This window comes from Oncorhynchus mykiss, chromosome 18, assembly GCF_057628025.1.
Source record: "Oncorhynchus mykiss isolate SJ-2025 chromosome 18, ASM5762802v1, whole genome shotgun sequence".
Lineage (NCBI taxonomy): Eukaryota > Metazoa > Chordata > Actinopteri > Salmoniformes > Salmonidae > Oncorhynchus > Oncorhynchus mykiss.
Genome location: NC_143039.1, coordinates 26,685,118 through 26,824,151, shown reverse-complemented (window position 1 = coordinate 26,824,151; position 139,034 = coordinate 26,685,118). Strand labels below are relative to the sequence as shown.

Here is a 139,034-nt window from a genome sequence, read left to right as displayed (position 1 = left end):
TCCCTCAGGCTATATTTTTGTCGGACAAGTTTTGACTTATCAGATGTTAGATTGAGAAGAAGACATGTTTCAAGCTCTAGATGTGGAGATAAATGTTTGTGTTACAGCTGAGCTGACACTAGTTTTCTGTAGGCCAATATTTCCCTTTAGGCAAGTAACCTAAAGTGAGACAGGTTAAATGCAGGTGCAGACTTTGCAGTGTAGTTGTTGTGATTAGACACAAATAGACTCTACACTTTCCATGGTGTTTTTCTGTCTGTGTGGTTGGAGGTTAGAAACAATTAACCTAACCTTGATTAAGCTGAATTAATGTCTGGCTTTAAAGGCACAATTGTATGATTTTGATTGTCATTGTAATGTGCTGATTCTTTCTTTATTTCTGTCTCGTAAATCCTTTCTTTTTACAAGATCACAGCACAGCACAACTAGATGTGGGCTACACACTACACAGGCATACAGTGCATTCGGAAAGTATTTAGATCCCTTGACTTTTTTCACATTTGATACATTACAGCCTTGTGACATTTAAAAAAACAATGTCTTATCAATCTACATACAATACCCTATAATGACAAAGCAAAAAGTGTTTTTTAGAAATTTTAGCAAACGTCTTTAAAAAAAAAGAGGATATATTACATTTACTTAAGTGGAAATCTGTCCTTTGGTCTGATGAGTCCAAATTTTGGATTTTTGGTTCCGACCGCTGTGTCTTTGTGAGACGCAGAGTAGCTGAACGGATGATCTCCGCATGTGTGGTTCCCTCCGTGAAGCGTGGAGGAGGAGGTGTGATGGTGTGGGGGTGCTTTGCTGGTGATTTTTTTAGAATTCAAGGCACACTTAACCAGTATGGCTACCACAGCATTTTGCAGCGATACACCATCCCATCTGGTTTGTGCTTAGTGGGACTATCATTTGTTTTTCAACAAGACAATGACCCAAAACACACCTCCAGGCTGTGAAAGGGCTATTTGACCAAGAAGGACAGCCAACAAGTGCTCAGCATATGTTGGAACTCCTTCAGAACTTTTGGAAAAGCATTCCAGGTGAAGCAGGTTGAGAGAATGCCAATAGTGTGCAAAGCTGTAATCAAGGCAAAGAGTGGCTACTTTGAAGAATCTCAAATATAAAATAATATAACATTTTGATTTGTTTAACACTTTTTTGGTTACTTCATGATTCCATATGTTATTTCATAGTTGTGATGTCTTCACTATTATACGACAGTGTAGAAAATAGTAAAAATAAATGAATACCCTTGAATGAGTAGATGTGTCCAAACTTTTGACCGGTACTGTATGTAAATAAGGTATTTCTGTTTTTTATATGTAATACGTTTACAAAAATGTCCAAAAAACTGTTTTTGCTTTGTCATTATGGGCTATTGTGTTTAGATTGATGAGGACATATTTTTATTTAATCCATTTTAGAATAAGGCTGCAAGGTAACAAAATGTGGATAAAGTCAAGGGGTCTGAATACTTTCTGAATGCACTGTATGCTAACAATGTGTGAGTGTGTGTTGAATTATTCAAAGTGCGTATTTAAATGTGTTCTTTATTTTCCAGTGGAACAGCCCCCCTCTGTCATAGTGATGTTATTGTATTTCATCTCCTCTCAGCATTACTGTACTGTCATTATGAACAGAGTCACTTATGGATGCCATGCTGTGTTGTGCCCCCTGGCTTAGTAATACAGCCATGACAGTCTCTTTATCACCACAACGACTTTATTGTGTGTGTGTGTGTGTGTGTGTGTAGGCCTATGCATAACCAGTAATAACATTATATACAGATCATGTGACCCATAACAATATAACAATAAAAAAATGTGCTTACACATACATTTCCTTCGTCAACACTAACCATGGGAAACCTGGTCTGTATAATGGTTGTAGACTCATATGGGAAACCTGGTCTGTATAATGGTTGTAGACTCATATGGGAAACCTGGTCTGTATAATGGTAGGAGACTTATATGGGAAACCTGGTCTGTTTAATGGTAGGAGACTCATATGGGAAACCCGGTCTGTTTAATGGTAGGAGACTTATATGGGAAACCTGGTCTGTTTAATGGTAGGAGAGTCATATGGGAAACCTGGTCTGTTTAATGGTAGGAGACTTATATGGGAAACCTGGTCTGTTTAATGGTAGGAGACTCATATGGGAAACCCGGTCTGTTTAATGGTAGGAGACTTATATGGGAAACCTGGTCTGTTTAATGGTAGGAGAGTCATATGGGAAACCTGGTCTGTTTAATGGTAGGAGACTCATATGGGAAACCTGGTCTGTTTAATGGTAGGAGACTCATATGGGAAACCTGGTCTGTATAATGGTAGGAGACTCATATGGGAAACCCGGTCTGTATAATGGTAGGAGACTCTTATGACCACAGCTCTTTGTTTGAGTGGGGCGACATCTGATACCATTGCTGCCCTGTTTTAAATGGAGAGAGAGAGAACGTACACACAGAAAGGCTAATGGCACTCACTCACGTTTCCTTCCATTCTCTCTTTGTAACCCCACACCCCATCTGATACACACAGGGGATTCAAATCGGAGTTCAACATTCAACCCATGTGCAATCGCTCTCTCTCTCCCTCTCACCCAGCTCTCCCTCTCCCTCTTAATGTCAGTGAGGTGACTCTGCACGCTTCTCTCTGCACTTCCCTTGTTTTCTTCCTCTCCCCTCTCTCTCACTCTCTTCCCTTGCTCCTCTCTCCTTTACGTGACCTTCTCTCCCTCTCCTGGTGGGGGGTTGATGCAACCTCTCCTTCCATCATCATCATCACCTCCATCCCTCTCTCCATGCATGTCTCTCCCTTCCTCTATTTCTCCATGGGGCATGTGGCTGTATAATGTGTTCACTCTGACTTCACTGTAAATAAGATTTCATTCAGTTTTATGTTGACGACAGAGAGAAGGAGAGCTGGGCAAGGAGAGAAATTGGGATAGAGAAAGCGGGAGCCAGTGTTTGGTAACAGTAAAGCCCTGTCTGTATAGAAACATTACTATAAAAGATCTTATGCTGGGCCTTGTGACTATGGAACAGCACTGCAAACACACACACACACACACACACACACACACACACACACACACACACACACACACACACACACACACACACACACACACACACACACACACACACACACACACACACACACACACACACACACACACACACACACACACACACACACAACCCCCCACAGGTACATCTGCCATATTTGTATAAATATGACATTATCCAGCCGGCAGGATACACAGAGGACAGATAACAGAAAATAAAAAGGAAGGTTGTTTAGGAGCGAACTAGTCAAGATAAATCAAATCTTTTATGGAGAAAAGAATGTGTATGAAAGTGAAACTTTTTATCAAGTGCCTTTTCTTTCTATCACTCCTTCTTTCACTCGTTATATTGCTCTCTCTCTTTTTCTATCTCTCTCTCTCTCTCTCTTTCTCTCTCGTTCTTTAACCTTCTCTCCCCGTGGGATCAGCGTTTTCATTCCGTCACCACCTTTTTTTTAAAATGATCCCCGTTTCCATCTTTCAATAAATAATTACAGTTAAGGTGATCAATCAAAATGGAGATATTGATAACAGAGAGAAAATACCAATAGTTCCCTGGCACACTGCTCTAATGTCCTAAATACAAGTAGTGGGAGTGTGTGTGCGTATTCGTCTGTGTGTGTGTGAGTTGTAAATATGGGCTGTTTTTGGTGTGACAGCAGTTTTCAGTGATTGTGAAAGGCATCTGAAAGGAACCAGAAAACTGTTGCGTGACATATTTTGAAGTTGCTGACGTTGAGTATTATATTACCGTCAATATATGGTCTGTTGGGGGCAAAGTGGCCCATATTACACTGATGTTTTTAAGCATTTTACACTCTATGTATACCTTTAGTAAGTATTCATACCCTTGGACTTATTCCACATTTTGTTGTGTTACAGCCTGGATTTAAAGTTGATTAAATCAATCTACACACAACACCACAATGACAAAGTAAAAACATGTTTTTAGACATTTTTGCTAATTTCTTGAAAATCAAATACAGAAATATCAAATTTACATAAGTATTCACACCCATTAGTAAATACATTGTAGAATCAAATTAGGCAGCGATTACAGCGAAGTCTTTCTGGGTTAAAAGGTCTCTAAAAACTTTCCACACCTGGATTGTGCAACATTTGCCCATTATTCTTGTCAAAATCTGTGAAATTGGTTGTTGATCACTGCTAGACAATCATTTTCAGGTCTTGCTGTAGATTTTCAAGTAGATTTAAGTCAAAACTGTACCTCGGCCTCTCAGGAACATTCACTGTCTTATTGGTAAGCTACTCCAGTGTAGATTTGGCCTTGTGTTTTATAGGTTATTGTCCTGCTGAAAGATGAATTCATATCTCAGTGACTGGTGGAAAGCAGACTGAACCAGGTTTTACTCTAGGGTTTTGACTGTGCTTACCTCCATTCCATGTATTTTTTTATGCTGAAAAACTCTCCAATCCTTAACGATTACAAGCATTCCCATAACATGATGCCCATCCACTATGCTTGAAAATATGAAGAGTGGTATTCAGTGATGTGTGGTCTTGGATTACATATATATGTTTTTAAACTAGGCAAGCCAGTTAAGAACAAATTCTTATTTAGAATCACGGGTCTACTCCAGCCAAACCCAGACGACGCTGGGCCAATTGTGCGCCGCCCTATGGGGCTCCCAATCACGGCCGGATGTGATACAGCCTGGATTTGAACCAGTTACTGTAGTGACACCTCTTGCACTGAGATGCAGTGCCTTAGATTGCCGCTCCACACGGGAACCACTCGGGATTTGCCCCAAACATAACACTTTGTATTCAGGACAAAAAGTGAATTACTTTGCAGCATTACTTTACTGCCGTGATGCAAACAGGATGCATGTTTTGGAATATTTGTATTCTGTACAGGCTTCCTTCTTTTCCCTCTGTCATTTAGGTTAGTATGGTGGAGTAACTACAATGTTGTTGATCCATCCTCAGTTTTCTCCTATCACTGCCATTAAACTCTGTAACTGTTTTAAAGTCACCATTGGCCTCATTGTGAAATCCCTTCGAGGTTTCCATTCAAAGTGTAATTAACACACTCCCACTATCCTCAAAGGCATATTCAATGTCTGTTTAGTTTTTTTTTACCCATCTACTAATAGGTGCCCTTCTTTTCGAGGCATTGGAACACTTCCCTGGTCTTTGTGGTTGAATTTGTGTTTAGAATTCACTGCTCGACTGAGGGACCTTACAGATAATTGTATGTGTGGCGTGCAGAGATGAGGTAGTCATTCCAAAATCACGATAAACACTATATTTGCATGGAGAGTGAGTCCATGCAACTTATTATGCAACTTGTTAAGCACATTTCTACTCCGGAACTTATTTAGGCCTGGCATAACAAAAGGTTTAAACACTTATTGACTCAAGACATTTTGGCTTTTCATTTCTAATTAATTTGGGGGTATGAATACTTTCTGAAGGCACTGTATGTGTGTGTGTATGACAGTACATATTAGTATACTGTATATAATGAATATTCTCATGTCTTTATTTAAAGCATTATCTGTCCCCTGCACTGTGTTGGATGTTTTTTACTTCAGAACTTTCAGTTGTGAACCAAAACATTGCAAGTCATAAGCAACATTCTGAATCTGAGGAATGACGTCGAGGTTGTTGGTCTTACAATCAATATTGCTGCAGCAAAGCAATATCAGTTCATTTAGATAATCCCAGCCCCACACACACACACACACACACACACACACACACACACACACACCTGGTTATGTTGATTTGCTAGTACCTATCTGCATTGGGAGCCCCTGGGCAGCTCTTTTGGTGTGAGTGATTGGTTCCTATCTGCCGTGCCTGGAGGTATAGTGTGGTGCCCAGGCCTCCTGCCAGGCCAAGTCCAGAGAAGAGAGATGATAAGCGGGGAGAAATGGAAGCTCTACCCCCCCCCCTAGGCTGGATGAATGAGAGCCTTAGGCTTTCACTGATGTACCAGCCAAAATTAGTTTCTGTTGCTTGGATCCTACGAGATTTAACACCTTCACACACATCCACACTTGCACAAAGACAAGACAGAAATGTGTGTGTGTGTCTGTGCGTCACTAAGCAGAACCTCATCTAAGCAGTGTGGCTTCCTCAATTAACAAGGTTGCTGATCATCATTAATGACACATGGACACATGCACAAACACACCACACTCATCAACATTCAGTGCTGATCCAATCTATTTCAGTGCTTTTCCAGAAAACCTGAAAGATGAGCTTCCCTCCCTCCTCCTGTGATCCAGGCTGTATCACATCCAGCCGTGACTGGGAGTCCCATAGGGCGGTGCACAATTGGCCCAGCGCTGTCCAGGTTTGGCCAGGATAGGCCATGATTCTTAAGAAGAATTTGTTCTTAACTGACTTGCCTAGTTAAATAAAGGTTACATACTTTTTAAAATCCTGTCTACATATTGATGTGTTTGTCCTCTACTTATGTTTCTGATTACAGTTTTTTTCGATTGCTAAACGACAGTGGGCACAACTGGAGTCACATGTGCAAAACTCTAACTACAGTCTGCACTACCAACAGTCACCTGAGCTAAACAGTTCACATCACCTGCAAAACTCATTCCAAGCAACACAAATCTTAACACATGGCTCAAAACACGCTCAGTGCAGCCAAACACTATGCACAACCCTCACTGAGATAACACACACTGTCACTCAGAACACACTGAGAGTAAAAACACCAGCATCAAACACCAATACAGAAAATACAAACTTTTCATCTTTACAGTTTGAACAATTTCAGTGACTTCATACAAAGTAATATTTTCTTCAAAGAAAAGAGTGACATTCTTTCACATGATTTATTAAAATTTTTAGAACATAACAATTCTTTAAGGTAAATGAAAATTAGCAGTTTGCTTCAATAGTCTGTAGTAATTTATGGAATTACAGTAATGAGAAAAAAAGGTAGAAACTAAAAGTACATACTGTAATTCGAACAAATAATTGAGGGGCTAATTCTGCCTCTCTCTAGCATCAGGCCACAGGTTTTCTTCAACATCACATCTAATGTTTTCTCTTGCCATGCACCTGGGGAAGAACCTTCTGGAGTGCCTTATCCATCCCTGGCAGTCCTACAGGACTCGTGTCCTCACATCCGGCACGCATGGCTTCCAAAAGAGACATTTGGTCATGTGGGTGGTGACCAAACACTTTCCACCTCCAGGCAGATAAAAACTCCTCTATTGGGTTGAGGAAGGGTGAATATGCAGGCAGGTACAAAACCATAAATCTGTGATGTGCTGCAAACCAATCTGTGACAGCTGCAGAGTGGTGAAAAGCAACGTTATCGCAAACTATGACAAAAACTTGGGGGTTTCTTACTGGCTCCCCCTGTTCTGCTGGCACTAGCTGAGCATAGAGCTGTTCTAGGAAAGCTATAAGCCTTTCTGTGTTGTATGGGCCAATGAGTGGTGTGTTGAGAAGCAAACCATCATTGGCCATTGCAGCACACATGGTGATATTTCCCCCCCTTTGGCCTGGAACCTCCACAGTGGCCCTTTGACCTATAACATTCCTTCCTCTGTGCCGTGTTTTGGCAAGGTTAAATCCAGCTTCATCGATAAATACAAATGAATGTGGTCTTTCCAGTGCTTCCACCTCCATTACTCTCTGAAAAACAGTAAGTGCACAGTTTTACTGTAGAAATGCTAGTGTTTTTTTTACTGTAAATATTTTGTATAGCTGTGTACGTAACCTCAGACGTCTTACCTGGACATATTGGTATCTTTGCTCTTTTACCCGTTCACTGTTTCTCTCGAACGGTACAGTGTATAACTGTTTCATTGTAACTTGGTGTTTCTTTAGGACTTGAGCAATAGTTGTTGTGCTGACAGAATTAACATTTTCAAATATATCATTATCAGCCAGCACTCTATCTTGAATCTCCCGCAGTTGTTTTGCATTGTTGACAACAACCATGTCAACAATAGCATTTTCCTGCGCATCTGAAAATATTTTTCCTCTTCCCCCTGTTGGGGGCAGCCTTTGGGTCCTGTTGTAAAAATATATTTTACAGTCAAACTTACTGTAATATATATCTGTGTAAATATTCTATAATTGCAATGCAAAATAGATTCCTGTAATGTTTTCATTTACTGTAAGGATGTAACTCTCACCTGTTTGCATGATGGAAAATTCGCATTACAGATGCCACTGTGGATCTTTGCAGATTGGGTCGCACCCTCAACCCTGCCTCTCTCAATGAGAGACCATGGTTCACGACATGGTCTATAAGTGTAGCCCTTATTTCATCTGAAATAACAGCTCTTTGTCTTCTTTGTCTTCCTCCACACATCTGCCCTCTCCCTGCCACCCTTCTCCCTCCATGAACCCATCTTCCTTGTTCCATTTCCAAAATGAGTCTTTCTGAGCTCTACCTATATATACTGTAATATGTGTGTGTGTTCACTAACAAGTCTAAAACAAGACACCTGCTTAGCCTTTCAGCTGAAATTGCAATCAGCAGTGTTTGAAAGGCACAAGGCTGAAATCTATTCCGTTTTGAATGTGTGGTTCACAGTTTTGACAGCAGTGTGTTAGCATTTGAACAAAGTGCTGTAAATCCACAGTGTTGTGCAGGTTGTGGTTAAAGTCATGGGATAAGTGTGTAGAGTTTTGAAAACTGTGTTCAAGCAATGAAAAACGAACTAGAGTTTGGTCCACATGAACTGCTGCTGTGCAGACTGTAGTTAGAGTTTTGCACATGTGACTCCAGTTGTGTCCACTGTCGTTTAGCAATCGAAAAAAACTGTAATGTGTCTGTGTGTCTGTCTGTGTGTGTCTGTCTGTTTGTGTGTATGCCTGTGTGTGTCTGTCTGTCTGTCTGTCTGTCTGTCTGTCTGTGTGTATGTCTGTTTGTGTGTATGCCTGTGTGTGTCTGTCTGTCTGTGTGTGTGTGTGTGTGTGTGTGTGTCTGTCTGTGTGTGTGTGTGTATCTGTGTGTGTGTGTCTGAAGAGTTGCAAATGAACATTGCCATAAATGTCAATGTCATTGTGTTGCCATGTCTCTCTTTCTCTCTTTCTTCCTTTCTTTCTTACTGTGCGTACGTATGTAACACCATGTGATCTTTCAATGTAAACCATTATTTTTACACATACCCACCCACCCACACACAGCATTGTAATGTGCTGGGTGGAAAAATGTCTCTGTCTGAGAAAACATTCCTACTGATTAGTGGAGAGTGTGACTGCTGTGTGTGTGTGTGTGTGTGTGTGTGTGTGTGTGTGTGTGTGTGTGTGTGTGTGTGTGTGTGTGTGTGTGTGTGTGTGTGTGTGTGTGTGTGTGTGTGTGTTAGAAATGTGTATGTGTGTGGGTGCAATGTATGTGACAGCCAGTGAAATTAGCATGCCCCTTTCTCACATAGATAACACAACGATGTTGCTTTGCATGCAAGAGGGGAGGCTGTGTTGTGGTTCCTGGGTATACTACCAGCGCAGTCTTAAATACAAAGATATGCTAGTTGGCGGACATCAAACACAGATCTGTGCCCTGTGAATCTCCATCTCTTTTTTTCTCCCTCTCACTCTTTTTCTTTTTCCCTCTCACTTCCACTACCTCTTCTCTCCATCTTCACCACCAATCAAAGGAAAATGATACTGATTTGACCAAACATGAAACTAACAGGTGCTCAATCTCTCTCTGCTGTCTAAAGTGCAGAGGTGAGGGGGCGAGAGAGTGAGATAAAAAGGGGGAGAGAGAGGGGAGGGAGAGCGAGCGAGGGGGAGGGAGAGCGAGCGAGGGGGAGGGAGAGAGAGAGGGGCAGGGAGGGAGAGAGAGAAGGGGAGGGAGAAAGAGAGCAAGAGAAAGAGGGGGGTGAGAGGAAGGGGGTTTGAGGGAGAGTGAGGGGGGAGAGAGGGAGAGTGAGATAGGGGGGGAGGGAAGGAGAGAGAGATCGGGAGAGAGAAATAGGGAGCTAACAGGCTCTCTCTCCATGTCATATTACCCAGTGAGTAAATGAGATGTTAGATAAGGCAACAGAGAGGAGTTTTGAAGTTGATAAAACAGACTTTACACTTTGAAGAGGAACAGATCAGAAAACAACATTAGAGAAGGAGAGAGCGAGGAGGCTTTGTGGAACAAAGGGGGGCCTTTCACTTTCACTCCCACTCATCCCTTCATCTCTATCCCTCCCTCATCCATCATCCCTTGTTCCTGCCCTCTTCCTATCAAACCGGTCTGTCATTCTGTCACTCTGTCTAATATCATACAGTCTCGGAGCAGAGTATGACTTACCTTCCACAGGAGGGCAATCAGTATGTGTGTGTGTGTGCGTGCAAGCGTACAAGCCTGTGTGTGTGTGTGTGTGTGTGTGATAAATATACCACTGTTCTTTGACTGGCTTTTGTCTCTTTTTATCTCTCCAGTCTCTTGTTAGATCTCTCATTTTGCCCTCCTGTTTACCCACGTACCCCCATGATGAGGTAGTTGTTCTGCTAAAGGACTCGATTCAGGGTAACTCTATGGAAATAATACACTCCTCCAAAAATACCACTCACACACACCTGCACGGAAAAATACACACTTATAAAACTACCACACAAAACACACACCTGTATGGAACAATAATACACACCTTGATTAGTTGAAACGCAGAAATACACACCATGGAACAATGAACAAAACACACAATGGTGCAGATAGGGATCTGCAACACACAGAAATACACAACATGGAGACCAGTATGTGTGTGTTTATATTGGTAAGTAAGGGTGTGTGATCCTAAAGACCAAGCACAATGGCAGAATCAGTGTTTATCAACATAAGAGCAGAGCCTCTGAGAATGGTAATTTCACCCTTGAGCTAGTTGACTCGTGTTTGTGTGTGTGAGAAAGAGTAAAAGCGTTGACTCAAGACCCACGTTTCTTTGAACAAGAAGTCTTCATAAAGGATCGCCTGGAGCGATGGTTAACACACACACACACACACACACACACACACACACACACACACACACACACACACACACACACACACACACACACACACACACACACACACACACACACACACACACACACACACACACACACACACACACACACACACACACACACACATCAACTATCCTCTTACTTTCTTTCACTCTGTTCCTTTCTGTGCCTTCTATTTTGTTCTCTGCCTTTCTCTGTCAGTGTCCTCACCAGGTTGTAACTTACTAGTTACCATGGTTAAGCTTTCCCATCTATTTGTATATATACATAGAGCGCCCTCTCTCTTTCTTTTTCTCTCTATCTCTCTCTCAGGGGAATACATTCTCACTCGCTGTGAAGATATTAGCAATGATCTGCTTGTGAGGAGCAGGCTGGAGATAAAACCATCTACTCTGTGTATGATTACATTATAGTTCTGCTCCTCAAATAAGGCTATAGCCCTGTGTGTGTGTGTGTGTGTGTGTGTGTGTGTGTGTGTGTGTGTGTGTGTGTGTGTGTGTTAACCATCGCTGTGTTTAAGCCTTGCGGGGAAACTAACCCTTCAGTTAATGTATTTTGGCACTAGTGGAAATATTACACTTCTGTAATATTGTTAGATAATTTATGCGTAGAGTATTGTTTTTATGAGAATGTGATGGAGCTCTTATATCTGGTAATAACTGAGACCAGTGTGTGTGCGTGTGCGTGTGTGTGTATGTGTGTGTGCGTATACGCATGTGTGTGTGTATACGTGTGTGTACATGTGTGTGTGTGTGCGGTATCTCCAAAACTCTCCTCTCTCGTTCCATAGAAAATCAGTAACAAACAAATAAACTCAGAGCGAGATGGAGTGAGGGAGAGAGATGGAGTGAGGGAGAGAGTTGGAGTGAGGGAGAGAGATGGAGTGAGGGAGAGAGAGATGGAGTGAGGGAGAGAGAGATGGAGTGTGGGAGAGAGAGATGGAGTGTGGGAGAGAGAGATGGAGTTAGGGAGAGAGATGGAGTGAGGGGGAGAGAGATGGAGTGAAGGAGAGAGAGATGGAGTGAGGGAGAGAGATGGAGTGAAGGAGAGAGAGTTGGAGTGAGGGAGAGAGAGATGGAGTGAGGGAGAGAGAGATGGAGTGAGGGAGAGAGATGGAGTGAGGGAGAGAGAGATGGAGTGAGGGAGAGAGATGGAGTGAGGGAGAGCGATGGAGTGAAGGAGAGAGAGATAGAGTGAGGGAGAGAGAGATTGAGTGAGGGAGAGAGAGATTGAGTGAGGGAGAGAGATGGAGTGAGGGAGAGAGAGATGGAGTGAGGGAGAGAGATGGAGTGAAGGAGAGAGAGTTGGAGTGAGGGAGAGAGAGTTGGAGTGAGGGAAAGAGAGATGGAGTGTGAGAGAGAGATGGAGGGGGAGAGAGATGGAGTGAGGGAGAGAGAGATGGAGTGAGGGAGAGAGAGATGGAGTGAAGGAGAGAGAGATGGAGTGAGGGAGAGAGATGGAGTGAGGGAGAGAGAGATGGAGTGAGGGAGAGAGATGGAGTGAGGGAGAGCGATGGAGTGAAGGAGAGAGAGATGGAGTGAGGGAGAGAGAGATTGAGTGAGGGAGAGAGAGATTGAGTGAGGGAGAGAGATGGAGTGAGGGAGAGAGAGATGGAGTGAGGGAGAGAGATGGAGTGAAGGAGATAGAGTTGGAGTGAGGGAGAGAGAGTTGGAGTGAGGGAGAGAGAGATGGAGTGAGGGAGAGAGAGATGGAGTGAGGGAAAGAGAGATGGAGTGTGAGAGAGAGATGGAGGGGGAGAGAGATGGAGTGAGGGAGAGAGAGATGGACCATCTCAGGAGGTTCCGGACCGTGGGCCGTCTCAGGAGGTTCCGGACCGTGAACCGTCTCAGGAGGTTCCGGACCGTGAACCGTCTCAGGAGGTTCTGGACCGTAGACCATCTCAGGAGGTTCCGGACCGTGGAACGTCGTTGGATGTTTCAGACTGTGGACCGTTGTTGGAGGTTCCAGACTGTGGACCGTCGTTGAGAGTTCTGGACTGTGAAACGTTGCCGGAAGCTCTGAACTGGGAACTGTCGCCGGAAGCTCTAGACTGGGAACCATCGCCTGAAGCTCTGGACTGGGAACCATCACCTGAAGCTCTGGACTGGGAACCATCTCCTGAAGCTCTGGACTGGGAACCATCTCCTGAAGCTCTGGACTGTGAAGGTGCCTTGGGGACATAGTGCGTAGAGCCGGCGCAGGATATCCTGGACTGACGAGGCGCACTGGAGACCAGGCATGCTGACCCGTCCTGGACGGATGCCCACTTTCGCACGGCAAGTGCGGGGAGCTGGCACAGGACGTACTGGGCTGTGGATGCGCACTGGAGACACAGTGCAAAACATGGTGTCTGACCGGTCACACGCTCCCCACGTTGAGTACGGGGAGTTGGCACAGGACGTACTGGGCTGGGAAGGCGTACTGGAGACCGGGTGCGTATAGCCGGCATCACTTGTACCGGAACTTTAACACACTTCTCAGGATGAGTACGGAGATCTGACTCAGGTGGCTTTAAATCGATAACACGCTCCTTAGGACAAATGTTGTGCATCCTCTACCAATTCAATAACTCTCTCATTTTTCTCTCCTCCACATTCTCCCTCAACTCACTGACAGTCTCTGGTTCATTCCCCTCAACTTTCGCCGCCCACTCCTCGCTCAATCTGTCCCAATATTCCTCCTCGGTCTCTGACTCACCCCTTAGCGTCGCCGACCACTCCGTGTGCCCCCTCCAATTTTTTTTTGAGGCTGCTTCTTGGGCTTGCGTCGTGGCCACGAACCCTGGCGTCGGCGCTGTTCTCCATTATCTCCTTCCGTCTGCTGTGACTCCTGCCAAGGAAGGATCTCCTGTCCTTCCATTATTTCCTCCCAGGTCCAACTTATTTTCCCCATTGTAGCACGCTGCTTGGTCCTGGTGTGATGGGATATTCTGTCACGATGTTGGTAATAATGATGGTCGGACCAAGGCGCAGCGTGCTTTGAGTTCCACATACTTTTAATGAATGAAGTGAAACTTAAGCAAATACAAAACAAATAAAGAATAAACAAACCGAGACGACACTGCAGTGCGAACAAGCAACTAAACAAAAACAATATCCCGTAACCCACAGGTGGAAAAAAAATGCTACTTAAGTATGATCCCCAATTAGAGACAACGATTACCAGCTGCCTCTAATTGGGAATCATACACAATCACAAACATAGAAAATCAAACCTAGAACTCTGTCACGTTCGTTATAATAAGTGGACCAAAGCGCAGCGTGATCTTGGTTCCACATCTTTTTATTTCTAAGTGAAACTCGCAGCAAATCCAAAAACAATACATCTCAAAACGAAACATGAAGCTAACAATAGTGCTAACAGGCAACCATCCATAGACAAGATCCCACAAAGCACAAAGGGGAAATGGCTGCCTAAATGTTATCCCCAATCAGAGACAACGATAAACAGCTGCCTCTGATTGGGAACCATACCAGGCCAACATAGATGTATAAATCACCTAGATAACCCGCCCTAGTCACACCCCGGCCTAAACAACATAGAGAATAAAAAGCTCTCTATGGTCAGGGCGTGACAAACCCCACATAGAAATAATAAACTAGACTAAACCCTAGTCACGCCCTGACCTACTCTACCATAGAAAATAAAGGATTTCTATGGTCAGGGCATGACAGAGAACAAGTGAGAGGAGCAGAAATGGTAACTAATTGTAACACTAATTTGGGGTTAAAACTACTCTGGTCATGGTGTTATTTTTGGAATTAAAATGACACTAAATGGAGTAAATATCCTCTCAGAGTTTAACTTCAATTGTCATTGTTGTTGTTGTTTTTAATCAACGTGCTTGCCATTTTACACCTTTCTGTGTTGTTTTGAATTACATTTCTCTTTCCGTTTACTTCCTTTGTATTTTAAGGGTGTAAAGCATTACTTGAATATTTCTTAACGTGTCACATTATGGTAATTTGCAATGTGATATCCAATCTCTGTTGGAAGCCAGCATGCAGGAGGATATCCTGCGCTTTTACATCACTCACAACTTGCATTTAAAATACCTGTCAGAATACCATGTAAACTGGAACAACTATCTCACTAACTGTTGCTATAAATCCAACCACATACAGATTGGATATGTTCATAAAAATGTTCCTTATCTTTGTTTAGCATAAGATCAAAAACAATCAATGTACAAGCAAAAACACTGAAAAATCTACCTGTTGCAGAGCATCCTGGAAAATATGAGAATGAGGCCCATCCCACATCTGTGCATAACTACACACAGTAGATTTAACTCCCTGTCGCTGGTTACTCTTAATGGAGTTAAAAGTACTCCGTCCTAATGAACTCCAGTTAGCAACACTAACTCCAGGGAGCGTATCACTTTCCTGAGGGTTAACTCCCAGTAGAGTCAATGTAACCCTCATTTTTTGACACTGTGATTTCAACTACCCTTAATTAACTGTGCAGTTTGGAAATGGACTTGTTATACTTCACACGTTGTCTACTTCTCCAGTGGACTGGAGAGAGAGAAGGAAAATGGGGAAAGAGAGAAAGCAAGGGAGAGAGGAGGAGAGCTGGTAAGAGATACATCATCTGGTTGTTTTTATATCTGTAACTTCCCCTGTCTACACCTATTAGCCCTACGCTTGTACACACACACACACACACACACACACACACACACACACACACACACACACACACACACACACACACACACACACACACACACACACACACATCCAATCATTTCCACCCTATGCTTGTCTGGTTCCACACAGCTATTGTCTATTCCACAAACACACTGTCCTTATCTTGCCGTTCTCATGCACTCAGCACATTGTTGACCCGCACACCCCCACCCAGCCAATAGTCCTGTTTACACAACGGATCACACACACAAACACACATACACACATTGCTAACAAAGCAGATTTTCCAAACCAACATACCCTCCAGTCTGTGCAGACCCAGGGTTTGTTATCATTAGTGTTGGAGGGAATAACAGAGGGCAGGAGAGAGAGGCGTATCCAATCCCAAACCAACCCCTTGTCCCTAACCCCTAGCCCCTACTACTCCCTCTGATATGATTAGATAGGTGTAAGCAAAGATTCCCCTTAGAGCAGGGCTCTCCAACCCTGTTCCTGTAGAGCAACCATCCTGTAGGTTTTCACTCCAACCCTAATCTAGCACACCTGATTCGAATAATTAGCTGGTTGATAAGCTGAATCAGGTTAGTTACAACTGGGGTTGGAGCGAAAACCCACAAGGGTAGTTCTCCAGGAACATGGTTGGAGAACCTTGTCTTAGAGGACAAGGTGGAACCTTATCTAGGTGAGACACTAAAACAGCATCTCCTGCTGGCCAGGAGGGGTAGGTCTACTGAATGCTGTCCAGGAGGGGTAGGCCTACTGAATGCTGGTGAGGAGGGGTAGGACTACTGAATGCTGTCCAGGAGGGGTAGGCCTACTGAATGCTGTCCAGGAGGGGTAGGCCTACTGAATGCTGTCCAGGAGGGGTAGGACTACTGAATGCTGGTGAGGAGGGGTAGGCCTACTGAATGCTGGTGAGGAGGGGTAGGCCTACTGAATGCTGGTGAGGAGGGGTAGGCCTACTGAATGCTGGTGAGGAGGGGTAGGCCTACTGAATGCTGTCCAGGAGGGGTAGGCCTACTGAATGCTGGTGAGGAGGGGTAGGCCTACTGAATGCTGTCCAGGAGGGGTAGGACTACTGAATGCTGTCCAGGAGGGGTAGGACTACTGAATGCTGGTGAGGAGGGGTAGGCCTACTGAATGCTGTCCAGGAGGGGTAGGACTACTGAATGCTGTCCAGGAGGGGTAGGACTACTGAATGCTGTCCAGGAGGGGTAGGACTACTGAATGCTGGCCGGGAGGGGTAGGACTACTGAATGCTGTCCAGGAGGGGTAGGACTACTGAATGCTGTCCAGGAGGGGTAGGACTCCTGAATGCTGTCCAGGAGGGGTAGGCCTACTGAATGCTGTCCAGGAGGGGTAGGACTACTAAATGTTGGCCAGGAGAGGTAGGCCTACTGAATGCTGTCCAGGAGGGGTAGGACTACTGAATGCTGTCCAGGAGAGGTAGGACTACTGAATGCTGGCCCATGGACTAACTCAGTGTTTTCCAACTCCAGTCCTTCAGAACCCCCAACAGTACACATTTTTGTTGTAGCGCTGGACAAACACCCCTCATTCAACCCATCGAGGTCTTGATGATTAGTTGACAAGTTGAATCAGGTGTGCTCATCTAGGGTTACAAAACAAATGTATACTGTTGGGGGTACTAGAGGACTATTGTTGGAAAACACTGGACTAACTAAGAGGCCAACATCACATGGTCATAGAGTTGGAGTCACTAGGTCCTAGGAATGTCCAGTGGTCCCTGACTTTACACATGGTGGCCCTCAAATATTTATCCTCTGCTTAACAATACAATATCCAATCATTGTTTCACAGCATGCTCCTTACTCAGTTAGTCATGAACACCAGGGGAAATATCTACTTGGAAATGCTTTAAGGCAAAAATTGGCCTTAATTGCATATTAAGTGGCGTTGTTCAATTAAATATGATTAAGGTACAATGTGTTGATTTAAGCACCAATTACTGACCTCGATTATGAGCTGTGGGTATATGCTAATTATATGCTAATTGTATTAATAATAGATTATACCTTGTAATTTATGCGCAGTTTGAGTAGCCAGCGTCACACCGTGCAGGTCAAGAGCAATACGCTTAGTATTTTTACGGAAGAGATGGTGGGAACGGAGAGATTGAAGGAAAGAGAGTGTAAGTTGTATAATTGAATAAGTTGAAGGTTATCCGTAAGGTAAATAACTGACATTTTATATGGTCAAAATAACCAGAGATATGACTACTCTTCATCACTCATCAAAGACTAATCTATGTGCCTAGTAGGGCAGAAAACAAGAGACAGGAGAGCAAGGAGAGCAAGAAGAGAGGGAGGGAGGGAGGGAGGTTTATTTCATCCTTGTAGAAAGACAAAGGAGTCAATGTAAGGACGTTTTAGAGGCCGTCTTTCACCGTCTCTTTGCGAAGGAGTAGTGTGTGTGTGTGTGTGTGTGTGTGTGTATGGGGGGGGGGGGGGGTGTAATGTTTCACGTCTGAAAGCTTTAGTGGGACTAGATTGCCTCTTCCTCGTCCCCTGCCTCACAAGGGTGAAGTCAAACATCTAATTCCTCATCAGATTACACACACGCGCGCACACACACACACGCTGGCCCTAGTATTGTCTCTGCTCATCTCCCGTAATTAATCCTTCAGCATTGATCCGGGGGATGGTTTGTAAGGTAACCTGATTCCCCGCCACAGTGGTTTAACGTTTTTAACCGTGTGTGTGTGTATGTGTGTGATGAACATCTACTGAGCTCTTCAGCAGATACCACTGCTGTGGTTGAGCCCAGAGGTGAGTGTGGTTTGACCATGAAAACCAAGGCTGCTCAGCTCTGGTCTGAGTCTCTGTGTACGCCGTTGTGTGTATGCACGTGTGTTTGTGTGTGCGTGCATATGTGTGTGAGTTACCGTTAAGGTATCTGATATAGAAACATTTCCACAGCATATGGGAAGTAGAGTAAGAACAGTCTAGATTTCAGTCCCTTTTTACTTCAGACACTATCCAGTCTATATAACATGGTGTAATGGAACCTAACAGATAAACTATTATCAGTCTCCTCTCGCTCTCTCTGTCTCTGCCTCTCTCTCTTTCTGTCTCTCTCTCTCTCTCTCTCTCTCTGTGTTTTGTGCATTATTAGATGTGTTATAAATGTTCATAGCAGTTTATAGCTCCTTATGCATTGCATGCAACCATTCATAGTGCATTCTGCACACTGACTGGAAAGTCATAGAAAGTTCAACCGCCATACCATAATAAAGTCTGTGTCAAAGTTTGACTGGGGAAACGAAGCACACTTGAGAGACTTTTTAATGAAGGCTATTTCTTCTTCCCAATGTGTCTGAAGTCCTGAGAGCTCTGGAGAGTTTTAGAATAATTAGACTTTCTGTGACTTTTTCTGCTCAGGCAAATCTTAAGACCCCTCAAATGGACCCCTCAAATGGACCTCTCATCACACAATCGACCAATCGGCTTAATTTCACCCTTATCTTCATACAGCCACGTATTCCCCACTCATCTCGTTGAAGATCACTATGTCTGAGGGATGGTGCCCCTCCCCCTTCCTTTGTTTCTCTCTCTTTCTGATGTCACTTGATAATAATGTTGTTTGATACAGTTTCTCTTTGATGTGTGTGTGTGTGTGAGTGAGTGAGTTTGTTTCTCTTTGATGACAGGCCCAAAAGTTCCATAAAGAGGTCCGTTGTGGGGTTGGTTCTTTGACGTCGCTGCAATGAGGTCTGGACCTCGGAGCCTGGAGGTCTACGGGTCAAGTGGCAGTTTTTTGCCCCCAGGGCAGTGAGCCCAGCCGGGCATGGAAGGCCTGGGAACCCCCCCCCCCTCTCTATGGAGGAGAACAGGCTAGTGCTTTAAGGGCTGAGAGACTGCATGGAGACCACAGAGAAGTGATAAGACTGGGTTATAAGAGAAATATGTAGGACTGAGTGTGGGAATGAAAGATTGAAAGGAAGAAGGATTAAGAAACCCTGGTCTGTGAGGCAGAGAAATGAGGTATTCAGAGGTTTCATTAAAATACATTCTAATCAGATGATTGGGACAAACACTGCGTGTACAAAATATTGAGAACACCTGCTCTTTCCATGACCTAGACTGACCAGGTGAAAGCTATGATCCCTTATTGATGTCACGTGTTAAATCCACTGCAATCAGTGTAGAGGAAGGGGAGGAGACAGGTTAAAGATGGATTGAGACATGGATTGTGTATGTGTGCCATTCAGAGGGTGAATGGGCTAAACAAAAGATTTAAGTGCCTTTGAACGGGGTACGGTAGTAGGTGCCAGGCGCAGCGGTTTGTGTCAAGAACTGCAGCGCTGCAGAACTTCATCTGGAGCACTGGGGTGTTTGAAGATGAGAAGAGAGCAGTTTGGTTATTAACTTGTCACTCTTGTCTGGTTTTGCTGTTGCTATCCTGCTATCTGTTGTACTTCTCGCCACCATTCTAGTCTATACAGAAATCTTCAGTCAATTCCTCTCTTTCTGTCTTTCTTTCCCTCTCTCTTCAGTCTCATGCGTTCATCCCGTAATCTGTGCTGTCATGTGCTGGTCTTGTCAAAAGGAAGTCATTGTGTGCTGATTTCTGAAGCTGTTTTCTGTTTCAAACGTGGTATTTGGAGTCTGTGACAAAGGGGGGAAAAAAATCTGTTTTGGAGCAGTTCCCAAAACACTGGTTTTAATGATGAAAATGGACCAAAAGAGCCTTGCATCTCTTTAACCCTGGCTGAACGACTGTAGATATGATTTAGAAAGAGTTGGCTGTTCGTTGCAGAAGGGAATGAAACATTAAACAAAACAATAAATAAAGTTGAATTGACAGAATACAATTGTAAATATAAAGGAGGACAGTTTGATGTTTCGGTTTTTATCTAAAGCATTCTTGCATGCATGCGTCACCACAAACTATTTCTCCTCTATTTCCCCTCTTTCCTCGACCTCTCTCTCTCCTTCATCTTCCTCGACCTCTCTCTCTCCTTCATCTTCCTCCAACATATATCTCTCCTTCCTATCCTCTGTCTCTCTTTCTCTTTCTCGCCTCCCCATTAATCTTCTTATCCTCTCCTGTTTTCTGCTCACGTCCTTTCTTCTCTACCTCTCCTCTACCTTTTCTCCTCTCTTTCTCCTCTCTCTCTCTCAGTCAACTCTCCTCCCCACGCGGGCAGCAGAAACACTGCAAATCACCAAGATCTCTTCCTAATCCCTCTCCTTTTGTCCTCCCTCCTCCATCACCACTCCCCCTTCTCCACCTCTCTCCATCCCCCCCCTCCCTCTTTCGCTCTCACCCCATCCATCTCTCTCCCTTCCCATCACTTTCTCTCCCCAATCCCTCTCTCGTGCTCCATTTCTCCATGCATTCTCTGTGTCTGATCATGTTTGTGTGTGTGTGTACTGAACCTGCGCTCTACAGTGGCCATAAGATGCAGTATGTGAGGATCTTCCACAGAACAGTGGAATGGCCATACTATCAGAGTAGGTTTGCCATGGCAACAGCGGAATTCCAGGACAGCCTGCATGACAGAAGGCACAAACAGAAGCTAAGCCCTGCAAAGTGACAGAGTGTGTGTGTGTGTGTGTGTGTGTGTGTGTGTGTGTGTGTGTGTGTGTGTGTGTGTGTGTGTGTGTGTGTGTGTGTGTGTGTGTGTGTGTGTGTGTGTGTGTGTGTGTGTGTGTGAAAAACAGAAGTGCAGCCCTGCGAAGTGACAACATCACAGAGGATGATGACGCCTACATGAATCCAGCCAAACTGCTCCCATCTCACCACCAGGGGCTCAGGGGCTCAGTCTGATTGAAAAGAACAAGTGAGGTGGTGTAATGGTTGAACATTTTATCATGTATGAAAACAGTTGTGATAAAGGCCTGAAATGCAAGCGACAGGCACACACACTCCCTCCAAGTAGGATCACACATAGACCCTTGTTTTAATCAGCACACACACTCCCTCCATGTAGGATCACACATAGACCCTTGTTTTAATCAGCACACACACTCCCTCCATGTAGGGTCACACATATACCCTTGTTTTAATCAGCACACACACTCCCTCCATGTAGGGTCACACATAGACACTTGTTTTAATCAGCACACACACTCCCTCCATGTAGGGTCACACATAGACCCTTGTTTTAATCAGCACACACACTCCCTCCATGTAGGGTCACACATAGACCCTTGTTTTAATCAGCACACACACTCCCTCCATGTAGGGTCACACATAGACCCTTGTTTTAATCAGCACACACACTCCCTCCATGTAGGATCACACATAGACCCTTGTTTTAATCAGCACACAGTTTGGTCCCATGCATCTTTAGTATGGTCTTATTATTAACCACCCACTTCATATATATGTGTGTGTGTGTGTGTGTGTGTGTGTGTGTGTGTGTGTGTGTGTGTGTGTGTGTGTGTGTGTGTGTGTGTGTGTGTGTGTGTGTGTGTGTGTGTGTGTGTCTGTGTGTGTGTGTGTGTGTGTGTGTGTGTGTGTGTGTGTGTGTGTGTGTGTGTGTGTGTGTGTGTGTGTGTGTGTGTGTGTGAGCCACGTGTAGGCCAGACTACCTCCCATGCATCTTTCTTTTTCTTTATTATAATGACCGATTTGTATAGGACCCCTGTCTCCGTGACAAATGAACACCTTGTTCTCTGTGACCCAAACTGTGATCCGCTGTTTGTTGTAACGCACCAGAGCAGTGCTTGAAAAATAGCCCCCTCTGAAATAGGTCTTCTACCTGACCTGGGAGAGTTACTGTATTCACACAGGACTACTCTTATTGTAATCTATTCCTATGGGGTTGAGTAGGAATACGTTGGTTTATTACAGATTTTATTTGACCTTTTTTTAACTAGGCAAATCAGTTATGAACAAATTCTTATTTACAGTGACAGCCTACACCGGCCAAACCCGGACGACGCTGGGTCAGTTGTGTGCCTCCCTATGGGACTCCCAATCACGGCCAGTTGTGATACAGCCTGGATTCGAACCAGGGTGTATGTAGTGACGCCTCTAGCACTGAGAAGCAGTGAATGATGCGTTGTCCAAATTAACAATTGGATTGAATCCCCATAGCTTCAGTCACCAGAAAAATAGATAATTGTGTAACGTTGGTTTCCTGATCTATAACCTTCATGTTCTACATAAAAAGACATTCTGGTTCCTGTCCATGTAAATGAAAGGTAGTCTTTATAAATAATAACTCAATCATTTCTACTTTATAGTGTGGACCTACTGTGGTCATTGTGGAGAGGGAGGAAGAAAGAAGAGAGAGAGACAAAGAGAGAGAGACAGAAAGAGAGACAGAGAGATAGAGATATACAGTTGAAGTCGGAAGTTTACATACACCTTAGCCAAATACATTTAAACTCAATTTTTCACAATTCCTGACGTTTAATCAAAGTCAAAATTTGGTGTCTTATGTCAGTTAGGATCACCACTTTATTTTAAGAATGTGAAATGTCAGAATAATAGTAGAGAGAATGATTTATTTCAGCTTTTATTTCTTTCATCACATTCCCAGTGGGTCAGAAGTTTACATACACTCAATTAGTATTTGGTAGCATTGCCTTTAAATTGTTTAACTTGGGTCAAACGTTTCAGGTAGCCTTCCACAAGCTTCCCACAATAAGTTGGGTGAATTTTGGCCCATTCCTCCTGACAGAGCTGGTGTAACTGAGTCAGGTTTGTAGACCTCCTTACTCACACATGCTTTTTTAGTTCTGCCCACAAATGTTCTATGGGATTGAGGTCAGGGCTTTGTGATGGCCACTCCAATACTTTGACTTTGTTGTCTTTGAGCCATTTTGCCACAACTTTGGAAGTATGCTTGGGGTCATTGTCCATTTGGAAGACCCATTTGCGACCAAGCTTTAACTTCCTGACTGATGTCTTGAGATGTTGCTTCAATATATCCACATAATTTCCCTACCTCATGATGCCATCTATTTTGTGAAGTGCACAGTCCCTCCTGCAGCAAAGGACCCACAACATGATGCTGCCACCCCCGTGCTTCACGGTTGGGATGGTGTTCTTCGGCTTGCAAGCCTCCCCCTTTCTCCTCCAAACATAACGATGGTCATTGTGGCCAAACAGTTCTATTTTTTTTTCATCAGAAAATAGGACATTTCTCCAAAAAGTACGATATTTGTCCCCATGTGCAGTTGCAAACCGTAGTCAGGCTTTTTTATGGCGGTTTTGGAGCAGTGGCTTCTTCCTTGCTGAGCCATTCAGGTTATGTCAAAATAGGACTCGTTTGACTGTGGATATAGATACTTTTGTACCTGTTTCCTCCAGCACCTTCACAAGATCCTTTGCTGTTGTTCTGGGATTGATTTGCACTTTTCACACCAAAGCACGTTCATCTCTAGGAGACAGAATGCGTCTCCTTTCTCAGCGGTATGATGGCTGCGTGGTCACATGGTGTTTATACTTGCGTACTATTGTTTGTACAGATGAACGCGGTACCTTCAGGCATTTGGAAATTGCTCCCAAGGATGAACCAGACTTGTGGAGGTCTATAATTTTTTTTCTGAGGTCTTGGCTGATTTCTTTGATTTTCCCATGTCAAGCAAAGAAGCACTGAGTTTGAAGGTAGGCCTTGAAATACATCCAGAGGTACACCTCCAATTGACTCAAATTATTTAAATTAGCCTATCAGAAGCTTCTAAAGCCAGTACGTTATTTTCTGGAATTTTCTAAGCTGTTTAAAGGCACAGTCAACTTAGTGCATATAAACTTCTGACCCACTGGAATTGTGATACAGTGAATTACAAGTAAAATAATCTGTCTGTAAACAATTGTTGGAAAAATGACTTGTGTCATGCACTAAGTAGATGTCCTAACCGACTTGCCAAAACTATAGTTTGTTAACAAGAAATTTGTGGAATGGTTGAAAAACTAGTTTTAATGACTCCAACCTAAATGTATGTAAATTTCCGACTTCAGCTGTATATAGAGAGAGACAGAAACAGAGAGAGAGAGAGACATTACAGTAGTATTTCCATTCCCCATTTAAATACAATATGGTGTACAATTATGGTCTAGATCAGTGGTTCCCAAACTTTTAGTCTCGTACCCCTTCAAACATTCAAGCTCCAGCTGCGTACCCCCTCTAGCACCAGGGTCAGCCCACTCTCAAATGTTATTTTTTGCCATCATTGTAAGCCTGCCACACACACACTATACGATACATTTATTAAACACAACCCTATCCAGAAATCTGCCAGTGACTTCTGATTAAATTCAATTTTCACTGAACCACTTTTTGCAATTTCGATGAGGCTCTCTTATTGAGATATCAGTAAGTGGACTGGAGGCAGGGCACAAAAGGGATAACGAATCCAGTTGTTTGTGTCGTCCGTTTCGGAAAAGTACCTGCGTAATTGTGCACCCAGCTCACTCAGGGGCTTCGCTATATCACATTTGACATTGTCCGTAAGCTTGAGTTCCTTTGCACACAAAAAAATCGTACAATGATGGAAATACCTGTTTGTTGTCCTTGTTAATGCAGACAGAAAAGAGCTCCATCTTCTTAATCATAGCCTAAATTTTGTCCCGCACATTGAATATACAGTGCCTTGCGAAAGTATTCGGCCCCCTTGAACTTGGCGACCTTTTGCCACATTTCAGGCTTCAAACATAAAGATATAAAACTGTATTTTTTTGTGAAGAATCAACAACAAGTGGGACACAATCATGAAGTGGAACGACATTTATTGGATATTTCAAACTTTTTAACAAATCAAAAACTGAAAAATTGGGCGTGCAAAATTATTCAGCCCCCTTAAGTTAATACTTTGTAGCGCCACCTTTTGCTGTGATTACAGCTGTAAGTCGCTTGGGGTATGTCTCTATCAGTTTTGCACATCGAGAGACTGACATTTTTTCCCATCCCTCCTTGCAAAACAGCTCGAGCTTGAAGCCTGAAATGTGGCAAAAGGTCGCAAAGTTCAAGGGGGCCGAATACTTTCGCAAGGCACTGTAGTCCCTGTAATCCTAGATTCAGATCATTCAAGCGAGAAAAAAACATCACCCAGATAGGCCAATAGTGTGAGTATCATCATGCAGGTGGTCAGACAAGTGGTTTATTTTTCCAATGGTCATGTTTCATTTCTAAATGTCTGCGCAAGAGTGAAGGTTTCCCGTGAGAGAGTAGCGCTTAATGTGATTGGATGTCAATTATTTGAATAGGTTACCTGTATTTGACATTGTGTTGTTATTTCGCTGAACACTAGATGGTTTAACTTTATTTTTGGCAGTGAGACGAGGCTACTCAGGTGAGAAAAATCCTCACCCAAATGTATAGCCCAGTTGGAAAATATAAATGTACTGTTTGAAAATGTGAATCACATTTTAATTTGGCGTACCCCCGAAGGCATTGCACCCTGAGGGTACCTGGTCTAGATGGTTTCTGCTAAGGATACTTGTATTGTCATTAATTTCAGAAACATTTATTCTAAGACTTGAATATAGAAATTATATGTAATTTCTCCTGTGTGCAGTTCCACTACCAGCGAATCGGATGGTAGCATTATAATGTATATATTCTATATAGAACCAGTGGCCATTTTAGCATCTAAATCTTGGTGGGGCAAAACAAATAATTGTGGGATGCATGCCAGCAAAGCCACTACACAACACAACACTAAACAATACTTTAATTGCACTATAACGGTGAAAAATAGTGCCCACAAACTGTTAGGGCCTACATACAGTGCCTTGCGAAAGTATTCGGCCCCCTTGAACTTTGCGACCTTTTGCCACATTTCAGGCTTCAAACATAAAGATATAAAACTGTATTATTTTGTGAAGAATCAACAACAAGTGGGACACAATCATGAAGTGGAACGACATTTATTGGATATTTCAAACTTTTTTAACAAATCAAAAACTGAAAAATTGGGCGTGCAAAATTATTCAGCCCCTTTACTTTCAGTGCAGCAAACTCTCTCCAGAAGTTCAGTGAGGATCTCTGAATGATCCAATGTTGACCTAAATGACTAATGATGATAAATACAATCCACCTGTGTGTAATCAAGCCTCTGTATAAATGCACCTGCACTGTGATAGTCTCAGAGGTCCGTTAAAAGCGCAGAGAGCATCATGAAGAACAAGGAACACACCAGGCAGGTCCGAGATACTGTTGTGAAGAAGTTTAAAGCCGGATTTGGATACAAAAAGATTTCCCAAGCTTTAAACATCCCAAGGAGCACTGTACAAGCGATAACATTGAAATGGAAGGAGTATCAGACCACTGCAAATCTACCAAGACCTGGCCGTCCCTCTAAACTTTCAGCTCATACAAGGAGAAGACTGATCAGAGATGCAGCCAAGAGGCCCATGATCACTCTGGATGAACTGCAGAGATCTACAGCTGAGGTGGGAGACTGTCCATAGGACAACAATCAGTCGTATATTGCACAAATCTGGCCTTTATGGAAGAGTGGCAAGAATAAAGCCATTTCTTAGAGATATCCATAAAAAGTGTCGTTTAAAGTTTGCCACAAGCCACCTGGGAGACACACCAAACATGTGGAAGAAGGTGCTCTGGTCAGATGAAACCAAAATTGAACTTTTTGGCAACAAAGTCCAGACCTGAATCCAATCGAGAATCTGTGGAAAGAACTGAAAACTGCTGTTCACAAATGCTCTCCATCCAACCTCACTGAGCTCGAGCTGTTTTGCAAGGAGGAATGGGAAAAAAAATCAGTCTCTCGATGTGCAAAACTGATAGAGACATACCCCAAGTGACTTACAGCTGTAATCGCAGCAAAAGGTGGCGCTACAAAGTATTAACTTAAGGGGGCTGAATAATTTTGCACGCCCAATTTTTCAGTTTTTGATTTGTTAAAAAAGTTTGAAATATCCAATAAATGTCGTTCCACTTCATGATTGTGTCCCACTTGTTGTTGATTCTTCACAAAAAAATACAGTTTTATATCTTTATGAAGCCTGAAATGTGGCAAAAGGTCGCAAAGTTCAAGGGGGCCGAATACTTTCGCAAGGCACTGTAAATCTGTCCCAACAGCAGAGTCCTAACAGTAGAGTCCAACACCTTACCATTGCTAAATCTGGCAATCAGCGGAGCCTTGTCTGGCAGCCAAACAGTTAATTCAGCCTCATTTACTGCCTTTAAAAAAACATAGCTGATACTTGTTGTTTCTGTTGACAATTGAGATGTACAAATTATGGCATAAGGTGACAACAAGCGGCTAAGAGGCAATCCGTAATTTCGATTAAGACATTAATGAGCGAGCTAGGATGGATGTAGTCAATATAACTATTTGTTCAGCACTTTTGAAATGTACAGCAACGGAATTCAGGACATGGACCTTTCTTACAGTGTTCTCCCTGTACACCAAGTCAGAACCGTAGGATAAATAAATGGGGCTATATAAACAGACAATGAAAGCTCTTAGAATATTCAATGATTACATTTCTCTTAAACAGGTTATAGGCTATTTTTGCACCACTAAGTTCGAACAGTAGGCGAAATTAGGAGGTGAAAATAGACCAAATTATTAGGGTGAGACACATTGAACGCCGTTTGGGTCTTTGCGTGTCAAAAAGATACACGTCATAAAACACTATTTGACTCGTTAAATAAGCGTTTAATGTGACATGTCAAATAACACAATTCTATTATAGAATGTTGAGTCTGCTGAATTTACACGTGCAAGCCAAGCACCACAACTACTAACGTTTGTCACGTTCGTTGTATGGATGAGACCAAGGCGCAGCGTGATGTGAATACATTCTTCTATTAACGAAGAAATACTAAACAAACTATACAAAACAACTAAACGAACGTGACGCTATATATAAACAAGTGCAGACACAGGCAACTAACCACAGACAATAACCCACGAAATACCCAAGGAATATGGCTGCCTAAATATGGTTCCCAATCAGAGACAACGATAAACAGCTGCCTCTAATTGAGAACCAATCTAGGCAACCATAGACATACATTACACCTAGACTAGTAAACACCCATAGACATACAAAACCCCTAGACAGGGGGACTCTGGCGGATCCGGACTGGAGGGAGACTCTGGCGGATCTGGACTGGAGGGAGACTCTTGTGGATCCGGACGAGCTAAGCGTCAGTATAGAGACAAAGTAGAGTTGCAATTCAACGGCTCAGACACAAGAGGTATGTGCAGGGTCTACACTCAATGACCGATTACAAAAAGAAAACCAGCCCCGTCCAGGCCCGTCTGAAGTTTGCTAGAGAGCATTTGGATGATCCAGAAGAAGATTGGTAGAATGTCATATGGTCAGATGAAACCAAAATATAACTTTTTGGTAAAAACTCAACTCGTCGTGTTTGGAGGACAAAGAATGCTGAGTTGCATGGAAAGAACACCATACCTACTGTGAAGCATGGGGGTGGAAACATCATGCTTTGGGGCTGTTTTTCTGCAAAGGGACCAGGACGACTGATCCGTGTAAAGGAAAGAATGAATGGGGCCATGTATCGTGAGATTTTGAGTGAAAACCTCCTTCCATCAGCAAGGGCATTGAAGATGAAACGTGGCTGGGTCTTTCAGCATGACAATGATCCCAAACACACTGCCCGGGCAACGAAGGAGTGGCTTCGTAAGAAGCATTTCAAGGTCCTGGAGTGGCCTAGCCAGTCTCCAGATCTCAACCCCATAGAAAATCTTTGGAGGGAGTTGAAAGTCCGTGTTGCCCAGCAACAGCCCCAAAACATCACTGCTCTAGAGGAGATATGCATGGAGGAATGGGCCAAAATACCAGCAACAGTGTGTGAAAACCTTGTGAAGACTTACAGAAAACGTTTGACCTCTGTCATTGCCAACGAAGGGTATATAACAAAGTATTGAGATAAACTTTTGTTATTGACCAAATACTTATTTTCCACCATAATTTGCAAATTAATTCATTAAAAATCCTACAATGTGATTTTCTGGATTTTTTTTCTCATTTTGTCTATCATAGTTGAAGTGTACCTATGATGAAAATTACAGGCCTCTCTCATCTTTTTAAGTGGGAGAACTTGCACAATTGGTGGCTGACTAAATACTTTTTTGCCCCACTGTAGGCATATGGATATACTGTACTCTATATCATCTACTGCATCTTTATGTAATACATGTATCACTAGCCACTTTAAACTATGCCACTTTGTTTACATACCCTACATTACTCATCTCATATGTATATACTGTACTCGATACCATCTACTGCATCTTGCCTATGCCGTTCTGTACCATCACTCATTCATATATCTTTATGTACATTCTTTATCCCTTTACACTTGTGTGTATAAGGTAGTAGTTGTGGATTTGATAGGTTAGATTACTCGTTGGTTATTACTGCATTATCGGAACTAGAAGCACAAGAATTTCGCTACACTCGCATTAACATCTGCTAACCATGTGTATGTGACAAATACAATTTGATTTGATTTGATTTATAATTTCTCTTCATTATTTTTCTTCTTCATATGACAAGGATTAAAAAGGATTTGCCAGTAGATTGTCGACAAGTGATGATGACTGCTAGCTAAGACTTTGAAAGGAAGTTGTTGACAGTCCAATCAAAGCTACTGTAGATATAACGTGATTTGATGTCATTCTATCTGTTGCCAATGACCTTGAGCCTTCTTGGATGGGCACTTCAAATATAACTCTATGGCAGAACCCAAGGGGCTAAAATTTTCGAGCTCTAACCTTAGAATTGGGGATGACGTACTGTCCCATGAGTGACAAAACACTGAGCCAATCAGGCGCAATGCTCTGTATTTTCTGCTGGCTAGCCCCACCACCACAGAAAGCACTGAGCTAGGCTGAAACACCTGCATTTTGGAGCTGCCTTACTCAAGAAAACAAAAAAGAGACCATGTTTGTATGCGGCTTTATTAAGTCAGTGATTTTTTTAAACATTGTTTGCAAACTGATATGTGACAGGTATTAATGCCTAAATAAAAAGCAAAACAGGCTCTCTATTTTCCCCAACTTCCCTGAATGACAGGTTGCCACTGTATAGAACAAAGATAAATAGATGAGGAAATAGTGAGACCAAAGGACAACAAATTGCTAGGTGGGATACATGCTTTAGGAGTGAAAAGGAGTGAGGAAGGGAGGTAGAGATGGAGGAAGAGGGCGGGAAGGGGACAGGGCGCAATAATGAGGGGCGCTGAGGCAGTGAAGTCAGATACAATTTCTTTGACCTGATTTGTTAGTTTGTTTTAGTTTAACTTTGTGAAAATATGTATATTTAGATTTATATTACGTTATTATAGTTCAATTTTTAGACAGTGGGAGGCTAGGAGACATTTGTGTTGTATCGTATTTTTTGTCATGCCACTTCCTGCCACTGGGGGAAGTAATAGATAAGGTGATGAATCAGGTTATTGGTTAGGTCAGATTTCAATTTTAAAGTCAATCTTTGTGTGACTTGGATTTAAAAGGAAAAACGCTGTGACAGGTGCAAAAATATGGTGGAGGGAAACTCTATCCAATGCTTTTTAACTTCAGCAGTCACTGATTATTTGGACAGATAAGGAATTGGCAGGTGTTAGCATCTTTAGAATTTCAGAAGGGGAGGGGACATTCCGCCTATAGACATGCCCGTAACGTGCAGAGATGGAGGGTGGAGGTCCTCGTTCCAGTTCCACTCCTCGTTCTAGCATCTCTTCATCGCTTCTCTTAATATGTATGGACCCAGGACTTAATTGAGCAGCTGACCAGTTACACAAGGCTGTAGTTCTGAGTTACCTGAGACTAGCGTAGCATTTAGCTGGCAGAACATAATTCATGATGGTTTTTATTTGAGAGTCACAGATAATATTTTCAGTATAGTTTTAGTTTTTCAAACGGGTTTGTTAATTATTTTATTTTGTTTATTAACATTAACATATTAACATATTTTTTTATGATTAGGTTTTTGTTTCAGTTTTAGTTGACTATAATAACCTTGACAGACACACACACACACACACACACTGACACAACGCCTTTGTTCAGAGGAATTAATTCAGTGTTCAAGGGTTCAAATGATAACAGATAACACACTGTCCTGCTTTTCTTCCTTTCTCTCTCTATTTTCTCTTTTCTTTCTATCTTTTTCCACCCATCTGTGTTTTATCAGTGACCTTGTCCGTAGAGCCACCAGGTATATTAAAACATTTATAGCCAGCAGCCTGGGAGAGTCCTGAGGGGCAAGTAGAGGTTTATAGGCCTAAAGCAGTCCACACACACACACACACACACACACACACACACACACACACACACACACAGAGACACAGAGACGCAGACATAGACAAACAGACACACAGACACGCACACACGGCAAACACAGACGCACACACACACACATACTGTACCAGCATACGAGCATGAGCACTTGGACACAACAAGGGCCCTCCTCTCACCTCCTCCCCTCTTTCACCTTACCCCTCCTCTCTCTCTCTGCACCTCTCTCTCTCTCTTTCTGTAAAGGTTATAGTAGCTCCGTGAATAAGCTGTAGATTTATTAACCTGCCAACTCCCAGCAATCACTGTGACCGGGCACACACACACACACAGACACACTCACAAACACTATGGTAATGAAACCAAAGCAACACTGTGATAGTATGGGGGCCCTATACAACAGCTGAAGGTTATTGATGAGGTACCCGGCTGGTAAAACACACACAGACACATAGCTGATGAACACTATGATAATGATGATAGTTTATCCTGTGAATATTGACTAAACTAAACATACTCACACACTCCACACAGCTCTCCTCACTCCATCTCTCTCCTTTTTCTCACACCTAAAAACTCAGTGGCAGGGAGCCTCCTCACCCCTTCTCCACCTCCCCCTCCCTGTATGTGTACTCCCCCTCCTTGCCACCCCTTAACATTCCTCCTCCCCTCTCTCCCCCTCCATGGGTGTGTACTCCCCCTACACCCCTCCTCCTCTTCTCCCCCCTCCTCTTCTCTTCACCCCTCTCCTCTTCTCCTCACCCCTCCTCTTCTCTTCACCCCTCTCCTCTTCTTCTCCCCGCTGTCTATCCACCCCTCCTCCTCTTCACCCCTCTCCTCTTCTCTTCACCCCTCCTCCTCTTCACCCCTCTCCTCTTCCCTCCTCTCCTCTTCTCTTTGCCCCTCTACTCTTCTCCTCACCCCTGCTCCTCTTCTCCCACCCCTCCTCTTCACCCCTCCCCTCTCCTCTTCTCTTCACCCCTCTCCTCTCCCCCCCGTCTCCTCTTCTCCTCCCCGCTGTCTACCCACCCCTCCTCCTCTTCACCCCTCTCCTCTTCTCTTCACCCCTCTCCTCTTCTCGTCACCCCTCCTCCTCCTCACCCCTCTCCTCTTCTCTTCACCCCTCTCCTCTTCTCCTAAACCCTCCTCCTCTTCACTCCTCTCCTCTTCTCCTCCGCAGCCTACCCACCCTCCTCCTCTTCGCCCTTTTCCTCTTCGCCCCTCTCCTCTTCTCCTCCCCCAGCCTACCCACCCTCCTCCTCTTCGCCCCTCTCCTCTTCTCCTCCCCAGCCTACCCACCCTCCTCCTCTTCGCCCTTTTCCTCTTCGCCCCTCTCCTCTTCTCCTCCCCCAGCCTACCCACCCTCCTCCTCTTCGCCCCTCTCCTCTTCTCCTCCTCCAGCCTACCCACCCTCCTCCTCTTCGCCCCTCTCCTCTTCTCCTCCCCAGCCTACCCACCCTCCTCCTCTTCACCCCTCTCCTCTTCTCCTCCCCATCCTACCCACCCTCCTCCTCTTCACCCCTCTCCTCTCCTCCTCCCCAGCCTATCCACCCTCCTCCACTTCACCCTCCTTCTCTTCGCCCCTCTCCTCTTCTCCTCCCCCAGCCTACCCACCCTCCTCCTCTTCGCCCCTCTCCTCTTCTCCTCCCCCAGCCTACCCACCCTCCTCCTCTTCGCCCCCTCCTCTCCTCCTCCCCAGCCTACCCACCCTCCTCCTCTTCACCCCTCTCCTCTTCTCCTCCCCATCCTACCCACCCTCCTCCTCTTCGCCCCTCTCCTCTTCTCCTCCCCCAGCCTACCCACCCTCCCTCACTTCACCCCTCTCCTCTTCTCTTCCCCCAGCCTACCCACCCTCCTCCTCTTTGCCCCTCTCCTCTTCTCCTCCCCCAGCCTACCCACCCTCCTCCTCTTCACCCCTCTCCTCTCCTCCTCCCCCAGCCTACCCACCCTCCTCCTCTTCGCCCCTCTCCTCTTCTCCTCCCCAGCCTACCCACCCTCCTTCTCTTCACCCCTCTCCTCTCCTCCTCCCCCAGCCTACCCACCCTCACTCTCTTCACCCCTCTCCTATTCTCTTCCCCCAGCCTACCCACCCTCCTCCTCTTCGCCCCTCTCCTCTCCTCCTCCCCAGCCTACCCACCCTCCTCCTCTTCACCCCTCTCCTCTCCTCCTCCCCAGCCTACCCACCCTCCTCCTCTTCACCCCTCTCCTCTCCTCCTCCCCCAGCCTACCCACCCTCCTCCTCTTCGCCCCTCTCCTCTCCTCCTCCCCAGCCTACCCACCCTCCTCCTCTTCACCCCTCTCCTCTCCTCCTCCCCAGCCTACCCACCCTCCTCCTCTTCGCCCCTCTCCTCTCCTCCTCCCCCAGCCTACCCACCCTCCTCCTCTTCGCCCAGCCTACCCACCCTCCTCCTCTTCGCCCCTCTCCTCTCCTCTTCCCCCAGCCTACCCACCCTCCTCCTCTTCGCCCAGCCTACCCACCCTCCTCCTCTTCGCCCCTCTCCTCTCCTCCTCCCCAGCCTACCCACCCTCCTCCTCTTCGCCCCTCTCCTCTCCTCCTCCTCCCTGTATATGTATTCAGTTCTCCTCTCCTGATTCAGAGGTGTTGGGTAAAATGCGGAAGAAACATTTCAGTTGAATCAAATCAAAATAAAATGAAATGTATTTATATAGCCCTTCGTACATCAGCTGATATCTCAAAGTGCTGTACAGAAATCCAGCCTAAAACCCCAAACAGCAAGCAATGCAGGTGTTGAAGCACGTTGGCTAGGAAAAACTCCCTAGAAAGGCCAAAACCTAGGAAGAAACCTAGAGAGGAACCAGGCTATAAGGGGTGGCCAGTCCTCTTCTGGCTGTGCCGGGCGGAGATTATAACAGAACATGGCCAAGATGTTCAAATGTTCATAAATGACCAGCATGGTCAAATAATAATAATCACAGTAGTTGTCGAGGGTGTAACAAGTCAGCACCTCAGGAGTAAATGTCAGTTGGATTTTCATAGCCGATCATTAAAAGTATCTCTACCGCTCCTGCTGTCTCTAAAGAGTTGAAAACAGCAGGTCTGGGACAGGTAGCATGTCCGGTAAACAGGTCAGGATTCCATAGCTGCAGGCAGAACAGTTAAAACTGGAGCAGCAGCACGGCCAGGTGGACTGGGGACAGCAAGGAGTCATCATGCCAGGTAGTCCTGAGGCATGACCATGGTCCTAGGGCTCAGGTCCTCCGAGAAAGAGAAAATTAGAGAGAGCATACTTAATGTTCACACAGGACACCGGATAAGACAGCAGAAGTACTCCAGATATAACAGACTGACCCTAGCCCCCCGACACATAAACTACTGCAGCATAAATACTGGAGGCTGAGACAGGAGGGGTCAGGAGACACTGTGGCCCCATCCGATGATACCCCCGGACAGGGCCAAACAGGAAGGATATAACCCCACCCACTTTGCCAAAGCACAGCCCCCACACCACTAGAGGGATATCTTCAACCACCAACTTACAATCCTGAGACAAGGCCGAGTATAGCCCACAAAGTTCTCCGCCATGGCACAACCCAAGGGGGGGCGCCAACACAGACAGGAAGATCACATCAGTGACTCAACCCACTCAAGTGACGCACCCCTCCTAAGGACGGCATGAAAGAGCACCAGTAAGCCAGTGACTCAGCACCTGTAATAGGGTTAGAGGCAGAGAATCCCAGTGGAAAGAGGGGAACCGGCCAGGCAGAGACAGCAAGGGCGGTTCGTTGCTCCAGAGCCTTTGCGTTCACCTTCACACTCCTGGGCCAGACTACACTCAATCATATGACCCACTGAAGAGATGAGTCTTCAGTAAAGATGTAAAGGTTGAGACCAAGTTTGCGTCTCTCACGTGGGTAGGCAGACCATTCCATAAAAATGGAGCTCTATAGGAGAAAGCCATGCCTCCAGCTGTTTGCTTAGAAATTCTAGGGACAATTAGGAGGCCTGCGTCTTGTGACCGTAGCATACGTGTAGGTATGTACGGCAGGACCAAATCAGAGAGATAGGTAGGAGCAAGCCCATGTAATGCTTTGTAGGTTAGCAGTAAAACCTTTAAATCAGCCCTAGCCTTAACAGAAAGCCAGTGTAGGGAGGCTAGCACTGGAATAATATGATCACATTGTTTTGGTTCTAGTCAGGATTCTAGTAGCCGTGTTTAGCACTAACTAAAGTTTATTTAGTGCTTTATCCGGGTAGCCGGAAAGTAGAGCATTGCAGTAGTCTAACCTAGAAGTAACAAAAGCATGGATTAATGCTTCTGCGTCATTTTTGGACAGAAAGTTTCTAATTTTTGCAATGTTACGTAGATGGAAAAAAGCTGTCCTTGAAACAGTCTTGATATTGTCACATTCTGACCTTTATTTCCTTTGTTTTGTCATTATTTAGTATGGTCAGGGCGTGAGTTGGGGTGGGCAGTCTATGTTTTTTTTCTATGATTTTGTGATTTCTATGTTTTGGCCTAGTATGGTTCTCAATCAGAGGCAGGTGTCGTTAGTTGTCTCTGATTGAGAATCATACTTAGGTAGCCTGGGTTTGACTGTTTGTTTGTGGGTGTTTGTTTCTGTGTCTGTGTTTGTCGCCACACGGTACTGTTTCGGTTTGTTCACGTTTATTGTTTTTGTACTCATAGTGTTCAGTTTATGTTTTTAAATAAACAACCATGGACACTTACCACGCCGCATCTTGGTCCGATCCTTGCTACACCTCTTCAGAGGAAGAGGAAGAAATCAGTCGTTACAGAACCACCCACCAACCAAGGACCAAGCGGCGTGGTAACAGGCAGCAGAGGCAGCAGCAGCAGGAGAGGCAGCGATACCTGGAGAGATGGACTTGGGAAGAGATTCTGGACGGCAAAAGACCCTGGACTGAGCCAGGGGAATATTGCCGTCCCAAAGCAGACCTGGAGGCAGCAAAAGCAGAGAGGCGCCATTATGAGGAGCTAGTACGGCAGAGCGGCTGGAAGCCCGAGAGGCAGCCCCAAAAATGTATTGGGGGTGGCACACGGGGAGTGTGGCGAAGCCAGGTAGGAGACCTGCGCCAACTCCCCGTGCTTACCGTAGAGAGAGAAGGCGTCGTACTGGTCAGGCATCGTGTTATGCGGTGGAGCGCACGTGTCCCCAGTATGCGTTCTTAGCCCGGTGCGGTACATCCCAGCTCCCCGTATCGGCTGGGCTAGGTTTGGCATCGAGCCAGGTGCCATGAAGCCGGCTCAACGCATCTGGTCTCCAGTGCGTCTCCTCGGGCCGGTGTACATGGCACCAGCCCTACGCATGGTGTCCCCGGTTCGCCAGCACAGCCCAGTGCGGGCTATTCCACCTCGCCGCACTGGCCTGGCTACGGGAGCATTCAGGTAGAGTTGGGCAGGCTCGGTGCTCAAGAGCTCCAGTGTGCCTTCACGGTCCAGTCTACCCAGTGCCACCTCCACGCACCAGCCCTCCGGAGGCAGCCCCCCGCACCAGGCTGTCTCTCCGTCCTTTGTCTACAGGTGCTCCCGCCTGTCCAGCGCTGCTAGAGGCTTCCTCCTCTCCAGCGCCGCCAGATTCTCCCGTCTCTACAGAGCCACCAGTCTGTCCAGAGCTGCTAGAGTCTCCCGCCTGTCCAGAGCTGCTAGAGTCTCCCGCCTGTCCAGAGCTGCTAGAGTCTCCCGCCTGTCCAGAGCTGCTAGAGTCTCCCGCCTGTCCAGAGCTGCTAGAGTCTCCCGCCTGTCCAGAGCTGCTAGAGTCGCCCGCCTGTCCTGAGCTGCTAGAGCCGCCCGCCTGTCCTGAGCTGCTAGAGCCGCCCGTCTGTCCTGAGCCGTCAGTCAGCCAGGAGCTGCCAGAGCCGTCACGTTCTATGTTGTGTGTCTAGTTTTCCTGTTTCTATGTTTGACCTGATATGGTTCTCAATCAGAGGCAGGTGTTAGTCATTGTCTCTGATTGGGAACAATACTTAGGTAGCCTGTTTTGTGTTGGGTTTTGTGGGTGGTTGTCTTCTGTCTTCGTGTGTCTGCACCAGACAGAACTGTTTCGGTTTTATCACATTTGTTGTTTTGTATTTTGTAATGTTCACGTTTATCGTCTTTATTAAACATGATGAACACTAACCACGCTGCGCTTTGGTCCTCTCCTTCGTCCACAGAAGAAAGCCGTTACAGATATGTTCGTCAAAAGAGATCAGGGTCCAGAGTAACGCCTAGGTCCTTCACAGTTTTATTTGAGACGACTGTACAACCATTAAGATTAATTGTCAGATTAAACAGAAGATCTCTTTGTTTCTTGGGACCTAGAACAAGCATCTCTGTTTTGTCCGAGTTTAAAAGTAGAATGTTCGCAGCCATCCACTTCCTTATGTCTGAAACACAGGTTTCTAGCAAGGGCAATTTTGGGGCTTCACCATGTTTCATTGAAATGTAGAGCTGTGAAAGTTAGCATTATGTTTTCAAATGACATCCCCAAGAGGTAAAATATATAGTAAAAACAATAGTGTTCCTAAAACGTAACCTTGAGGAACACCGAAATTTACAGTTGATTTGTCAGAGGACAAACCATTCACAGAGACAAACTGATATCTTTCCGACAGATAAGATCGAAACCAGGCCAGAACTTGTCCGTATAGACCAATTTGGGGTTCCAAGCTCTCCAAAAGAATGTGGTGATCGATGGTATCAAAAGCAGCACTAAGGTCTAGGAGCACGAGGACAGATGCAGAGCCTCGGTCTGATGCCATTAAAAGGTAATTTACCACCTTCACAGTCTCAGTGCTATGATGGGGTCTATAACCAGACTGAAGCATTTCGTATACATTGTTTGTCTTCGGGAAGGCAGTGAGTTGCTGCGCAACAGCCTTTTCTACATTTTTTGAGAGGAATGGAAGATTCGATATAGGCCGATATTTTTTTATATTTTCTGGGTCAAGGTTTGGCTTTTTCAAGAGAGGCTTTATTACTGCCACTTTTAGTGAGTTCGGTACACATCCGGTGGATAGAGAGACGTTTATTATGTTCAACATAGGAGGGCCAAGCACAGGAAGCAGCTCTTTCAGTAGTTTAGTTGGAATAGGGTCCAGTTTACAGCTGAAGGTTATAGAGGCTATGATTATTTTCATCATAAGAGATATAGTACTAGAACATTTGAGTGTCTCTCTTGATCCTAGGTCCTGGCAGAGTTGTGCAGACTCAGGACAACTGAGCTTTGAAGGAATACGCAGATTTAAAGAGGAGTCCGTAATTTGCTTTCTAATAATCATGATCTTTTCCTCAAAGAAGTTCATGAATTAATTACTGCTGAAGTGAAAGCCATCCTCACTTGGGGAATGCTGCTTTGCGACAGTATCAAAAATACATTTCAAATGGTTCTTATTTTCCTCAATTAAGTTGGAAAAATAGGATGATCGAGCAGCAGTAAGGGCTCTTCGATACTGCAAGGTACTGTCTTTCCAAGCTAGTCGGAAGACTTCCAGTTTGGTGTTGCGCCATTTCCGTTCCAATTTTCTGGAAGCTTGCTTCAGAGCTCGGGTATTTTCTGTGTACCAGGGAGCTAGTTTCTTATGAGAAATGTTTTTAGTTTTTAGGGGTGCAACTGCATCTAGGGTATTGCGCAAGGTTAAATAAGTTCCTCAGTTAGGTGGTTAACTGATTTTTGCCTTCTGATGTCCTTGGGTAGGCAGAGGGAGTCTGGAAGGGCATCAAGGAATCTTTGTGTTGTCTGTGAATTTATAGCATGACTTTTGATGCTCCTTGGTTGTGGTCTGAGCAGATTATTTGTTGCAATTGCAAACGTAATAAAATGGTGGGCAGATAGTCCGGGATTATGAGGAAAAACATTAAGATCCACAACATTTATTCCATGGGACAAAACTAGGTCCAGAGTATGACTATGACAGTGAGTGGGTCCAGAAACATGTTGGACAAAACCCACTGAGTTGATGATGGCTCTGAAAGCCTTTTGGAGTGGGTCTGTGGACTTTTCCATGTGAATATTAAAGTCACCAAAAATTAGAATATTATCTGCCGTGACTTTAAGGTCCGATAGGAATTCAGGGAACTCAGTGAGGAACGCTGTATATGGCCCAGGAGGCTTGTAAACAGTAGCTATAAAAAGTGATTGAGTAGGCTGCATAGATTTCATGACTAGAAGCTCAAAAGATGAAAACATCTTTTTTTTTTTTGTAAATTGAAATTTGCTATCGTAAATGTTAGCAACACCTCCGCCTTTGCGGGATGCAAATGTATTCAGTTGTGCAACTGACTAGGTATCCCCCCCCCCCCCCCTGCCAGTGTGTGTACCCTGTCCCGGAGGGGTTGGTTCATAGTGAGGTCAACCTCCAGTTAAACCATCTAGATTAATATTTCACCAGAATATTTAATCACATCCATGTCTTCCCCGTGTCACACTCTCTTCTAATTACCCCTCTATCTCTCTCTCTCTCTCTCTCTCTCTCTCTCTCTCTCTCTTCCTCCTTGTCCCTCTATCTTTCCCCCCTCTTTTCCATTGTCATCTCTCCTTTGTCACCGTGTTGATCATACACTCTCTCATGGTTGTTCTCTATCAAGCTCCCAAGTAGTGCTGCGGTCTAAGGCACTGCATCTCAGTGCTAGAGGCGTCAATACAGACCCTGGGTTGATTCCAGGCTGTATCACAACTGGCCGTGATTGGGAGTCCCATAGAGCGGAGCACAATTGGCCCAGCATCGTCCTGGTTAGGGTTTGGCCATGGCAGGCCGTCATTGTAAATAACAATTTGTTTTTAATTAACTTGCCTAGTTAAAAAAAGGTTAAATAAATAAAATAAAACATGCAACATGTCGACAGATTGTCCCTAAACTAATTTGGAACAAAAAAAATCATTTGAATTCAAATCCAACTTAAATAGTATACAGAGTTTAATTGATTTAAAAAAAAAACTAGTTTAATATATTTGATAAGTAGACAATACTATCATAGTATTTATAAGGAAACTTCCTGTTGATTATCTGGTTTGATACAGTATATAGCGTGAATTAATGAACCACAGTGGTCTGCTTCCTGTTTGTCAAAACCGCAGCACCTCTCTACCAATACCTTCTGATGTCTTCCATCTGATCTCCTTCAGTAGGTTACACACACACACACACACACACACACACACACACACACACACACCACGGCAGAGTGCACATGATGCTTTTCAGTAGTAGTCTCAGTCAGTGAACTCTGTCTGACCTGACTGATAACTGGTTTCACCCAGCTACGACCTTACACACTCTAGTCTCACCATCACACCCCTGTAGAGTAAGACACACAGAGGCAGACACACACACACACACACAGAGGCACACTCACACACACACACACTTTGCACGCTGTCGTGATCTCCAGTCCAGTTAACTGGTGTCGGGAGTTGCATCACACTAGACAGTATTCATCTCTTTTTAATCACAGACGGAGACTGTGAAAGAAAGACAGAAAGAAAAAAAAGAGACAAAGAGAAGAGATGAGAGGAGAGATGGTACAGATCTAAGCAGCCATAAAGCCAGTCAGCTGAGATGTCCTGTCAGTATGAAGGAATGTGTCTTTAGAAATGATGATGAAACACCTCAAATATCTCTCTCTCTCTCTCTGCCATGTTTTAGAGAAGAGATATTGAAGGAGGGTTTAACAAAGAGACTAAAAGAGAAGGACGAGGGTTGACAGAGGGGAGGGGAAGGGAGAGGGAAGTACTGTAGGGTGTGTGTGTGTGTGTGTGTGTGTGTGTGTGTGTGTGTGTGTGTGTGTGTGTAATGGCTGTGTGTGTTGTCAGGCCGATGAGACGCTCTCCATTAACAGCTCTGATTTTCTCTACATTTCCAGTGAATATGTTTAATTAATAATGAAAAGCTCAATCTCTAAACCGGGCACATGAACACACACACACGCATGTGCACCACACACAAATGCACACACACTTACACAGGGAAAGAGAGAGACAAAGGGAAAGACAGAAAGGTTAAGAGGGAGAGGAAAAGAAGGGCGAAAGTGGTTAAGGAACGGGAGAATAGAGGGATAAATAGAAAGGTAATTAGAAATAGGTAGAAAACAAGAGACGGGGGGGTGACAGGAATGGAGAGATTAAAAGAAGGCAGGAAAAGAGAAAAGGAGCAATGGAAGGAATGACAGATAAAGGTTAAGAAGGATTTATGTCATAAATGTTCCTTATTCCCTCCATCCAGTCTTGATAGTGGTCTTACCACTTCGTGACGTAACCTAGGTTACCAAACAGTGTAGTTTGACAGCAGGATACAACTATCTCTTGGCACACACACACACACACACACACACACACAGTCCCCGGGTTCCAGTTAATGTAGCGTCAGTGTGATTTCTGGGTGGGAAATGTAACGACACTATCATTCCCAGGTTGTGTGTGTGTGTGTATTCTGTTATCATTCCCAGGTTGTGTGTGTGTGTGTGTGTATTCTGTTATCATTCCCAAACTCATCATACCCAGGTAATTTCCGGCTCTAACTCCTGCAACGGTGCTTAACTTAACACATACAATCATGCGTACACACACACACACACACGCATGTGCCCCCACATGCGCATGCCACACACACACACACACACACACACGTTTAGTAATGGCCCTAGGGTGCCATCTAGTGTCTAAACTGTGTGTGTGTGACGGGGGAAATACATCTCATGTCTAATCTGACTCATATTCTCACTGTGAGCTGTGGAGGAGAGGGGGAAGGAGATATACAGAGAGAGAAAGAGAATGTGACTTAGGGGTAAATTAACAGGGAAGGGGAAGAGAGGTGGGGGTATGATACAGGGAAGGGTGGGGAGGGAGAGAATGTGACTTAGGGGTAAATGAACAGGGAAGGGGAAGAGAGGTGGGGGTATGATACAGGGAAGGGTGGGGAGGGAGAGAGAGAATGTGACTTAGGGGTAAATGAACAGGGAAGGGGAAGAGAGGTGGGGGTATGATACAGGGAAGGGTGGGGAGGGAGAGAGAGAATGTGACTTAGGGGTAAATGAACAGGGAAGGGGAAGAGAGGTGGGGGTATGATAAAGGGAAGGGTGGGGAGGGAGAGAGAGAATGTGACTTAGGGGTAAATGAACAGGGAAGGGGAAGAGAGGTGGGGGTATGATAAAGGGAAGGGTGGGGAGGGAGAGAGAGAATGTGACTTAGGGGTAAATGAACAGGGAAGGGGAAGAGAGGTGGGGGTATGATAAAGGGAAGGGTGGGGAGGGAGAGAATGTGACTTTGGGGTAAATTAACAGGGAAGGGGAAGAGAGGTGGGAGTATGATACAGGGAAGGGTGGGGAGGGAGAGAATGTGACTTAGGGGTAAATGAACAGGGAAGGGGAAGAGAGGTGGGGGTATGATACAGGGAAGGGTGGGGAGGGAGAGAATGTGACTTAGGGGTAAATGAACAGGGAAGGGGAAGAGAGGTGGGGGTATGATAAAGGGAAGGGTGGGGAGGGAGAGAGAGAATGTGACTTAGGGGTAAATGAACAGGGAAGGGGAAGAGAGGTGGGGGTATGATAAAGGGAAGGGTGGGGAGGGAGAGAATGTGACTTAGGGGTAAATGAACAGGGAAGGGGAAGAGAGGTGGGGGTATGATAAAGGGAAGGGTGGGGAGGGAGAGAGAGAATGTGACTTAGGGGTAAATGAACAGGGAAGGGGAAGAGAGGTGGGGGTATGATAAAGGGAAGGGTGGGGAGGGAGAGAGAGAATGTGACTTAGGGGTAAATGAACAGGGAAGGGGAAGAGAGGTGGGGGTATGATAAAGGGAAGGGTGGGGAGGGAGAGAGAGAATGTGACTTAGGGGTAAATGAACAGGGAAGGGGAAGAGAGGTGGGGGTATGATAAAGGGAAGGGTGGGGAGGGAGAGAGAGAATGTGACTTAGGGGTAAATGAACAGGGAAGGGGAAGAGAGGTGGGGGTATGATAAAGGGAAGGGTGGGGAGGGAGAGAGAGAATGTGACTTAGGGGTAAATGAACAGGGAAGGGGAAGAGAGGTGGGGGTATGATAAAGGGAAGGGTGGGGAGGGAGAGAGAGAATGTGACTTAGGGGTAAATGAACAGGGAAGGGGAAGAGAGGTGGGGGTATGATAAAGGGAAGGGTGGGGAGGGAGAGAGAGAATGTGACTTAGGGGTAAATGAACAGGGAAGGGGAAGAGAGGTGGGGGTATGATAAAGGGAAGGGTGGGGAGGGAGAGAGAGAATGTGACTTAGGGGTAAATGAACAGGGAAGGGGAAGAGAGGTGGGGGTATGATAAAGGGAAGGGTGGGGAGGGAGAGAGAGAATGTGACTTAGGGGTAAATGAACAGGGAAGGGGAAGAGAGGTGGGGTTATGATAAAGGGAACAGTGGGAAGATGGAGGGAGAGAGATTTTAGGGTCTACTGCACTAAAAGCATATGGAAACACGGTGCCAAACTCATTATCCCCACACACTGTACACACTTCCCTTGACTAAGCAGAACTGACCCTTCAATACAGCCAACCACTTACCGCAATGTGTGCGCGCAAGCATGTGTCTGTGTGTGTGTTTGTGTGCGTACGTGCGTGTGTGTGTGCGCATGTTATCAGTAGTGTAAAGGATGGGTGGTAATTGAATAATGACAGTACAGATCCTGATGGATCACCTGTCACTACTCCGTCCTCCATCCCTCCGTCCTTGTCAACCTCTCCTTTCTTTCAATCCCTCCATCCACAGCTTCAAGTCAAATCAGCTCTAATTTCAGCCGTCAGCAGTGTAAGTAGGCTAAAGGCTTAGGTGTGTGTGTGTGTGTGTGTGTGTGACCCCCCTATAACGGCGCCTAGAATCCACTTCTTCCAAAGCAAAGACGCCTTTGCCAACATTTTGTCATAATTTCTTTAATATATTTAAAGAGGTTGCAGAACTACAAATACCAGCAGGTGAAGAGTATTTACACACAGGTCTCTTTAGAACAATTTATATCCTGAAGACAGACAGAAAATACTGTAGTGTCACAGCACCAATATACCTCCGTAGAGTGAGTTACTCTACAGGTACAACATTAACAAAATATAGAGGTCATAAGGAATTGTTTTGATAGAGAGAACATTCTCCAGAAGAAATGATAGAAAAAAATGGTGATTCCTGTTCATTCAATGGTGGCAGTGATTTACAGTACAAACATAATTTCAGTGGCTTCAAACATCTTATCACACGTATTATCACCAATATTTCAGCACCTTCAAGGTCAATCAAAACGCTCTGAATACATGGTTTAATGCAGTGTGAGTCGGCATTTGTTTTGAATTGCTGTGTATAGAGTGTCATGGATTACTGCTCTGGGTAGAAGTTCCTATTTTAGCACAGATCTAGGATCAGCTTACCTTCCCAAAATGGAACATTAACCACCAAAACATTAACCTGACCTTAGATCAGTGTCTGGTGGCGATTTATAGCTGTAATCCCCTCTCTGTCAGGTGTAGAGTGACTAGCATGGTGGTCTGCTATACCAACCGTGGGAACGCAGTGAACCATGGGTGCACACACACACACACACACACACACACACACACACACACACACACACAGACAGAGAGAGAGATTGTGATTCAGTGAGTTAATGACATTGATATTTTTTATAGGAGGATAAGTGACTACTGGAACTGTGTGGGAGCAAAGAAACACTCTGAATATCTACCATATCATCACACGGGAGGGAGGGAGGGAGGGAGGGAGGGAGGGAGGGAGGGAGGGAGGGAGGGAGGGAGGATATAGGGAGGGAGGGGAGGATGGAGGAAGGAAGGGAGGTGGGTATGGCGGGAGGGAGGATACGATATGGAGGTAGGGAAAGAAAGAGGTGGAGAGATAGTGAGGGTAGAGATGGAGAGGATGCTGGTTGATTTCTTTCTAGAAGGATCAGCACAAACCTGTGGGAAGAAACACAAGACATGAGAGAATGAAACCATACTGTCTCTCTCTCTCTCCACTCTCTCTCCACACTCTTACTTTCACACTCGAAGGCCTGCAGGACCGTGGTGTATGAGGGACCCAACCAGGAAGTGTAACTACCCACAACCCTGAGCAGGTGGTGGGTGGAGTCAGAAAACAGGAGATCTGATTGGGTGTAGCCCACTGAGCTGAACATGGTGGTGTTCCCAAACGCATTCTATAGAGAGAGAAGAGAGGGGGTGAGATGTCAAACATTTTAAATGCTCACATACATACGCAGGCACACACACACACACACACACACACCCCTACCTGTAAGCGTTCCAGGTATTTCCAGACTCTACACTTGTCCTCTGGGCGTACCACCACAGCGTTAGCTGGTACCACAGCCAGGTGACACGTCTCATGGTCAAACGGCCCGGCCTCGCTGCCATCCGGGCACAGCAGCTTCAGGTCCTCCAGTTCCAGGTCCATGGCCCATGATTCCATATTGTTGCCTAGGGTAGAGTAGAAGAATTGGTGAAGTGATGTGGAGGAGGCTGATCAGAGAAACTATGGAATACTGACACCTAGTGTCTCGAGCGAGAAATGCGGAAGTTTGCTAAGAGAGGAGACATTCTGAATGTTGGTCTTTGGTTAGATTTAGATCAAACTCTCACCATCCATGTTGTCAAAAATGGTGGTGTGTTTGACAAATGCCACATCGCCCAAATTCTCAGCCACACACCTGGAAGAAAGACTCAAGTCAAACACAGCTAGTTAAATAAGACGCTGTTTCTCAAACCAGTCCTCTGGGATCCACAGCAATTCTACCCGATTCAACTAATCAAGGCCTTGGTGATTCGTTGACTAGTTACATTTGTAGACTGGTGTTGGAATATATCAAACATGTGGGATGGTTAAGGGTCCCCATGGATTGGTTTGAGAAACTTTCAAGTAGGAGAAACAGCTCCTCTCCTCCCTACCTCAGTGCCCCAGCCTCTCCATAGTGTCTCTCTCGGTGATTGTTAACACATATATGTCTCTCGTTGTCGTCTCCTATGCAGGCTTCACACAGGTTCTTAGGGTTGCTTCCTCTGGGGTCGTGTTCTCTGTCCTTTACTCCTGGTACACAGCTGTAGCCAAAGAAGTCCCCCACCGCTGGAGGGACACACAACAACACCAACAATACACACAAAGAGTCAGGGCCACACAACACCCCCCCCCCCCACACACACACACACAGGTCTTACCTTTAGGAAAGTTGCATTGTTCATCGACACTGATCTGTGAGGTGTTGACCAGGAAGCCAATAGGAACAGTCCAGCCCACCGTGGTACGGATCCCTGGGTGACAGGAGCTACAATATCCAATCAATCAATCAATGAGTCAATCATTCAAATCGCAAAGTTGGTGTGGAAGAGGCAAGGTTTTTTTCTCTGTCTATAAGAACAAGCCACATGGTACCGACAACCTGGATGGTAAATTGCTGAAGCTGGACTCCCCTTTGCCACAGCTTCAATTTAAGCCTAGAAGACAGTATGTGCCCTCAGGCCTGGAGGAAGGAAAGGGTCATTCCTCTATCCAAGAATAGCAAAGCACCCTTTAATGGTTCAAACAGCCGACCAATCAGCCTGTTACCGGTGCTTAGCAAACTTTATGAAATGATCGTGTTTCTGTTACCGGTGCTTAGCAAACTTTATGAAATTATCGTGTTTCTGTTACCGGTGCTTAGCAAACTTTATAAAATTATCGTGTTTGACCAAATACAATGTTATTTTACAGAAAACTACCGTTCAAAAGTTTGGGATCACTTAGAAATGTCCTTGTTGTTGCAAGAAAAGCATTTTTTTTTTGTCCATTAAAATAACATCAAATTGATCACTGTAGACATTGTTAATGCTATAAATGACTATTGTAGCTGGAAACGGCTGATTTTTTATGGAATATTTAAAAATATAGATTTTGATTTTATTTAACTAGGCAAGTCAGTTAAGAACAAATGCTTATTTACGCCGACGTCAACAGAAGAGGCGACTCCGGGATGCTGGCCTTAGGCAGAGTGGCAAAGAAAAAGCTGTATCTCAGACTGGCCAATAAAAAGAAAATACAATAGACAGGAACTCTGCTTAGAAGGCCAGAGCTCTCTTCACAGTCCCCAGCTCCAGAACCGAGGCTGGGAAACACACAGTATTAAATAGAGCCATGATTACTTGGAACTCTCTGCCACCCCAGGTAACTCAAGCTAGAAATAAGACCAGTTTAAAAAATAAGACACCTTACGAATACGAAGGGACTGTGAAGAGACACAGAAATGTTTATATATTACATCTTGTATTGTATTATGTATGGCAAATTGTATTATTTCTTATGTGTTGTATTAAGTATTCTATTATATAGTATATTGTATTAAGTATTATATTATGTGTTGTATTAAGTATTGTATATTTTATTTATTTTTTCCTTTATTTAACTAGGCAAGTCAGTTAAGAACAAATTCTTATTTTCAATGACGGCCTAGGAACAGTGGGTTAGAACAACAGATTTTTACCTTGTCAGCTCAGGGATTCGATCTTGCAACCTTCCGGTTACGCTCTAACCACTAGGCTACCTCCCGCTCCGTATTGTATTATGTCTTGTAATATGCATTGCATTAAGTATTGCATTATGTATTGCATTAAGTATTGCATTTTGTATTGCATTAAGTGTTGTGTTAAGTGTTGAATTACATATTTTATAATGTATTATGTGTTGTATTAAGTATTGTTTCATGCATTGTATATTGTATTAAGTATTGTATTAAGTATTGTAGTGTTATGTATACTATGTATTTTATTTGTTGTGTTGCGTTTCCTGTTTGGACCCCAGGAAGAGCAGCCACTGCCTTGGCAGCAGCTAAATACGGATCCTAATAAATACATTTTAAAAAATAGAACAAACAATCAATCAATTTGTCTATCTGTTCTCACCTGCGTTCATGCATCTCCAACAGGGACAGGTCACTGGAGGAGCGACGAGCCAGAGCTACAACATAGTAGCTGATACCATCTGAGAGAGCAGACAGGATAAGGTAAGACAGGTTCAACTTTTACACACGGTTTCCTTCTCCCCGTCTCCCCCCCTCCTCACTCACCCACTCCGTTGTAAGACTCTCCAGCAGCCAGTTCTAGTCCAAAGCACCAGCCAGCTGTGTAGATGTCATCAGCAAACATGGCTGCTGCATCCGCTGTACCATTCTGAACAGACATAGGTCATATTACTGATTTAAAGAAGCAATAAAATCATTGTTGCACAATTCAACTACCCTTTCTCTACAGATTGTTTTAAGGTTGCACAACTCGGGTAACTTTCCAGAAATCCTGGTTGGAGGGTTCCCAGATTTCCTGCTTATTCTCTTGTAATTCCGTGGAATCATCCAACCAGGATTTCTGAAGCCGTAAGGCTGTTTTGCCACACACCTTGATCTTCTCCATGCAGTCTGTGGGACTCTGGCCACGGACGCACAGCAGCGTTCCTCTGATATTCCGGGCTGTAGCACTCCCAGCCAGATCCAGACACTTCTGCTCCTCTGCCTCCGACACTACACACCAGGAGACTGGGAAAGACAAGGAATGTTGAACTGTTTTCAACTGTATTCCCACTGGAGGAAAACAGGTACAAGCATTGCACCTATGCACCTGTTGCAAATGCTACAGAAATTCTCAATAGCTTTCACATTATGATGAGGTTCATCGTAACCAAGGTGAAAACACAGAATACATCTGACCTAAAGAGTCCCAGACTTACTTGAGGTTTTCTGAGTGGAGAACGAGATGAATGAGAAGAGGAGAAGAGCCATGGCCAGCCTTCTGTCCAGACGATCCATGTTGACTGACAAAATCGGAGAAATCTTCTCTCTCTCAAACACACACACTGTGAAGACGAAATCTCCTCTCAAACACACACTGTGAAGACGAAATCTCCTCTCTCTCAAACGCACACTGTGAAGACGAAATCTCCTCTCTCTCAAACACACACTGTGAAGACGAAATCTCCTCTCTCTCAAACACACACTGTGAAGACGAAATCTCCTCTCTCTCAAACACACACTGTGAAGACAAAATCTCCCCTCTCACACGAGACACACTCCAACTGAATGCTACAGTGGAGAAACCAGTAACCTGAGGTTTTATGGGAAAAAAATGCTTTCACATCGACCCCCTCTTATACCCTTGTCCTGAGGAACCCTCAAGCGGAGAGAGGGGTGGGGGAAGGGGGAGGGGGTCAGGTAAGAAGAAAACATTTCATTATTCTCCTCCATTCCAAAAATTCTAACCCCTGGTAGATAATCTCCTGATAATTGAAAGAGAAACGTTAGACAGCTATCCCGTTAGCTTTAGAAAGTGAGAGGAGGGGAGAGAGAGATGGAAGGAGATGGGGGAAGAGATGGGGAGGGGAGAGGAAGGGAAAGAGAGAGGGTAGAGAGATGTAGAGGAGGGGAGTTGATGGAGAGAGAGAGAGAGAGAGAGGGCAGGGAGAAGAGAAGGTGAAGAGATGGAGGAGAGGTAGAGGAAGGAATGGGAGTTGATGGAGAGGGCGAGGGAAAAGAGAGAGAGGAGGGAGAGGAAAGGGAGAGTAGTAGAGGATGGGGATAGGGGGGGGAAGGGTAGGCAGGTTGGCTACTTAGCTTGGCGTACCCACTCCAGTACACCTGGCATAGCCCAGCAATCTCTCTAATTAAAAGAGTGATGCAGACAGAGTGTCTCTGTGTGGAAGTCTGGTGGGAGGCTTTGCCAGGGAGAGTGGATACTCCCTGGGTCCCGCTCTGCCTGGGCTGAGATTAAAGATGTAGCCTAGCCGCCATAACAGGCTGTGTATTGTTCAGGTGTACAGTAGCCAGTCAAGGAAAACGTATTGGCTATCTGATACCTCTACCGCTCTCTCTGGGTCTCAGCTCACAAGCAGGCAGGTACACATACAGGCACAGACACACGTACATAATGTCTAGCTCTACCTTGATTTAAGAGATTTAAAATCTTGGAATAGGCCAGTAGAAACAACAGTACCATAAAATGATGTGTTTGCTACCCAAACCGCTTTAACTATTGCATTCAGGGGTGCAACTTTCATTGGGGACGGCACAGTCTGAAATTGCATTTTTGTCCCCCCAAGTTTTATCATTGGAATGTGATACAAAACGAGGCAACGGTGTGCTTTAGGACCATGCGGACGCCTCAGAGCGGTCGGGTAGGCTGTTTGGAGTGTTTATCCGACTGAAAAAATGTAATTAAAAAAAGTTATTTCGATGATCAGAGGCAGTGTAGCTGAAGTAGTAGACTCCTCTCCCCGGTGCTGTGAAGGCACCTGAAGCACAGGGCAAGAAGGGAACAACCTTTTAAATTGTGGCCACGAGATCTTTTGGTTATAGCTAGTGGGGATGAGCTAAGATGAGGAAAATGTCAGTCAAAGCTGCAGTTGAGCTTAATGGAGGGAAGTGGCCCGAATGCAAACATGGACATATACAAGGAAAATAGACAGTCCATATTGATCAACAGTCTAATGTCAAAGCCTCTATAAAGGGCCTAGTGGTTGAGGCCAGGGATCGGTTTGATATTGGGCAGTACGTTTAGTAAAAGTTGGCTACCTGTATGTTGGCGGTAAATCATTGCCTATATTGGTGAAGACTTTGATGTAGATCAGATTGGTTTCAGAACTGAAGGGTCCTACTGCTCCTGAATCAGTCAAAGCCGCATAGAAGGCCACCTTCGGTCCGTCTTGTGAACACAGGAGAGAAAGTATACTTATTTAGGACAATTCACTGAAAACACTCAGAAATTCCGATTTAGAAAATATCTTTACTTATTAAACTACTTAGTTTCTAATGAGGTGTTTTTTGAAAGTGAAGAGAAATTCTCCAATACCATAATTGAACAAGTGAAGTTTTCAGACAATGTTTCACCTCTCTTTACCTCCTCCTCCTTGATCTTCCTTTTCATTCTATGATACAATGAGGAACAATATACACTATTCCAATTTGTGGGGGCCAAAAAAATACAGATTTTTATTTCAACTAAAATCTGCATACAGCATCTTTCTTTACATTTGTACTCAACGTGTATTTCATTGCTTTCTATAAAGGCATGTTCTGTCATATTAAATAAAATACATACATATTCTTGGTATTTAGCTCCTCCACCTCCCTCTCACTGGCACTAGAATGATATCAGCATAAACACTGCTTACCTCACAGTTAAAACTGAGAGACACATTAAATGACCAATCCACTGTAGAACGTGAACTGATACACATGATCATATTAGCATGTTCACTCTCACTGGCAGTCAATCCAATGCAACTTTAATAATCATACTGATTCTCCCGCTAATTCAAGAATAGGCTTTTCTGCACAACCTGCATTCTCACTTTCACTGGCTTGCAGTCTGGCCCCCAAATTCCACAGCTCCACTCTCTGTTCAACCACCATGTCTCTCAGCGCTCTCAGCTCAGCCCAGACATCAGGTGGTGTGGTCGTGCGTTTGCCTGTCGTGCCTGTAGCTTCAGTTCTTTGGGTCTCTATCTGAAATTCACTCACCATATTCTGTTCCCCTGTCCGTTGAGTGATGTCATTCTCTCTGCCCCCTCCACTCTCCTCATGAGTCCATTCCCCAGACAGACAGAACACCCTCCACTCTCCTCTTGAGTCCATTCCCCAGACAGACAGAACACCCTCCACTCTCCTCTTGAGTCCATTCCCCAGACAGACAGAACACCCTCCACTCTCCTCTTGAGTCCATTCCCCAGACAGACAGAACACCCTCCACTCTCCTCCTGAGTCCATTCCCCAGACAGAACACCCTCCACTCTCCTCATGAGTCCATTCCCCAGACAGACAGAACACCCTCCACTCTCCTCTTGAGTCCATTCCCCAGACAGACAGAACACCCTCCACTCTCCTCTTGAGTCCATTCCCCAGACAGACAGAACACCCTCCACTCTCCTCCTGAGTCCATTCCCCAGACAGACAGAACACCCTCCACTCTCCTCTTGAGTCCATTCCCCAGACAGACAGAACACCCTCCACTCTCCTCCTGAATCCATTCCCCAGACAGCATTATATCCCTGACTATACATGATTTTCTGTCCATTCTTATACATGCATGCATAAAAGTAAAACGAGGTCTGGACACTCATGGCAGTGAAGCTAATGTAGTAGAGTCCTCTCACTGGTCCTGTGAAGACACCTGTATCAGAGAGTAAAGAGGAATCAACACTTTCTGTTTCGCATGTTCTCTTTTGGCATGCAACAAAAAACAAAATCACACAAATCAACAGAATGCCATTGACGCCCGTTAGCTAAACAAGAAAAGTTATAACTTTGTAGCGACAGTAAGTACCAGGTTACTTAAACTCCTAGACTAACGGCCATAAGAGCGACTGGCCTCAGATGCCCAGGCCCATGAAGGAGGATTTGGAAGGATGACCACGCAAGACTAAAGAGCGACAAATACACATCACATTTTCAAGGGGCGTTCAAAAAGGGACAGTGTTGGTTTGAAATCAGGCCAGAGATCAGTGAAAGTAGACTACCTGTAGCTGGGTTGAAGACCTTGCGAAGATTTTAGTGTATACCAGTCTGGTTTCAGCAACAAATGGTCCAACAGTTCCTGAATCAGTCAAACCAGCAGAGAAGGCCACCTTTGGCCTGTCTGCGAACACAGGAAAGATAACATACTGTACTTCTAGTATTCTCAAGTCCGCAGTGAAAGCTGCGTTACGCCCTCTGGTAAAAGATTAAACGTTAATAAGCGTCTATGTATGAATCAGTGTTAGGAGTGAAACAGCATAATGATAATGGTTGGAGCTTTGAGTGAGATCTCAGGGATGTCACCACATGACAGAACTCTTCTACTGTGGCAGATGTGAACTATCTGGGAGTAGGGGGGAGCTGAATACAGCCAAACTGGGCGAGAGTGGAGAAGCTTTGTGGCGTTTGGATAGATTCAAAACTGAACGGAGCAGGCGAATCAACTGTTACATTTTCAATTGTGTGCGTGTGTTGTAGAGTTTAAACTGAACTGTGACGTCACCCTAAGATCGAAGACGCAACTGTGGCTCTCAGAGTGACAAGCTAATGTTTTGCTAGACGTGGGTATGTTTGAGATCCTTCGATGTCGGCTCTTCCTATCATTGTGAAGCAGAATTCACCAAGCGTTGGATTGTTCACCCACTAATAGGGAGCGTGAGCTGGGTTTAGACCGTCGTGGGACAGGTTAGTTTTACCCTACTGATGATGTGTTGTTGCAATAGTAATCCTATCAAGGCAATCATCTGTTTTACCTGCAGTTGCCCTCTTCAGCTCCTCCACCTGGCTCTCACTAGCACTCAGTCTGGTCTCCAGGGCTGAACAATCATTAAAAAGTCATGACTACTCTTATGTATAATGCACTTCCTATGAACAGTAAGGTTAAGTACAGTAGCATGTATAATATACATTATGTAAACATACCTGCAAGACACCACATATTCCATAGAATTATTACAAGTACATATTCAAGTATTTCTGTCATTTAGGTGAACTGTCCCTTTTTAAACAACCAGTAAATCACTCTCACTTATTACCTGCATTCTCAGCCTCACTGGCTGTCTCTCTGTCCCCAATGGGTGATATCTTACTGCCACTCAATCCAGCTGTCAGGTCTAGAATGATAGAAATATGAAACAGTTCATGTTGACTTTGCTTGTGGAAAGAGGGGTCTGAAAAATCCCAGGACAGGAAATATGGTGGGACATCGTTGAGGCCTTATGTGCCTCTTGGCGTAATAAGGCCTAAGTACATAAGTGCCTTACAATCTAAACTGAAATAAATGTCCAGCCAGAATGTTAAATGTTCATTATTTCCACTCTCACTGACAATCAAATGTAACTTTAGTTGACGCTTGACTGTAAAGCAATAAATAATAAGCTTAAATGACCTGCATTCTCTTTCTCCACTTTATTCTTGGTGAGCATCAGCTCCACCCTAAGATCGGTCACTGTTTCTCTGCTCCTTTGGCTCACTGGCTGTCGCTCTAACCTCCATGTTCCTCAGCTTCTCGCTCTGCTCCACTACAATGGTTCCCAGGTTGTGCACTGTCTCTCAGCTCCATCCATATGTCAGGTGAGGTGGTCATCTGTTCGTTGGTTGTCTCTGAAGCGCAAGTCCTTTGGCCCTCTCTCCCTGCACTGTGACCCTTTTGAGTGATGTCACTCTCTCTGACCCCTCCACTCTCCTCCTGAGTCCATGTCCCAGACAGACAGAACAGCAACACAAGCAGACCTACAGCACCCCTCCTTCTGAAACGATACCTCTTCATATATGATGCACTTTATGAGGCTCAGACTTATATACACACAGCTTAGTTAAGCAGTACGTGTACAAGAGACACGTCATACTCAATGGAAAATTACTAAAGCCATAAGGACGTTCCGATAAAAAACAAACATTTGATCAGATAAGATTCAACATGTAGCAGTTCAGTTCAATCGATGTTGCAGGAGACTGTGAGAAGTCTGCAACTGCAGTGATCTCATGTCTCAGTACAGTTTGTTTGTCAATAGGTACAGAACTATGTGGTAAAAAACACACACGTGTAATATAATCAGAATCTATCAGAGCACTTCTAGAACAATTGCTGCAGCTGTAGTGTAGAGCAGACAGGGAGTGAATGGGTGCATATTTTGGGAAGGGAGGGTAGTACATTGCAGTCGTAGGCGATGAGGGGAGGTCAGGTTTGGAGTTTAGCCGTTGGACAGAGGTTAACACCCCTAGACTTGTGATATGGGAGTAGGGTGTCGCCCTTAAAATATGTTCTTGGGTGAGTTTTGCATTATTCCAACTAATGATTATGATCGTGGAGGGAACGCTGATCCTAGATCTGTACCTAGGGGGAACTTCATCCCAGAGTTTATGATAGGTGTGATTGACCATTGTCAGATCTCATCCATGTAGGCTGGATCTAAGCATTATGGCGAAGGTTCAAGCATTCCAGGCAAAAGGGAAGGTTACGCAATACTGCTTCTCCACTGATCCAGAGTGTTTCATATCTGCCTTCTGTAAACACAGAAGGGGAAGGACGAGGTCAAGGGACCACGAAAGCTGAGAAAGAATTAGTTCAAGGCAATGAAAAAAAAAAAGATCACATAAGTGAACCTGCCTTCACCTGTCTAGCTACCTGGCTGTCTGCCTCCTGTAGACTTGTGCTACATCAGACAGACTCATTGTAAATGCTTCAATGAGATTTGGGTACAAAATCACCTAAGCAAAAATAACTTTGTACCGGGGAGAACCCCAAAATGGTTTGGCGGACTGGGGTACCCACAATGCATTATAATGGGAACGTTGTGACGTCATGTTGTTGCGCTAGGACTGCACGACCCAACAAGAAGCCTGTGGGTGGTGGTCGATTCGTTCAGCCTTTTTACAGTAAAAGCAACTGAATTAACTAGCACGCTAATTTGGAGTAGCACTACCTTAATCAGCTAATTAAGCCCAGGTAAGCACCATTTCGCAAGCTTTTGGGGAGCTAGCTGCTACTAGCCAGCTAAGGGCATGCTAACGAAGCTGAGCTAGAACAAGTAAACTGGTTCAATGTTAGCGTAGCTAAAATTTACAACAGCTTTTAGTGAATTGCAAACTAATAAACGTTGGCTAACTAGAAGTTAATACAATAATACAGTGCATTCAGAAAGTATACTTTTTCCACATTTTGTTACGTTACAACCTCATTCAAAATTGATTAAATTGTACCTCCACCTCAATCTACACACAATACTCAATAATGACGAAGCCAAAGGAAAAACTGGATTTTAGATTTTTGCAAATGTATAGATAATACATACTGAACTATCACATTTACATAAGTAAACTCAGTACTTTGTAGAAGCACCTTTGGCAGTGATTACAGACTCGAGTCTTAGGTATGACGCTACAAGCTTGGCACACCTGTATTTCGGGAGTTTCTCACATTCTTCTCTGCTGATCCTCTCAAGCTCTGTCAGGTTGGATGGGGAGGGTCGCCTCACAGCTATTTTCAGGTCTCTCCAGAGATGTTAGATAGGGTTCAAGTCCAGGCTCTGGCTTGGCCGCTCAAGGATATTCAGAGACTTGTCCCGAAGCCACTCCTGCGTTGTCTTGGCTGTGTACTTATGGTTGTTGTCCTGTTGGAAGGTGAACCGTTTCCCCAGTCTGAGGTTCTGAGCAAGTTTTCATTAAGTATCTCTGTACTTTGCTATGTTCAGCTTTCCCTCGATCTGCTGAAAAACATCCCCACAGCATGATGCTGCCACTACCAAGCGCCACCTCCATTCTTCACCGTAGGGATGGTGCCAGATTTCCTCCAGCTGTGATGCTTGGCATTCAGGCCAAAGAGTTACATTTTGGTTTCATCAGACAAGAGAATCTTATTTCCCATTAGGTGCCTTTTGGCAAACTCCAAGCGGGCTGTCATGTGCCTTTTTACTGAGGAGTGGCTTCCATCTCTACCATAAAGGCCTGATTGGTGAAGTGCTGCAGAGATGGTTGACCTTCTGGAATGTTCTCCTATCTCCACAGAGGAACTCTGGAGCTCTGTCAGAGTGACCATCGGGTTCTTGGTCACCTCCCTGACCAAGGCCCTTCTACCCCGATTGCTCAGTATGGCCAGCTCTATGAAGAGTATTGGTGGTTCCAAACTTCTTCCATTTAAGAATGATGGTGGCCACTGTGTTCTTGGGACCTTCAATGCTGCAGAAATGTTTTGATACCCTTCCCCAGATCTGTGTCTTGGAACTCTACAGACAATTCCTTCTCATGGCTTGGTTTTTGCTCTGTCAACTGTGGGACCTTATATAGACTGGTGTGCCTTTCCAACTCCTGTCCAATCAGTTTAAATTAACTACAATTAAGTTGTAGAAGCATCTCGAAGAAGAATGATCAATGGAAACAGGATGCACCTGGGCTCAATTTCAATAATGAACGACGTGGGAGGTGTGGAACTAACCTTCCATGGAGTTGCATTATTTTCCAGAGAACTCATTGAGCCCCGAGTTGATTATCCCTTTCATACCATGGTTATAATTGAACACGTTTGCCGCAAGGAATGTGTTAAACATCCAGTTGAAATAATGCACGCTCTAGAATGAGCTTCAAGAGTATTCAACAATGCCATGGTAAAATTTAGCAATATGGCTTGAGGGGGTGTGGTATATGGCCAATATACCACTGCTAAGGGCTGTTCTTAGCCGTGGAATATTGGCCATAAACCTCCGCCTTCATGCTATTATAAACTGGTTAACAACGTAATTAGAGCAGTAAAAATAAAAATTTGGTCATAGCCGTGGTATATCAGACTGTCAGCCAATCAGCATTCAGGGCTCAAACCACCCAGGTTATAATGCCCTTTATAAACTGGGTGGTTTGAGCTCTGAACACTGATTGGCTGACAGCCGTGGTAGATCAGACCGTATACCACGGGTATGACAAATTATTTTTACTGCTCTAATTGCGTTAACCAGTTTATTATAGCAATAAGACACCTTGGGGGTTTGTTGTATATACTCAATATACAGCGGCTACGGGCTGTATCCAGGCACTCTGCGTTGTGTCGTGCGTAAGAACAGCCCTTAGCCGTGGTATATTGGACATATACCACAACCCCTCAGACCTTATTGCTTTAAATAACGCACAGTAAAGCAGCATGGTAGAATTCGATGGCTTTTAGTTCATTCTTAGATGTTCGAGCTGCTTTTGAAAGCAAAAGTTTAATTGAAAACATTATTGTCATTGCTGAATTAGATTTTCAAAATAGCAAGCCAGGACTAATGGTTTGCTTAGCTAAACTAGCAAGTCTGGTTACCAAGTCAACTACTGTAGCTATCTAGTAAACTAGCTAGCTACTGGATGTCGAACACATTTATAGCAGCAAATGTGTTAAATTATAGCCATGTTATGAAAGAGATAATGAACTCGGGGCTCTATACATTCTCTAAAAAAGAATGCAACTCTGTGGAAGGTCAGTTCACTCCTCTAGCGCGTTGTGGAACACACCTTCACCGTTCAATATTTTCCATAGAACTCGTTGATTATCCCTTACATAATGCACGCACTAGAATGCCCTTCAAGCCAATCAGAAAGGAGTATTCAACAATGCCATGGTATAGCCAGTTGGCTAGCCAAGTTGTCTGCCTGCGTTAGCGAACAGTAGCTAGCTAGATGGCTGAGGAGAACAGACGTGTGGAGACTGATTGCTAGCCAGTTAGCTTTCGCTAAACCTTCCAGGGCATGACACAAATCATGTCTAGCCAACTAGCTATCTAGAACATTTTCACTATGTTGCTAACGTTATTGTCTAACTAGCTATATGTGTTTTATGGTCGACTGAAAGAGTCAAACCAGTAACTTTACTATAGTGTTGGTTTTGTACTTCCTAGACTGATATACATCACATCATGAATGTGTTGTACAGTCATGGCCAAAAGTTTTGAGAATGACACAAATATTAATTTCCACAAAGGTTGCTGCTTCAGTGTCTTTAGATATTTTTGTCAGATGTTACTATGGAATACTGAAGTATAATTACAAGCATTTCATAAGTGTCAAAGGCTTTTATTGACAATTACATGAAGATGATGCAAAGAGTCAATATTTGCAGTGTTGACCCTTCTTTTTCAAGACCTCTGCAATCCGCCCTGGCATGCTATCAATTAACTTCTGGGCCACATCCTGACTGATGGCAGCCCATTCTTGCATAATCAATGCTTGGAGTTTGTCAGAATTTGTGGGGTTTTGTTTGTCCATCCGCCTCTTGAGGATTGACCACAAGTTCTCAATGGGATTAAGGTCTGGGGAGTTTCCTGGCCATGGACCAAAAATATCAATGTTTTGTTCCCCGAGCCACTTAGTTATCACTTTTGCCTAATGGTAAGGTGCCCCATTGTGCTGGAAAATGCATTGTTCGTCATCAAGCGGTTCCTGGATGGTTGGGGGAAGTTGCTTTCTGAGCATGTATTAGTACCATTTTTTTATTCATGGCTGTGTACTTAGGCAAAATTGTGAGTGAGCCCACTCTCTTGGCTGAGAAGCAACCCCACACATGAATGGTCTCAGGATGCTTTACTGTTGGCATGACACAGGACTGATGCTAGCGCTCACCTTGTCTTCTCCGGACAAGCTTTTTTCCCGAATGCCCCAAACAATCGGAAAGGGTATTCATCAGTCCTCAGCAGTCTAATCCATGTACCCTTTGCAGAATATCAGTCTGTCCCTGATGGTTTTCCTGGAGAGAAGTGGCCCTTCTTGACACCAGACCATCCTCCAAAAGTCTTCGCCTCACTGTGCTTGCAGATGCACTCACACCTGCCTGTTGCCATTCCTGAGCAAGATCTGTACTGGTGGTGCCACGATCCCGCAGCTGAATAAACTTTAGGAGATGGTCCTGGCGCTTGCTGGATTTTCTTGGGTGCCCTGAAGCCTTCTTCACAACAATTGAACCGCTCTCCTTGAAGTTCTTGATGATCCGATAAATGGTTGATTTAGGTGCAATCTTACTGGCACCAATATCCTTGCCTGTGAAGCCCTTTTTGTGCAAAGCAATGATGACGGCACGTTTCCTTGCAGGTAACCATGGTTGACAGAGGAAGAACAATGATTCCAAGCACCACCGTCCATTTGAAGCTTCCAGTCTGTTATTCGAACTCAATCAGCATGACAGAGTGATCCTCAACCTTGTCCTCATCAACACTGACACCTGTGTTAACGAGAGAATCACTGACATGTCAGCTGGTCCTTTTGTGGCAGGGCTGAAATGCAGTGGAAATGTTTTTTGGGGGGATTCAGTTCATTCGCATGGCAAAAAGGTACTTTGCAATTCATCTGATCACTCTTCATAACATTCTGGAGTATATGCAAATTGCCATCATACAAGCTGAGGCAGCAGACTTTGAAAATGTAATATTTGTGTCATTCTCAACTTTTGGCCACGACTGTACATTGTGCAGTTGAGAAACTCGCTTATAAAATAAGCAGTAATGCATGTATGATGGCTACCTGATATGAGAATGTTTCTAACTGAATCCTGCTACTGTTTGCGCTTCTCTCCTGTCCCTTCCGGAGATTTGTAGAGGCCAGACTGGCATCCCAACTGGACCGCTACAAGTAAGATCTGCTATTAGTAAGCCCATATCTGACCAGGGTTTGGGTCAGTTCTAATGCAATTCAGTCTATTCAGAGAGTGAGTAGCAATTTCAATTCCTCTCTAAATAGAAATTAAATTGACCCAGTCCATGCTCTGATGTTGGTCTTACATTCTGCCCTTTATATTCTGCTATTTGTACATTTTTTAAAATGTTTTATTTAACTAGGCAAGTCAGTTAAAGAACAAATTCTTATTTACAATGACGGCCTAACAAAAGACAAAAGGCCTCCTGCGGGGACGGGGGCTGGGAATAAAAATATAGGACCAAACATACATCACGACAAGAGAGACACCACAACACTACCAAAAGAGACCTAAGACAACAACATAGTGTGGCTGTGTATTTTTCCCTGTCACCATTGCGAGTTGCAGCCCAGTTTAATTCACTCACACACGCTGCAGAGGATCGATCAATTGAGACAAAAGACATTGTGTCCCTTAAAGAGAGGAAATAAAATGACTGTGATCAGCCCTGTTCTGAGAGCTGACCGTCTCCCTCTCCCCTACAGTGCAGTGAACCAAATGGGTCGTTGTGTCTTTCTGTTCCTGCTGCTACAGACCCTGCAGACATTGGCCGAAGGTAGACGTAAAGTATATCTACCGCTCTCTCTCATATGGACATTTGTTTTGCATGTGTGTTAACTCTCTCCCCTTCTTCTCTCTCTCTATTAGATGGCCAGTTGCTGTGCGTGTGTGAGGGCAGCGGCTGCCTCAACTCCCCCCAGTGCGAGGGCTCTCAGTGCTACTCGTCGGTGGCGGTCAGTAGCCATGGGGCCGTAGTAACACGGGGCTGCCTGCAGGGATCAGAGAAGACCCGTTTGATCTGTTCTACGGCCTCCTCCCTCAGCCATGCCCTGCTCTGCTGCTCCAGCTTCATGTGCAACCGCAATACTACCGCCAGCTCACTACTGCCCCTCCTCACTACAGGTGGGGAATGCACCCCTTGAACTACTTTAAGAAAAGCAAAGACTTTGGCTTATTTCATGGCATGCTGGGTCCAGTTATAGTGATGTAACGTTTTCTCTCTCTCTCTTCCGCCTTTCTCTCCCTCCAGCTCCTGAAGAAGAGCCTGTGAGGTATCGTGTGGAGACTCTGGCCCTGTTTGTATTGGGTCCAGTAGTGATCCTAACCCTCCTGTCAGTCCTATCTGTGTTGGGCTGCAGGAGGCTGCACCACGGCAGGCTACAGCGACTACAGGAGTTTGACCCAGAACAGGATGCGATTGACGGACTCATCACCTCTAATGTTGGGGACAGCACTCTGGCTGTAAGAAGAAAAGACTCATATGAGTTTGTTTGCGTGTATTTTATAGAGAGAACCCTGATGACCTCTGTCTCTCCCCCACTTCTCTCTCTAGGAGCTGTTGGACCACTCCTGTACGTCAGGCAGTGGTTCAGGCCTGCCCTTCCTGGTCCAGAGAACTGTGGCCAGACAGATCAGCCTGATGGAGTGTGTAGGTACGTAGAAACGCAACAATTAGTTCAGCCTGAAGGAGTGTGTAGGTACGTAGAAAGGCAACAGTTAGATCAGCCTGCTAGAGTGTGTAGATACGTAGAATCACAGCACATATAACAGACGAACACATATAATAGAAATGTAAACAGGGGTGTTGTAACAGATGAGGTCTCTCTCCCCATGTCTTTAGGTAAGGGGCGTTATGGAGAGGTCTGGAGGGGTCAGTGGCAGGGGGAGAACGTGGCTGTGAAAATCTTCTCTTCCCGAGACGAGAAGTCGTGGTTCAGAGAGACTGAGATCTACAACACAGTGCTACTGAGACACGAGAACATACTGGGTGAGTAGGAGTCCATCCAGCTCCCACACGCTATATTGGACACAAGCACACAACAGCATATTGAACAATGTTATGATATGAAATGGTAATATTCAAATAATGTTTAATAATGGTCAAGGTTCTCCTCAAATAATGTAAGAGCGGTGGTGTTATCATATACAGTGCCTTCGGAAAGTATTCAGACCCCTTGACCTTTTCAACATTGTTACTTTACAGCCTAATTCTAAAATGGATCAAATCGTTGTTTCCCCCTCAATCTACACACAATACCCCATAATGACGAAGCAAAAACGGGTTTGTTGAAATGTTTGCGCAAAAAAAAAATGAAATATCACGTTTATATAAGTTTTCAGGCCCTTTACTCAGTATTTTGTTGGTGCACCTTTGGCAGCGATTACAGCCTCGAGTCTTCTTGGGTATGATTCTACAAGCTTGGCACACCTGTATTTAGGGAGTTTCTCACATTCTTCTCTGCAGATCCTCTCAAGCTCTGTTCGGTTGGATGGGGAGCGTCGCTGCACAGCTATTTTCAGGTCTCTCCAGAGATGTTAGATCAGGTTCAAGTCTGGGCTCTGGCTGGGCCATTCAAGGACATTCAGAGACTTGTTTTCCGAAGCCATTCCTGTGTCGTCTTGGTTGTCTGCTTGGGGTCGTTGTCCTGTTGGAAGGTGAACCTTCGCCCCCCCAGTCTAAGGTCCTGAGCAGGTTTTCATCAAGGATCACTGTACTTTGCTCCGTTCATCTTTCCCTCAATCCTGACTAGTCTCCGCCACTGAAAAACATCCCCACAGCATGATGCTGCCACCACCATGCTTCAACGTAAGGATGGTGCCAGGTTTCCTCCAGACGTGACGCTTGGCATTCAGGTCAAAGAGTTCAATCTTGGTTTCATCAGACCATATTATCTTGTTTCTCATGGTCAGAGTCCTTTAGGTGCCTTTTGGCAAACTCCAAGTGGGCTGTCATGTGCCTTTCACTGAGGAGTGGCTTCCATCTGGCCACTACCATAAAAGGCCTGATTGGTGAAGTGCTGCAGAAATGGTTGACCTTCTGGAAGATTCTCCCATTTCCACAGAGGAACTCTGGAGCTCTGTCTGGGTGACCATCGGGTTCTTGGTCACCTCCCTGACCAAGGCCCTTCAGTCTTGGTGGTTACAAACTTATTCCATTTAAGAATGATGGAAGCCACTGCAGAGATTTTTTTTTTTCTTTCTGTGCCTCGACACAATCCTGTCTCAGAGCTCTACAGACAATTCCTTCAACCTCATGGCTTAGTTTTTGCTCTGACATGCACTGTCAACTGTGGGACCTTATATAGACAGACATGTGTGTGCCTTTCCAAATAATGTCCAGTCAATTGAATTTACCACAGGTGGACTCCAATAAAGTTGTAGAAACATCTCAAGGATGATCAATGGAAACAGGATGTACTTCAACTCCATTTCGAGTCTCATAGCAAAGGGTCTGAATACGTCTGTATATAATTATCTTTATTAATACATTTGTACAAATGTCTTACCCCATAATGACAAAGCGAAAACAGGTTGTTGTGGGCAGATTGAGGGGGGAAAAATAGTTTCATCCAATTTAGAATCAGGCTGTAACGTAACAAAATGTGGAAAAGGTCAATGGTTCTGAATACTTTCCAAATGCCCTGGAAGACCATTACAGGTGTTCAAAAAATCTCCCACCGTACTTAGCAGCACCCTGATGGTAATATTAAAATAATAGTTATTAGTTAAGATATTTGACCTCTCCGTTTCCTTCCAGGCTTCATGGCATCAGATATGACGTCTCGGAACTCCAGCACCCAGCTCTGGCTTATCACACATTACCATGACAACGGCTCGCTCTACGACTACCTCCAGAGGGTTCCCGTGGAGACGGGGGAGGGCCTAGCGATGGCGACGTCGGTGGCGTGCGGTTTGGTGCACCTGCACACGGAGATCTTCGGCACTGAGGGGAAGCCGGCCATCGCTCACCGAGACCTGAAGAGCAAGAATATACTGGTGACCAAGGAGCTACGCTGTTGCATAGCTGATCTGGGTCAGTACTGTGTGTGTGTCTGTCTGTCTGTCTTTACATGATACTAATTAGCTTCGGTACTTAAATCCAGTGTGAAAGAAATGTCAGAGATTGATAGACGCAGAGCCATATAAGAAAACAAAACAGGGCACTCAGTCACACAGAGTAGCCATTTTGTGCCAGTACTGACCAGTTTCTCTCCTCTCTCCCTATTCCCTACAGGCCTGGCAGTAACCCACTCCCAGTCAGACAACCAGCTGGATGTTGGAAACAACCCCAAGGTGGGCACCAAGCGCTACATGGCTCCTGAGGTGTTGGATGAGTCCATCCAGACAGACTGTTTTGATGCCTATAAGAGAGTGGACATCTGGGCCTTCGGTCTGGTGCTGTGGGAGATCGCTAGTAGAACCTACAGCAACGGTGACGACTAATAATGTTTTTATTACCCTAAATAGTTCAGGAACCTCTGGCGTCAAGTGGCTTCCTCTCCTTGTCCCCTTTCCTTCACCTAGCCCATGCAACCCTTGACCCTAACACTAGATTTCCTCTTACGCCTGTGATCAGGTATTGTGGAGGAGTACAAGCCTCCGTTCTATGACCAGGTGCCTAACGACCCCAGCTTTGAGGACATGAGGAAGGTCGTGTGTGTGGAACAACAACGACCGTTCATCCCCAACCGCTGGTTTTCCGACCCTGTGAGTATGACCACTACATGACCGTTAAATGACCACACACACTGGTACCATGACCTTAACGGTAACACTAAATTAAGGTAATCTGTTCTCAGGTTTCTGTGTTTCAAACCCTGTCTTCTTGTATATCAACTTACAATGACTCTCTCCATCTCTCCCCCTCTCCTCTTTCTCTGTTCCTCTCTCTCTCTCTCTCTATCTCCCACCCTCTCTCTCTCTCTAGACCCTGTCTGCCCTGGTGAAACTGATGAAGGAGTGTTGGTACCAGAACCCCTCGGCTCGCCTCACAGCCCTGCGCATCAAAAAGACCCTGAACAAGATCCATAGCTCCCTGGAGAAAGGAAAGAAGTCGTGAGGAGAGGAAAGGAGGACGACTGCCAGAGGAGCGATAGAAAGAAGGCAGGGAAGTAGAGATGCCAGATCAGATGGACACAGCTGCTGCTACTGAACATGAATGTTGTTTTCCTTATTGGCTGAATGCTGAACTGAACTAGCTGGTCACTCAGTGTGAGATGGTGTTACCGTAGCCTTACCCTGCTTTAAAGGCCTGTGCACGCTGCAGGGGTCAAGGCTGGGGCTCAGACCCTCTACACACACACGCACTTCTGCCCATTTGTCGTTTCAATGTTCAGCCAATCATATTATGTTGCTCTACTCAGACAATCAGATGTGTATTCCAATGTAGGTACACGCATGAACGAACACACACACAATATTGAGTTCAGTTACACAGGAACAGAGCCAATAGGATCAAATGAATGCTGTGGTTGTGAACTCTATAGTAAAAATATTTATGTAATGTGCTTTATGTGTAGGGTGGGACTATGATGATTTGTAATGTTATGACTAGGAGTTCGGGAGTTGGTCTTGGTAAAGGAAAACTGATTACATTACAAGGAAACTTTATGTACCCATGTAAATGCAGTTTTTTTGGCTAGTAAGACATTGTGTATTTACAAAGGAAGTCAGGAGACATGCCTCCACATGCTTTGAATTGTGAGCTGTGAATGCATTACAGTTATAAATATAGGAACCACATACTGATTCACTGTTGTATGCTTTGTAGAATTCCACCGTGCTCTTGATTTAGCTCACACCCGCGCCATGTTGGCAGAGTTTTCAACTTGGGGCCAATTGACTGGTTTCAAGAGCTATAAACTCTGCCTACCCAGAGTGCAGGGCCGGCTCTAGCCTTTGAGGCCCTAAGCCAGATTTGGTTGTGGGGCCCCCCACCTCGCGACAAAACATTTTAGTGGGCCCCCTCTTTACGGCAGAGAGTTTTTTTTTTTTACGTGATTTTCCTGTGTTCTATATATTTCCACAGTATGAGGTTGGAATAATACTGTGAACATGATGATAATGCCCTTTTAGTGTAGTAGCTGTTTGGAATTTTGCCCTGTTTTGATGGAAGGAAGTTTCGTCCTTCCATGGTGACATCACCAGGTGGTAAATTAGTTAATAGACCAATAAGAAAGAGTTCCAAACCTCTCTGCCAATAACATTTTTAGTTGTCCACTCCCAGACAGTGCTAGTAAAGTTTTTTGCCTTGGAAATTACTAGGAAACTATTTTTGTTTGTTTTCAATTAAAATTGTCTAAAATAATCACAGGTACTTAAAGGTCTACTTCCGTATTTTAGCAATGAAGCCCTTTATCTCTTTCCCCAGAGTTAGATGAACTGGATACCATTTGTATGTCTCTGCATCCCGTATGAAGTCAGTTGTATCTACTAGCATGTGCTAGTATCCACGAGTTCACCTGACTATGGGGAAGTAGAAAAGGTATGAAATTGTATGCACTCACTACTGTAAGTCGCTCTGGATAAGTGTCTGCTAAATGACACACAAAAGGGGTCTCATTGCAAAAATCCCATAGTATGCCTTAAATGTTACCCAGAAAGTATTTGATATTGACATAAAAATGGCTGCATTGAACCTCAGAAGTTTTGGGGCAGAGAAAAAACATTAACACATTTGACACATTTTGCCATGGGGTGGAGATATTTTTGCAGTTCTAAAGCTAATTTCCTGTAATTCTACACATTGAAATGACATGTCATGTTAATGTGATATGAGTGAGAATGACTTAACAAAATCAATGGGGCCCCCTTGGAGGTCAGGGACCCTGGGCATGTGCCCTCGGTATTTGGCCAAGTTTAGATAGCTGGCTAGACTAGCTACCAATCTAAACACTGTTAGCTGACATAGTTAATTGAGTGACTGACATAAGAGAAACTGCTGTTGCACAACCACATTTTTAAATTGCAGCTGGTATATTCTTCTATTCTTACTCTCAATAATAAGTCAAGACCCGGCTGAGTTCCTTTTCTGGGGGGATCCATAGGCCCTAAATGACCACTTATGCCTGGAAATGGAATTGCAGGAGTGTCAGGCAAGTTTATGATTCTGCTCACCCCAGGACCTTACCTGATCAGGATTAGTGGACAGGATCGCCAATGCATAGGAAACAGACTCGTTCCTTTTGAGAGAATGTTTTACAGGACAAGGCCAGGATTAAATCCGATCTGCAGTAGCCTGGTTAGCTGAAAAACACATTGCTCGTTATGGGGATCGGATGTGTAACTGCTTTGATTAGATTGAATCCTGACCTTAAATTTGTAAGGAGCTGTCTGGAAAATACATGTCTTTGTCATAGGGTTGTACTAGTTACAAGGTTTTTAAAGTTGAGCCCCCGATAACTGTAAGGTGATCTGTTTTCACACTGGTACTGATGCTGCCCAGGTGTCGCTCAATTAAGGTTCCAGGTAGAAGTTTCCCCTAACGACATATCTATTATCAGATTACCATACTACCCACATCCTAACCTTAACCACTACGGGGATGACATATCAGACCCTGTATCAGACAACTTCTACCTACTCAAGGAGGTCAGGAGAGAACATTTGTTTTAAGGGTAGATTGGTGTATTTCTAGGGGCTGGATTAGATCCGTATCGCGGAAGATCCACGTTTTAGCTCGATTGAAATTTAAAGGCAACGTCCCTGAGTTCTCGGAGATTGTATTCACGGTAAACGCCATTGTCTCACGTCAGATGGCATCACTCCTCGGCGACACTCGTCCCTCAACCAATATCAGTGCATGCCGAATCGTCTCCCATATCCGAAGTAAGGCAATGCTGCATATTTCGGCTCAATCGGAAATTACCTTTACATTTAACTTAGATCTACCACAATAGGGAATTAATATAGCCCTTATTCGGAGGGCAGCTAACAAATGTGATTGGTTACGTTAAAGCAAGAAATATGAATGGGATTAGAAAACATCCACACTGAGATGTGAACATCAGGGCATCAACAAGATCAGAAGGCGACCTTCTGGTCCCTGTACCTTGTCCATTGCGCCACTAGGGGGAGGCACCAGTCTTTTTACCGCACATATATATATATATATAAAGCTGTTCAGTCAGCGTCAGAATGACAATAGATTTGGGGATGGTGATTGGGTAAGTATGTTGGGTTAGTGAACTGAAACCACACTGGGATTCGAACCAGTGACCTTGTGTGTCGAAACTAATTTTGCACACCCTCTACCGCAGTGGTCTAAGGCACGGCATCTCAGTGCTAGATGTGTCACAACAGACCGGGTTTGGCCGGTGTGGGCCGTCATTGTCAAGAATTTGTTCTTAACTGATTTTTAAAAATATGTTACTAATCCAACACTAACCACTAAGCTACCTGCCGCCCTTTTAAATAAAGGTGGAATAAAACATATTTTACCACCAAACAAGCCTTTCTTTATTTGACATTCCCCTGTAGCTGCAAACTCTGCCAACATCCAACCAATCACATTTACTCTCCCCTCAGAACAACATCAAAAAAGAAAAACTCCACTGAGCTTTAAACATCAGAGGGCAAGGTGGAGCTACCACCATATTGTTTATACCACTCCAATCCTTTCAGACCTACACAAGTATATAGTGTAGGGGTTAGGGGTCAGTTTGTAATTGGGCATCTATGAGTCCCTTTTGGAAAGTGAGCATACACAATTATTTACAGAAAAAGAACCAACCGTACATCTAGTTTTAGAGAATCCGTATTCATTTACAAAATGAGTTTATTTTGTTGCTGTACAGTTTTTATTACATGTAATAAAACTATCTGCACTTACCAAACACCATCTGCTGTCTTCAATTCTGGTGGTAAATAACAAACTGATTACGTAAAAAAATATAATCAGCTCTATTTACAATGAATTTACACAGATTATACAGATTATGCTTACATTAGAAGTTGATCAGACACTTGTACAATGAGAGAACTATGGCCACGGTTAGCTCCCTAATCAGACAGGTCTACTGTGACCTCATCAGTGCAGGTTGGAGTTGAGTATCAGAGGTAGTTCACTAGGGCCGGGATTCAATCCGATCGCAGATTTGGACAATGCACCACCTAAAGGTCATTTCCGATTGAGCAGACCTATGCAGGGTATACTGTGAACGTGATCTCTGTGAACTCGTAAATATTGACTTTAAAACGTGCACTGCCGACAAAGTGAGATCAGATTGAATCCTAGCCTAGACAAGCCTTACAGTACCTTTACACAACAATAACACTCTACCAGAGACCTGGGCCCAGATTCACAAAACACTTCTTATGCAAAAAAAAGTAAGACATTTCTTGTTAACCCTGGAGTCAGCAGTGGAGGTGGTCAGGAGTCTGTAGTCTGGAGGGGGGTTTGGGTCAGGGTTAGTTGAGTGCATTGGGTATGGTCGTGAAGGGTGAAAGGTCATCTGGTAGTTTCTTATGAGATTTGAGGTCAGGTCAGGTGTTAGGGTGAATTAAGTTAATCATGTAAGGAGCAATATGGTCATTGCAGGTCATCAGGCAGGGTCTTATAAGGGTTGAGAATGCCTTTGGGGTCTAACATGGTTTTAATGTTCCCCATCAGAGCGACAGCCAGGCTGGCTTTACTGTAGTAAATATAGTTCCTCTTCTTCAGGCCCAGGCAGTGCTCTGCGCTGATGCTGCCCTGGAAACGGGCCGTCCACTCATAGACAAAGGGTTCGATGGAGGCCAGGAGGTCGGGGTCTTTGGTAGGAGAGGTGATGTTCAGGTGGAGGTTACCATCACCTGGTGGGAGGAGAGGACATACACAGAGTCAGACACGCATACACACACACACACAGTCACACACACTTATGTGAGATATTGTAGTATTCCAAATAAATTAGACAAACAAAAAGAAACACACACACACACACACACACACACACACACAGAGAGAGATAGTCTTACCAACGTGTCCGTATCCCACCACACTCTTGGCCCTGTCTCCCAGGTGTTCTCTCATATCTGTGACCAGCTGGTAGATCCGTTCTACAGGAAGTGAGATGTCGTATTTATATGTGAAACCATCATGAGTTAAAGCCTCTGTTACCCGCTCGCGCAATGACCAGAGAGCCTAAACACACACAGAAACACATACAGGAACACATACACACAGAAAACACACAGAAAACAGAATGAGGCAACATGTCTTGCATCCTCCAATGTTTTATCATTATTTTTAATGATTCTCTTCTATTTGTCAGTTTTATATCAACATATTCATAAATTAAAGTCACCTTGATTTTGGCCTCCGTTGCTACGGTCCCGTCGATAACTTGGGATGATGTCATGGCCTCCTCCAGAAACTGGTGCAACTTCTCCTCATCGTGGGTGGGGTTAGAGCCGGACGTTTCTATGACGACGTAGAACGGACAATCTGCAGAACGAAGCAGGAAATAGATAAGTGGCTTTGAACCAATCAGAGTTAGATTTAGTCAAACTAACAATTACTAGAAAGTTCAGTTCAAAAGCATTAGAAAATCTGTGTGTGTGTGTGTGCGTGTACCTGTGATGGGGTTAGCCAGTTTGAGGTGTGTGTTCAGAGGTCTCATACACTCTCTGTCCAGGAACTCAAAGGCTGAGAGGATCTCTCCCAGCATGCCTCAACACCGCTGGAAGGTCTGCAGCAGCTTCTCAAAACTCTCACAGCCTGGACACACACACGATCATATCATCCACAATAAATTGTCATGACGATCATCTCACAGAAGAAACACATCACATGCATCATATATTGGACTGCGTAAGAGTGTGTAAAAACATAAGTCAAAAGGAGGATGCATATGTGACATCAGATGATCACCAGTTACAAGGTCAGGAGGGGTCATGAGATCAGGTCACACCTACCCAGGAAGCCCACGTTGATGGCTTTAGGTTTCCGTGGACACAGGATGGTTACCGCGGTGATGACCCCCAGCGTGCCCTCTGACCCGATGAACAGCTGTTTGAGGTCATATCCTGTGTTGTCCTTCCTCAGGGTGGCTAGGCAGTCCAGGACCCTTCCGTCTGCTAGCACCTTCACACAAATACACACACAGAGTATTGGTGCTGTCCTTTATAGTTAGTTGAATTTCAACAGGCATAGCTGGACTGTAAAACACTAGGGCAAAACTTTGAGAATTGAACAGGAAATTTGATGCGTAACTGACCAAAGAATACTGACAGTTACCCTAGAGTTACAGACGATACTGACCGGAGACAGAGTCGAAGTTGAGGACGTTGTTCATGAGAGCGGTAGAGAGGATGATCTCATCATAGACAGGAACACTGCCTCCCACCAGCCCTGTGTTACCACCCTGAGGACTCACTGCCAGGTTACGACTGTTACAGTACCTACAGGAGAAACACAACACAACATTATAACACAGGTACACTGCCTGCTACCAGTCATGTAACACTGCAACAGTAGAGGAAACCTGGCTTCATACACTAGAAGACTGGAGAATAATACCCAAGGATCTGAGAAACTTCCTCTGTAGTCTGGGGCCTCAGCAGAACCTCACTGAAACCTGCACAGACAGAGAGAGGAGATCAACACATCAACTCAATACAACAATAACAAGTACATAAACAGTTCCTAACAACCCTACAGAGGAGACAAAGATAGCAAGCTCTTTCCCGCACAATCTCCCTCCTCTGACCTATCTTTCTACATTTGAGTTATTTAGCAGACACTCTTATCCACAGCGACTTACAGTAATGAGAGCATACATTTTCATATTTGTTTGTACTATTTGTTTCTCTCTCTCACTCACTCACTCACTCACTCACTCACTCACTCACTCACTCACAGACTTGAGCCAGTCCACATTACTGGCCTCCAGTATATCTGGGTCAGTGATGGTCCTGTCTGGTATTATCTTGCTAAAGAAGGCCAGGTCCTCTGGAGTTACCCTGGAGAAAGGCCTCCTCTCTGGGGCAGCTGCGGGGGACGGGGTGGGTCTCTCTCCCCCAGCATGGAGCTCCCGACAGCGGACGCCACAAGACCCGGGCCTGGGTGTCTGGAGCAGGCCGCTGCTAAAGCCTGGGGGTAAAGTTCTGACCACGGCTGGAGGTCAGGCAGTGCTGAGTGGACTCAGCCACCTGAGAGCAGTCCTCAGACGCAACCTTCTGTGGGGGAGACCAGCCATGGCTGGGGAGAGAGCGGATGCCTAGAGTGGATGGGGAGGGATACTTAGTTAAATTGCAAAGTGTATTATTTGGATGTTTTACATGCACTGACTTTAAGTTTGACAAAGTATTCCTGCAGAAGTAACACCAATCATATACACAATCGAATTGTGTAAATCTAACCACAATCTAATGGTTAAAACACACCAGTTAGCTAGTGCCATGCAACAATGCAATGCTTCCCCTTGTTAACCTACTTTCGTTAACATACTGTACCTGTCACTGTAGTTCAGTCGCGTTTGTGCTTTTCTTAGCTTCTAAGAATGTGCACCATTGTCATTAGATGGCCGACGTTTTCCTTGAATACAACAGCACTGCAACTTTAGATCAGACTTGTTATGACATGAGCTATTATTAGCTAACCAGTTAGCTACTAACGTTACAAGTCAACCACTGAAAAATACAAGATGTGGCAATAGCTAGCTAACATTACTTTGTATAACGTCTGCTACCAACCAATCTGGGAACGTGGTTGGATGCAAGTGTCTCTATTCGTGTCGTATAATGTCGCAAATATGTCACAAAGTGCAAGGGAAGATGAAGCGACAACGTCAAGATTGTTGGTCAATCAATTGTTTACATCAAGGACAGATAGTTAGGAACCTTGTAAGTAAGAACTAGTGGGAGGTCAGGACCCCTTTGCTGAAAACACAGTTCTGAGGAGGTGCAACACAAAAATATTATTTCCGCTTTTGAACCTTCACAATAAAAGCTTATATTGGATAAAAACTTTATGGATAAAAATTTTATCAGCAGTTCATCTTCTGAATTTGATAATAAATTAATCTCCCTAGGCAGACAAGATTGGGTTGCCTACCTCCCACAATGTTAACAATGTTCCATTGCCCTAGGTCTGGGATTTCCTAGACTAATACATCATTTTAAGAAAGTATGATCAACTGTAGACATGGGAACTCATACAGTGCCCTCCTGAATTATCGGCACCTTATGTATATATGTCTTTAATATGAACAAAAAAGTCTGAGAAAAAAATGTCATTGTTTTTTATCAGCTTGATTTTACACTCAAAATATCATATGAATCTAACCTGAGTTAAAATTGTTCAAAGAAAAAAATAATCGGCATCAAGAAATAATTATTTTATTCACAATAATTGTCACCCCTGCATTAAGTACTTTGTGCACCCTCCCTTGGCCAAGATAACAGCTCCGAGTCATCTCCTATAATGTTTGATGAGGTGGGAGAACACACCCTCCCTTGGCCAAGATAACAGCTCCGAGTCATCTCCTATAATGTTTGATGAGGTGGGAGAACACACCCTCCCTTGGCCAAGATAACAGCTCCGAGTCATCTCCTATAATGTTTGATGAGGTGGGAGAACACACCCTCCCTTGGCCAAGATAACAGCTCTGAGTCATCTCCTATAATGTTTGATGAGGTGGGAGACACTACCCTCCCTTGGCCAAGATAACAGCTCCGAGTCATCTCCTATAATGTTTGATGAGGTGGGAGAACACACCCTCCCTTGGCCAAGATAACAGCTCCGAGTCATCTCCTATAATGTTTGATGAGGTGGGAGAACACACCCTCCCTTGGCCAAGATAACAGCTCCGAGTCATCTCCTATAATGTTTGATGAGGTGGGAGAACACACCCTCCCTTGGCCAAGATAACAGCTCCGAGTCATCTCCTATAATGTTTGATGAGGTGGGAGAACACACCCTCCCTTGGCCAAGATAACAGCTCCGAGTCATCTCCTATAATGTTTGATGAGGTGGGAGAACACACCCTCCCTTGGCCAAGATAACAGCTCTGAGTCATCTCCTATAATGTTTGATGAGGTGGGAGAACACACCCTCCCTTGGCCAAGATAACAGCTCTGAGTCATCTCCTATAATATTTGATGAGGTGGGAGAACACACCCTCCCTTGGCCAAGATAACAGCTCTGAGTCATCTCCTATAATATTTGATGAGGTGGGAGAACACACCCTCCCTTGGCCAAGATAACAGCTCTGAGTCATCTCCTATAATGTTTGATGAGGTGGGAGAACACATATGAAGGGAAGGGATTTGAGACCATTCCTCTATACAAACCCTCTCCAGATCCTTCAGAGTCCTTGATCCTTGCTTGTGGACTTTCCTCTTCAGCTCACCCCACAGGTTTTCAATGGAGTTTATAGTTTATGTCGGGGGACTGGGATGGCCACTGCAAAGCTTGATTCTATGGTCAGTGAACCATTTTCGTGTGGATTTGGAGCTATTCTTTGGATCGTTGTCCAGCTGGAAGATTCAACAATGACCCAGTTTTAGCCTCCTGGCACAAGTTTTGACCTAAAATCTCCTGGTACTTGATGGGGTCCATGATGCCATATAACCTAACAAGGTTCCCATTGCATTTGGAAGTAAAAGAGTGTGGACTAGGTTATTTTCTGCATGGCCATGGCACTTTTTACACCAAACCCACCTCTGGTGTTTGTTGCCAAAAATCAATATTTTAGTCTCATCAGATCATAGAACCTGATTCTAATCATAGTTCCAATGACATTTAGCAAACTCCAGCTGCTTACGTTTGTGGTTTGGAGACAGCAGAGGCTTTCTTCTGGCAACCCTTCCAAATAACTTGTTGGATTGGAGGTGGCATCTAATTGTAGTTCTGGAGACTTGATGACCCCAAGATGTAACCAAATTCTGCAATTCTCCAACTGTGATCCTTGGAGATTTTTTGTTGCCACTTAAACCATCCTTCTCACTGTGCGTGGGGGCAAAATACACTTCCTCTTCCAGGAAAGTCCATCACAGCTCCAGGTGTTTTAGATTTCTTAATTATTGCCCTAATAGTGGAGATGGGTATTTTCAGGAGTGTAGTTATCTTTTTGTAGTCATTGCCTGTTTTGTTGAAGTTCAACAATCTTTTGTCTCATTTCATTTGTGCGTTCTTTGACCTTTTCTATGTTGGTGGATGACTAAGGGAGTTTAGCCTGTGTGTCACCTCATTTATACCCCAGTGAAACAGGAAGTCTTCGATGACCACCTATTTTAAAAAGTAAAATCTTAATCAGAATATACATCAGTTATATTTTGTTCATTAGAATTTCTAGGAGAGCCAATAATTGTAACACGCCTGTTTTTGAATGAAATATATTTTTCTTTCAACAATTTTAACTCATGATATTTTGAGTGTAAGATCAAGCTGATAGACAACAACGACATGTTTTCACAGATTTTTTTTGTTCTTACTTACATAGGGTGCCAATAATTCAGGAGGGCATTGTACACTTTCACTCATTACTTAGCAAATGTGTTGGAATAAGTCTTCATTGTTAGCCTTATCTCTCTCCCTTTGACTACACTCATGTCAGTCACACATCATACTCCAACATATTAAGCTTCAATGGAAAAAATATGATTAGACAAATAATACTATTTATATGAATGATACAGTATGTTACTAAATTGAAATTCAAATTAAATGTTTTTGTAATGATTACATTTTTACGAAATGTATTTTAAAAAAAACGTTAAAAAAAAATAAGAAAACAACAAAAGCAAGGAAAAAAGAAAAGGACACATACACAGATCCAAATTCCTATGACCTTTACGAGTTGTCATCATATATAGCGGTTGGTCTTTCAGTATATTTTATGAAAATTAATATATATTTCTTCAGCATTTCCTAGAAAGTTGGCCATTTAAGTGCATTATGTAATTCTATGGAGGACATCTCATAACCACATTGGAGAACCATTCTTGCTGCCTTTTATTGTGCTATCTGTAGTCTCTTGAGGTCATCAACACCTGCATTACCCCAGACGACAGAAGTTCATGTGACGATGGATGACAGCTCATGAGATTTGTTTTAGAATTCTCTCTATCTATCGCAACGGTATAAGCACAGGTAATATAAGTATAAGTATAAGCACTGAATGCTCTAGCATTCCCTCTGATAGGCTATGTTTGCCATTGTCGTGTCTTTGGCTATGCCGGATTAAGTGATATGACATGCTATTCTATAAAATAATTTCTCCGTAATTAATATCACCTGATTGAGCTAATCATGTAAATGTAATTAACTAGAGAGTCGGGTACCACGAAATAATATTTATAGAACTGTTACCTTCCGAATAAACTCTTAAAGACCTAGTAATATTTTACATCAATAGCAGTCAATATCAATCGTCATCTTAATTCAGTCTCATCTGAAAGTTGTAAATTCTTCAGCAATACAAAATTGGGTTTAATTATTTATTTACTAAATACCTAACTAATCACACAGAATTACACATACACATAATTAAATCATAACTTGATTACAAATTACGTCATAAAGGAAAACGTCCCTAGCGGGCGGAACAGATGTGACAGCTTGGGTTTGAGTGAAGGAGCGGGAAGACTGAGGAACAAATGCGAAGCTGTGCTATCGTAAATACAGTATCTTGTGCATTCTAAATTACCGCCCATATGGAAAAGGAAAATGCAATAAATATTTACTCTGAGCTGCGCTTCGGTAGGTTGGTGGTAGATGGAAGGCCGTGCTGCCAAACCGAGTCCTTTGTCCTTTGAAGAATGTCTCTGGTTGTCAATTGGATACGTTGTAGTAACGTCGTTGCGTGATAGAAGGATACTCTGTCTGTTCCTTCCTAACCCTCGTTTGCAGCGGCTGTTGCTAACTCAACGGCTAGGAGGTATCACTTCTGTAGTGAATAAGAGTTCAAAGTTCATACCATTCTCAACCAAAGCTCACGCTGATGTTGGCTTCGTTCTGTAGTTATTATCTGAACCATTCTGACATTGGACCGTCGTCCTCACGTCCTCGGAACAGATAGTTATATTGTCGTCAAGGGCTTATATAGGAAGGGAGAGGAGGGCGTGTTTGAAAAGTTTTATAGCCCATGTCCCTTCACATTTTAGAAGCTAAAATCACATTTCATCCCATCACGAATAATTTCATATTCAAACATTTAAACTGAACAACAATTCCATGTGAATCCGATAACTCTGTGTAGACTTTCCACTGTAGAGTTTATGTCATCTTATCACTGATGAGAATGTCTCAGATGACAACCGAACTGACATCATATTCATTAAATACCACCGCATAAGCTCAATTGATCGGATTGCCAGAATATAGTTGATTTCCCCCCACCTTCTGATGTTCCCAGAATCTCTATGTTAAGCAAGGGGTTTTGCAAATGTAACCTCAGTAGGGTAGAGAGAGGAAAAAGGGGGGAAGAGGTATTTATGACTGTCATAAACCTACCCCCCAGGCCAACATATTACACCTATATATCTCCCTGTACATCTATCCAATACTTTCAAGATGTAGGAGTGCTTAGTGTTTATACTGTGTTATGCAGTATGACTTGACAAAAATCAAACAGAGTGAAAAAAATGGTATTCTATTTTATTCTTTGTTTTTTCATTGCATGCAAAAATACAGTATCCCTTCCTTCTCTCTCTATAACCCAGTCTACTCATCCATCTTCAAGCTTTCATCCCTTCCCTGCTCTTCTATCACCGTCTCAGTTCCACCTCCAGCTGGTTCCCTCTTTTTCTTCTCCTCTCCTCTCTCCTCATCTTTTCTCTCTTCTTCTCCTCCTTTTCTTGAATCTTTCTCTCCATCTCCAAGAATGCAGCTTGAGCTTTCTCTCTCTTTTTCAGCTCCTCAGAACACTTCTTCTCTTTCTTAATCCTGTCTTTCATCATGTCATTATGTATCTTCATCAGCCCCTCTAACCTCTTTTTCTCTGCCTTTTCCTTCTCTTTTCTTTCCTTCTCTCTCTTTTTCTGTTCTAACTTCTCCCTCTTCTTCTCAGCCTTCATGACTTTCTTCTGCTCTTTCTCTCTCTCCTTCATCTCTTTCTTCTCCCTCTTTTTTTGCTCTTCCTCCTTGTGTTTAATCTCCTTTCTCTCTTTATCTTTCAACTTCTTATTCAGTTTCTTATTTTTCTCTTTTTCCTCCATCTTCAAAAATGGGATTTTCTGCATTTGGTTCATGAGCAGAAAGCCCACTCTTCCCAGGATGGTTTCTGCTCTCTCTGTTGAAACCTTCCCAATAGAGCACTTGGAATGGGCACAATCCGCCTCACTCTTCAATCCCTCCCTCGGGCTCACCTCCTCAGTGACGCTCCTCTCTTCACTCTCAATTTCAATGCCTATCCAATGATCCTAACAGGAAGACATTGACTCTAGATGTAATATTGTTCCAATGTAGCACATTCAATACACAACTGAGTGATCAACATACAATGATGGCCTCATGGGGCACCCCATTAGATTTTACAATACCTATAGATGTTCCTGGGTCCATACTAAAAGTAATACAAATGCTAACCCTAGTGAGGGGTGATGTTTTATACTATGAGCAAAGAGCAGCAGGGTTGGGGTCAATTCCATTTCAATTCCGATCAAAAGACTCTAAGATTCCAATTCTCTTCAACGCATTGAATTGAAATGGAAATGACCACCATCCCTGTAAAGTAGTAAGGTGAAATTCGACACCTACCTTTGCCTCTTCCAGGGTCCAGGGCCTGGGTTCCTCATCCTCTGACCTGCATATGGATGCTCCAACTCTAACAGGCATCTTAGTGACTACGCAGATCAGAGGGTTGGGCAGCTCATCATTGTGGGTTGCCAGAGTTAAGTTAGCATCTGAAACCAGCTGTTGAGCATGAGGGCAGATATCCACCTCCACAGTAGTGCCCCTTCCTTTCTGATCTGGCTGCTTGTGGTCCTTGTCATGGATGCATGCCAGGCTTGGAGGAAGTGCATGGACAGGGCTTTTATCACCTATCATTTCCTCTCTCTTGACAGTGGATGCAACTGCACTTTCCTCTATGTCAACTGAGCACTCTGTGGTGTTCTCAACGGTCTCCTCTGGCTGTTTGTGGTCAATGTTGTGGGTGCAGGGCAGCCTTAGAGACAGTGCTGTGGGTGCAGGAGGACTTTTTTCAGCCAAAAACTCCTCTTGGAGGACAGTGGACACTGAAGCGACTGCTTCACGGGCAACTGGACACTTGCTGGTGCCCTCTACTGCCTCCTCTGGTAGTTTGTAGTCATTGTCAAAGACAAGTTGCAGGCTTGAAGGCAGCACTAAGGGAAGACCTGTGGCTGCTGATGGATCCTCTCTATTAGCAACTGATGCCTCTGCGGCGACTGAGCACTCAGTGGCTTCCTCTATCGTCTCCTCTGGCTGCTTATGGTCATTGTCCAAAATGTGTGACAAGCTTGGAGGCAGCCTTGGAGCAGGGCTTTTATCCAGGTCCTCTCCCTGGACAATGGATGTGCCTACAGCGATCTCTGTGGCAAGGGAGGACTCGGGTACATCCTCTTTTTCCTCCTTGGTCAGTTTGTGGTCAGAGTCACAGATACATGGCGAGCTTGGAGGCAGTGCTGCAGGGTCAGGAGGGCTTTGATCAGCTCCCATGTCCTCTTTGAGGTGAGTGGACACATCATTGGTTGTTTCACTGGCAACTGGACACTTGTTGGTTCCCTCTACTGCCGCCCCTGGCAGTTTGTCGTCAAAGACACGTGGCAAACTTGGAGGCAGCATTGGGACAGGGCATTTAGCTGCTGATCTGTTCACTCCATCAACAGTAGCTGTGCCTGAAGTGGCCTCTGTAGCAAATGAGACCACATAGGATTCCTCTACTGTGTGCTCTGGAGGCATGAAGTCATCGTCAACGACTGGTGGCAGGCATGGAGGCAGCACTGAAGGAAGAATTGTAGCTGCCCATCGGTTCTCTCTCTTGACAGTGGCTGTATCTGCAGTGTCCACTGTGGCAACTCGGCACTCTGTGGCTGAAACAGCAGGCTGGGAGGTTTCCGGGACATTGAATGAATTGCCAATGAACCGCTGAGCCAGTGGTGGGAGGGAGAAAGGATAGAATCTGTCCTCTTCCTTGATATTAGATATTGCCACTGGAGAATCTGAGTCCTCAGTGGTTCCCTCTACTGTCTGCTGTGGTGGAATGGAGTCATCGTTAAAGAAGTGTGGCAGGTATCGATGCAGCATTGAGGAAAGATGTGTATCTGTCGACAAGTCCTCTCTTCTACCAGCAGATACATCTGATGTGGCCTCTGTCGAAACTGGGCACTCAGCGTTGACAAAGTAGGAGAATACAATGAACCGCTGTGCATCCTGAGTGCGTATGACCAATGGAGAGGGGGGATGCAACATGGTTGGTATTGGCCTCCGATTGGTGAAAGCCAGTGGTGGGAGGGAGTCAATACAGGGAGCCATGAACTCAGTGAGTGGACGTTTGGTCACATCTCTCACATTCTGCAGGAGAAAAGAAACAGACATGATGAAAGTGATCACATTCAGTACATACAATCTTTATGAGTGAACTCTATTTACTTTTACATCACATATACAGTGCCTTCGGAAAGTATTCAGACCCTTTCACTTCTTCCACATTTTGTTACCTCAGCCTTATTCTAAAATTGATTAAATAATTTCAGTCATCAATCTACACAAAATACCACATATTGACAAAGCAAGAACAGAATCGTTCCAAATGAATTTAAAATTAAAATAATGGGAATATGCTTTCGTATTCAGTACTTTGTTGAAGCACCGTTGGCAGCGATTACAGCATAGAATCTTCTTGGGTATTACGCTACACACTCGGCATACTTGTGTTTGGGGACTTTCTCCCATTCTTCTCTGCAGATCCTCTCAAGCTCTGTTAGGTTGGATGGGGAGAGTTGCGGCACAGCTATTTTCAGGTCTGTCCATAGATGTTCGATCCGGTTCAAGTCCGGACTCTGGCTGGGCCACTCAAGGACATTCAGAGACGTGTCCCAAAGTCACTCCTGCGTTGTCTTGGCTTGTGCTTAGGGTCGTTGTTCTGTTGTAAGGTGACCCATCGCCCCCAGTCTGAGGTCCTGAGCGCTCTGGAGCAGGTTTTCTTCAAGGATCTCTCTGTGCTCCGTTCATCTTTGCCTCGATCCTGACTAGTCTCTTAGTCCACGCCGCTGAAAAACATCCCCACAGCATGATGCTGCCACCACCGTGCTTGACTGTGCCGTAGGTGCCAGATTTCCTCCAGATGTGACGCTTGGCAATCAGGCCAAAGATTTCAATCTTGGTTTCATCAGACCAGAGCATCTTGTTTCTCATGGTCTTGGTCACCTCCCCGACTAAGACCCTTCTCCTCCGAATGCTCAGCTTGCCGGGCGTCCAGCTCTAGGAAGAGTCTTGGTGGTTCCAAACTTCTTCTATTTAAGAATGATGGAGGTCACTGTGTTCTTGGGGACCTTCAATGCTGCGGACATCTGTTTCTCGACACAATCCTGTCTCGGAGCTTTACGGACAATCCCTTCTACCTCATGGTTTGGTATTTGATCTGGCATGCACTGTCCACTGTGGGACCTTATATAGACAGGTGTGTGCCTTTCCAAATCATGTCATATCAATTTCATTTACAACAAGTCCAATCAAGTTGTAGAAACATCGAAAGGACGATCAATGGAAACAGGATGCACCTGAGCTCAATTTCGAGACTCATAGCAAAGGGTCTGTATACTTATGTAAATAAAGTATTTCTGTTTTTAAATGTAATACATTTTCAATACAAATGTAACACAGTTTTTTCGCATTGTAATTGTGGGGTATTATGTGTAGATTGCTGAGAATCTTTATTTTATTGAATCCATTTTAGAATGAGGATGTAAAGTAACAACAGGTGGAATAAGTAAAGGTGTCTGAATACTTTCCTAAGACACTGTATATATCTAGTGTCCTCTCAGATGCTCTGCACCAGTCTGTACCAACCCTGGGTCTTCTAGCTAACGGGTCAACTAAGTGTAAAAATACATGCACTACACCCAGCACAACATTTGACATTTTAGACATTTAGCAGACGCTTTTGTCCAGAACAATTTACCGTTAGTGCATTCAACTTAAGGTAGCTAGGTCAGACAACTACATTATCCTGATTTGAAGGTCTATGAGAGATCGCTTGGTCTTGTTATTTAATTTTTTTTAAAGACAAGGCAACCATAAGAACTGAGGACTATGTACATAACAATACTCAGAGACATGCACAATACAACACAAGAAAAGTTATCAGACAAAATACTGTTAGCTTACGTTCAATGGCATATGGCACATTTTGCCAGTATATTGACATATATTTGATTTAATCAATATTGTTCAACAGAACTCTAGTCGACTTTGTCAAAGTTGGTCTTGTTACCTCCTCAATCAGGCTTGGCATTTTCCTCGTCTCAAACCAAATCCTCTTCATCTCCTTCTCCTGCTCCCTCTGGATCTGTCTCACCAGAACCAACCTGGCTCCCAGCTCCATCATGTAGTCTGTCTGGATCTCCCTATCCTTCAACTGACACTCAGCCCTCCTCTGTGTCAGCGTTGAATCCTCCATGTCTTCCTCCTAGCTAACAATAAGTCTGGAAAATACATAACGTTGTAGTAAGTGGTGTGTTGCTAACCAAAGAATAATACATCTCTTTACGATGTGCTCACATTTCTTCCCCTTTACTTACAATTAAGCAAGTGACAATCCCATTCCAGAGATGATTACGCAATAGGCCTATCTGAATTATTAGTAAAAAGTTGGCTACTGGAAAAGCGACCAAGTTCAAATGAATCAATTTTGGCTGTTCCTATCATTATGTGCACAATATCCTTCATGACATCTTCATTGTGATGCAAGGCGTTGCCATTGGAGATGAGAAAGCACAACATAGACTTTAACAATCAAACTTCAGGCTCTCTCTGTACCTTACTATTGAGCCTTATTCAACCCCCTCATGTAACGCCACTCCATATTGGCCCTGGTTCTCACAAACCACACTAATCACTTATATAATATCATTCAAAAAGGTTTTGGGGGAAGAAAGTGACTATTTCCATCATGGACCAAACTTGTTGTACAGTTTCATCTATTTGAATCACTCCAGTCTTCTCTTTGAGTGCCTCTGAGTGCAACTCAATTTAATGAGGTCTATCAATTCAACCATTTGAAATGGATGACCATTTAGTCAAGAAAATCTGAATATTTTTTTAAATTAGCAACTACAAGTTAGCCAAGTTCGCCTACTTGTTTTTTACACAACCTACCCTTGTGTTACATATTTATAGAGATAATTGATTACAATGTATGTTGGGGATTAACACAGAGATGGGGTTTTCTTTCATCAATAGAATGTATTTGCCATTAGGCTGGCTGACTACAACAACTGTAACATGCCATCTCAGTTGTCAGGATGAACAATTTTCTCACAAAAAAACTGATTCAAGCAAACTGTCTCTCGTCAATAGTTTCACTTGTCACCATGATTGCATGTCAGGCCTACTTAAAGGGTCATGTTAGTACACAAGTCATTTAAAAAGTAGTTATTCTTCAGAAACATAGTTAAACAGTAAGTTATATTACAACCTACCTCTCAAGTAAGCAGCGTGTTCTCTTGCTAATGAAATAGGACATGAATAATCTGTCAGTGGTTAGTTGAATCAGTCTCTTTGCACTGTTCTGTTTGTCTGTGCAACAGCTAACCTCCCAGAATCAGAATCTTGTGATGTCACAATGAAGGCCCCATTGCTATGACTACCCACAGAAGCTCTCATGTGTAATCAAATGCTAGAACAATTCCCTTTTTTTTAACCTGTTGAGCACAGTCATATGTAATATTTACATTGAATCCATGTAACCAAATGTTTTATTAAAATAAAATGCTCTACCTCTTATTAAATTGTTGACCATTCATAGTACAGGTGTTTTGCCTATTTCAAATTGAATATGTTTTAGATTTCACAACTAGCATCCAGGTTTACTTAGGTTATTTGTTTGACCTTAGCCTTCCGCTAATGTCAGTGTTGCTCATCAAAATCTTCATCATTAATAAAATATTTAGGCTACCTTACTACATACAGTAAAACAGGTATTCTGTAGACTGTGACACCTCAGTGAGTGTTTAAGAAAACATCTCTCCTCAATGGCCTCAGCTATTAGCCATATGATCAACAAGGTCAAATGTTGCACTAAAATCAAGAAGCAGCTTATTTTGGTCAAGTGACCTGATCCATTGATCGGTTAAAACAACTAGAGCTGTTGCAGTTGAGGGATCTTCACGGTTCGCATGCTGGTAGAGAAATAAGATGTGCTGGGTGTGTAATTATCTAGGCCTGAAACATTTGATTGAAGAGTAGGTGTCCCTGAATTCTTGCATTGTAGTTCAATTTATTATTAAGGAAATCAATATCAGCTGACTATAGAACAGTAGTTTTAGACCTGCCAACAGGTCCCATTGTTTAAAAACTTGTTTGAAATGTTTCTTATCCATGTCTTTCCAGTTGATCTAACCAATCAGACTCAAGAGCAGTGTAATTACTGACAGTGTAACAAAGTTGAAACTGCATCCTTTGTGTGTCTTCCACTAAGATACCAGTTGCATTTACATAGAGACATTACATACTGTTTGACAAATAGCCTATGTCTTGTTATAGGAATAAATGTGAAATGCAGCACTGAAATTGTTTGAATTACATTAAATGATTACCTGTCAGAGACCACCCACTGGTTCTCTATTTCTTCAAGTAGTGTTGACACTGTGACTTCAGTTAAAGGGGGTAGATCAGGAATCTTTGTTGGAATGTGGCCCTCAAACTCAACTGAAATAAACAGAGCAAATAATCAGGGACCTGCATCCTAATGATTCTATTCTGTCATGGATGATAATAATTAATACTGACATTTTCAAACATATGATCATAATCCTTTTCAGTTATTCTATAATATAGGATATAATCAATGTTGATTTTATCTTGTGCAAACATTATCATAATCATTTTCACTGTCATAACTCAGTTCATCTATTAATTTCATACCTGCTCCCAAAAAGGCTCTTACATTTTCATTTTTCCTTACAAATACAAAAAAATTGCATGGTTGGACATTGACAGGAATAAGATCTAGTGTTGACGTGGTTGGACTGTCCTAATACACCCTCACATGGCAACTTTGTTCCGCATAGATACTAATCATGTAGACCACGGGAATTGGTGGAAGTCATGCAAAACAGTTTTTTCCGCATTCATGTAATGATGGCACTGAAGCAGACACATTGAGCACACGTTTGGTATGTCAAAGCTTGTTGTACTAATTACATATTCCACCAACAAAGGTGATGGATACAATTTGAGATTTTAACTTTCCTGACCAGGACAGTCACGCAATACTGGAATATAAAAGAAAACCAGAAACCCTGAACATGTGAGTATATATATTATTAATGAGCTAGCAATGCTGTGTGTGTGCGCTCATCCGGAAAACGAGTGTGGGTGGCTTTTGACAGCTCAGTATGGGGTGCACGTCCAACTGACCGTCAGCTGGCTAGAGATTGTGTGTGGTGTAACGTTATGGGTTCAAATAACACATTGAATGTCAGAATACAACTATCGGGATTATATTAATTCTAGGTCAAATAGATTAAAGCTAGTATAAACTGCTGATTGTCTCTTATGGGAAAATGTAGCACAAATCTATTGCTTCATGCTAATGCTAGCTACGTCGGTTTTGACGTTTTGGTAGGGGCGCGTCAGTTTTAGCTAGGTGGCTGTCACTGGCAAGACATCGTGTGTATGGTGTACTGATTCAAAGAAACCATCAGATGAAATTTCAGAATATAATTCATTATATGGCTAATAGATTGACGTTAGTACCAATTGCAGATATCTTATGAGAGCAGGTAGCATTGTTAGTCTATGCTCGCTAGCTAGCTTAGCTTGCTAGCTAGCTAATTCATTTTGATGTCAGATCTACTTAGCTGGCTAGTTCTTACCAGTGTCTGTCTGGATGTCGGCGTTTCAGAGCAAGTTCAACCATCATTTAACCCCCGGGAATGCTGTTCCATGGAGTTGTATCCCTAGATTAGCAAGGTATGTGTGTGTAGGTGTCAGTCAGTGTCATACAGGTTCGATTGCATCACAGAATAAAATGATATGATACAAAGGTAAACCCCATTTTCTCCAAAACACAATACAATAGAGGCAGGATACTTGTCCACATGATTAAGCATGCATTTAATCTAACAAAAATGACATTAACTAATTTTTGACCAAATGAGCAGTTACTGCCTTTTTGCTTGGGAGGGCAGAATAGGGAAGACATCAACACTATGAAATAACACATGTGGAATCATGTAGTAAGCAAAGAAGTGCTACAAAATACATTTTATATTTGAGATTCTTTAAAGTAGCCACCCTTTGCCTGGATGACAGCTTTGCACACTCTTGGCATTCTCTTAACCAGCTTCATGAGCTAGTCATCTGGAATGCATTTTAATTAACACGTGTGCCATGTTAAAAGTTAATTTGTGGAATTTCTTTCCTTAATGCGTTTGAATCAATCAATTGTGTTGTGACAAGGTAGGGGTTGTTTACAGAAGATTGCCCTATTTGGAGAAAATTAACAAGTCCATATTATGGCAAGAACAGGTCAAATAAGCAAAGAGAAACAACAGTCCATCATTACCTTAAGACATGAAGATCAGTCAATCAGGAAAGTTTCTTCAAGTGCAGTCGCAAGAACCATAAAGCGATATGATGACACTGGCTCTCATGAGGACCACCACAGGAAAGAAAGACCCAGAGTTACCTCTGCTGCAGAGGATAAGTTCATTAGAGTTACCAGCCTCATAAATTGCAGACCAAATAAATGCTTCACAAAGTTCAAGTAACAGACACATCTCAACATCAACTTTTCAAAGGAGACTGCGTGAATCAGACCTTCATGGTCAAAATTCTGCAAAGAGATCACTACTAAAGGACACCAATAATAAAAAGAGACTTGCTTGGGCCAAGAAACACAAGCAATAGACATTAGACTGGTGGAAATCTGTCCTTTGGTCAGATCAGTCCAAATTTGAGATTTTGGTTCCAACCTCCGTATCTTTGTGAGACGCGGAGTAGGTGAACGGATGATCTCCGCATATGTAGTTCACAGCGTGAATCATGGAGGATGAGGTGTGATGGTGTGGGGTTGCTTTGTTGGTGACACTGTCTGTGATCTATTTAGAATTCAAGCACACTTAACCAGCATGGCTACCACAGCATTCTGCAGCGATCCGCCATCCCATCTGGTTTGCGCTTAGTGGAACTAATCATTTGTTTTCAACAGCACAATGACCCAACACACCTCCAGGCTGTGTAAGGGATATTTGAACAAGAAGGAGAGTGATGGAGTTCTGCATCAGATGATCCAGCCTCCACAATCACCCGACCTCATCCCAAGTGAGATTGCTTGGGAAAAGCAGCCAACAAGTGCTCAGCATATGAGCGAACTCCTTCAAGACTGTTGAAAAGGCATTCCAGGTGAAGATGGTTGAGAGAATGCCAAGTGTGTGCAAAGCTGACATCAAGTAAGTTTAGTAAGTTCAAGACAACTGGTAACTCGGGAAAAAGGAGCTACGACTTGGAAAATACGTTTTCATTTTTCATCCAGCTCGGAATTGTAAATTTGGAACTCGGGCCTCTTTAAATCAAATCAAATCAAATGTATTTATATAGCCCTTCGTACATCAGCTGATATCTCAAAGTGCTGTACAGAAACCCAGCCTAAAACCCCAAACAGCAAGCAATGCAGGTGTAGAAGCACGGTGGCTAGGAAAAAGAGCTCTTTAAAGAGCTACGACCTGAAGATCACTGACATAATCATGATTCAAGCTTTTTTTGTTGAGTTCCCAGTTGTCTTAAAAGTACCATGAATCCAGAGAATGCCAGACCTTGATTACAAAGTTTGATGACAAAATTTGCCCACGAAGGACCGCTGCACCACCTTCCTGTTCAAGTGAGCACAGCACAACAAGTTGAGTCCAAAAATGTCTTGTATGATTCATAATTGATTTAATTAGGCAGGGAGAAATGTATACTGTAGCTAAGAAATGAACACTAAGTGTATGTTGTGTAGTAAGCTGCTAGTAGCCCATGTTCCTCACTGGATGAAGGAACTATTTCGCTGCCAGACAAGGCTCTAGCTGATAGCCAGGTGTAGCAGTGGTAAGGTGTTGGGACTCTGCTGTTGGGACAGCTTTATGTAGGCTCCATCATATTCCATCATATTCCCCTCCATCATATTCCCCTCAATCATTTTCTCCGCTATCATATTCCCCTCCATCATATTCCTCTCTATCATATTCTGTGTATTATATTCCCCGCTATCTTTTTCCTCTCCATCATTTCCCTCTCTATCATATTCCCCTGTATTATAATAATCTATATCATATTCCCCTCTATCATATTCTGTGTATTATATTCCTCTATCATATTTCCTCTATGGCTGCTTTGCGTGATGTATTGTTGTCTCTTCCTTCTTGCCCTTTGTGCTGTTGTCCCTGCCCAACAATGTTTGTACCCTGTTTTGTGCTGCTACCATGTTGTGCTGCTGCCATGTTGTGTTGCTACCATGTTATTGTCATATTGTGTTGCTGCCATGCTATGTTGTCGTCTTAGTTCTCTCGTTGGGCAGAGACTGTCCCAAGATCGCGTAGCAGTCGGAGGTGTGTTTTCTTGTCTTGTCCGGTGAAAATATTTGCTTTCCTCGTTTATTTGTACATATTTCATATACAGTGGGGAGAACAAGTATTTGATAAGCTGCCTATTTTGCAGGTTTTCCTACTTACAAAGCATGTAGAGGTCTGTCATTTTTTTATCATAGTATATCAGTATTTTTGGGCGCCGATTATAAAAATAAATATATATATATATATTTTTACCTTTATTTAACTAGGCAAGTCAGTTAAGAACACATTCTTATTTTCAATGACGGCCTAGGAACGGTGGGTTAACTGCCTCGTTCAGGGGCAGAACTCCAGATTTTCACCTTGTCAGCTCGGGGGATTCAATCTTGCAACCTTACAGTTAACCCAATAACGACCTGCCTCTCTCTCGTTGCACTCCACAAGGAGACTGCCTGTTACGCGAATGCAGTAAGCCAAGGTAAGTTGCTAGCTAGCATTAAACTTATCTTATAAAAGACAATCAATCATAATCACTAGTTAACTACACATGGTTGATGATATTACTAGATATTATCTAGCGTTTCCTGCGTTGCATATAATCTGACTGAGCATACAAGCATACACGTATCTAAGTATCTGACTGAGCGGTGGTAGGCAGAAGCAGGCGCGTAAACATTAATTCAAACAGGCTTTCTTTGCGTTTTGCCAGCAGCTCTTCGTTGTGCGTCAAGCATTGCGCTGTTTATGACTTCAAGCCTATCAACTCCCGAGATGAGGCTGGTGTAACCGAAGTGAAATGGCTAGCTAGTTAGCGCGCGGTAATAGCGTTTCAAACGTCACTCGCTCTGAGCCTTCTAGTAGTTGTTCCTCTTGCTCTGCATGGGTAACGCTGCTTTGATGGTGGCTGTTGTCGTTGTGTTGCTGGGAGGAGCGAGGAGAGGGATGGAAGCTATACTGTTACACTGGCAATACTAAAGTGCCTATAAGAACATCCAATAGTCAAAGGTTAATGAAATACAAATGGTATAGAGGGAAATAGTCCTATAATTCCTATAATAACTACATCCTAAAACGTCTTACCTGGGAATATTGAAGACTCATGTTAAAAGGAACCCACCAGCTTTCATATGTTCTGAGCAAGGAACTGAAACTTTAGCTTTCTTACATGGCACATATTGCACTTTTACTTTCTTCGCCAACACTTTGTTTTTGCATTATTTACACCAAATTGAACATGTTTCATTATTTACTTGAGGCTAAATAGATTTTATTGATGTATTATATTAAGTTAAAATAAGTGTTCATTCAGTATTGTTGTAATTGTCATTATTTCAAAAAATAAATAAAAAATTGGCTGATTAATCGGTATCGGCTTTTTTGGTCCTCCAATAATTGGTATCGGTATTGGTGTTGAAAAATCATAATCGGTTATTTATTTATTTTTCTCTTTTGTACCCCAGTATCTCTACTTGCACATGATACTCTGCACATCTATCACTCCAGTATTAATGATAATTTGTAGTTATTTCGCCTCTATGGCCTATTTTTTTGCCTTACCTCATTAATATTATTACGTTTGCACACTCTGAACATAGATTTTTACTATTATGCTATTAACTGTACGTTTGTTTAACCCATGTGCAACTCTGTGTTGTTTTTGTCGCACTGATTTGTTTTATCTTGGTCAGGTTGCAGTTGTAAGTGAGAACTGGTTCTCAACTGGCCTACCTTGTTAAAAACTAATTGACGCTACCCATTCCGTTAACGTTAGGATAATTTTCATCAACAACCGCTGAATTGCAGAGCGCCACATTCAAATAATATTACTATAAATATTTATATTCATGAAATCTTAATATAGCAAAACACAGCTTAGCTTTTTGTTAATCCGTCTGTTGTGTCAGATTTTGAAAATATGCTTTACAGCGAAAGCAATCCAAGCGTTTGTGTAAGTTTATCGATCACTAGACAAAACATTATGGACACCTAGCATCAAAGTAGCTTGGTCACGAAAATGAGAAAAGCAATAAAATTAATTGCTTACCTTTGATCTTCGGATGTTTTCACTCACGAGACTCCCAGTTACACAATAAATGTTCCTTTTGTTCCATAAAGATTATTTTTATATCCAAAATACCTCAGTTTGTTTGGCGCGTTGTGTTCAGAAATCCACAGGCTCGAGCGGTCACAACAACGCAGACAAATTCCAAATAGTATCCGTAATGTCCACAGAAACATGTCAAACGTTTTTTATAATCAATCCTCAGGTTGATTTTAAAGTATATAATCGATAATATATCAACCGTCTCTTTTTCAGTAGGAGAGGGAGAGTCAATGGCTGCACCACTCTGTTGCGCAAGCAAAACTCATACGAACACCCAGCTATCCACTACGCGATGTTATCTTGCTCGCTCATTTTTCAAAATAAAAGCCTGAAACTATGTCTAAAGACTGTTGACACCTTGAGGAAGCGATAGGAAAGGGAATCTGGTTGATATCCCTTTAAATGGAGCGAAGGCAGGCTATGGAACATATAGCTTTCAAAATAGAGGCCTCTTCCTGGTTTTATTTTCCTCAGGTTTTCGCTTGCAATATCAGTTCTGTTATACTCACAGACAATATTTTGACAGTTTGGAAACTTTAGAGTGTTTTCTATCCTAATCTGTCAATTATATACATATTCTAGCATATGGGCCTGAGAAATAGGCCGTTTACTTTGGGAACGTTCTTTTTCCAAACATAAAAATAGTGCCCCCTAGCTGAAAGAGGTTAAAGTGTTGTGTTGTCTCACTTGTCGTGATGTGTGTTTTGTCCTATGTTTTAAGTTTATTTATTTATTTTTAATCCCAGACCCCATCCCCGCAGGAGGCCTTTTGGTAGGCCGTCATTGTAAATAAGAATTTGTTCTGAACTGAGTGAAATAGTGAAATAGTGAAATAAAATAAAATATCATATTCCTTCTATCAAATTCCTCTGTATCATATTCCTCTCCACCCTCCAACTCCCCCCCTGTTCTTCCTCAACTCCTCATCATTAAACACTCCCCAGATGTGTGAAAAGTCAACATTTTGTGTTTATACAGTGTTGTACAGTATGCCTTAACAAAAATCAAACAGAGTAAACATTTTTTATTTTATTTTTAAATGCTTCATTCTTTCATTGCATGCAAAAATACCATATCCCTCCCTCCCTACTCTCTATTACCCAGTCTACTCATCCATCTTCAAGCTTTCATCCCTTCCCTGCTCTTCTATCACCGTCTCAGTTCCACCTCCAGCTGGTTCCCTCTTTTTCTTCTCCTCCAGTCTCTTCCTCTCCTCTCTCCTCATCTTTTCTCTCTTCTTCTCCTCCTTTTCTTGAATCTTTCTCTCCATCTCCAAGAATGCAGCTTGAGCTTTCTCTCTCTTTTTCAGCTCCTCAGAACACTTCTTCTCTTTCTTAATTCTGTCTTTCATCATGTCATTATGTATCTTCATCAGCCCCTCTAACCTCTTTTTCTCTGCCTTTTCCTTCTCTTTTCTTTCCTTCTCTCTCTTTTTCTGTTCTAACTTCTCCCTCTTCTTCTCAGCCTTCATGACTTTCTTCTGCTCTTTCTCTCTCTCCTTCATCTCTTTCTTCTCCCTCTTTTTTTGCTCCTCCTCCTTGTGTTTTATCTCCTTTCTCTCTTTCTCTTCATCTTTCAACTTCTTATTCAGTTTCTTATTTTTCTCTTTTTCCTCCATCTTCAAAAATGGGATTTTCTGCATTTGGTTCATGAGCAGAAAGCCCACTCTTCCCAGGATGGTTTCTGCTCTCTCTGTTGAAACCTTCCCAATAGAGCACTTGGAATGGGCACAATCCGCCTCACTCTTCAATCCCTCCCTCGGGCTCACCTCCTCAGTGACGCTCCTCTCTTCACTCTCAATTTCAATGCCTATCCAATGATCCTAACAGGAAGACATTGACTCTAGATGTAATATTGTTCCAATGTAGCACATTCAATACACAACTGAGTGATCAACATACAATGATGGCCTCATGGGGCACCCCATTAGATTTTACAATATCTATAGATGTTCCTGGGTCCATACTAAAAGTAATACAAATGCTAACCCTAGTGAGGGGTGATGTTTTATACTATGAGCAAAGAGCAGCAGGGTTGGGGTCAATTCCATTTCAATTCCGATCAAAAGACTCTAAGATTCCAATTCTCTTCAACGCATTGAATTGAAATGGAAATGACCACCATCCCTGTAAAGTAGTAAGGTGAAATTCGACACCTACCTTTACCTCTTCCAGGGTCCAGGGCCTGGGTTCCTCATCCTCTGTCCTGCATATGGATGCTCCAACTCTAACAGGCATCTTAGTGACTACGCAGATCAGAGGGTTGGGCAGCTCATCATTGCGGGTTGCCAGAGTTAAGTTAGCATCAGAGACCAGCTGTTGAGCGTGAGGGCAGATATCCACCTCCACAGTAGTGCCCCTTCCTTTCTGATCTGGCTGCTTGTGGTCCTTGTCATGGATGCATGCCAGGCTTGGAGGAAGTGCATGGACAGGGCTTTTATCACCCATCATTTCCTCTCTCTTGACAGTGGATGCAACTGCACTTTCCTCTATGTCAACTGAGCACTCTGTGGTGTTCTCAACGGTCTCCTCTGGCTGTTTGTGGTCAATGTTGTGGGTGCAGGGCAGCCTTAGAGACAGTGCTGTGGGTGCAGGAGGACTTTTTTCAGCCAAAAACTCCTCTTGGAGGACAGTGGACACGGAAGCGACTGCTTCACGGGCAACTGGACACTTGCTGGTGCCCTCTACTGCCTCCTCTGGTAGTTTGTAGTCATTGTCAAAGACAAGTTGCAGGCTTGAAGGCAGCACTAAGGGAAGACCTGTGGCTGCTGATGGATCCTCTCTATTAGCAACTGATGCCTCTGCGGCGACTGAGCACTCAGTGGCTTCCTCTATCGTCTCCTCTGGCTGCTTATGGTCATTGTCCAAAACGTGTGACAAGCTTGGAGGCAGCCTTGGAGCAGGGCTTTTATCCAGGTCCTCTCCCTGGACAATGGATGTGCCTACAGCGATCTCTGTGGCAAGGGAGGACTCGGGTACATCCTCTTTTTCCTCCTTGGTCAGTTTGTGGTCAGAGTCACAGATACATGGCGAGCTTGGAGGCAGTGCTGCAGGGTCAGGAGGGCTTTGATCAGCTCCCATGTCCTCTTTGAGGTGAGTGGACACATCATTGGTTGTTTCACTGGCAACTGGACACTTGTTGGTTCCCTCTACTGCCGCCCCTGGCAGTTTGTCGTCAAAGACACGTGGCAGACTTGGAGGCAGCATTGGGACAGGGCATTTAGCTGCTGATCTGTCCATTCCATCAACAGTAGCTGTGCCTGAAGTGGCCTCTGTAGCAAATGAGACCACATAGGATTCCTCTACTGTGTGCTCTGGAGGCATTAAGTCATCGTCAACGACTGGTGGCAGGCATGGAGGCAGCACTGAAGGAAGAATTGTAGCTGCCCATCGGTTCTCTCTCTTGACAGTGGCTGTATCTGCAGTGTCCACTGTGGCAACTCGGCACTCCGTGGCTGAAACAGCAGGCTGGGAGGTTTCCGGGACTTTGAATGAATTGCCAATGAACCGCTGAGCCAGTGGTGGGAGGGAGAAAGGATAGAATCTGTCCTCTTCCTTGATATTAGATATTGCCACTGGAGAATCTGAGTCCTCAGTGGTTCCCTCTACTGTCTGCTGTGGTGGAATGGAGTCATTGTTAAAGAAGTGTGGCAGGTATCGATGCAGCATTGAGGAAAGATGTGTATCTGTCGACAAGTCCTCTCTTCTACCAGCAGATACATCTGCTGTGGCCTCTGTGGAAACTGGGCACTCAGCAGGGACAAAGTAGGAAAATACAATGAATCGCTGTGCATCCTGAGTGCGTATGACCAATGGAGAGGGGGGATGCAACATGGTTGGTATTGGCCTCCGATTGGTGAAAGCCAGTGGTGGGAGGGAGTCAATACAGGGAGCCATGAACTCAGTGAGTGGACGTTTGGTCACATCTCTCACATTCTGCAGGAGAAAAGAAACAGACATGATGAAAGTGATCACATTCAGTACATACATTCTTTATGAGTGAACTCTATTTACTTTTACATCACATATACAGTGCCTTCGGAAAGTATTCAGACCCTTTCACTTCTTCCACATTTTGTTACCTCAGCCTTATTCTAAAATTGATTAAATAATTTTTTTCAGTCATCAATCTACACAAAATACCCCATATTGACAAAGCAAGAACAGAATCGTTCCAAATTAATCTAAAATAAAAATAATGGGAATATGCTTTCGTATTCAGTACTTTGTTGAAGCACCGTTGGCAGCGATTACAGCATAGAATCTTCTTGGGTATTACGCTACACACTCGGCATACTTGTGTTTGGGGACTTTCTCCCATTCTTCTCTGCAGATCCTCTCAAGCTCTGTTAGGTTGGATGGGGAGAGTTGCGGCACAGCTATTTTCAGGTCTGTCCATAGATGTTCGATCCGGTTCAAGTCCGGGCTCTGGCTGGGCCACTCAAGGACATTCAGAGACGTGTCCCAAAGTCACTCCTGCGTTGTCTTGGCTTGTGCTTAGGGTCGTTGTTCTGTTGTAAGGTGACCCATCGCCCCCAGTCTGAGGTCCTGAGCGCTCTGGAGCAGGTTTTCTTCAAGGATCTCTCTGTGCTCCGTTCATCTTTGCCTCGATCCTGACTAGTCTCTTAGTCCACGCCGCTGAAAAACATCCCCACAGCATGATGCTGCCACCACCGTGCTTGACTGTGCCGTAGGTGCCAGATTTCCTCCAGACGTGACGCTTGGCAATCAGGCCAAAGATTTCAATCTTGGTTTCATCAGACCAGAGCATCTTGTTTCTCATGGTCTGAGAGTCAATGGGTGCCTTTTGGGAAACTCCAAGTGGGCTGTCATGTGCCTTTTACTGAGGAGTGGCTTCCATCTGGCAAATCTACCGTAAAGGCCTGATTGGTGAAGTGCTGCAGAGATGGTTGTCCTTCTGGAAGGTTCTCCTATCTCCACAGAGGAACTCTTGTGCTCTGTCAGTCACTATCGGGTTCTTGGTCACCTCCCCGACTAAGACCCTTCTCCTCCGAATGCTCAACTTGCCGGGCGTCCAGCTCTAGGAAGAGTCTTGGTGGTTCCAAACTTCTTCTATTTAAGAATGATGGAGGTCACTGTGTTCTTGGGGACCTTCAATGCTGCGGACATCTGTTTCTCGACACAATCCTGTCTCGGAGCTTTACGGACAATCCCTTCTACCTCGTGGTTTGGTATTTGATCTGGCATGCACTGTCCACTGTGGGACCTTATATAGACAGGTGTGTGCCTTTCCAAATTATGTCATATCAATTTCATTTACAACAAGTCCAATCAAGTTGTAGAAACATCGAAAGGACGATCAATGGAAACAGGATGCACCTGAGCTCAATTTCGAGACTCATAGCAAAGGGTCTGTATACTTATGTAAATAAAGTATTTCTGTTTTTAAATGTAATACATTTTCAATACAAATGTAACACAGTTTTTTCGCATTGTAATTGTGGGGTATTATGTGTAGATTGCTGAGAATCTTTATTTTATTGAATCCATTTTAGAATGAGGATGTAAAGTAACAACAGGTGGAATAAGTAAAGGTGTCTGAATACTTTCCTAAGACACTGTATATATCTAGTGTCCTCTCAGATGCTCTGCACCAGTCTGTACCAACCCTGGGTCTTCTAGCTAACGGGTCAACTAAGTGTAAAAATACATGCACTACACCCAGCACAACATTTGACATTTTAGACATTTAGCAGAAGCTTTTGTCCAGAACAATTTACCGTTAGTGCATTCAACTTAAGGTAGCTAGGTCAGACAACTACATTATCCTGATTTGAAGGTCTATGAGAGATCGCTTGGTCTTGTTATTTAATTTTTTTTAAAGACAAGGCAACCATAAGAACTGAGGACTATGTACATAACAATACTCAGAGACATACACAATACAACACAAGAAAAGTTATCAGACAAAATACTGTTAGCTTACGTTCAATGGCATATCGCACATTTTGCCAGTATATTGACAAATATTTGATTTAATCAATTTTGTTCAACAGAACTCTAGTCGACTTTGTCAAAGTTGGTCTTGTTACCTCCTCAATCAGGCTTGGCATTTTCCTCGTCTCAAACCAAATCCTCTTCATCTCCTTCTCCTGCTCCCTCTGGATCTGTCTCACCAGAACCAACCTGGCTCCCAGCTCCATCATGTAGTCTGTCTGGATCTCCCTATCCTTCAACTGACACTCAGCCCTCCTCTGTGTCAGCGTTGAATCCTCCATGTCTTCCTCCTAGCTAACAATAAGTCTGGAAAATACATAACGTTGTAGTAAGTGGTGTGTTGCTAACCAAAGAATAATACATCTCTTTACGATGTGCTCACATTTCTTCCCCTTTACTTACAATTAAGCAAGTGACAATCCCATTCCAGAGATGATTACGCAATAGGCCTATCTGAATTATTAGTAAAAAGTTGGCTACTGGAAAAGCGACCAAGTTCAAATGAATCAATTTTGGCTGTTCCTATCATTATGTGCACAATATCCTTCATGACATCTTCATTGTGATGCAAGGCGTTGCCATTGGAGATGAGAAAGCACAACATAGACTTTAACAATCAAACTTCAGGCTCTCTCTGTACCTTACTATTGAGCCTTATTCAACCCCCTCATGTAACGCCACTCCATATTGGCCCTGGTTCTCACAAACCACACTAATCACTTATATAATATCATTCAAAAAGGTTTTGGGGGAAGAAAGTGACTATTTCCATCATGGACCAAACTTGTTGTACAGTTTCATCTATTTGAATCACTCCAGTCTTCTCTTTGAGTGCCTTTGAGTGCAACTCAATTTAATGAGGTCTATCAATTCAACCATTTGAAATGGATGACTCAAGCAAACTGTCTCTCGTCAATAGTTTCACTTGTCACCATGATTGCATGTCAGGCCTACTTAAAGGGTCATGTTAGTACACAAGTCATTTAAAAAGTAGTTATTCTTCAGAAACATAGTTAAACAGTAAGTTATATTACAACCTACCTCTCAAGTAAGCAACGTGTTCTCTTGCTAATGAAATAGGACATGAATAATCTGTCAGTGGTTAGTTGAATCAGTCTCTTTGCACTGTTCTGTTTGTCTGTGCAACAGCTAACCTCCCAGAATCAGAATCTTGTGATGTCACAATGAAGGCCCCATTGCTATGACTACCCACAGAAGCTCTCATGTGTAATCAAATGCTAGAACAATTCCCTTTTTTTTAACCTGTTGAGCACAGTCATATGTAATATTTACATTGAATCCATGTAACCAAATGTTTTATTAAAATAAAATGCTCTACCTCTTATTAAATTGTTGACCATTCATAGTACAGGTGTTTTGCCTATTTCAAATTGAATATGTTTTAGATTTCACAACTAGCATCCAGGTTTACTTAGGTTATTTGTTTGACCTTAGCCTTCCGCTAATGTCAGTGTTGCTCATCAAAATCTTCATCATTAATAAAATATTTAGGCTACCTTACTACATACAGTAAAACAGGTATTCTGTAGACTGTGACACCTCAGTGAGTGTTTAAGAAAACATCTCTCCTCAATGGCCTCAGCTATTAGCCATATGATCAACAAGGTCAAATGTTGCACTAAAATCAAGAAGCAGCTTATTTTGGTCAAGTGACCTGATCCATTGATCGGTTAAAACAACTAGAGCTGTTGCAGTTGAGGGATCTTCACGGTTCGCATGCTGGCAGAGAAATAAGATGTGCTGGGTGTGTAATTATCTAGGCCTGAAACATTTGATTGAAGAGTAGGTGTCCCTGAATTCTTGCATTGTAGTTCAATTTATTATTAAGGAAATCAAAATCAGCTGACTATAGAACAGTAGTTTTAGACCTGCCAACAGGTCCCATTGTTTAAAAACTTGTTTGAAATGTTTCTTATCCATGTCTTTCCAGTTGATCTAACCAATCAGACTCAAGAGCAGTGTAATTACTGACAGTGTAACAAAGTTGAAACTGCATCCTTTGTGTGTCTTCCACTAAGATACCAGTTGCATTTACATAGAGACATTACATACTGTTTGACAAATAGCCTATGTCTTGTTATAGGAATAAATGTGAAATGCAGCACTGAAATTGTTTGAATTACATTAAATGATTACCTGTCAGAGACCACCCACTGGTTCTCTATTTCTTCAAGTAGTGTTGACACTGTGACTTCAGTTAAAGGGGGTAGATCAGGAATCTTTGTTGGAATGTGGCCCTCAAACTCAACTGAAATAAACAGAGCAAATAATCAGGGACCTGCATCCTAATGATTCTATTCTGTCATGGATGATAATAATTAATACTGACATTTTCAAACATATGATCATAATCCTTTTCAGTTATTCTATAATATAGGATATAATCAATGTTGATTTTATCTTGTGCAAACATTATCATAATCATTTTCACTGTCATAACTCAGTTCATCTATTAATTTCATACCTGCTCCCAAAAAGGCTCTTACATTTTCATTTTTCCTTACAAATACAAAAAAATTGCATGGTTGGACATTGACAGGAATAAGATCTAGTGTTGACGTGGTTGGACTGTCCTAATACACCCTCACATGGCAACTTTGTTCCGCATAGATACTAATCATGTAGACCACGGGAATTGGTGGAAGTCATGCAAAACAGTTTTTTCCGCATTCATGTAATGATGGCACTGAAGCAGACACATTGAGCACACGTTTGGTATGTCAAAGCTTGTTGTACTAATTACATATTCCACCAACAAAGGTGATGGATACAATTTGAGATTTTAACTTTCCTGACCAGGACAGTCACGCAATACTGGAATATAAAAGAAAACCAGAAACCCTGAACATGTGAGTATATATATTATTAATGAGCTAGCAATGCTGTGTGTGTGCGCTCATCCGGAAAACGAGTGTGGGTGGCTTTTGACAGCTCAGTATGGGGTGCACGTCCAACTGACCGTCAGCTGGCTAGAGATTGTGTGTGGTGTAACGTTATGGGTTCAAATAACACATTGAATGTCAGAATACAACTATAGGGATTATATTAATTCTAGGTCAAATAGATTAAAGCTAGTATAAACTGCTGATTGTCTCTTATGGGAAAATGTAGCACAAATCTATTGCTTCATGCTAATGCTAGCTACGTCGGTTTTGACGTTTTGGTAGGGGCGCGTCAGTTTTAGCTAGGTGGCTGTCACTGGCAAGACATCGTGTGTATGGTGTACTGATTCAAAGAAACCATCAGATGAAATTTCAGAATATAATTCATTATATGGCTAATAGATTGACGTTAGTACCAATTGCAGATATCTTATGAGAGCAGGTAGCATTGTTAGTCTATGCTCGCTAGCTAGCTTAGCTTGCTAGCTAGCTAATTCATTTTGATGTCAGATCTACTTAGCTGGCTAGTTCTTACCAGTGTCTGTCTGGATGTCGGCGTTTCAGAGCAAGTTCAACCATCATTTAACCCCCGGGAATGCTGTTCCATGGAGTTGTATCCATAGATTAGCAAGGTATGTGTGTGTAGGTGTCAGTCAGTGTCATACAGGTTCGATTGCATCACAGAATAAAATGATATGATACAAAGGTAAACCCCATTTTCTCCAAAACACAATACAATAGAGGCAGGATACTTGTCCACATGATTAAGCATGCATTTAATCTAACAAAAATGACATTAACTAATTTTTGACCAAATGAGCAGTTACTGCCTTTTTGCTTGGGAGGGCAGAATAGGGAAGACATCAACACTATGAAATAACACATGTGGAATCATGTAGTAAGCAAAGAAGTGCTACAAAATACATTTTATATTTGAGATTCTTTAAAGTAGCCACCCTTTGCCTGGATGACAGCTTTGCACACTCTTGGCATTCTCTTAACCAGCTTCATGAGCTAGTCATCTGGAATGCATTTTAATTAACACGTGTGCCATGTTAAAAGTTAATTTGTGGAATTTCTTTCCTTAATGCGTTTGAATCAATCAATTGTGTTGTGACAAGGTAGGGGTTGTTTACAGAAGATTGCCCTATTTGGAGAAAATTAACAAGTCCATATTATGGCAAGAACAGGTCAAATAAGCAAAGAGAAACAACAGTCCATCATTACCTTAAGACATGAAGATCAGTCAATCAGGAAAGTTCATTAGAGTTACCAGCCTCATAAATTGCAGACCAAATAAATGCTTCACAAAGTTCAAGTAACAGACACATCTCAACATCAACTTTTCAAAGGAGACTGCGTGAATCAGACCTTCATGGTCAAAATTCTGCAAAGAGATCACTACTAAAGGACACCAATAATAAAAAGAGACTTGCTTGGGCCAAGAAACACAAGCAATAGACATTAGACTGGTGGAAATCTGTCCTTTGGTCAGATCAGTCCAAATTTGAGATTTTGGTTCCAACCTCCGTATCTTTGTGAGACGCGGAGTAGGTGAACGGATGATCTCCGCATATGTAGTTCACAGCGTGAATCATGGAGGATGAGGTGTGATGGTGTGGGGTTGCTTTGTTGGTGACACTGTCTGTGATCTATTTAGAATTCAAGCACACTTAACCAGCATGGCTACCACAGCATTCTGCAGCGATCCGCCATCCCATCTGGTTTGCGCTTAGTGGAACTAATCATTTGTTTTCAACAGGACAATGACCCAACACACCTCCAGGCTGTGTAAGGGATATTTGAACAAGAAGGAGAGTGATGGAGTTCTGCATCAGATGATCCAGCCTCCACAATCACCCGACCTCATCCCAAGTGAGATTGCTTGGGAAAAGCAGCCAACAAGTGCTCAGCATATGAGCGAACTCCTTCAAGACTGTTGAAAAGGCATTCCAGGTGAAGATGGTTGAGAGAATGCCAAGTGTGTGCAAAGCTGACATCAAGTAAGTTTAGTAAGTTCAAGACAACTGGTAACTCGGGAAAAAGGAGCTACGACTTGGAAAATACGTTTTCATTTTTCATCCAGCTCGGAATTGTAAATTTGGAACTCGGGCCTCTTTAAATCAAATCAAATCAAATGTATTTATATAGCCCTTCGTACATCAGCTGATATCTCAAAGTGCTGTACAGAAACCCAGCCTAAAACCCCAAACAGCAAGCAATGCAGGTGTAGAAGCACGGTGGCTAGGAAAAAGAGCTCTTTAAAGAGCTACGACCTGAAGATCACTGACATAATCATGATTCAAGCTTTTTTTGTTGAGTTCCCAGTTGTCTTAAAAGTACCATGAATCCAGAGAATGCCAGACCTTGATTACAAAGTTTGATGACAAAATTTGCCCACGAAGGACCGCTGCACCACCTTCCTGTTCAAGTGAGCACAGCACAACAAGTTGAGTCCAAAAATGTCTTGTATGATTCATAATTGATTTAATTAGGCAGGGAGAAATGTATACTGTAGCTAAGAAATGAACACTAAGTGTATGTTGTGTAGTAAGCTGCTAGTAGCCCATGTTCCTCACTGGATGAAGGAACTATTTCGCTGCCAGACAAGGCTCTAGCTGATAGCCAGGTGTAGCAGTGGTAAGGTGTTGGGACTCTGCTGTTGGGACAGCTTTATGTAGGCTCCATCATATTCCATCATATTCCCCTCCATCATATTCCCCTCAATCATTTTCTCCGCTATCATATTCCCCTCCATCATATTCCTCTCTATCATATTCTGTGTATTATATTCCCCGCTATCTTTTTCCTCTCCATCATTTCCCTCTCTATCATATTCCCCTGTATTATAATAATCTATATCATATTCCCCTCTATCGTATTCTGTGTATTATATTCTTCTATCATATTTCCTCTATGGCTGCTTTGCGTGATGTATTGTTGTCTCTTCCTTCTTGCCCTTTGTGCTGTTGTCCCTGCCCAACAATGTTTGTACCCTGTTTTGTGCTGCTACCATGTTGTGCTGCTGCCATGTTGTGTTGCTACCATGTTATTGTCATATTGTGTTGCTACCATGCTGTGTTGTCATGTGTTGCTGCCATGCTATGTTGTCGTCTTAGTTCTCTCGTTGGGCAGAGACTGTCCCAAGATCGCGTAGCAGTCGGAGGTGTGTTTTCTTGTCTTGTCCGGTGAAAATATTTGCTTTCCTCGTTTATTTGTACATATTTCATATACAGTGGGGAGAACAAGTATTTGATAAGCTGCCTATTTTGCAGGTTTTCCTACTTACAAAGCATGTAGAGGTCTGTAATTTTTTTATCATAGTATATCAGTATTTTTGGGCGCCGATTATAAAAATAAATATATATATATATATTTTTACCTTTATTTAACTAGGCAAGTCAGTTAAGAACACATTCTTATTTTCAATGACGGCCTAGGAACGGTGGGTTAACTGCCTCGTTCAGGGGCAGAACTCCAGATTTTCACCTTGTCAGCTCGGGGGATTCAATCTTGCAACCTTACAGTTAACCCAATAACGACCTGCCTCTCTCTCGTTGCACTCCACAAGGAGACTGCCTGTTACGCGAATGCAGTAAGCCAAGGTAAGTTGCTAGCTAGCATTAAACTTATCTTATAAAAGACAATCAATCATAATCACTAGTTAACTACACATGGTTGATGATATTACTAAATATTATCTAGCGTTTCCTGCGTTGCATATAATCTGACTGAGCATACAAGCATACACGTATCTAAGTATCTGACTGAGCGGTGGTAGGCAGAAGCAGGCGCGTAAACATTAATTCAAACAGGCTTTCTTTGCGTTTTGCCAGCAGCTCTTCGTTGTGCGTCAAGCATTGCGCTGTTTATGACTTCAAGCCTATCAACTCCCGAGATGAGGCTGGTGTAACCGAAGTGAAATGGCTAGCTAGTTAGCGCGCGGTAATAGCGTTTCAAACGTCACTCGCTCTGAGCCTTCTAGTAGTTGTTCCTCTTGCTCTGCATGGGTAACGCTGCTTTGATGGTGGCTGTTGTCGTTGTGTTGCTGGGAGGAGCGAGGAGAGGGATGGAAGCTATACTGTTACACTGGCAATACTAAAGTGCCTATAAGAACATCCAATAGTCAAAGGTTAATGAAATACAAATGGTATAGAGGGAAATAGTCCTATAATTCCTATAATAACTACATCCTAAAACGTCTTACCTGGGAATATTGAAGACTCATGTTAAAAGGAACCCACCAGCTTTCATATGTTCTGAGCAAGGAACTGAAACTTTAGCTTTCTTACATAGCACATATTGCACTTTTACTTTCTTCGCCAACACTTTGTTTTTGCATTATTTACACCAAATTGAACATGTTTCATTATTTACTTGAGGCTAAATAGATTTTATTGATGTATTATATTAAGTTAAAATAAGTGTTCATTCAGTATTGTTGTAATTGTCATTATTTCAAAAAATAAATAAAAAATTGGCTGATTAATCGGTATCGGCTTTTTTGGTCCTCCAATAATTGGTATCGGTATTGGTGTTGAAAAATCATAATCGGTTATTTATTTATTTTTCTCTTTTGTACCCCAGTATCTCTACTTGCACATGATACTCTGCACATCTATCACTCCAGTATTAATGATAATTTGTAGTTATTTCGCCTCTATGGCCTATTTTTTTGCCTTACCTCATTAATATTATTACGTTTGCACACTCTGAACATAGATTTTTACTATTATGCTATTAACTGTACGTTTGTTTAACCCATGTGCAACTCTGTGTTGTTTTTGTCGCACTGATTTGTTTTATCTTGGTCAGGTTGCAGTTGTAAGTGAGAACTGGTTCTCAACTGGCCTACCTTGTTAAAAACTAATTGACGCTACCCATTCCGTTAACGTTAGGATAATTTTCATCAACAACCGCTGAATTGCAGAGCGCCACATTCAAATAATATTACTATAAATATTTATATTCATGAAATCTTAATATAGCAAAACACAGCTTAGCTTTTTGTTAATCCGTCTGTTGTGTCAGATTTTGAAAATATGCTTTACAGCGAAAGCAATCCAAGCGTTTGTGTAAGTTTATCGATCACTAGACAAAACATTATGGACACCTAGCATCAAAGTAGCTTGGTCACGAAAATGAGAAAAGCAATAAAATTAATTGCTTACCTTTGATCTTCGGATGTTTTCACTCACGAGACTCCCAGTTACACAATAAATGTTCCTTTTGTTCCATAAAGATTATTTTTATATCCAAAATACCTCAGTTTGTTTGGCGCGTTGTGTTCAGAAATCCACAGGCTCGAGCGGTCACAACAACGCAGACAAATTCCAAATAGTATCCGTAATGTCCACAGAAACATGTCAAACGTTTTTTATAATCAATCCTCAGGTTGATTTTAAAGTATATAATCGATAATATATCAACCGTCTCTTTTTCAGTAGGAGAGGGAGAGTCAATGGCTGCACCACTCTGTTGCGCAAGCAAAACTCATGCGAACACCCAGCTATCCACTACGCGATGTTATCTTGCTCGCTCATTTTTCAAAATAAAAGCCTGAAACTATGTCTAAAGACTGTTGACACCTTGAGGAAGCGATAGGAAAGGGAATCTGGTTGATATCCCTTTAAATGGAGCGAAGGCAGGCTATGGAACATATAGCTTTCAAAATAGAGGCCTCTTCCTGGTTTTATTTTCCTCAGGTTTTCGCTTGCAATATCAGTTCTGTTATACTCACAGACAATATTTTGACAGTTTGGAAACTTTAGAGTGTTTTCTATCCTAATCTGTCAATTATATACATATTCTAGCATATGGGCCTGAGAAATAGGCCGTTTACTTTGGGAACGTTCTTTTTCCAAACATAAAAATAGTGCCCCCTAGCTGAAAGAGGTTAAAGTGTTGTGTTGTCTCACTTGTCGTGATGTGTGTTTTGTCCTATGTTTTAAGTTTATTTATTTATTTTTAATCCCAGACCCCATCCCCGCAGGAGGCCTTTTGGTAGGCCGTCATTGTAAATAAGAATTTGTTCTGAACTGAGTGAAATAGTGAAATAGTGAAATAAAATAAAATATCATATTCCTTCTATCAAATTCCTCTGTATCATATTCCTCTCCACCCTCCAACTCCCCCCCTGTTCTTCCTCAACTCCTCATCATTAAACACTCCCCAGATGTGTGAAAAGTCAACATTTTGTGTTTATACAGTGTTGTACAGTATGCCTTAACAAAAATCAAACAGAGTAAACATTTTTTATTTTATTTTTAAATGCTTCATTCTTTCATTGCATGCAAAAATACCATATCCCTCCCTCCCTACTCTCTATTACCCAGTCTACTCATCCATCTTCAAGCTTTCATCCCTTCCCTGCTCTTCTATCACCGTCTCAGTTCCACCTCCAGCTGGTTCCCTCTTTTTCTTCTCCTCCAGTCTCTTCCTCTCCTCTCTCCTCATCTTTTCTCTCTTCTTCTCCTCCTTTTCTTGAATCTTTCTCTCCATCTCCAAGAATGCAGCTTGAGCTTTCTCTCTCTTTTTCAGCTCCTCAGAACACTTCTTCTCTTTCTTAATTCTGTCTTTCATCATGTCATTATGTATCTTCATCAGCCCCTCTAACCTCTTTTTCTCTGCCTTTTCCTTCTCTTTTCTTTCCTTCTCTCTCTTTTTCTGTTCTAACTTCTCCCTCTTCTTCTCAGCCTTCATGACTTTCTTCTGCTCTTTCTCTCTCTCCTTCATCTCTTTCTTCTCCCTCTTTTTTTGCTCCTCCTCCTTGTGTTTTATCTCCTTTCTCTCTTTCTCTTCATCTTTCAACTTCTTATTCAGTTTCTTATTTTTCTCTTTTTCCTCCATCTTCAAAAATGGGATTTTCTGCATTTGGTTCATGAGCAGAAAGCCCACTCTTCCCAGGATGGTTTCTGCTCTCTCTGTTGAAACCTTCCCAATAGAGCACTTGGAATGGGCACAATCCGCCTCACTCTTCAATCCCTCCCTCGGGCTCACCTCCTCAGTGACGCTCCTCTCTTCACTCTCAATTTCAATGCCTATCCAATGATCCTAACAGGAAGACATTGACTCTAGATGTAATATTGTTCCAATGTAGCACATTCAATACACAACTGAGTGATCAACATACAATGATGGCCTCATGGGGCACCCCATTAGATTTTACAATATCTATAGATGTTCCTGGGTCCATACTAAAAGTAATACAAATGCTAACCCTAGTGAGGGGTGATGTTTTATACTATGAGCAAAGAGCAGCAGGGTTGGGGTCAATTCCATTTCAATTCCGATCAAAAGACTCTAAGATTCCAATTCTCTTCAACGCATTGAATTGAAATGGAAATGACCACCATCCCTGTAAAGTAGTAAGGTGAAATTCGACACCTACCTTTGCCTCTTCCAGGGTCCAGGGCCTGGGTTCCTCATCCTCTGACCTGCATATGGATGCTCCAACTCTAACAGGCATCTTAGTGACTACGCAGATCAGAGGGTTGGGCAGCTCATCATTGCGGGTTGCCAGAGTTAAGTTAGCATCTGAGACCAGCTGTTGAGCGTGAGGGCAGATATCCACCTCCACAGTAGTGCCCCTTCCTTTCTGATCTGGCTGCTTGTGGTCCTTGTCATGGATGCATGCCAGGCTTGGAGGAAGTGCATGGACAGGGCTTTTATCACCCATCATTTCCTCTCTCTTGACAGTGGATGCAACTGCACTTTCCTCTATGTCAACTGAGCACTCTGTGGTGTTCTCAACGGTCTCCTCTGGCTGTTTGTGGTCAATGTTGTGGGTGCAGGGCAGCCTTAGAGACAGTGCTGTGGGTGCAGGAGGACTTTTTTCAGCCAAAAACTCCTCTTGGAGGACAGTGGACACGGAAGCGACTGCTTCACGGGCAACTGGACACTTGCTGGTGCCCTCTACTGCCTCCTCTGGTAGTTTGTAGTCATTGTCAAAGACAAGTTGCAGGCTTGAAGGCAGCACTAAGGGAAGACCTGTGGCTGCTGATGGATCCTCTCTATTAGCAACTGATGCCTCTGCGGCGACTGAGCACTCAGTGGCTTCCTCTATCGTCTCCTCTGGCTGCTTATGGTCATTGTCCAAAACGTGTGACAAGCTTGGAGGCAGCCTTGGAGCAGGGCTTTTATCCAGGTCCTCTCCCTGGACAATGGATGTGCCTACAGCGATCTCTGTGGCAAGGGAGGACTCGGGTACATCCTCTTTTTCCTCCTTGGTCAGTTTGTGGTCAGAGTCACAGATACATGGCGAGCTTGGAGGCAGTGCTGCAGGGTCAGGAGGGCTTTGATCAGCTCCCATGTCCTCTTTGAGGTGAGTGGACACATCATTGGTTGTTTCACTGGCAACTGGACACTTGTTGGTTCCCTCTACTGCCGCCCCTGGCAGTTTGTCGTCAAAGACACGTGGCAGACTTGGAGGCAGCATTGGGACAGGGCATTTAGCTGCTGATCTGTCCATTCCATCAACAGTAGCTGTGCCTGAAGTGGCCTCTGTAGCAAATGAGACCACATAGGATTCCTCTACTGTGTGCTCTGGAGGCATTAAGTCATCGTCAACGACTGGTGGCAGGCATGGAGGCAGCACTGAAGGAAGAATTGTAGCTGCCCATCGGTTCTCTCTCTTGACAGTGGCTGTATCTGCAGTGTCCACTGTGGCAACTCGGCACTCCGTGGCTGAAACAGCAGGCTGGGAGGTTTCCGGGACTTTGAATGAATTGCCAATGAACCGCTGAGCCAGTGGTGGGAGGGAGAAAGGATAGAATCTGTCCTCTTCCTTGATATTAGATATTGCCACTGGAGAATCTGAGTCCTCAGTGGTTCCCTCTACTGTCTGCTGTGGTGGAATGGAGTCATTGTTAAAGAAGTGTGGCAGGTATCGATGCAGCATTGAGGAAAGATGTGTATCTGTCGACAAGTCCTCTCTTCTACCAGCAGATACATCTGCTGTGGCCTCTGTGGAAACTGGGCACTCAGCAGGGACAAAGTAGGAAAATACAATGAATCGCTGTGCATCCTGAGTGCGTATGACCAATGGAGAGGGGGGATGCAACATGGTTGGTATTGGCCTCCGATTGGTGAAAGCCAGTGGTGGGAGGGAGTCAATACAGGGAGCCATGAACTCAGTGAGTGGACGTTTGGTCACATCTCTCACATTCTGCAGGAGAAAAGAAACAGACATGATGAAAGTGATCACATTCAGTACATACATTCTTTATGAGTGAACTCTATTTACTTTTACATCACATATACAGTGCCTTCGGAAAGTATTCAGACCCTTTCACTTCTTCCACATTTTGTTACCTCAGCCTTATTCTAAAATTGATTAAATAATTTTTTTCAGTCATCAATCTACACAAAATACCCCATATTGACAAAGCAAGAACAGAATCGTTCCAAATTAATCTAAAATAAAAATAATGGGAATATGCTTTCGTATTCAGTACTTTGTTGAAGCACCGTTGGCAGCGATTACAGCATAGAATCTTCTTGGGTATTACGCTACACACTCGGCATACTTGTGTTTGGGGACTTTCTCCCATTCTTCTCTGCAGATCCTCTCAAGCTCTGTTAGGTTGGATGGGGAGAGTTGCGGCACAGCTATTTTCAGGTCTGTCCATAGATGTTCGATCCGGTTCAAGTCCGGGCTCTGGCTGGGCCACTCAAGGACATTCAGAGACGTGTCCCAAAGTCACTCCTGCGTTGTCTTGGCTTGTGCTTAGGGTCGTTGTTCTGTTGTAAGGTGACCCATCGCCCCCAGTCTGAGGTCCTGAGCGCTCTGGAGCAGGTTTTCTTCAAGGATCTCTCTGTGCTCCGTTCATCTTTGCCTCGATCCTGACTAGTCTCTTAGTCCACGCCGCTGAAAAACATCCCCACAGCATGATGCTGCCACCACCGTGCTTGACTGTGCCGTAGGTGCCAGATTTCCTCCAGACGTGACGCTTGGCAATCAGGCCAAAGATTTCAATCTTGGTTTCATCAGACCAGAGCATCTTGTTTCTCATGGTCTGAGAGTCAATGGGTGCCTTTTGGGAAACTCCAAGTGGGCTGTCATGTGCCTTTTACTGAGGAGTGGCTTCCATCTGGCAAATCTACCGTAAAGGCCTGATTGGTGAAGTGCTGCAGAGATGGTTGTCCTTCTGGAAGGTTCTCCTATCTCCACAGAGGAACTCTTGTGCTCTGTCAGTCACTATCGGGTTCTTGGTCACCTCCCCGACTAAGACCCTTCTCCTCCGAATGCTCAGCTTGCCGGGCGTCCAGCTCTAGGAAGAGTCTTGGTGGTTCCAAACTTCTTCTATTTAAGAATGATGGAGGTCACTGTGTTCTTGGGGACCTTCAATGCTGCGGACATCTGTTTCTCGACACAATCCTGTCTCGGAGCTTTACGGACAATCCCTTCTACCTCGTGGTTTGGTATTTGATCTGGCATGCACTGTCCACTGTGGGACCTTATATAGACAGGTGTGTGCCTTTCCAAATTATGTCATATCAATTTCATTTACAACAAGTCCAATCAAGTTGTAGAAACATCGAAAGGACGATCAATGGAAACAGGATGCACCTGAGCTCAATTTCGAGACTCATAGCAAAGGGTCTGTATACTTATGTAAATAAAGTATTTCTGTTTTTAAATGTAATACATTTTCAATACAAATGTAACACAGTTTTTTCGCATTGTAATTGTGGGGTATTATGTGTAGATTGCTGAGAATCTTTATTTTATTTAATCCATTTTAGAATGAGGATGTAAAGTAACAACAGGTGGAATAAGTAAAGGTGTCTGAATACTTTCCTAAGACACTGTATATATCTAGTGTCCTCTCAGATGCTCTGCACCAGTCTGTACCAACCCTGGGTCTTCTAGCTAACGGGTCAACTAAGTGTAAAAATACATGCACTACACCCAGCACAACATTTGACATTTTAGACATTTAGCAGAAGCTTTTGTCCAGAACAATTTACCGTTAGTGCATTCAACTTAAGGTAGCTAGGTCAGACAACTACATTATCCTGATTTGAAGGTCTATGAGAGATCGCTTGGTCTTGTTATTTAATTTTTTTTAAAGACAAGGCAACCATAAGAACTGAGGACTATGTACATAACAATACTCAGAGACATACACAATACAACACAAGAAAAGTTATCAGACAAAATACTGTTAGCTTACGTTCAATGGCATATCGCACATTTTGCCAGTATATTGACAAATATTTGATTTAATCAATTTTGTTCAACAGAACTCTAGTCGACTTTGTCAAAGTTGGTCTTGTTACCTCCTCAATCAGGCTTGGCATTTTCCTCGTCTCAAACCAAATCCTCTTCATCTCCTTCTCCTGCTCCCTCTGGATCTGTCTCACCAGAACCAACCTGGCTCCCAGCTCCATCATGTAGTCTGTCTGGATCTCCCTATCCTTCAACTGACACTCAGCCCTCCTCTGTGTCAGCGTTGAATCCTCCATGTCTTCCTCCTAGCTAACAATAAGTCTGGAAAATACATAACGTTGTAGTAAGTGGTGTGTTGCTAACCAAAGAATAATACATCTCTTTACGATGTGCTCACATTTCTTCCCCTTTACTTACAATTAAGCAAGTGACAATCCCATTCCAGAGATGATTACGCAATAGGCCTATCTGAATTATTAGTAAAAAGTTGGCTACTGGAAAAGCGACCAAGTTCAAATGAATCAATTTTGGCTGTTCCTATCATTATGTGCACAATATCCTTCATGACATCTTCATTGTGATGCAAGGCGTTGCCATTGGAGATGAGAAAGCACAACATAGACTTTAACAATCAAACTTCAGGCTCTCTCTGTACCTTACTATTGAGCCTTATTCAACCCCCTCATGTAACGCCACTCCATATTGGCCCTGGTTCTCACAAACCACACTAATCACTTATATAATATCATTCAAAAAGGTTTTGGGGGAAGAAAGTGACTATTTCCATCATGGACCAAACTTGTTGTACAGTTTCATCTATTTGAATCACTCCAGTCTTCTCTTTGAGTGCCTTTGAGTGCAACTCAATTTAATGAGGTCTATCAATTCAACCATTTGAAATGGATGACTCAAGCAAACTGTCTCTCGTCAATAGTTTCACTTGTCACCATGATTGCATGTCAGGCCTACTTAAAGGGTCATGTTAGTACACAAGTCATTTAAAAAGTAGTTATTCTTCAGAAACATAGTTAAACAGTAAGTTATATTACAACCTACCTCTCAAGTAAGCAACGTGTTCTCTTGCTAATGAAATAGGACATGAATAATCTGTCAGTGGTTAGTTGAATCAGTCTCTTTGCACTGTTCTGTTTGTCTGTGCAACAGCTAACCTCCCAGAATCAGAATCTTGTGATGTCACAATGAAGGCCCCATTGCTATGACTACCCACAGAAGCTCTCATGTGTAATCAAATGCTAGAACAATTCCCTTTTTTTTAACCTGTTGAGCACAGTCATATGTAATATTTACATTGAATCCATGTAACCAAATGTTTTATTAAAATAAAATGCTCTACCTCTTATTAAATTGTTGACCATTCATAGTACAGGTGTTTTGCCTATTTCAAATTGAATATGTTTTAGATTTCACAACTAGCATCCAGGTTTACTTAGGTTATTTGTTTGACCTTAGCCTTCCGCTAATGTCAGTGTTGCTCATCAAAATCTTCATCATTAATAAAATATTTAGGCTACCTTACTACATACAGTAAAACAGGTATTCTGTAGACTGTGACACCTCAGTGAGTGTTTAAGAAAACATCTCTCCTCAATGGCCTCAGCTATTAGCCATATGATCAACAAGGTCAAATGTTGCACTAAAATCAAGAAGCAGCTTATTTTGGTCAAGTGACCTGATCCATTGATCGGTTAAAACAACTAGAGCTGTTGCAGTTGAGGGATCTTCACGGTTCGCATGCTGGCAGAGAAATAAGATGTGCTGGGTGTGTAATTATCTAGGCCTGAAACATTTGATTGAAGAGTAGGTGTCCCTGAATTCTTGCATTGTAGTTCAATTTATTATTAAGGAAATCAAAATCAGCTGACTATAGAACAGTAGTTTTAGACCTGCCAACAGGTCCCATTGTTTAAAAACTTGTTTGAAATGTTTCTTATCCATGTCTTTCCAGTTGATCTAACCAATCAGACTCAAGAGCAGTGTAATTACTGACAGTGTAACAAAGTTGAAACTGCATCCTTTGTGTGTCTTCCACTAAGATACCAGTTGCATTTACATAGAGACATTACATACTGTTTGACAAATAGCCTATGTCTTGTTATAGGAATAAATGTGAAATGCAGCACTGAAATTGTTTGAATTACATTAAATGATTACCTGTCAGAGACCACCCACTGGTTCTCTATTTCTTCAAGTAGTGTTGACACTGTGACTTCAGTTAAAGGGGGTAGATCAGGAATCTTTGTTGGAATGTGGCCCTCAAACTCAACTGAAATAAACAGAGCAAATAATCAGGGACCTGCATCCTAATGATTCTATTCTGTCATGGATGATAATAATTAATACTGACATTTTCAAACATATGATCATAATCCTTTTCAGTTATTCTATAATATAGGATATAATCAATGTTGATTTTATCTTGTGCAAACATTATCATAATCATTTTCACTGTCATAACTCAGTTCATCTATTAATTTCATACCTGCTCCCAAAAAGGCTCTTACATTTTCATTTTTCCTTACAAATACAAAAAAATTGCATGGTTGGACATTGACAGGAATAAGATCTAGTGTTGACGTGGTTGGACTGTCCTAATACACCCTCACATGGCAACTTTGTTCCGCATAGATACTAATCATGTAGACCACGGGAATTGGTGGAAGTCATGCAAAACAGTTTTTTCCGCATTCATGTAATGATGGCACTGAAGCAGACACATTGAGCACACGTTTGGTATGTCAAAGCTTGTTGTACTAATTACATATTCCACCAACAAAGGTGATGGATACAATTTGAGATTTTAACTTTCCTGACCAGGACAGTCACGCAATACTGGAATATAAAAGAAAACCAGAAACCCTGAACATGTGAGTATATATATTATTAATGAGCTAGCAATGCTGTGTGTGTGCGCTCATCCGGAAAACGAGTGTGGGTGGCTTTTGACAGCTCAGTATGGGGTGCACGTCCAACTGACCGTCAGCTGGCTAGAGATTGTGTGTGGTGTAACGTTATGGGTTCAAATAACACATTGAATGTCAGAATACAACTATAGGGATTATATTAATTCTAGGTCAAATAGATTAAAGCTAGTATAAACTGCTGATTGTCTCTTATGGGAAAATGTAGCACAAATCTATTGCTTCATGCTAATGCTAGCTACGTCGGTTTTGACGTTTTGGTAGGGGCGCGTCAGTTTTAGCTAGGTGGCTGTCACTGGCAAGACATCGTGTGTATGGTGTACTGATTCAAAGAAACCATCAGATGAAATTTCAGAATATAATTCATTATATGGCTAATAGATTGACGTTAGTACCAATTGCAGATATCTTATGAGAGCAGGTAGCATTGTTAGTCTATGCTCGCTAGCTAGCTTAGCTTGCTAGCTAGCTAATTCATTTTGATGTCAGATCTACTTAGCTGGCTAGTTCTTACCAGTGTCTGTCTGGATGTCGGCGTTTCAGAGCAAGTTCAACCATCATTTAACCCCCGGGAATGCTGTTCCATGGAGTTGTATCCATAGATTAGCAAGGTATGTGTGTGTAGGTGTCAGTCAGTGTCATACAGGTTCGATTGCATCACAGAATAAAATGATATGATACAAAGGTAAACCCCATTTTCTCCAAAACACAATACAATAGAGGCAGGATACTTGTCCACATGATTAAGCATGCATTTAATCTAACAAAAATGACATTAACTAATTTTTGACCAAATGAGCAGTTACTGCCTTTTTGCTTGGGAGGGCAGAATAGGGAAGACATCAACACTATGAAATAACACATGTGGAATCATGTAGTAAGCAAAGAAGTGCTACAAAATACATTTTATATTTGAGATTCTTTAAAGTAGCCACCCTTTGCCTGGATGACAGCTTTGCACACTCTTGGCATTCTCTTAACCAGCTTCATGAGCTAGTCATCTGGAATGCATTTTAATTAACACGTGTGCCATGTTAAAAGTTAATTTGTGGAATTTCTTTCCTTAATGCGTTTGAATCAATCAATTGTGTTGTGACAAGGTAGGGGTTGTTTACAGAAGATTGCCCTATTTGGAGAAAATTAACAAGTCCATATTATGGCAAGAACAGGTCAAATAAGCAAAGAGAAACAACAGTCCATCATTACCTTAAGACATGAAGATCAGTCAATCAGGAAAGTTCATTAGAGTTACCAGCCTCATAAATTGCAGACCAAATAAATGCTTCACAAAGTTCAAGTAACAGACACATCTCAACATCAACTTTTCAAAGGAGACTGCGTGAATCAGACCTTCATGGTCAAAATTCTGCAAAGAGATCACTACTAAAGGACACCAATAATAAAAAGAGACTTGCTTGGGCCAAGAAACACAAGCAATAGACATTAGACTGGTGGAAATCTGTCCTTTGGTCAGATCAGTCCAAATTTGAGATTTTGGTTCCAACCTCCGTATCTTTGTGAGACGCGGAGTAGGTGAACGGATGATCTCCGCATATGTAGTTCACAGCGTGAATCATGGAGGATGAGGTGTGATGGTGTGGGGTTGCTTTGTTGGTGACACTGTCTGTGATCTATTTAGAATTCAAGCACACTTAACCAGCATGGCTACCACAGCATTCTGCAGCGATCCGCCATCCCATCTGGTTTGCGCTTAGTGGAACTAATCATTTGTTTTCAACAGGACAATGACCCAACACACCTCCAGGCTGTGTAAGGGATATTTGAACAAGAAGGAGAGTGATGGAGTTCTGCATCAGATGATCCAGCCTCCACAATCACCCGACCTCATCCCAAGTGAGATTGCTTGGGAAAAGCAGCCAACAAGTGCTCAGCATATGAGCGAACTCCTTCAAGACTGTTGAAAAGGCATTCCAGGTGAAGATGGTTGAGAGAATGCCAAGTGTGTGCAAAGCTGACATCAAGTAAGTTTAGTAAGTTCAAGACAACTGGTAACTCGGGAAAAAGGAGCTACGACTTGGAAAATACGTTTTCATTTTTCATCCAGCTCGGAATTGTAAATTTGGAACTCGGGCCTCTTTAAATCAAATCAAATCAAATGTATTTATATAGCCCTTCGTACATCAGCTGATATCTCAAAGTGCTGTACAGAAACCCAGCCTAAAACCCCAAACAGCAAGCAATGCAGGTGTAGAAGCACGGTGGCTAGGAAAAAGAGCTCTTTAAAGAGCTACGACCTGAAGATCACTGACATAATCATGATTCAAGCTTTTTTTGTTGAGTTCCCAGTTGTCTTAAAAGTACCATGAATCCAGAGAATGCCAGACCTTGATTACAAAGTTTGATGACAAAATTTGCCCACGAAGGACCGCTGCACCACCTTCCTGTTCAAGTGAGCACAGCACAACAAGTTGAGTCCAAAAATGTCTTGTATGATTCATAATTGATTTAATTAGGCAGGGAGAAATGTATACTGTAGCTAAGAAATGAACACTAAGTGTATGTTGTGTAGTAAGCTGCTAGTAGCCCATGTTCCTCACTGGATGAAGGAACTATTTCGCTGCCAGACAAGGCTCTAGCTGATAGCCAGGTGTAGCAGTGGTAAGGTGTTGGGACTCTGCTGTTGGGACAGCTTTATGTAGGCTCCATCATATTCCATCATATTCCCCTCCATCATATTCCCCTCAATCATTTTCTCCGCTATCATATTCCCCTCCATCATATTCCTCTCTATCATATTCTGTGTATTATATTCCCCGCTATCTTTTTCCTCTCCATCATTTCCCTCTCTATCATATTCCCCTGTATTATAATAATCTATATCATATTCCCCTCTATCGTATTCTGTGTATTATATTCTTCTATCATATTTCCTCTATGGCTGCTTTGCGTGATGTATTGTTGTCTCTTCCTTCTTGCCCTTTGTGCTGTTGTCCCTGCCCAACAATGTTTGTACCCTGTTTTGTGCTGCTACCATGTTGTGCTGCTGCCATGTTGTGTTGCTACCATGTTATTGTCATATTGTGTTGCTACCATGCTGTGTTGTCATGTGTTGCTGCCATGCTATGTTGTCGTCTTAGTTCTCTCGTTGGGCAGAGACTGTCCCAAGATCGCGTAGCAGTCGGAGGTGTGTTTTCTTGTCTTGTCCGGTGAAAATATTTGCTTTCCTCGTTTATTTGTACATATTTCATATACAGTGGGGAGAACAAGTATTTGATAAGCTGCCTATTTTGCAGGTTTTCCTACTTACAAAGCATGTAGAGGTCTGTAATTTTTTTATCATAGTATATCAGTATTTTTGGGCGCCGATTATAAAAATAAATATATATATATATATTTTTACCTTTATTTAACTAGGCAAGTCAGTTAAGAACACATTCTTATTTTCAATGACGGCCTAGGAACGGTGGGTTAACTGCCTCGTTCAGGGGCAGAACTCCAGATTTTCACCTTGTCAGCTCGGGGGATTCAATCTTGCAACCTTACAGTTAACCCAATAACGACCTGCCTCTCTCTCGTTGCACTCCACAAGGAGACTGCCTGTTACGCGAATGCAGTAAGCCAAGGTAAGTTGCTAGCTAGCATTAAACTTATCTTATAAAAGACAATCAATCATAATCACTAGTTAACTACACATGGTTGATGATATTACTAAATATTATCTAGCGTTTCCTGCGTTGCATATAATCTGACTGAGCATACAAGCATACACGTATCTAAGTATCTGACTGAGCGGTGGTAGGCAGAAGCAGGCGCGTAAACATTAATTCAAACAGGCTTTCTTTGCGTTTTGCCAGCAGCTCTTCGTTGTGCGTCAAGCATTGCGCTGTTTATGACTTCAAGCCTATCAACTCCCGAGATGAGGCTGGTGTAACCGAAGTGAAATGGCTAGCTAGTTAGCGCGCGGTAATAGCGTTTCAAACGTCACTCGCTCTGAGCCTTCTAGTAGTTGTTCCTCTTGCTCTGCATGGGTAACGCTGCTTTGATGGTGGCTGTTGTCGTTGTGTTGCTGGGAGGAGCGAGGAGAGGGATGGAAGCTATACTGTTACACTGGCAATACTAAAGTGCCTATAAGAACATCCAATAGTCAAAGGTTAATGAAATACAAATGGTATAGAGGGAAATAGTCCTATAATTCCTATAATAACTACATCCTAAAACGTCTTACCTGGGAATATTGAAGACTCATGTTAAAAGGAACCCACCAGCTTTCATATGTTCTGAGCAAGGAACTGAAACTTTAGCTTTCTTACATAGCACATATTGCACTTTTACTTTCTTCGCCAACACTTTGTTTTTGCATTATTTACACCAAATTGAACATGTTTCATTATTTACTTGAGGCTAAATAGATTTTATTGATGTATTATATTAAGTTAAAATAAGTGTTCATTCAGTATTGTTGTAATTGTCATTATTTCAAAAAATAAATAAAAAATTGGCTGATTAATCGGTATCGGCTTTTTTGGTCCTCCAATAATTGGTATCGGTATTGGTGTTGAAAAATCATAATCGGTTATTTATTTATTTTTCTCTTTTGTACCCCAGTATCTCTACTTGCACATGATACTCTGCACATCTATCACTCCAGTATTAATGATAATTTGTAGTTATTTCGCCTCTATGGCCTATTTTTTTGCCTTACCTCATTAATATTATTACGTTTGCACACTCTGAACATAGATTTTTACTATTATGCTATTAACTGTACGTTTGTTTAACCCATGTGCAACTCTGTGTTGTTTTTGTCGCACTGATTTGTTTTATCTTGGTCAGGTTGCAGTTGTAAGTGAGAACTGGTTCTCAACTGGCCTACCTTGTTAAAAACTAATTGACGCTACCCATTCCGTTAACGTTAGGATAATTTTCATCAACAACCGCTGAATTGCAGAGCGCCACATTCAAATAATATTACTATAAATATTTATATTCATGAAATCTTAATATAGCAAAACACAGCTTAGCTTTTTGTTAATCCGTCTGTTGTGTCAGATTTTGAAAATATGCTTTACAGCGAAAGCAATCCAAGCGTTTGTGTAAGTTTATCGATCACTAGACAAAACATTATGGACACCTAGCATCAAAGTAGCTTGGTCACGAAAATGAGAAAAGCAATAAAATTAATTGCTTACCTTTGATCTTCGGATGTTTTCACTCACGAGACTCCCAGTTACACAATAAATGTTCCTTTTGTTCCATAAAGATTATTTTTATATCCAAAATACCTCAGTTTGTTTGGCGCGTTGTGTTCAGAAATCCACAGGCTCGAGCGGTCACAACAACGCAGACAAATTCCAAATAGTATCCGTAATGTCCACAGAAACATGTCAAACGTTTTTTATAATCAATCCTCAGGTTGATTTTAAAGTATATAATCGATAATATATCAACCGTCTCTTTTTCAGTAGGAGAGGGAGAGTCAATGGCTGCACCACTCTGTTGCGCAAGCAAAACTCATGCGAACACCCAGCTATCCACTACGCGATGTTATCTTGCTCGCTCATTTTTCAAAATAAAAGCCTGAAACTATGTCTAAAGACTGTTGACACCTTGAGGAAGCGATAGGAAAGGGAATCTGGTTGATATCCCTTTAAATGGAGCGAAGGCAGGCTATGGAACATATAGCTTTCAAAATAGAGGCCTCTTCCTGGTTTTATTTTCCTCAGGTTTTCGCTTGCAATATCAGTTCTGTTATACTCACAGACAATATTTTGACAGTTTGGAAACTTTAGAGTGTTTTCTATCCTAATCTGTCAATTATATACATATTCTAGCATATGGGCCTGAGAAATAGGCCGTTTACTTTGGGAACGTTCTTTTTCCAAACATAAAAATAGTGCCCCCTAGCTGAAAGAAGTGTTGTGTTGTCTCACTTGTCGTGATGTGTGTTTTGTCCTATGTTTTAAGTTTATTTATTTATTTTTAATCCCAGACCCCATCCCCGCAGGAGGCCTTTTGGTAGGCCGTCATTGTAAATAAGAATTTGTTCTGAACTGAGTGAAATAGTGAAATAAAATAAAATATCATATTCCTTCTATCAAATTCCTCTGTATCATATTCCTCTCCACCCTCCAACTCCCCCCCTGTTCTTCCTCAACTCCTCATCATTAAACACTCCCCAGATGTGTGAAAAGTCAACATTTTGTGTTTATACAGTGTTGTACAGTATGCCTTAACAAAAATCAAACAGAGTAAACATTTTTTATTTTATTTTTAAATGCTTCATTCTTTCATTGCATGCAAAAATACCATATCCCTCCCTCCCTACTCTCTATTACCCAGTCTACTCATCCATCTTCAAGCTTTCATCCCTTCCCTGCTCTTCTATCACCGTCTCAGTTCCACCTCCAGCTGGTTCCCTCTTTTTCTTCTCCTCCAGTCTCTTCCTCTCCTCTCTCCTCATCTTTTCTCTCTTCTTCTCCTCCTTTTCTTGAATCTTTCTCTCCATCTCCAAGAATGCAGCTTGAGCTTTCTCTCTCTTTTTCAGCTCCTCAGAACACTTCTTCTCTTTCTTAATTCTGTCTTTCATCATGTCATTATGTATCTTCATCAGCCCCTCTAACCTCTTTTTCTCTGCCTTTTCCTTCTCTTTTCTTTCCTTCTCTCTCTTTTTCTGTTCTAACTTCTCCCTCTTCTTCTCAGCCTTCATGACTTTCTTCTGCTCTTTCTCTCTCTCCTTCATCTCTTTCTTCTCCCTCTTTTTTTGCTCCTCCTCCTTGTGTTTTATCTCCTTTCTCTCTTTCTCTTCATCTTTCAACTTCTTATTCAGTTTCTTATTTTTCTCTTTTTCCTCCATCTTCAAAAATGGGATTTTCTGCATTTGGTTCATGAGCAGAAAGCCCACTCTTCCCAGGATGGTTTCTGCTCTCTCTGTTGAAACCTTCCCAATAGAGCACTTGGAATGGGCACAATCCGCCTCACTCTTCAATCCCTCCCTCGGGCTCACCTCCTCAGTGACGCTCCTCTCTTCACTCTCAATTTCAATGCCTATCCAATGATCCTAACAGGAAGACATTGACTCTAGATGTAATATTGTTCCAATGTAGCACATTCAATACACAACTGAGTGATCAACATACAATGATGGCCTCATGGGGCACCCCATTAGATTTTACAATATCTATAGATGTTCCTGGGTCCATACTAAAAGTAATACAAATGCTAACCCTAGTGAGGGGTGATGTTTTATGCTATGAGCAAAGAGCAGCAGGGTTGGGGTCAATTCCATTTCAATTCCAATCAAAAGACTCTAAGATTCCAATTCTCTTCAACGCATTGAATTGAAATGGAAATGACCACCATCCCTGTAAAGTAGTAAGGTGAAATTCGACACCTACCTTTACCTCTTCCAGGGTCCAGGGCCTGGGTTCCTTATCCTCTGACCTGCATATGGATGCTCCAACTCTAACAGGCATCTTAGTGACTACGCAGATCAGAGGGTTGGGCAGCTCATCATTGCGGGTTGCCAGAGTTAAGTTAGCATCTGAAACCAGCTGTTGAGCGTGAGGGCAGATATCCACCTCCACAGTAGTGCCCCTTCCTTTCTGATCTGGCTGCTTGGGGTCCTTGTCATGGATGCATGCCAGGCTTGGAGGAAGTGCATGGACAGGGCTTTTATCACCCATCATTTCCTCTCTCTTGACAGTGGATGCAACTGCACTTTCCTCTATGTCAACTGAGCACTCTGTGGTGTTCTCAACGGTCTCCTCTGGCTGTTTGTGGTCAATGTTGTGGGTGCAGGGCAGCCTTAGAGACAGTGCTGTGGGTGCAGGAGGACTTTTTTCAGCCAAAAACTCCTCTTGGAGGACAGTGGACACGGAAGCGACTGCTTCACGGGCAACTGGACACTTGCTGGTGCCCTCTACTGCCTCCTCTGGTAGTTTGTAGTCATTGTCAAAGACAAGTTGCAGGCTTGAAGGCAGCACTAAGGGAAGACCTGTGGCTGCTGATGGATCCTCTCTATTAGCAACTGATGCCTCTGCGGCGACTGAGCACTCAGTGGCTTCCTCTATCGTCTCCTCTGGCTGCTTATGGTCATTGTCCAAAACGTGTGACAAGCTTGGAGGCAGCCTTGGAGCAGGGCTTTTATCCAGGTCCTCTCCCTGGACAATGGATGTGCCTACAGCGATCTCTGTGGCAAGGGAGGACTCGGGTACATCCTCTTTTTCCGCCTTGGTCAGTTTGTGGTCAGAGTCACAGATACATGGCGAGCTTGGAGGCAGTGCTGCAGGGTCAGGAGGGCTTTGATCAGCTCCCATGTCCTCTTTGAGGTGAGTGGACACATCATTGGTTGTTTCACTGGCAACTGGACACTTGTTGGTTCCCTCTACTGCCGCCCCTGGCAGTTTGTCGTCAAAGACACGTGGCAGACTTGGAGGCAGCATTGGGACAGGGCATTTAGCTGCTGATCTGTCCATTCCATCAACAGTAGCTGTGCCTGAAGTGGCCTCTGTAGCAAATGAGACCACATAGGATTCCTCTACTGTGTGCTCTGGAGGCATTAAGTCATCGTCAACGACTGGTGGCAGGCATGGAGGCAGCACTGAAGGAAGAATTGTAGCTGCCCATCGGTTCTCTCTCTTGACAGTGGCTGTATCTGCAGTGTCCACTGTGGCAACTCGGCACTCCGTGGCTGAAACAGCAGGCTGGGAGGTTTCCGGGACTTTGAATGAATTGCCAATGAACCGCTGAGCCAGTGGTGGGAGGGAGAAAGGATAGAATCTGTCCTCTTCCTTGATATTAGATATTGCCACTGGAGAATCTGAGTCCTCAGTGGTTCCCTCTACTGTCTGCTGTGGTGGAATGGAGTCATTGTTAAAGAAGTGTGGCAGGTATCGATGCAGCATTGAGGAAAGATGTGTATCTGTCGACAAGTCCTCTCTTCTACCAGCAGATACATCTGCTGTGGCCTCTGTGGAAACTGGGCACTCAGCAGGGACAAAGTAGGAAAATACAATGAATCGCTGTGCATCCTGAGTGCGTATGACCAATGGAGAGGGGGGATGCAACATGGTTGGTATTGGCCTCCGATTGGTGAAAGCCAGTGGTGGGAGGGAGTCAATACAGGGAGCCATGAACTCAGTGAGTGGACGTTTGGTCACATCTCTCACATTCTGCAGGAGAAAAGAAACAGACATGATGAAAGTGATCACATTCAGTACATACATTCTTTATGAGTGAACTCTATTTACTTTTACATCACATATACAGTGCCTTCGGAAAGTATTCAGACCCTTTCACTTCTTCCACATTTTGTTACCTCAGCCTTATTCTAAAATTGATTAAATAATTTTTTTCAGTCATCAATCTACACAAAATACCCCATATTGACAAAGCAAGAACAGAATCGTTCCAAATTAATCTAAAATAAAAATAATGGGAATATGCTTTCGTATTCAGTACTTTGTTGAAGCACCGTTGGCAGCGATTACAGCATAGAATCTTCTTGGGTATTACGCTACACACTCGGCATACTTGTGTTTGGGGACTTTCTCCCATTCTTCTCTGCAGATCCTCTCAAGCTCTGTTAGGTTGGATGGGGAGAGTTGCGGCACAGCTATTTTCAGGTCTGTCCATAGATGTTCGATCCGGTTCAAGTCCGGGCTCTGGCTGGGCCACTCAAGGACATTCAGAGACGTGTCCCAAAGTCACTCCTGCGTTGTCTTGGCTTGTGCTTAGGGTCGTTGTTCTGTTGTAAGGTGACCCATCGCCCCCAGTCTGAGGTCCTGAGCGCTCTGGAGCAGGTTTTCTTCAAGGATCTCTCTGTGCTCCGTTCATCTTTGCCTCGATCCTGACTAGTCTCTTAGTCCACGCCGCTGAAAAACATCCCCACAGCATGATGCTGCCACCACCGTGCTTGACTGTGCCGTAGGTGCCAGATTTCCTCCAGACGTGACGCTTGGCAATCAGGCCAAAGATTTCAATCTTGGTTTCATCAGACCAGAGCATCTTGTTTCTCATGGTCTGAGAGTCAATGGGTGCCTTTTGGGAAACTCCAAGTGGGCTGTCATGTGCCTTTTACTGAGGAGTGGCTTCCATCTGGCAAATCTACCGTAAAGGCCTGATTGGTGAAGTGCTGCAGAGATGGTTGTCCTTCTGGAAGGTTCTCCTATCTCCACAGAGGAACTCTTGTGCTCTGTCAGTCACTATCGGGTTCTTGGTCACCTCCCCGACTAAGACCCTTCTCCTCCGAATGCTCAGCTTGCCGGGCGTCCAGCTCTAGGAAGAGTCTTGGTGGTTCCAAACTTCTTCTATTTAAGAATGATGGAGGTCACTGTGTTCTTGGGGACCTTCAATGCTGCGGACATCTGTTTCTCGACACAATCCTGTCTCGGAGCTTTACGGACAATCCCTTCTACCTCGTGGTTTGGTATTTGATCTGGCATGCACTGTCCACTGTGGGACCTTATATAGACAGGTGTGTGCCTTTCCAAATCATGTCATATCAATTTCATTTACAACAAGTCCAATCAAGTTGTAGAAACATCGAAAGGACGATCAATGGAAACAGGATGCACCTGAGCTCAATTTCGAGACTCATAGCAAAGGGTCTGTATACTTATGTAAATAAAGTATTTCTGTTTTTAAATGTAATACATTTTCAATACAAATGTAACACAGTTTTTTCGCATTGTAATTGTGGGGTATTATGTGTAGATTGCTGAGAATCTTTATTTTATTTAATCCATTTTAGAATGAGGATGTAAAGTAACAACAGGTGGAATAAGTAAAGGTGTCTGAATACTTTCCTAAGACACTGTATATATCTAGTGTCCTCTCAGATGCTCTGCACCAGTCTGTACCAACCCTGGGTCTTCTAGCTAACGGGTCAACTAAGTGTAAAAATACATGCACTACACCCAGCACAACATTTGACATTTTAGACATTTAGCAGACGCTTTTGTCCAGAACAATTTACCGTTAGTGCATTCAACTTAAGGTAGCTAGGTCAGACAACTACATTATCCTGATTTGAAGGTCTATGAGAGATCGCTTGGTCTTGTTATTTAATTTTTTTTAAAGACAAGGCAACCATAAGAACTGAGGACTATGTACATAACAATACTCAGAGACATACACAATACAACACAAGAAAAGTTATCAGACAAAATACTGTTAGCTTACGTTCAATGGCATATCGCACATTTTGCCAGTATATTGACAAATATTTGATTTAATCAATTTTGTTCAACAGAACTCTAGTCGACTTTGTCAAAGTTGGTCTTGTTACCTCCTCAATCAGGCTTGGCATTTTCCTCGTCTCAAACCAAATCCTCTTCATCTCCTTCTCCTGCTCCCTCTGGATCTGTCTCACCAGAACCAACCTGGCTCCCAGCTCCATCATGTAGTCTGTCTGGATCTCCCTATCCTTCAACTGACACTCAGCCCTCCTCTGTGTCAGCGTTGAACCCTCCATGTCTTCCTCCTAGCTAACAATAAGTCTGGAAAATACATAACGTTGTAGTAAGTGGTGTGTTGCTAACCAAAGAATAATACATCTCTTTACGATGTGCTCACATTTCTTCCCCTTTACTTACAATTAAGCAAGTGACAATCCCATTCCAGAGATGATTACGCAATAGGCCTATCTGAATTATTAGTAAAAAGTTGGCTACTGGAAAAGCGACCAAGTTCAAATGAATCAATTTTGGCTGTTCCTATCATTATGTGCACAATATCCTTCATGACATCTTCATTGTGATGCAAGGCGTTGCCATTGGAGATGAGAAAGCACAACATAGACTTTAACAATCAAACTTCAGGCTCTCTCTGTACCTTACTATTAAGCCTTATTCAACCCCCTCATGTAACGCCACTCCATATTGGCCCTGGTTCTCACAAACCACACTAATCACTTATATAATATCATTCAAAAAGGTTTTGGGGGAAGAAAGTGACTATTTCCATCATGGACCAAACTTGTTGTACAGTTTCATCTATTTGAATCACTCCAGTCTTCTCTTTGAGTGCCTCTGAGTGCAACTCAATTTAATGAGGTCTATCAATTCAACCATTTGAAATGGATGACCATTTAGTCAAGAAAATCTGAATATTTTTTTAAATTAGCAACTACAAGTTAGCCAAGTTCGCCTACTTGTTTTTTACACAACCTACCCTTGTGTTACATATTTATAGAGATAATTGATTACAATGTATGTTGGGGATTAACACAGAGATGCGGTTTTCTTTCATCAATAGAATGTATTTGCCTTTAGGCTGGCTGACTACAACAACTGTAACATGCCATCTCAGTTGTCAGGATGAACAATTTTCTCACAAAAAAACTGATTCAAGCAAACTGTCTCTCGTCAATAGTTTCACTTGTCACCATGATTGCATGTCAGGCCTACTTAAAGGGTCATGTTAGTACACAAGTCATTTAAAAAGTAGTTATTCTTCAGAAACATAGTTAAACAGTAAGTTATATTACAACCTACCTCTCAAGTAAGCAGCGTGTTCTCTTGCTAATGAAATAGGACATGAATAATCTGTCAGTGGTTAGTTGAATCAGTCTCTTTGCACTGTTCTGTTTGTCTGTGCAACAGCTAACCTCCCAGAATCAGAATCTTGTGATGTCACAATGAAGGCCCCATTGCTATGACTACCCACAGAAGCTCTCATGTGTAATCAAATGCTAGAACAATTCCCTTTTTTTTAACCTGTTGAGCACAGTCATATGTAATATTTACATTGAATCCATGTAACCAAATGTTTTATTAAAATAAAATGCTCTACCTCTTATTAAATTGTTGACCATTCATAGTACAGGTGTTTTGCCTATTTCAAATTGAATATGTTTTAGATTTCACAACTAGCATCCAGGTTTACTTAGGTTATTTGTTTGACCTTAGCCTTCCGCTAATGTCAGTGTTGCTCATCAAAATCTTCATCATTAATAAAATATTTAGGCTACCTTACTACATACAGTAAAACAGGTATTCTGTAGACTGTGACACCTCAGTGAGTGTTTAAGAAAACATCTCTCCTCAATGGCCTCAGCTATTAGCCATATGATCAACAAGGTCAAATGTTGCACTAAAATCAAGAAGCAGCTTATTTTGGTCAAGTGACCTGATCCATTGATCGGTTAAAACAACTAGAGCTGTTGCAGTTGAGGGATCTTCACGGTTCGCATGCTGGTAGAGAAATAAGATGTGCTGGGTGTGTAATTATCTAGGCCTGAAACATTTGATTGAAGAGTAGGTGTCCCTGAATTCTTGCATTGTAGTTCAATTTATTATTAAGGAAATCAATATCAGCTGACTATAGAACAGTAGTTTTAGACCTGCCAACAGGTCCCATTGTTTAAAAACTTGTTTGAAATGTTTCTTATCCATGTCTTTCCAGTTGATCTAACCAATCAGACTCAAGAGCAGTGTAATTACTGACAGTGTAACAAAGTTGAAACTGCATCCTTTGTGTGTCTTCCACTAAGATACCAGTTGCATTTACATAGAGACATTACATACTGTTTGACAAATAGCCTATGTCTTGTTATAGGAATAAATGTGAAATGCAGCACTGAAATTGTTTGAATTACATTAAATGATTACCTGTCAGAGACCACCCACTGGTTCTCTATTTCTTCAAGTAGTGTTGACACTGTGACTTCAGTTAAAGGGGGTAGATCAGGAATCTTTGTTGGAATGTGGCCCTCAAACTCAACTGAAATAAACAGAGCAAATAATCAGGGACCTGCATCCTAATGATTCTATTCTGTCATGGATGATAATAATTAATACTGACATTTTCAAACATATGATCATAATCCTTTTCAGTTATTCTATAATATAGGATATAATCAATGTTGATTTTATCTTGTGCAAACATTATCATAATCATTTTCACTGTCATAACTCAGTTCATCTATTAATTTCATACCTGCTCCCAAAAAGGCTCTTACATTTTCATTTTTCCTTACAAATACAAAAAAATTGCATGGTTGGACATTGACAGGAATAAGATCTAGTGTTGACGTGGTTGGACTGTCCTAATACACCCTCACATGGCAACTTTGTTCCGCATAGATACTAATCATGTAGACCACGGGAATTGGTGGAAGTCATGCAAAACAGTTTTTTCCGCATTCATGTAATGATGGCACTGAAGCAGACACATTGAGCACACGTTTGGTATGTCAAAGCTTGTTGTACTAATTACATATTCCACCAACAAAGGTGATGGATACAATTTGAGATTTTAACTTTCCTGACCAGGACAGTCACGCAATACTGGAATATAAAAGAAAACCAGAAACCCTGAACATGTGAGTATATATATTATTAATGAGCTAGCAATGCTGTGTGTGTGCGCTCATCCGGAAAACGAGTGTGGGTGGCTTTTGACAGCTCAGTATGGGGTGCACGTCCAACTGACGTCTCTAGTCAGCTGGCTAGAGATCGTGTGTGGTGTAACGTTATGGGTTCAAATAACACATTGAATGTCAGAATACATCTATAGGGATTATATTAATTCTAGGTCAAATAGATTAAAGCTAGTATAAACTGCTGATTGTCTCTTATGGGAAAATGTAGCACAAATCTATTGCTTCATGCTAATGCTAGCTACGTCGGTTTTGACGTTTTGGTAGGGGCGCGTCAGTTTTAGCTAGGTGGCTGTCACTGGCTAGAAATCGTGTGTATGGTGTACTGATTCAAAGAAACCATCAGATGAAATTTCAGAATATAATTCATTAATTATATGGCTAATAGATTGACGTTAGTACCAATTGCAGATATCTTATGAGAGCAGGTAGCATTGTTAGTCTATGCTCGCTAGCTAGCTTAGCTTGCTAGCTAGCTAATTCATTTTGATGTCAGATCTACTTAGCTGGCTAGTTCTTACCAGTGTCTGTCTGGATGTCGGCGTTTCAGAGCAAGTTCAACCATCATTTAACCCCCGGGAATGCTGTTCCATGGAGTTGTATCCCTAGATTAGCAAGGTATGTGTGTGTAGGTGTCAGTCAGTGTCATACAGGTTCGATTGCATCACAGAATAAAATGATATGATACAAAGGTAAACCCCATTTTCTCCAAAACACAATACAATAGAGGCAGGATACTTGTCCACATGATTAAGCATGCATTTAATCTAACAAAAATGACATGAACTAATTTTTGACCAAATGAGCAGTTACTGCCTTTTTGCTTGGGAGGGCAGAATAGGGAAGACATCAACACTATGAAATAACACATGTGGAATCATGTAATCCAATAGTCAAAGGTTAATGAAATACAAATGGTATAGAGGGAAATAGTCCTATAATTCCTATAATAACTACATCCTAAAACGTCTTACCTGGGAATATTGAAGACTCGTGTTAAAAGGAACCCACCAGCTTTCATATGTTCTGAGCAAGGAACTGAAACTTTAGCTTTCTTACATAGCACATATTGCACTTTTACTTTCTTCGCCAACACTTTGTTTTTGCATTATTTACACCAAATTGAACATGTTTCATTATTTACTTGAGGCTAAATTGATTTTATTGATGTATTATATTAAGTTAAAATAAGTGTTCATTCAGTATTGTTGTAATTGTCATTATTTCAAAAAATAAATAAAAAATTGGCCGATTAATCGGAATCGGCTTTTTTGGTCCTCCAATAATTGGTATCGGTATTGGTGCTGAAAAATCATAAATCGGTTATTTATTTATTTTTCTCTTTTGTACCCCAGTATCTCTACTTGCACATGATACTCTGCACATCTATCACTCCAGTATTAATGATAATTTGTAGTTATTTCGCCTCTATGACCTATTTTTTTGCCTTACCTCATTAATATTATTACGTTTGCACACTCTGAACATAGATTTTTACTATTATGCTATTAACTGTACGTTTGTTTAACCCATGTGCTGTGTTGTTTTTGTCGCACTGATTTGTTTTATCTTGGTCAGGTTGCAGTTGTAAGTGAGAACTTGTTCTCAACTGGCCTACCTTGTTAAAAACTAATTGACGCTACCCATTCCGTTAACGTTAGGATAATTTTCATCAACAACCGCTGAATTGCAGAGCGCCACATTCAAATAATATTACTATAAATATTTATATTCATGAAATCACAATATAGCAAAACACAGCTTAGCTTTTTGTTAATCCGTCTGTTGTGTCAGATTTTGAAAATATGCTTTACAGCGAAAGCAATCCAAGCGTTTGTGTAAGTTTATCGATCACTAGACAAAACATTATGGACACCTAGCATCAAAGTAGCTTGGTCACGAAAATGAGAAAAGCAATAAAATTAATTGCTTACCTTTGATCTTCGGATGTTTTCACTCACGAGACTCCCAGTTACACAATAAATGTTCCTTTTGTTCCATAAAGATTATTTTTATATCCAAAATACCTCAGTTTGTTTGGCGCGTTGTGTTCAGAAATCCACAGGCTCGAGCGGTCACAACAACGCAGACAAATTCCAAATAGTATCCGTAATGTCCACAGAAACATGTCAAACGTTTTTTATAATCAATCCTCAGGTTGATTTTAAAGTATATAATCGATAATATATCAACCGGCACTGTCTCTTTTTCAGTAGGAGAGGGAGAGTCAATGGCTGCACCACTCTGTTGCGCAAGCAAAACTCATGCGAACACCCAGCTATCCACTACGCGATGTTATCTTGCTCGCTCATTTTTCAAAATAAAAGCCTGAAACTATGTCTAAAGACTGTTGACACCTTGAGGAAGCGATAGGAAAGGGAATCTGGTTGATATCCCTTTAAATGGAGCGAAGGCAGGCTATGGAACATATAGCTTTCAAAATAGAGGCCTCTTCCTGGTTTTATTTTCCTCAGGTTTTCGCTTGCAATATCAGTTCTGTTATACTCACAGACAATATTTTGACAGTTTTGGAAACTTTAGAGTGTTTTCTATCCTAATCTGTCAATTATATGCATATTCTAGCATATGGGCCTGAGAAATAGGCCGTTTACTTTGGGAACGTTCTTTTTTCCAAACATAAAAATAGTGCCCCCTAGCTGAAAGAGGTTAAAGTGTTGTGTTGTCTCACTTGTCGTGATGTGTGTTTTGTCCTATGTTTTAAGTTTATTTATTTATTTTTAATCCCAGACCCCATCCCCGCAGGAGGCCTTTTGCCTTTTGGTAGGCCGTCATTGAAAATAAGAATTTGTTCTGAACTGACATGGCGAATGAAATAAAATAAAATATCATATTCCTTCTATCGAATTCCTCTGTATCATATTCCTCTCCACCCTCCAACTCCCCCCCTGTTCTTCCTCAACTCCTCATCATTAAACACTCCCCAGATGTGTGAAAAGTCAACATTTTGTGTTTATACAGTGTTGTACAGTATGCCTTAACAAAAATCAAACAGAGTAAACATTTTTTATTTTATTTTTAAATGCTTCGTTCTTTCATTGCATGCAAAAATACCATATCCCTCCCTCCCTACTCTCTATTACCCAGTCTACTCATCCATCTTCAAGCTTTCATCCCTTCCCTGCTCTTCTATCACCGTCTCAGTTCCACCTCCAGCTGGCTCCCTCTTTTTCTTCTCCTCTCCTCTCTTCCTCTCCTCTCTCCTCATCTTTTCTCTCTTCTCCTCCTTTTCTTGAATCTTTCTCTCCATCTCCAAGAATGCAGCTTGAGCTTTCTCTCTCTTTTTCAGCTCCTCAGAACACTTCTTCTCTTTCTTAATTCTGTCTTTCATCATGTCATTATGTATCTTCATCAGCCCCTCTAACCTCTTTTTCTCTGCCTTTTCCTTCTCTTTTCTTTCCTTCTCTCTCTTTTTCTGTTCTAACTTCTCCCTCTTCTTCTCAGCCTTCATGACTTTCTTCTGCTCTTTCTCTCTCTCCTTCATCTCTTTCTTCTCCCTCTTTTTTTGCTCCTCCTCCTTGTGTTTTATCTCCTTTCTCTCTTTCTCTTCATCTTTCAACTTCTTATTCAGTTTCTTATTTTTCTCTTTTTCCTCCATCTTCAAAAATGGGATTTTCTGCATTTGGTTCATGAGCAGAAAGCCCACTCTTCCCAGGATGGTTTCTGCTCTCTCTGTTGAAACCTTCCCAATAGAGCACTTGGAATGGGCACAATCCGCCTCACTCTTCAATCCCTCCCTCGGGCTCACCTCCTCAGTGACGCTCCTCTCTTCACTCTCAATTTCAATGCCTATCCAATGATCCTAACAGGAAGACATTGACTCTAGATGTAATATTGTTCCAATGTAGCACATTCAATACACAACTGAGTGATCAACATACAATGATGGCCTCATGGGGCACCCCATTAGATTTTACAATATCTATAGATGTTCCTGGGTCCATACTAAAAGTAATACAAATGCTAACCCTAGTGAGGGGTGATGTTTTATGCTATGAGCAAAGAGCAGCAGGGTTGGGGTCAATTCCATTTCAATTCCGATCAAAAGACTCTAAGATTCCAATTCTCTTCAACGCATTGAATTGAAATGGAAATGACCACCATCCCTGTAAAGTAGTAAGGTGAAATTCGACACCTACCTTTACCTCTTCCAGGGTCCAGGGCCTGGGTTCCTCATCCTCTGACCTGCATATGGATGCTCCAACTCTAACAGGCATCTTAGTGACTACGCAGATCAGAGGGTTGGGCAGCTCATCATTGCGGGTTGCCAGAGTTAAGTTAGCATCTGAGACCAGCTGTTGAGCGTGAGGGCAGATATCCAACTCCACAGTAGTGCCCCTTCCTTTCTGATCTGGCTGCTTGTCATGGATGCATGCCAGGCTTGGAGGAAGTGCATGGACAGGGCTTTTATCACCCATCATTTCCTCTCTCTTGACAGTGGATGCAACTGCACTTTCCTCTATGTCAACTGAGCACTCTGTGGTGTTCTCAACGGTCTCCTCTGGCTGTTTGTGGTCAATGTTGTGGGTGCAGGGCAGCCTTAGAGACAGTGCTGTGGGTGCAGGAGGACTTTTTTCAGCCAAAAACTCCTCTTGGAGGACAGTGGACACGGAAGCGACTGCTTCACGGGCAACTGGACACTTGCTGGTGCCCTCTACTGCCTCCTCTGGTAGTTTGTAGTCATTGTCAAAGACAAGTTGCAGGCTTGAAGGCAGCACTAAGGGAAGACCTGTGGCTGCTGATGGATCCTCTCTATTAGCAACTGATGCCTCTGCGGCGACTGAGCACTCAGTGGCTTCCTCTATCGTCTCCTCTGGCTGCTTATGGTCATTGTCCAAAACGTGTGACAAGCTTGGAGGCAGCCTTGGAGCAGGGCTTTTATCCAGGTCCTCTCCCTGGACAATGGATGTGCCTACAGCGATCTCTGTGGCAAGGGAGGACTCGGGTACATCCTCCTTGGTCAGTTTGTGGTCAGAGTCACAGATACATGGCGAGCTTGGAGGCAGTGCTGCAGGGTCAGGAGGGCTTTGATCAGCTCCCATGTCCTCTTTGAGGTGAGTGGACACATCATTGGTTGTTTCACTGGCAACTGGACACTTGTTGGTTCCCTCTACTGCCGCCCCTGGCAGTTTGTCGTCAAAGACACGTGGCAGACTTGGAGGCAGCATTGGGACAGGGCATTTAGCTGCTGATCTGTCCACTCCATCAACAGTAGCTGTGCCTGAAGTGGCCTCTGTAGCAAATGAGACCACATAGGATTCCTCTTCTGTGTGCTCTGGAGGCATGAAGTCATCGTCAACGACTGGTGGCAGGCATGGAGGCAGCACTGAAGGAAGAATTGTAGCTGCCCATCGGTTCTCTCTCTTGACAGTGGCTGTATCTGCAGTGTCCACTGTGGCAACTCGGCACTCCGTGGCTGAAACAGCAGGCTGGGAGGTTTCCGGGACTTTGAATGAATTGCCAATGAACCGCTGAGCCAGTGGTGGGAGGGAGAAAGGATAGAATCTGTCCTCTTCCTTGATATTAGATATTGCCACTGGAGAATCTGAGTCCTCAGTGGTTCCCTCTACTGTCTGCTGTGGTGGAATGGAGTCATTGTTAAAGAAGTGTGGCAGGTATCGATGCAGCATTGAGGAAAGATGTGTATCTGTCGACAAGTCCTCTCTTCTACCAGCAGATACATCTGCTGTGGCCTCTGTGGAAACTGGGCACTCAGCAGGGACAAAGTAGGAAAATACAATGAATCGCTGTGCATCCTGAGTGCGTATGACCAATGGAGAGGGGGGATGCAACATGGTTGGTATTGGCCTCCGATTGGTGAAAGCCAGTGGTGGGAGGGAGTCAATACAGGGAGCCATGAACTCAGTGAGTGGACGTTTGGTCACATCTCTCACATTCTGCAGGAGAAAAGAAACAGACATGATGAAAGTGATCACATTCAGTACATACATTCTTTATGAGTGAACTCTATTTACTTTTACATCACATATACAGTGCCTTCGGAAAGTATTCAGACCCTTTCACTTCTTCCACATTTTGTTACCTCAGCCTTATTCTAAAATTGATTAAATAATTTTTTTCAGTCATCAATCTACACAAAATACCCCATATTGACAAAGCAAGAACAGAATCGTTCCAAATTAATTTAAAATAAAAATAATGGGAATATGCTTTCGTATTCAGTACTTTGTTGAAGCACCGTTGGCAGCGATTACAGCATAGAATCTTCTTGGGTATTACGCTACACACTCGGCATACTTGTGTTTGGGGACTTTCTCCTATTCTTCTCTGCAGATCCTCTCAAGCTCTGTTAGGTTGGATGGGGAGAGTTGCGGCACAGCTATTTTCAGGTCTGTCCATAGATGTTCGATCCGGTTCAAGTCCGGGCTCTGGCTGGGCCACTCAAGGACATTCAGAGACGTGTCCCAAAGTCACTCCTGCGTTGTCTTGGCTTGTGCTTAGGGTCGTTGTTCTGTTGTAAGGTGACCCATCGCCCCCAGTCTGAGGTCCTGAGCGCTCTGGAGCAGGTTTTCTTCAAGGATCTCTCTGTGCTCTGTTCATCTTTGCCTCGATCCTGACTAGTCTCTTAGTCCACGCCGCTGAAAAACATCCCCACAGCATGATGCTGCCACCACCGTGCTTGACTGTGCCGTAGGTGCCAGATTTCCTCCAGACGTGACGCTTGGCAATCAGGCCAAAGATTTCAATCTTGGTTTCATCAGACCAGAGCATCTTGTTTCTCATGGTCTGAGAGTCAATGGGTGCCTTTTGGGAAACTCCAAGTGGGCTGTCATGTGCCTTTTACTGAGGAGTGGCTTCCATCTGGCAAATCTACCGTAAAGGCCTGATTGGTGAAGTGCTGCAGAGATGGTTGTCCTTCTGGAAGGTTCTCCTATCTCCATCTCTCGAACTCTTGTGCTCTGTCAGTCACTATCGGGTTCTTGGTCACCTCCCCGACTAAGACCCTTCTCCTCCGAATGCTCAGCTTGCCGGGCGTCCAGCTCTAGGAAGAGTCTTGGTGGTTCCAAACTTCTTCTATTTAAGAATGATGGAGGTCACTGTGTTCTTGGGGACCTTCAATGCTGCGGACATCTGTTTCTCGACACAATCCTGTCTCGGAGCTTTACGGACAATCCCTTCTACCTCGTGGTTTGGTATTTGATCTGGCATGCACTGTCCACTGTGGGACCTTATATAGACAGGTGTGTGCCTTTCCAAATCATGTCATATCAATTTCATTTACAACAAGTCCAATCAAGTTGTAGAAACATCGAAAGGACGATCAATGGAAACAGGATGCACCTGAGCTCAATTTCGAGACTCATAGCAAAGGGTCTGTATACTTATGTAAATAAAGTATTTCTGTTTTTAAATGTAATACATTTTCTATACAAATGTAACACAGTTTTTTCGCATTGTAATTGTGGGGTATTATGTGTAGATTGCTGAGAATCTTTATTTTATTTAATCCATTTTAGAATGAGGATGTAAAGTAACAACAGGTGGAATAAGTAAAGGTGTCTGAATACTTTCCTAAGACACTGTATATATCTAGTGTCCTCTCAGATGCTCTGCACCAGTCTGTACCAACCCTGGGTCTTCTAGCTAACGGGTCAACTAAGTGTAAAAATACATGCACTACACCCAGCACAACATTTGACATTTTAGACATTTAGCAGACGCTTTTGTCCAGAACAATTTACCGTTAGTGCATTCAACTTAAGGTAGCTAGGTCAGACAACTACATTATCCTGATTTGAAGGTCTATGAGAGATCGCTTGGTCTTGTTATTTAATTTTTTTTAAAGACAAGGCAACCATAAGAACTGAGGACTATGTACATAACAATACTCAGAGACATACACAATACAACACAAGAAAAGTTATCAGACAAAATACTGTTAGCTTACGTTCAATGGCATATGGCACATTTTGCCAGTATATTGACATATATTTGATTTAATCAATATTGTTCAACAGAACTCTAGTCGACTTTGTCAAAGTTGGTCTTGTTACCTCCTCAATCAGGCTTGGCATTTTCCTCGTCTCAAACCAAATCCTCTTCATCTCCTTCTCCTGCTCCCTCTGGATCTGTCTCACCAGAACCAACCTGGCTCCCAGCTCCATCATGTAGTCTGTCTGGATCTCCCTATCCTTCAACTGACACTCAGCCCTCCTCTGTGTCAGCGTTGAACCCTCCATGTCTTCCTCCTAGCTAACAATAAGTCTGGAAAATACATAACGTTGTAGTAAGTGGTGTGTTGCTAACCAAAGAATAATACATCTCTTTACGATGTGCTCACATTTCTTCCCCTTTACTTACAATTAAGCAAGTGACAATCCCAATCCAGAGATGATTACGCAATAGGCCTATCTGAATTATTAGTAAAAAGTTCAAATGAATCAATTTTGGCTGTTCCTATCATTATGTGCACAATATCCTTCATGACATCTTCATTGTGATGCAAGGCGTTGCCATTGGAGATGAGAAAGCACAACATAGACTTTAACAATCAAACTTCAGGCTCTCTCTGTACCTTACTATTGAGCCTTATTCAACCCCCTCATGTAACGCCACTCCATATTGGCCCTGGTTCTCACAAACCACACTAATCACTTATATAATATCATTCAAAAAGGTTTTGGGGGAAGAAAGTGACTATTTCCATCATGGACCAAACTTGTTGTACAGTTTCATCTATTTGAATCACTCCAGTCTTCTCTTTGAGTGCCTCTGAGTGCAACTCAATTTAATGAGGTCTATCAATTCAACCATTTGAAATGGATGACCATTTAATCAAGAAAATCTGAATATTTTTTTAAATTAGCAACTACAAGTTAGCCAAGTTCGCCTACTTGTTTTTTACACAACTTACCCTTGTGTTACATATTTATAGAGATAATTGATTACAATGTATGTTGGGGATTAACACAGAGATGCGGTTTTCTTTCATCAATAGAATGTATTTGCCATTAGGCTGGCTGACTACAACAACTGTAACATGCCATCTCAGTTGTCAGGATGAACAATTTTCTCACAAAAAAACTGATTCAAGCAAACTGTCTCTCGTCAATAGTTTCACTTGTCACCATGATTGCATGTCAGGCCTACTTAAAGGGTCATGTTAGTACACAAGTCATTTAAAAAGTAGTTATTCTTCAGAAACATAGTTAAACAGTAAGTTATATTACAACCTACCTCTCAAGTAAGCAGCGTGTTCTCTTGCTAATGAAATAGGACATGAATAATCTGTCAGTGGTTAGTTGAATCAGTCTCTTTGCACTGTTCTGTTTGTCTGTGCAACAGCTAACCTCCCAGAATCAGAATCTTGTGATGTCACAATGAAGGCCCCATTGCTATGACTACCCACAGAAGCTCTCATGTGTAATCAAATGCTAGAACAATTCCCTTTTTTTTAACCTGTTGAGCACAGTCATATGTAATATTTACATTGAATCCATGTAACCAAATGTTTTATTAAAATAAAATGCTCTACCTCTTATCAAATTGTTGACCATTCATAGTACAGGTGTTTTGCCTATTTCAAATTGAATATGTTTTAGATTTCACAACTAGCATCCAGGTTTACTTAGGTTATTTGTTTGACCTTAGCCTTCCGCTAATGTCAGTGTTGCTCATCAAAATCTTCATCATTAATAAAATATTTAGGCTACCTTACTACATACAGTAAAACAGGTATTCTGTAGACTGTGACACCTCAGTGAGTGTTTAAGAAAACATCTCTCCTCAATGGCCTCAGCTATTAGCCATATGATCAACAAGGTCAAATGTTGCACTAAAATCAAGAAGCAGCTTATTTTGGTCAAGTGACCTGATCCATTGATCGGTTAAAACAACTAGAGCTGTTGCAGTTGAGGGATCTTCACGGTTCGCATGCTGGTAGAGAAATAAGATGTGCTGGGTGTGTAATTATCTAGGCCTGAAACATTTGATTGAAGAGTAGGTGTCCCTGAATTCTTGCATTGTAGTTCAATTTATTATTAAGGAAATCAATATCAGCTGACTATAGAACAGTAGTTTTAGACCTGCCAACAGGTCCCATTGTTTAAAAACTTGTTTGAAATGTTTCTTATCCATGTCTTTCCAGTTGATCTAACCAATCAGATTCAAGAGCAGTGTAATTACTGACAGTGTAACAAAGTTGAAACTGCATCCT

General features: G+C 43.0%; 8 protein-coding genes and 1 pseudogene across 13 annotated transcripts; 1 reads left to right on the top strand and 8 right to left on the bottom strand.

Annotated features, from left to right (window-relative positions):
- Positions 1-44,724: 44,724 nt before the first annotated feature.
- otomp (otolith matrix protein) lies at positions 44,725-51,856 on the bottom strand. Of its 2 annotated transcripts, NM_001124192.1 has the most exon segments (11): positions 45,616-45,769; positions 45,849-46,008; positions 46,104-46,288; positions 46,451-46,518; positions 46,757-46,931; positions 47,024-47,130; positions 48,740-48,818; positions 48,904-49,006; positions 49,229-49,365; positions 49,557-49,681; positions 49,752-49,922. In NM_001124192.1, coding segments are annotated over 10 exon segments (1,104 nt in total). In that variant the 5' UTR covers positions 49,636-49,681; positions 49,752-49,922; the 3' UTR covers positions 45,616-45,758.
- Positions 51,857-52,728: 872 nt separating this feature from the next.
- LOC149975453 (uncharacterized) lies at positions 52,729-55,159 on the bottom strand (annotated as a pseudogene). Its single transcript, XR_016488356.1, has 5 exons — positions 54,722-55,159; positions 54,369-54,446; positions 54,087-54,149; positions 53,337-53,455; positions 52,729-52,990 (listed from the first exon to the last, which is right to left on the bottom strand). The product of XR_016488356.1 is annotated as an uncharacterized LOC149975453 (transcript).
- A 955-nt stretch (positions 55,160-56,114) lies between these two features.
- Positions 56,115-67,079, top strand: acvr1l (activin A receptor, type 1 like). 3 transcript variants are annotated; one of them, XM_021571148.3, is made up of 11 exons: positions 56,115-56,281; positions 60,885-60,918; positions 61,468-61,538; positions 61,631-61,885; positions 62,013-62,224; positions 62,316-62,415; positions 62,604-62,750; positions 64,521-64,796; positions 64,998-65,195; positions 65,340-65,470; positions 65,691-67,079. In XM_021571148.3, the coding sequence occupies exons 3-11, from the start codon at positions 61,481-61,483 to the stop codon at positions 65,820-65,822; spliced, it is 1,509 nt and encodes a 502-aa protein (XP_021426823.3). In that variant the 5' UTR covers positions 56,115-56,281; positions 60,885-60,918; positions 61,468-61,480; the 3' UTR covers positions 65,823-67,079. The 3 variants fall into 3 exon arrangements, with proteins under 3 accessions (XP_021426823.3, XP_021426825.3, XP_036808078.2); XM_021571150.3 differs by having other exon boundaries at positions 56,116-56,281; positions 60,877-60,918; XM_036952183.2 differs by lacking the exon at positions 56,115-56,281 and adding an exon at positions 60,085-60,620.
- A 2,442-nt stretch (positions 67,080-69,521) lies between these two features.
- LOC110497082 (D-2-hydroxyglutarate dehydrogenase, mitochondrial-like) lies at positions 69,522-72,238 on the bottom strand. Its single transcript, XM_090206640.1, is given in 7 exon segments — positions 69,522-70,555; positions 70,721-70,886; positions 71,050-71,189; positions 71,319-71,462; positions 71,660-71,860; positions 72,006-72,145; positions 72,234-72,238. Coding segments are annotated over 7 exon segments (1,059 nt in total). The 3' UTR covers positions 69,522-70,292.
- Positions 72,239-78,327: 6,089 nt separating this feature from the next.
- Positions 78,328-85,797, bottom strand: LOC118941116 (uncharacterized). The gene is made up of 3 exons (XM_090208004.1): positions 83,143-85,797; positions 79,446-81,221; positions 78,328-79,108 (listed from the first exon to the last, which is right to left on the bottom strand). The coding sequence occupies exons 1-3, from the start codon at positions 83,326-83,328 to the stop codon at positions 78,455-78,457; spliced, it is 2,616 nt and encodes an 871-aa protein (XP_090064130.1). The 5' UTR covers positions 83,329-85,797; the 3' UTR covers positions 78,328-78,454.
- A 6,743-nt stretch (positions 85,798-92,540) lies between these two features.
- LOC118941064 (uncharacterized) lies at positions 92,541-98,045 on the bottom strand. The gene is made up of 3 exons (XM_090208002.1): positions 97,579-98,045; positions 93,686-95,461; positions 92,541-93,348 (listed from the first exon to the last, which is right to left on the bottom strand). Exons 1-3 carry the CDS (start codon positions 97,762-97,764, stop codon positions 92,632-92,634), a joined length of 2,679 nt encoding a protein of 892 aa, XP_090064128.1. The 5' UTR covers positions 97,765-98,045; the 3' UTR covers positions 92,541-92,631.
- An 8,586-nt stretch (positions 98,046-106,631) lies between these two features.
- Positions 106,632-112,136, bottom strand: LOC149975452 (uncharacterized). Its single transcript, XM_090208003.1, has 3 exons — positions 111,670-112,136; positions 107,777-109,552; positions 106,632-107,439 (listed from the first exon to the last, which is right to left on the bottom strand). Exons 1-3 carry the CDS (start codon positions 111,853-111,855, stop codon positions 106,723-106,725), a joined length of 2,679 nt encoding a protein of 892 aa, XP_090064129.1. The 5' UTR covers positions 111,856-112,136; the 3' UTR covers positions 106,632-106,722.
- An 8,572-nt stretch (positions 112,137-120,708) lies between these two features.
- Positions 120,709-127,090, bottom strand: LOC118941110 (uncharacterized). The gene is made up of 4 exons (XM_090208001.1): positions 126,954-127,090; positions 125,747-125,957; positions 121,854-123,629; positions 120,709-121,516 (listed from the first exon to the last, which is right to left on the bottom strand). The coding sequence occupies exons 2-4, from the start codon at positions 125,930-125,932 to the stop codon at positions 120,800-120,802; spliced, it is 2,679 nt and encodes an 892-aa protein (XP_090064127.1). The 5' UTR covers positions 125,933-125,957; positions 126,954-127,090; the 3' UTR covers positions 120,709-120,799.
- Positions 127,091-131,820: 4,730 nt separating this feature from the next.
- LOC118941113 (uncharacterized) lies at positions 131,821-138,187 on the bottom strand. 2 transcript variants are annotated; one of them, XM_090207999.1, is made up of 4 exons: positions 138,056-138,187; positions 136,873-137,083; positions 132,997-134,754; positions 131,821-132,659 (listed from the first exon to the last, which is right to left on the bottom strand). In XM_090207999.1, exons 2-4 carry the CDS (start codon positions 137,056-137,058, stop codon positions 131,946-131,948), a joined length of 2,658 nt encoding a protein of 885 aa, XP_090064125.1. In that variant the 5' UTR covers positions 137,059-137,083; positions 138,056-138,187; the 3' UTR covers positions 131,821-131,945. The 2 variants fall into 2 exon arrangements, with proteins under 2 accessions (XP_090064125.1, XP_090064126.1); XM_090208000.1 differs by lacking the exon at positions 138,056-138,187 and having other exon boundaries at positions 136,873-137,228.
- Positions 138,188-139,034: the final 847 nt, after the last annotated feature.

Coding starts and splice junctions, on each gene's coding strand:
- otomp (XM_021570527.3), bottom strand. CDS start 49,635: ATGGATCGTCTGGACAGAAGGCTGGCCATGGCTCTTCTCCTCTTCTCA. Junction 46,932..47,023: donor ACAATGCAACTTTCCTAAAG/GTAAGACCTGTG, acceptor GTGTCCCTCCAG/CGGTGGGGGACTTCTTTGGC. Junction 46,009..46,103: donor AATACCTGGAACGCTTACAG/GTAGGGGTGTGT, acceptor CTCTCTCTATAG/AATGCGTTTGGGAACACCAC.
- acvr1l (XM_036952183.2), top strand. CDS start 60,569: ATGCAGTGGAAATGTTTTTTGGGGGGATTCAGTTCATTCGCATGGCAA. Junction 60,621..60,884: donor TTCATTCGCATGGCAAAAAG/GTACTTTGCAAT, acceptor GGAGATTTGTAG/AGGCCAGACTGGCATCCCAA. Junction 61,886..62,012: donor ACTGCCCCTCCTCACTACAG/GTGGGGAATGCA, acceptor CTCTCCCTCCAG/CTCCTGAAGAAGAGCCTGTG.
- LOC118941116 (XM_090208004.1), bottom strand. CDS start 83,328: ATGGAGGATTCAACGCTGACACAGAGGAGGGCTGAGTGTCAGTTGAAG. Junction 81,222..83,142: donor TGCCAAGCCTGATTGAGGAG/GTAACAAGACCA, acceptor TTTCTCCTGCAG/AATGTGAGAGATGTGACCAA. Junction 79,109..79,445: donor GGACCCTGGAAGAGGCAAAG/GTAGGTGTCGAA, acceptor TCTTCCTGTTAG/GATCATTGGATAGGCATTGA.
- LOC118941064 (XM_090208002.1), bottom strand. CDS start 97,764: ATGGAGGATTCAACGCTGACACAGAGGAGGGCTGAGTGTCAGTTGAAG. Junction 95,462..97,578: donor TGCCAAGCCTGATTGAGGAG/GTAACAAGACCA, acceptor TTTCTCCTGCAG/AATGTGAGAGATGTGACCAA. Junction 93,349..93,685: donor GGACCCTGGAAGAGGTAAAG/GTAGGTGTCGAA, acceptor TCTTCCTGTTAG/GATCATTGGATAGGCATTGA.
- LOC149975452 (XM_090208003.1), bottom strand. CDS start 111,855: ATGGAGGATTCAACGCTGACACAGAGGAGGGCTGAGTGTCAGTTGAAG. Junction 109,553..111,669: donor TGCCAAGCCTGATTGAGGAG/GTAACAAGACCA, acceptor TTTCTCCTGCAG/AATGTGAGAGATGTGACCAA. Junction 107,440..107,776: donor GGACCCTGGAAGAGGCAAAG/GTAGGTGTCGAA, acceptor TCTTCCTGTTAG/GATCATTGGATAGGCATTGA.
- LOC118941110 (XM_090208001.1), bottom strand. CDS start 125,932: ATGGAGGGTTCAACGCTGACACAGAGGAGGGCTGAGTGTCAGTTGAAG. Junction 123,630..125,746: donor TGCCAAGCCTGATTGAGGAG/GTAACAAGACCA, acceptor TTTCTCCTGCAG/AATGTGAGAGATGTGACCAA. Junction 121,517..121,853: donor GGACCCTGGAAGAGGTAAAG/GTAGGTGTCGAA, acceptor TCTTCCTGTTAG/GATCATTGGATAGGCATTGA.
- LOC118941113 (XM_090207999.1), bottom strand. CDS start 137,058: ATGGAGGGTTCAACGCTGACACAGAGGAGGGCTGAGTGTCAGTTGAAG. Junction 134,755..136,872: donor TGCCAAGCCTGATTGAGGAG/GTAACAAGACCA, acceptor TTTCTCCTGCAG/AATGTGAGAGATGTGACCAA. Junction 132,660..132,996: donor GGACCCTGGAAGAGGTAAAG/GTAGGTGTCGAA, acceptor TCTTCCTGTTAG/GATCATTGGATAGGCATTGA.